This window comes from Trachemys scripta, chromosome 1 (genome assembly GCF_013100865.1).
Source record: "Trachemys scripta elegans isolate TJP31775 chromosome 1, CAS_Tse_1.0, whole genome shotgun sequence".
NCBI classification, from domain to species: domain Eukaryota; kingdom Metazoa; phylum Chordata; order Testudines; family Emydidae; genus Trachemys; species Trachemys scripta.
This window is the reverse complement of record NC_048298.1, coordinates 165142547-165270104: the sequence shown is the minus strand read 5'-3', so window position 1 is coordinate 165270104 and position 127558 is coordinate 165142547. Positions and strand designations below refer to the sequence as shown.

Below are 127558 nucleotides of genomic sequence, written 5' to 3'. Positions count from 1 at the left end.
GGGTTGGATGAGTCGGGAGTTCGGGGGGGGGGCCTGTCAGGAGGCAGGGGTGTGAAGAGGGGTTGGGGCAGGCAGGGAGCAGGGGGGGTTGTATGGGTCGGGAGTTCTGGGGGTCTTGTCAGGGGGCGGGGAGTGGTTGGATAGGCGTGGGAGTCCCAGGGGCCTGTCTGGGGGCTGGGGTGTGGATAAGGGTCGGGGCAGTCAGAGGACAAGGAGCAAGGAGGCTTAGATAGGGGGTGAGATCCTGGGGGGCAGTTTGGGGCAGGGGTCCCAGGAGGGGGTAGTCAGGGGACAAGGAGCAGGAGGGGTTGGGGGTTCTGAGGGGACAGTCAGGGGGCAGGAAGTAGGAGGGAGTGGATGGGGTGGGGGCAGGGCTAGGGCAGGGCTCCCTGGGTGCACACCCTAATGAAATGTGCTGCGCACGCCTATGGTACACTGTACAGTTTGTAAAGCACTTTGGGATCTTGTGGAATAAATGGTGCTGATACATTGTTACCAAGGGATGAGGAGGGAGCTGAGTTTATTCTGCTGGCTTTTCATTCTTGGCTTTTACAATGGATGTAACAAACAAGAACACAGACGCGGACACCATGGGTGCTCCTGGGCTCAAGCACCCACTGAAAAAAAAATAGGGGGTGCCTATTACCCATGAGTCACAGTCATAGGTGGCACGTGACTCTTGCATTTGAGGAAGCTGGGTGGGAGCACCAGAAGCTCCCTATAAGTGGGGAGGGGGCGCACTGGCACCCAAACTGTGCCCCACCCCCCAGATCTACCCCTTGGCTCTGCTCCCACTCAGCCCCCTCCCCTGAGCCCCCTACCCGTTCCTCTCTACCCCCTCTCCTGAGCCCCTCCACCCACTAAAATAACATTGTAGACATATTCAATAAATAGAATATGAAAGAAGTACAAAAATATGCTGAAAATAGCCTCCCCGCCCCCAAACATGCACATCTTTTCAAAAGCACCCACTGACAAAAAACAAAAAAGTCAGCACCTGTGCAAGAACAATTGAAATACAAAATCTTTGCTGGAAAACCTCACCGCCCCTGTAAAACTGACCCAGAAATGCACAATGTCCAGTGTCAGAGAGATCAATCACATCATTTAAGGTATTTATAGTCATTAACACATTTGAAGAGCTGTTAGCCACATCTGCTTCTTCCAGCACTGCGCATAGCTTTCTCTACAGTGATAGGGTTGCAATTTTAGGAACAGTTTCAGCAGCTGCGATGTTGCAAGGCTTGGTGCTTTGTGGGCAATTCACACCAGTAGCTTGTGATTGTCTTCTCTCCCTGTCTGTAAAGTGTTAGCATAACTTCTGGTAGCTGGCTGTGATAATGAGGGTTTTGAGATCATATAGCAGATTGATGTGAGCTCCAGGGAAAGATTAATCCTCAGGATATAGCATTGCTTCATTCAGACCATTGCTCACCAGTGTGGGGGGCCCCTTTACTAGCCCAGAGGAAAAAGAACGTTGGGAGTACAGAAAGTTCCACAAGCTCAGGTCTGCCCTTCACCAATGTGCCCTGGTGAGTATGGGTAATGCAGGGGGAAGCTCCTCATGTCCTCCTTCCCCCCACATAGGCTTCTAAATCAGGTGGCCACAGAAGCAGCTCACATTGACAGGGCTGCAGAATCAGGCACTCACCTAAGCGTCAACAACATGTGTCTAGACTCATGGAGTCACTAATGGAAACCCCCCCACCCCCGCCACACACAAACGCCAATCAGCCTGTAGCTTTCTGGTGCAATGGAGCTACAAAACAAGTGAAGGGGGATGGATGGAATGGTCAAGATGGATGGGCACATCAAGTGGGATTCCACAGGGATCTGTTCTGGTTCTAGTCAATATCTTCATAAATGAGTTGGATAATGGCCTAGAGAGTACACAAAGTTTGTAGATGAAACCAAGCTAGGAGGAGTTACAAGTGCTTTGGAGGAAAGGATTAGCATTAAAAAATAATCTGGACAAACTGGAGAAATGGTGTGAAATAAATAGGATGAAATTCAATAAGAAATACAAAGGACTACACTTAGGAAGGAACAATCAACTGACAAATCCAAAATGGGAAATGACTGCCTAAGAAGGAGTATTGTAGAAAAGATTCTGGGGGTCATAGTGGATCACAAACTAAATGAGCGTCAACAAAGGTCGTATTGTCACAAAAAAAGTGACCACATCCCAGAACACTGTTAAAAGGAGTGTTGTAAGACAGACACAAGTAGTAATTCTCCCACTATACTCAGCACTGATAAAGGCTTCAATGGGAGCACTGTTTCTAGTTCTGGGTGCCACACTTCAGGAAAGATGTGAACAAACTGAAGACTGTCCAGAGGAGAGACTGGGAAAAAAAATCGGTTTGTTTAGTATGGAGTAGAAAAAATTGAGAGGGGACGTGATAACTCTTCACGTACATAAGAGGTTGTTATAAAAGAGGGTGATGAATTGTTCTTTTTGTCCACTGAGCACAGAACAAGAAGCAATTGGCTTAAATTGCAGCAAGGGAGATTTAGGTTGGACATTAGGAAAAACTTCCTAGCGGTAAGGGTGGTAAAGCATTGGAACAAATTACCTAGGGAGCTTGTGGAATCTCTGTCATTGGAGATTTTTAAGAACAGGTTAGACAAACAACTATCAGGGATGGTCTACATAATACTTGATCTTGCTTCAGTGCAGGGGACTGGACTAGTTGACCTATTGATTTCACCCCAGTTCTACATTTCTATGAGTCTGTGAAAAGCAGAAACAGGGTCAGAGAAAAGAAGAGAAACAAAGGTAAAAAGAACAAGAAATGATAGGCAGAAAAGAACAGAGAGCAAATGCACAGGGAAGAAGCTGGCAGTAACTGGGCTGGGTAACTGGAGCAGAGATAGAAGCGGAGGATATCCATCTGCCAAAGCATTGTAAGGGGAGACTCCACAAGCAAAAGGTTAGGAACCATCCATTTAAACTGAAAGCTCTTCAGGGCAGCTACTTTTATTTACTTATACAGCATCCAAAGTGCACATTAGGAAAATAATAATGGATAATAATGGGTCACTGGCATCTAGACCCTCCTGCACCCAGTCAGAAACAGCTGCAGCAGGCAGGGAGTGGTAGGTAAGCAGCATTAAGTGCCTTGCCTCACAGATGACTGCTGTTGCCTATCACCCACTGCTAGGATACCAGAATTTAGCACCAGGTCATGGAAGAAGGAGAAGCATGGCCTGTATGACTCCTTCCCGTTCTGATCCACTCATATCAGGTAACTTTCTCCCCTCCTCATCCTATCCCCCACAAGAACAGCTTTCAGCTCATTGTTGCTGGCTGGCTGCCTTCCACAGATAACAGGGACAGGAGAGGCACCATGAATGCAGTTCCCTTCCCCCAGTCCTTCATGTTCTATCAGTATCCCATCATGCCATGCAAGTGACCCGAGGGAGAAGTGACAGCAAAGAGCAACCCTAATGTGCACAGTGCCCTGACCGAGCGGGCTTGCTGAATGCATCGTTGGCTACCTTGATGAAGTGAGGGCAGAGGGTGAGTGCAACAGCTACCTGAGCAACACAGAAGGGAGAGGATTGATTCCCCCAGCTTCCAAGACAAGGGCAAGACTGCTGATGGCAAACAGCAAGTGTAAATGCATTGCCTATGGTGCTGGCTGACCAGAGATGAGAGCAATGAGGCCAGTACCGGTTGGCCCCAGAATACAGAGAATAGCCTAAGGTGGGCCACATGAGTGGGAGGGAGGCAGTCTGTATAGCAGAGGAGGACAAGTTGTCAGGAAGCAGGAGGGCAACATGTGCAGCTAAGCTTTGCGGGGGGAGGGGAGCAGAGCAAGTTGGGGGATGTTCTGAGTGGAACCTGAAGTTTTGGTTCTGCTACCTAGTCAGCTTTAATCCACCATTGCCCTCTGCTTCAGGGACCAGAGCTCTGTGCTTCAGAGGCAGATCAGCAAGTCTCTTTAAGGGGAACCCCTGCCTCTTGGAGATAAGTTATGCCGGAGATTAACTTAGAAATACCAGAAGCCAGCTGCAGTGTAAGTCTGACGAGTGTAGGTGGGCAGCATCACACTCCAGCTGATGTATATACAATTCCTCTGGGCCTGCACTAGTTATATCAAGGTACCCACACTATCTTCCTTATACCTGGGGCTATGGATCCAGTGAACAGGCCCTCATTTGATGACAGGCCAACTCCCCCATCATGCAAGAGCATTAGATTTTAAAAGGAGCTGTATTTCATGTATGTGTACACCTCGGTATGTGGGCATTCTTTCAGCTCCAGGGCCCCTCTTCCATCCTGGTCCAATCTCTCAGCCAGTCCTCCCTCACTGGGACTCTGATATCCAGTCCCAAAGACAGGCAGGGCTTTCTACCCCACCCAAAGCCTCCTGCTCACTTGAGTATTACCCTCCAAACTCTCGGCTATCATGATCGTACCAGAATTCTTTTTTCTCCCTGAGCTTTGCCCTTTTGCTGCAGCCACCTCTGCTCTTCATGGGGAATTGCCTGATTCCCCTCAGGTGAGGCTCATTCTGTAATCAGGTGTGACTTAGCCCCAGGCTCTCCAGCCCACAGGACAAGCCAATCTGCTACAGTAGTGCAGAAACCAGTGCTAGGGCCCTCCAGAATAACCTGCTGAGGTGTGGATGGTTGTATATGATTAATTAAAATGAGCTCTTTGGGCTTTTTGAACAGTTGCCTCTCTATCAAATGTCTGAATTGTGTGTGATTGTTACACTGTTTATTGTTAAGGCTCGCTTCTGAGGAGACACTGCTGTATGTTACTGCAACTGCTGAACAGCCAAAAAGATATAAATTTGGATCACTGGGAGGTATTAGCAGAACTTTTGAACTATGGCTGTTTCTGGCAAATCACTTTTAATAACACTGTTACCTACATTATAGCTCTGTTTAAACTGTGCTGTAACTTTAAATGATGGTGCCTTCTCTGATCTCTGCATGGGAGGGTCACTGAGGTTTAACAAAGGTCTCCCAACTGTTTTGAAACTCTCACCCATAATCTCCAGACTCAATATCCTAACACTTATCAGTTTACTGAACTAAGAGACAGAGAGGGGTCAGCAACCAAAACTCTGTGTCCTCCAGCCAGTTCTGTCTGGAAATCTTCCAGCAGAATTAGGTACTAGCAGTGTGAGGTAGCTTGGCCAATGGTACAGCTGATCAGAAAAATTGATTCTTTTTCACTGAAAATTTCAACTTTTCAGCCAAAAGTGAGTGAGTGAGTGTGTGTGTAGCTGGGGCGGAGATGGTATTTGTCTTGCTTTTAAATAAGTTGAAATTTCTCACTGAAAATTTCATTCATTCAAAAGTTCAGTTTTCTATTGAAAAAGTGTTTTGATGGAAATTTTTTGACCAGCAGTAGCCAACGGTCCAAATGTGTCCCCCTGCCACCATCCTGGAAATATAACAATATCTTAACCGCCCCTCACCCAAAACTGCCATTTTCTCTGTGCCCAGAAGATCTCAAAGTCAGAGCTCCTACTGGTACAGTCTACTGGACACTCACAGTGCGCTGTGCAGCACCATTGATCTGAGGAGTACTTGCTGCTGGCTGGCAGAGGCTGAGGGATCGGAATGATAATGTGATCTCCTTGGAGCAGAGATGAAAGAAGGCTATGTTGCTGTGATGCATCACCTTAACTCTTGGTTTGCCAACGTTTGAGCTTTGGGAATCAAACTCTCCCATGCTAGAAGGGCACTGGGAGCACAGGGCTACAGAGAGTCTACAGCCTATCTGGGACCCCACTTTTTGTCAGTATTGGTCATATAAATAACGTGTAGCTATTCCATAGAAACAGGAGTCACACTGAGTGTAGCTTAACTAAGGAATATGTTCTGTTTCTTCCAAGCCATCCTGGAAACATACATTCAACTCTTTCTCACAGTATAGAAGTGCTGCGTGGTCTCCTATTAACTATGGCCCTGCTGTGATCAAGGGTTGTGCATTTTACTGAAAGGATTATATATAGCCTGGGGGTTGTGGGTTACAACAACTTGTCTTGTAGCTGCTGTATATGAAAAGACTTATACCTTGTATGTTGTATAGAATATAGAAACTCAAGAGAGTTCAAAGAGATTTTAGCTTCTTAAGTAAAGTGCGTCTCTCTGCGGGTACAATCCTTACTTTCTCTTCCAATGCCTGGCAAAGTTTAAAATATGAGACTTCTCCTTGGTCTCTTTATATATTGCTACTTATATTTTCACCACTAGATGGAAGTATAGCTACACTATGCTACAGAAATAGAATAGTATTTCCTGTGTGTAACTGTACAGCGTACTGTCTGCTGAATAACAGTCCTAAAAACACCTCAGCGGAGCCTGAGTCATTTTAGTGGAACCCAAACCACAGCATCACAGAGTGTTCTTCCTGCCCAACATGCCTGATGAGACGCACATGCTGTATGCTGCCTCTGCAAAGTGAGGATGCCCTTTGAGCACCAGCTTCTATCAGCCATAAACAAACACTTTATTATTTCAACAACTCAGGTGGAGCATTTAATGTCAGGTTAACATTGGTTCCTTGTGACAAAAGGAATCACAGAGTATACATAAAAAGCAGCACAGCCCTTCAGAGTCGATAAATAACTAGGATAATTCTCAGTGATAACTAGGGAGATAGACATCATATGACTTATGTATTTTATTCATTTATAGGATAATTCTCTGCCTTTACAGTCCATGCTGCACACACAACTATTACAACATGGCATAGGTCAGAAATGCTTATCAAACACCAGCATCAGGGCAGCTACTCAGGGACTTTGAAACAAAGATACCAAGAGGCATCATGCTCATGAATGTGCCAACAGATATAAACATAGCACCTTCCCACGTAGATTTGGTAGCAAACGTTGTGTCTAAAAGGAGCTCCCTATTCCCCCAAAAGCAGATTTATAGAATTATGTCTGCAAAAAAGCCATCTGTTTTTAAAAGCATACAGTCAAGATAAAATACTGTATTTAAAAATCCTACAATTATTAAAACTGAAGAATTTTTAAAAAATAATTTGCACATTTATGATCTCTGTTTGTAGAACATTCTATTTAGTCTTTAAATCTTTAGTCATTTTCATTTTCAAGTTCTCATGCACTATCCCACTGCTGCTGTGCTTAGGGTTACAGTTATTACTTAGCTATTTCCAGTAATACCCACAGTGTGCTCGTTTTCCAAACAGAAGAAGGTCTGACCCCTGCTCTGAGAAGCCCACAATGTACACATGGAGGATATCCTGTTCAATTGCTCCCCAAAGAAGTTGTAACTGAAAATTAAAAAGACTTATATTGTTCCCTCTTCCTACCCACATAATTTTGGGCCTAAACTAACAAACAAGTACACCTCTACCCGGATATAACACTGTCCTTGGGAGCCAAAAAATCTTACCGCGTTATATCGAACTTGCTTTGATCCGCTGGAGTGCGCAGCGCCCCCCCTCTCCCCCCCCCCCCCCCCCGGAGCACTGCTTTACCGTGTTATATCCGAATTCGTGTTATATCGGGTCGTGTTATATCGGGGTAGAGGTGTATCTAGGAGCTAATCCCTAGAAGGTCTCTTTTTCCAATTCCCCAAACTGACCTGCAGTATAAATCCAATTGGAATCCTAAAGCTACAAAAGCTGCAAAACCCTGTTTACAGAATTCTACCTCCCACTGCTTGGGATTAGATAAGAGCTTCCAGCACCCTTAAAGCAACCCAGAGAGAGTAGGTGGTAGAACAGAACATGGTAGAAGACAATGCAGATGACAGAATGGCCACAGGAGAGAAGCACTGTGGAATCTTTCTTTAAAGAGGGAGTGTAGCAGGTTGAGGCAAGGAGTGCTAGAAGCTCTCTCTGGATAGGTCCAGAAAGAAGACATGGAAAGAAATCTCTTCCTGCCCTTTAAATGCTCTACACTGAGAAATCCATCCTCAGTTATAGTGGAGACAAAACGCACAAGACTGATATCAGAGACTACAGAATTTCACTTCCAATGCTGACGAGCGTGAGTCCCTCTGTCTGATGAGGGGGTGTTGACGGGTTAACCACTAGTGTAGGAAACAATAAATAATCCTGCAGAGCTGCCATCCAGGTGCTCAGACATTAAGCCACTGAAAATCCTTCTTCGGAAACAGTCTTCCATGAAACGCTGAAATGCAGTCCCGTGCAATACAATGAATTTGCTATTACAACTTTATAGGAGTTTAGTCCATTAACTTTTACTCTGCCATTTAGAGGAATCTGCCCAAGCACCAGAAACCATATCTTCATCACATGTGCCCTAAGAAATAAAAACAACTAGCTGCCCATTAATGAGTCAAGTACTATGTCCACATTAACAAAGCATAAGCTTGTCCAAATACAGACCAGCGTAAGTCCCCAAAAGTCATCCCAAAGTTCATGCTGAAGGGTCATCATGGCCCTAAGACGGCCATCTCATTTTAAAATCAACTAAATGGGTTCACACTCAATATTTGTTTGCACAATGGCTCGGGTCACATTAACACATATCAGGGCTGCCTGCGAATCCCCAGGGGCTCATGACCACATAAAACAGGCAACACTTAGAGCCCATAAGCCAAATCAGCTCTGAGGCCACACAGCCTGCTTCATACAAGAAGTCAGAAAACCACAGATGTCACTATTACTGCCTGCAGGAGACCAAGCTTGGAGCAGTGGCACCTTGTGCCAACCCCATGAAAGCACAGGCATTACTACTAGTGGGGTTCACTCTGCCTTCCTGGATGGGGACTCTAGTCCATTAACCTCTATGGTATGGCAGTGATGGGAGATGAAGCATTCTACAAAATAGCGGTTTTCTCAAGAAAAAGGAAAACGGGGTCATTCTGAAAACCCAGCTGTGTGGCTCTACCATGATTTTAGAGGATGGCAGATCACAGCATCTCTCTCTAGAGAGAATATATACATCTTTTCCTACCTTTTAAGAAAGGGTCAGCCAGAGTATCATGATCAGTGCCCATGTCTTTTCCAGCCAGGAATCCATCCTTGGAGCTTTGCTGCCCTGGGAGATAGCCTCTGGACTCCCTGTGGTGTTCAAAGAACTCACAAGGTTTAATTCTTCTGCTACAAGCATGAACAAAGTGCAGGTAAGTAAAAACACTTGGCAGAACTGTCTCACTGTAAACTCAAACCACAGCGGCTTTCTTAAGCCACAGAGAAGGCAGCTAAAGAAAAAAAAGAAAGAAAAGTGAGTTGAAACATTTTGGAGAAAGCTCCTGGCAGCATGAAAGGGGAAACACGGTGAATGAGAATATAATTTTGATGCATTGTTAACAATTAGGCTGGGTGAGCGGCTTGGAAAGAACATGAACCTGCTCCTCCCAGTCAGAGTAGCACAGATGTGACTCTGGCAGGGTCCAGCATAACACCACACTGGGGTGTTACAATGCTGCACTGCATTATGAAGATGATGCATAAGAACTGATGAGGTGACTCCAGTGTGGTCGAGTTCAGGTTTGGTTGCCACTTTTAGCAACTGTGGTCCACAGCTCACTCATTATGTGTACAGGTGGGGGTGAGGGGATGGGGAGAGCAAAAGCAAGCATAAAGTAATAGTGTGGCTGCAAGGCAAATCCTTTCTTTGTGTAAGTGAAAAGAAGTGGGGCCAACTGATGATGGCAGGTCTGGGGAGCTGGAACCAGGATCTGGAACACAGAAGGAAAGGAGAGTGATGCTCAAGTGGAAAGAGAGAGTCATTTAGAGGCAGAATAGCATGTTAGTTTATATTTGTAGACAAGGCAGTGGAACAGAGAATGTCTGGACTAGGGAACTGCTTGGATTCACAGGGGCAATAGCTTTGGCACTGCCTAAGTGCACAGCAAGTGACCAAGCATGGGCACAATGTAAAACACACACACGCTCCACATCTGTCTGACCCTCCTCCCTCAAGCTACAGCATAAGAGTCCACACACACTACTGCCTGTTCTCAAGGGTGTATCCCACTGGCTACTGCCCATGGTACGAATGATTCCTTCAGGGCTGTGCTTCTGCATGCTCGCCTTTCTCTGACTTCCCGGCTGGCTTATTAGCTGGGCAAACCTGCCCTGAACTTCTGGAGAATTTCCCAAACAGCACTTGCTTGACAGCTGGGTTTTCAGCCACTCTCCTCTGTCTGGCTCAGGAGCACTCTGTATCCAGCACAGGGATGTATTGATCACCCAGTTTTGTGTTAGGAGTGACTTTACCCCTAGGAGATACTGGCAGGGACTTCGGAAGGTTCAGGGGAAGGGATGATCCTTTCCTTTGGAGCACTGAGCAGGGGTCATTTGGTAGCTCAGATGAGAACAGATTGCATGATCAACCGAGAAGATTCAGGGGGCAGGTGGCAGGGACCCTGGTGTTTCTCAGCCCTTCCTGCCCTTTCTCTATGCAACACTTTTTTCTTATTCATGTGAAATGGAAAAGTAGTTCAGCTCTGTGAGAAGTAGCTCAGCAGTGCTGGCCCTGACCTTGTGAGCTCCATCTCTGTAAGCACCGACCCTCACAAAATCTACATTCACCTCAAGGCAGCCGTGGGTGATCCTCACCCACAAGACTGATGATTCCATGCTCATATACACCCAGTCATCAATTTAAAGCATTTCTTTGCCACGTGTGAATTTATCAGGTTCTGTGGTTAAAAACAGGAGCAAGTACCAGGCGAGCCAGTGTGGGAGTGAACTTTGCCTCTGAGTTACAGACTGGCAGCACCTCAATCTAACACTCTTTTCGTCATGCCCTTGTTCTCCCCCTATAATTACCTACAAGAACTGCTTTGGTACCCACAATGCAAAGCTGGAGGCTGCTCCCACCCCTAGTAGATCAAGTGGCGCCATCAGCCAATCTGAAATTCAAGAACACCTCAATTATCACATTCCTGTCCCACATCCAGTGAGCCAAACTGGAGAGACAATTAAAAAGCCTTAAACTGATTCCAAGTGTCATAATATGGCAATGCTATATCATGAGGTGACATTAGTGTGTGATATCATTGCATCAGGATGAGATGATGCAATTCATTGACATTTTTTTATCATATGTAAAGGACAAATGTAAAGGACAAGAATGTGTTGCATTTACCCCTCTCGCCTCTAGCACCTCACTGCCCAAACAAATCTTAAAGCTACCACTGCTTACCTGAGGGGTAGCCGTGTTAGTCTGAATCTGTAAAAAGCAACAGAGGGTCCTGTGGCACCTTTGAGACTAACAGAAGTACTGGGAGCATAAGCTTTCGTGGGTAAGAACCTCACTTCTTCAGATGCCTTGCATCTGAAGAAGTGAGGTTCTTACCCATACCTAACTAAACGCGAGATCGGAAGAGCGTTTAGTTAGGTANATTGCACAGTGTGGTATGAAAAGGAACAGGAACAGAAACAGTCTTCAGATCTGAAGGTCTACTGGTGTAAACAGGTGGAAAATCAGAGCAGCTGTGCTAAGGTTGGCGAAGAGCTGGAACGCTTGCTATCAACAATGAGCTTAAATCCCCAAGCAAGGGTCAGCTTGTCTCTGCTCCTGGAGATTCATAATGTCAGCCGTTCAGACAGCGGTGGTTACCAGTGCAGAGCCAGTGCAAATAACCAGATTGCTATCGGTCACTATATCCGAGTGGAAGTAACAGGTAAGCAGTGAAAAGCAACAGAGGGTCCTGTGGCACCTTTGAGACTAACAGAAGTACTGGGAGCATAAGCTTTCGTGGGTAAGAACCTCACTTCTTCAGATGCAAGGCATCTGAAGAAGTGAGGTTCTTACCCACGAAAGCTTATGCTCCCAGTACTTCTGTTAGTCTCAAAGGTGCCACAGGACCCTCTGTTGCTTTTCACTGCTTACCTGTTACTTCCACTCGGATATAGTGACCGATAGCAATCTGGTTATTTGCACTGGCTCTGCACTGGTAACCACCGCTGTCTGAACGGCTGACATTATGAATCTCCAGGAGCAGAGACAAGCTGACCCTTGCTTGGGGATTTAAGCTCATTGTTGATAGCAAGCGTTCCAGCTCTTCGCCAACCTTAGCACAGCTGCTCTGATTTTCCACCTGTTTACACCAGTAGACCTTCAGATCTGAAGACTGTTTCTGTTCCTGTTCCTTTTCATACCACACTGTGCAATTCAAGGTCAGGGGATCTCCTTCTTTAAGCTTAACGCGGGCTGATGGGTATTGGATTTCAAGCATGTCACATCCTGGAGAGTAAGAGAGCAGACCCATTAACTGGAGAGGCTATTGTATGAGCATTAACCTGCCTAGTATCTTTCAGGTCACTTGTAAGCTCTTGGGGTAGGGATCGTCTCATACTCTGCATGCACATTGCTTAGCACAATGAGGCCCTGACCTTGGTTAATGCCTCCAGGTGCTGTTGTAATACAAATCATTAATAATTTGGCTTTTCCCATAACCTCTGTGTTTCTTGGCAGCCCTTCTGCGGAGCTGTGTGAGGAGGGATATCACAGTATCCCTCACCTATCTTCTACAAGGTCTAGGACATGCAGGTTGGCCAAATATTTTCTGCCCAGGAGAGCTTCAACAGAAAATCGGGTTTGATAAATGTCAGCTTTCCTCAAAAAAAGTTTATTTTCATTAGAAAACCTAAAAACCCAACATTTTCCATTTTCAGTAGTTTGACTGAAAACTTTTGTATTTTTCAAAAGAACAATCACAATGTTTCACGGGAAAATTAAACCTTTTTCTAGCCAGCTCTGGATATTCCGTCTTCTGAGGTCAGAGTTCAGCTTCTCTCTCAGGCTATGTCCACACTGCAAGTGAACAGTGTGATTGTAGAATGGATAGGCAAACGACCTGAGCTTTAATCTAGCCAGCATGGGTAACAATGGCGGTGTAGATGTGGGGGGACAGCTTCAGCAGAGGCTAGCAACCTAGGGTCCCTGGAGGCTTATACTCTCCTTGCTGGCTAGTGCTTAAAGCCTGTGCCCCCTCATGCCTATACTGCTGTCGTTACCTGTGCTAGCTAGATTAAAGCTAGCATGGGTATAGAGCTACAATCACACCTTTCACTTGCCGTGGGAACACACCCTCAGTCACTGTGCCAGGGAGCTAAATTTACCAATGGAGAAGACATGAGGAGACAGACGTGATTCAGAGTCTGTCTAGGAAGGGTATTGAGATACACCCCTCCTTTCCCATTCCCCAGACAGCTTCTCTCTTCAGTATACAAAACTAACTTCTAGATTGGGCTTGAAAAATGATGGCAACATGCTACGTCTTGCCTGGCTTGGCCTTACCTGTAAAGCCCTGGCAGATACAAAATTTGTATCCGCATCCAAGCCATGATCTGCAAACATGGTCCATGGATAACCCCAGATTTGCAGGGCTCTACTTACCTGCAGCTTTTATTCCCAATGCTGCCCACAGGAGAGCCACAATAAGGCTGCTTCTTCCACGCCCAATCAGCCAACCCCTGATCCTCATTATTTTCTGGAGTACCATCAGATTGAAATCTCGGACAATTATCAGCAGACCCTTTCCTCTCACAGCAAAGAAAGAGCATTAGAAGCCTCTTCTGCCGCTTATGAGCTGTCAGAAAAGTACAAACCTCCCCACACTAGTTACTGGTTAAAGCACACTGCCAAATAACCACAGTGCAGAAATCTTCTTAAAGAGCCAGAAGACCATTAACAATCACACGGCACAACACGCACACACGCATGCAGAAAATCACACCTCCCTAGAACGGAGTGAAATAATCATCACTCTAATTTGCAGTGGTTTTAATAACATTTAAGAAATTCTCAAGTATTCGACCATATTCTCTATAGCTTCTCTTCCTTTTCAGCATGGCTTGGTACCAGCCATCTTATCAAATTACTTGTATAGCTTGTTGAAAAGGAGCCATGAACCCCAGCAAAATGTTGTTAGAAATAAAAAAATCCCAGTTTACTCCATCCCATTCATTATCATTTAGCAGAAAAGGCAGACTTCCTTTTTCCACACTTATGAACTTGAACATCCTGGGTATGAAATTTTGACTTAAGTGCTATTGTTTTCATATTCTGGGGGCTTCAAGGAGTGAGGGAGGAAAAAAGAGAATTAAAAATTATTAGGGCTGTCAAGCGATTAAAAAAATTAATTGCTATTAATTGCATGATTAATCGCACTTTTAAACAATAATAGAATGCAATTTATTTAAATATTTTGGATGTTTTCTACATTTTCAAATATACTAATTTCAATTACAACACAGAATACAAAGTGTACAGTGCTCACTTTATATTTATTTTTGATTACAAGTATTTGCACTGTAAAAAAACAAAAGAAATAGTATTTTTCAATTCACCTAATATAAGTACTGTAAGGCAATCTCTTTATCATGAAAGTTGAACCTACAAATGTAGAATTATGTACAAAAAAATAACTGCATTCAAAAATAAACAATGTAACATTTTAGAGCCTGCAAGTCCACTCAGTCCTACTTCTTGTTCAGCCAATCACTAGGACAAGTTTGTTTAAATTTGCAGGAGAGAATGCTGCCCACTTCTTACTTACAGCGTCACCTGAAAGTGTTGGCATGGCACTGTTGTAGCCAGTGTTGCAAGATATTTATGTGCCAGATGCGCTAAAGATTCATATGTCCCTTCGTATTTCAACCATCATTCCAGAGGACATGCATCCATGCTGATGACGGGTTCTGCTCAATAACAATCCAAAGCAGTGCAGACTGACACATGTTCATTTTCATCATCTGAGTCAGATGCCACCAGCAGAAGGTTGATTTTCTTTTTTGGTGGTTCAGGTTCTGTAGCTTCTGCATCAGAGTGTTGCTCTTTTAAGACTTCTGAAAGCATGTTCCACACCTCATCCCTCTCAGATTTTGGACGGCACTTCAGATTCTTAAACCTTGTGTCAGTTAGAAATCTCACATTGATTCCTTCTTTGTGTTTTGTGAAAACTACAGCGAAAGTGTTCTTAAAATGAACTAGATGTGCTGGGTCATCATCCAAGACTGCTATAACACGAAATGTATGGCAGAATGCGGCTAAAACAGAGTAGGGGATATACAATTCTCCCCCAATGAGTTCAGTCACAAATTTAATTAACGCATTATTTTTTTAACGAGCGTCATCAGCATGGAAGCATGTCCTCTGGAATGGTGGCTAAAGCATGAAGGGCCATACGATTGTTTAGCGTATCTGGCCCGTAAATACCTTGCAATGCCAGCTACAAACATGCCATGCAAATGCCTGTTCTCACTTTCTGGTGACATTGTAAATAAGAAGAGGGCAGCATTATCTCCTGTAAATGTAAACAAACCTGTTTGTCTTAGCGATTGACTGAACAAGAAGTAGGACTGAGTGGACTTGTAGGCTCTGAAGTTTTACATTGTTTTGTTTTTGAGCGCAGTTATGTAACAAAAAAAATCTACATTTGTAAGTTGCACTTTCACGACAAAGATTGCACTACAGTACTTTTATGTGGTGAATTGAAAAATACTATTTCTTTTGTTTATTATTTTTACAGTGCAAATATTTGTAATCAAAAATAATATGTATTTTGATTTCAATTACAACACAGAATACAATATACACCTCTACCCCGATATAACGCTGTCCTCGGGAGCCAAAAATCTTACCGCATTATAGGTGAAACCGCGTTATATCGAACTTGCTTTGATCCGCTGGAGCATGCAGCCCTACCCCCCCGGAGCGCTGCTTTACCGCATTATATCCGAATTCGTGTTATATTGGGTCGCGTTATATCAGGGTAGAGGTGTATATGAAAATGTAGAAAAACATCCAAAATATTTAATAAATTTCAATTGGTATTCTATTGTTTAACAGTGCGATTAAAACTGTGATTAATCATGATTATTTTTTTAATCGTGATTAATTTTTTTGAGTTAATCACATGAGTTAACTGCAATTAATCAACAGCCCTAAAAATTGTATGTACCAAATATAGGGCACCCATTTGCATCAGCCTAATGTTGAGGGGTACTAGGCCTCTGATCCCTAATACAGAACATATGCTTCTCTTCTAGCTAGGAAAATAAAGACGTCTTTTTAAAAGATTCTATCACCTACTACAGAAAAAAGACAAGGGTTTAAATGATATAGAAAAAGTTTTCTGAATCTAAAACCTAGTTAGAGAAGTGTGTGAAATCTTGAACTCTGAGTTCACTCATCTCTACTGATTAGTAACACCCTCTTCTAGAAGCAAGGATGAGCACATCTCAAGAAGTTCTGAAGTTTGGTATGGAAAAGTATCCAGAAGTGGGGATTTCCCTCCCTCCACCAGGCTCAATAAGCCATATACAAGAACAAAACCAGGCTGGGAATCAGGGCCGGCTCCAGGATTTCTGCTGCCCCAAGAGACAAAAAAATAAAAATTAAAAAATGCCGTGACAGCACGATCACGCCGCTCCACTCTTTGGCGGCAATTCGGCGGCAGGTCCTTCGTTCCGAGAGGGACTGAGGGACCCGCCGCCGAATTGCCGCCAAAGACCCAGACGTGCCGCCCCAATAGCGGCTGGAGTGCTGCCGCTTGGTATTGACCGCCCCAAGCACCTGCATCTTTAGCTGGTGCCTGCCCTGCTGGGAATCTTGGCTTTCATACGTTTTCTAGTACTAACAATTTCCAGCTGAGCTAGAAACGTGGCAGGAACAGCTCCTCTCTCAGTATATTTCAGCTCTTCTGCTCTTGATTAGAACCAGGGAGAACAGAGAGGTGTGAAAATGACAACCATGTATCCAAACCCCGGAGAAGTTTCCATGATGCAAAGGTTTGGGATAGTTCCTACATTACCCAAACCACCTCGCATATCCCTAACAAACTAATTCTAATGGTCCCAACTCAATAATGATGCACTGTTTGACAAGGGCCCTCATGGTCTTTTTGTGTTAGAGGTTTGTTTTTTTTACTGTAGTCCGTAAGTAGTAGAGTAAGTAGCAGGTAACATTTTACAAATATTTGATTAATTTTAGTTACAGAGCATGAAAAAAAGAGTGCAAGCTCTGTTGCTCTTTCAATAGCTTTTTAAAAGGTGGTGGCTAATGTGTGTGTGGTGGGGGAGGGGAAATCAGTGAAGCCACAGTTTCAGTAATTCATAAAGGCAATCAAGACCATAGACTGTACTAGCAGAGGGTAGGTCAGCCTCCCATACTCATTCAGAGGCTGAGAAATAAAATCCTCTACTCAGCAAGGCAGTTTGCAACAGCAAACTAAATGTAAATGACTTCAATGCTGGTGAAGGGTACCAGATTAACAGCCCTTGAAACAGACATCCTCTGCCAAAAGTGCAAAGACTCAAGTAGCAGCCCAAGATTCTCCCAGATTACTCTTCCTATCCACCCTTCATTGTGCCTCAGTATTGCCCTAAAGGGGCTACTTCTAACGTTGACAAAGGGACTTACTGTCTAGGACCCATTAAATCCCGGCAAATCCCGGGCCTCTGCTGAGGGTGCTCACCGAGGTAATCAACTGTGACTATGATGTAATCATGTGGATACACATCCGCTAGAAACTGAACTGAAAAGCCTCACTCTCTCCACACAAGCCATTCTACAGACATCAGAAGGTTAAAAACCTTTAAACTGCTAGAGACCCAGGCTAGATTCAAACTGGCAACTTTGTGATGTACTTTGCTTTGTATCCTATTACTGCTCCCCTGAGCCATCCACTTTCCCATATAGCTGTTGGATTTTTGAGTGAAGCAGGAAGATGTCAGGAGTAGCATGTGAAACTTAAACATGCCAAGCTTGTTTTATATAGAGCTACAAAAAATAAAATATTCAATCAACCAGTTCTAATCTTCAACTAAAGAAATGAACAGCAAAATTCTATTCCCCACTCCCTTGAAGTAATGAATGCTTGTTTGTTTTAAGGCAAATAAAATCTCTTTAGATTCATCAGTACCTGTAATTATTCAGTCATAGGAAAGAGTGGGATGAGTGCATTTTGTGCCCAAGATGTATGTTTTCATGACAGTTTTGCAAGGCAAGGGTATATTAGACAGGAAACGACCTACAATATAAGATAGTCTAGTCTTTCTCCTTGCCATTGTGGGATTGCTCCAGACAATATATTCTCCAGTGTGTTCATGTATTCCATGATTTTTCTGCTCTGCAGAATCTTTCCATTCAGAAAAAATATTAAGGTTCCAGTACTTCTGTATAGTATGCAGCACCAGAGATGTAAAATGGCACCTATTTATCACAAAACTAGAGTTAGCTTCAAAGCCTAACTTTAAGTATTTAAATCCAGTCACTTTCAAATTACTTTGCTCAAAAAAGACAGTGTAATCATTAGAGCTGGTTGGAATCTTTGGCAAATTTTGGCAAAATGTTCTGTTTTATCTAAGCCAAACTGTTTCATGGAGACATATTGGTTTCCATGGAATGTTCATGAAAGGTTTTTTGAGGGGAAGGGCAGGAAGAGAGACACTCTAATTGAATAGCTGAGTGATTAGAGTACTGGCCAGGGAGGTGGAAGACCCAGGTATAGGCCTCAGTGGAACACAAATTTTGAAACTTAAAAGTTGCCATCAAATAGACTTGTCATCCTCCTGTCAGCTCTAGTAATTATAAAGTGACTAACAGACAGTTAAAAGCTACACAAATTTGTCCCACACTGTTGTGTGTGTGCCCATATGAGATGATGGAGTCTGAGTCTGGAACTTCTCAATCCTGAATAATGGAGGTTATTTTGCTTGCACTGCCATGAAGACAACGTACCCTCCAATGTTTTTATCCCGGAAAGGAGGAGAGTATATTTTAAACAAGACCAACTGTTGTGAGTGAAAAACAGCATAACTACCTGGATATAAACATAGCCTTAAAATTGAATCCTTTCAGATGATGCAGATCGCAACCACCATGACAGATGGCGAGCTGGGTTGTACAGTTATACAGTTATGTGATCATAGCACTGAGATTCCACCTAGTGTCTTAAAAAGGCAATTCAGGTATCTAGATGTGTAGGCTAACCAAGACTATGACAAGCTCAAACCTCCTTGAAATCTAAAAAGTGGTATTGATACTATAAAACTGCTACTCCCCAATTTAACCATTGGTTCATTGGGATTTTTTTTTAATAAAGAACCCCATTGATTAAGCAACTCATTGGTTATTTTTACTTCTTGATTTGTGTGTGTCTTCCCTTTTGGTCGGTGTGCCTCTGCTCTGGGGAGAACTAGCACCTGCATCGAGAGTCTGCAGGCTACAATCAGCCTGTATCGCCTCCTCATCACCTCCCCTGTCCTAACTGCAAACAACAGAGGGCTTGTTCCTATGATTACCATACTGCATGTGGTGTCAGACACAAGCCTTTCAAAACCACAAAGATGACACTAGCTAATGGAGAGCAGGAACTCTCCTCCCCCACATTTCTATTAGCAGCTCAACACAGTAGGTGCACAGCCATATATTACCTCAAAAACAAAGCCAAATATCAATTCATCTAAGATGTACAAAGATAAGACAGGAAATTGGTGCTGAAGGGGCTGCAAATAGGTCACCTCATCACCTTTACAATCACGTAGACTTTCCAGTGTGTCCACAGTGCTGAGAGAATCCAGGTCAAGTTACTTCTTGTGGCAGGACTTCAATGCACCCAATAGGAATTCTACCCCCAAATAAGACACATGGTACATTTCATTTGCACATTAGGACCTAGCATGCTCTTCTGGCTCACAGCTATTTCTGCATGAACAATGCATAAAGGAAATAGGGATCTGGAATTGTGAACAAGCAACCAACTTTGGCCTCAGTTTTGCCCTTGGATGCATCGATGTCTTCTCTGTATGCATTGGAAACCAGAACTATGGGAAGTTACACTCGTGCCTAAGGCACCACCAGCTATAGCAATTTCAGTTCTGTGGGTGCTGGGTAAAAGGGAGCTCCTCACTGGAATTCATTCTGTTCTGTCATTGCACTCTGCAGCTCAGCAAGGGGCTGCCTGGGGGAAAATAGCATATTCTTTAAGCAAAGTCCTTTCCACCAGGTAGAAGGACCTAACATTTCATTACCCCACACATCCAAAACTTAAGGGAATTTTAACTAAAATGACCAAAATGTTCACACTGGCATGGTGGCTATCAACCATACAAATAAGGTTGGATTCATTATCTCTTCCTCCACCTCACCAGTACATGGCATCAGATAGCTCTTTTCCCTATGATCTTCAGACCACAGACCATACCAGTGCCAGAAGGGAGAAGAGCAGGTATTCAGGGGGAAAGAATTCCAAAGGCAGCAGCCCTCAGTGAAAAACATCCTGCGTTCTGCTCTCCCAACCCAATATATCAGGGTACCCGAGCAGTTCTGATACAATCACAGTCCTGCATGCAGACTGAAATTTCATCTCTCTCTCTCTCTCACACACACACACACACACACACACACAGTAACAATGACAGATTGTCAAGAGATTTAAAGACCCCAGATGTCTGGTTCAATGATGGAACATTGACTAGACAAAGTTTGAGTTTTGTATTTTATTTATATATATAGATAATTAACTAAGCCAACACCTCACACTAAAATAAAGCTATACAGATGTATTATAGAAACATTACAAATATCTAAATTTAAAAGATTAGATTAAAATCCCCAAACTCAAATTTATATCCAAGAAACAATCCTTAGCCAATAACCTAAAAAAGGTGCTGCTGGGGCCTATAGTCCTCAGATAAAAGGACATTATAAAAGCCAATTCAATATTTATACACTTTGTTCAAAGAAGAACAAATAGTGGAGAAAACAACTCCCATTTTAATTCACTAAGACGTAAAACTACAAACCCAAAAGAACAGCTTTGCCAGTCTTTATTTTATACCAAAGTTTTTGCTCCCTTCCCCCAAAGGAATGGTCATAGAAAATGTTTCAATAACATTTATAATAAAAATGTTGAGGATAACCCCAATTTGTTATATCTGGGTAACCAAAAACTTAGGTGGAAATGACGTTTCTCAAGGTTAGATATGTAGCTTCTTTTAACTCAAACATGAACACCTGTGGGACTTTACAGAGTAAATCGTTATTTGACTCATAGCTACTCTCAGCCTGGTTATGTGCCACTCCTCTGTAGGCTTTATAAGAGCTCATTTATGCTCTACCACCCTCTCATTCATACACACACCACTAAAAATGCACATTCATACCTGCATGCAGTGTAATTGTAGCCATGTTGGTCCCACGATATTACAGAGACAAGGTGGGTAAGGTAATATCTTTTATGGGACCAACTTCTGTTGGTAAAAGAGACAAAAGTTACCTCACCCACCTTGTCTCTCTCTTAATATCTAGTAAACGCGGGCGAGGTGTAACTCCTCCATTGGGGAAGCTGCGCACACCTGGACTGTGGTCCTGCCCCCAGGCCTGACCCCGTTCAGCCTCCTCCCCCAGAAGTCCCGCCCATGCTTGGCCAGCTCCCCGAGACACACACCCCCCCGCCACTCACGCCTCTTTGATCCCCCTCCCCCAGACCCCCCCGCCCACCGCTCATGCCTCTTTGCCCCCTCCCCCAGACCCCCCCCCATCTGCCTGTCAGATGAGCCAGCCAGCTGGCCACTCACACACATGCGCCTCTTCGCCCCGGGCCCCACCCACCGGCCAGCTGGTCGGCCAGCCACTCACTGTCCGTGTGCGCCTCTTCACCCCCTCCCCCAAGGCTCCCATGCAGGCAGAGCAGGGCGGGAAGAGGATGAGCATGACAGGGGCCATGGCTGGCTACCCTTTCAGCAGCGGCGCACTTCAAAAGCAGTGGGCAGGCAGTTTGGGGACGCTTAGCCTCCCCGGTCTCTTATACCCATGGCCTATGCTGGTCAGACAAGCACACTGTCAAGTTATCTGGAGTGGCTCACGACCATGAGTGCGAAACTCAGGGCAGACTGTTAAGAAGCAGGGCACAAACCCCAAACTGGTTCTGTGTTCTATAATTAGATTTCACCAATCAAATATTGAGTGTGAACTTCTCAAGCACCTGAACAGCCTTAACATGAAGTCAGATAGTCCCCTTGGGCACTCTGGTCTATCTTGCCACCCAGGCAAGCCTGCCTTTGTGACAGAGGGTCCCTTCCACCAAAAATCACAATATTCAGGTTACTCCCAGTCCCACAGAACCAGTCATTTATCCCAGGTCAATTATACCTTGGATCTGTTACCGAAGACAACTCTAATAGCCAATCCTGTAATAAACTAACTAGAGATTTATTAACTAGGAAAAAGAAATAGGAGAGTTATTTTCAAGGTAAAAGCAGGTAAACATACTCATGCAAATGAGTTATAGTCTTAAGTTTCAAAAGGTAATAGAAGCTGCTGTAATGTGAAAGCTCTATATGTCCTTTTGGGCTAACCGAAGCGAAGCATCTTGCGAATCCCTTGCTTATGCTTAGAAAGACTGCCCTCTCCAAATTCCAAGAAGCACAGTGATACAGTTCCTTCTGCTCAGGGATTTTTATCCCCTTCCCCCAGAACTCAAACTGATGGGACAGGTGTTGGAACCTGTCTCCTCTTCTTTTTAGAAGTTGTAATTTAAAAAAAAATCTGTTACATTAAAAACAAAAACAAAAAATTTAAAATAAAACTTAAGACTGCATTCTAAGGCTACGTCTACACTACCCACCTGAATCGGGGGGTAGAAATCGATCTCTCTGGGATCGAATTATCGCGTCTCGTCGGGATGCGACAATCGATCCCCGAATCGGCGCTTGTACTCCACTGGGGCAGGTAGGAGTAAGTGCCGTCGACGGGAGAGCCGTGGAGGTCAATTTGCCGCCGTCCTCACAGCGGGGTAAGTCGGCTCCGATACGTCGAATTCAGCTACGCTATTCACGCAGCTGAATTTGCGTATCTTAAATCGACACCTCCCTCCTCTCCCCCGTAGTAAGGATGTAGCCTAAGTCTTAATTGAAAACACACCCATTCACGCATCTACTGCTGCATGTTATTTCCTTTAATCTCAGGACAAGTGAATTAGCAAAAAAGTCTTTTTTTCAATGCAATTATTTCTCCTTATTTTCCACTGAGCTGAGCAGAAATCAAAATAGCTGTTCAAATGACATTCTTATTATAAAAGAAGAAAAAGACATTTCTTTATCTTACTACAAATCTGGATTTTTAAATCCTCAGAGGACCCCACACACTAAATAGTCAGCACAGTAAACAGACCAGGAAAAAAAATTATCCGAAGATATACATGAGAAAAACAAGTGGAAACAACATTTTTCATACAGTCATAGATTCCCAGGCCAGAAGGGATTACTGACTGCATAGCACAGGCCATAGAACTTTCCCCAAATAAGTCTTGTCTATACTAGAGCATACACCTCTACCCCAATATAACATTCTCCTCGGGAGCCAAAAAATCTTACCGCGTTATAGGTGAAACCTATATTGAACTTGCTTTGATCCGCCCGAGTGCACAGTCCCCCTCCCCCCCCGAGCACTGCTTTACCGCGTTACATTCAAATTCGTGTTATATTGGGTCGTGTTATATCAGGGTAGAGGTGTATCTTTTGGAAAAACATCCAGTCTTGATATTTAAATTGTCAGCAATGGAGAATCTACCATGACCCTCTGGTAAACTGAAACAACTATTAATTAATTACCTTCTCTGTTAAAAATGTACAGCTTATTTCCGGTCTGAATTTGTCTAGTTCAACTTCCAACCACTGGATCTTGTTATACCTCTGTATGCTAGATTAAAAAAACCTGTTATCAAATATTTGTTCCCTACGTAGGTATTTATAATCTCTTGTCCGTCACTCCTAAATCTTCTCTTTGTTAATCTAAATAGATTGAGCTCTTTGAGTCTATCACTATAAGGCATGTTTTCTAATCCTTTAATCATTCTCGTGGCTCTTCTATGAACCTGCTCCAATTTATCAACAGCCTTCTTGAAATGGGAACAATAGAACTGGACACTGTTGTGCCGGGTTGGATCACAGAAACCCCCTTGGGGCTGCCAACTGATGTGCCAAGACTACTTCTGTCCCTGCTTTCCTGTCCAGGCAGCTTTGCACTTCAATGCCCGGCCTGGTTTGAGCCAGACCTGCTAGCTTGCTGCAAACCCAGACCCAGGTCATAACCCTGTCCCCTAACAGCTGTAGGCTTAAACTGAAAGCAGCTTAAAAAGTGTTCCTGTCTTTAATACTCAGATGCCCAACTCCCAATGGGGTCCAAACCCCAAATAAATCCGTTTTACCCTGTATAAAACGTACACAGGGTAAACTCATAAATTGTTCGCCAGTTTCTTTCAGGTTTCCTTGGGGATGGAGAGGCTATCTCCTTAGCCAGCTGAAGACAAAATGGAGGGGTCTCCCACGGGCTTAAATAGACTTTCTCTTGTGGATGGAGACCCACTCCTCTCTCCTATGCCAAGTCCAGCTCCAAGCTGGAGTTTTGGAGTCACATGGGCAAGTGACATGTCCATGCATGACTCAGTTTTTACAAGCAGCAGTCATTGTTTACATGCTACCCTGAATGTTCTCAGGTAGACTTCTTATGTGGATCCAAGATTCATTGTCCTTTAAATGTTTCTTGATTGGGCACCTAATTTGCACATTCCTTTCTCAAGAAGCTGACCAAATGCTTTACTAAAGCTACTTAGAAATCAAGCAAGTACACAGCCAATATCCATAACTTTGAATACAATGACACATGCATACAAATAGCAGGGCTTTGGAGCGAAGCCCGGAGCTGGAGTGCGGACCAGTAGGTTTTTGCCCGGAGCTGGAGCGGAGCTGGAGCAAAGCAATTCAAAAATTTGATTGCTCCAAATCCCTGACAAATAGGATGAATATATTCAGTAAATCAAAACCTTTACATAGATATGTTACATGGCATATGTAGCATAAAACATATTCCAGTTATATCATATATACATTCATAAGCATATTTCCATGAAGCCTTATGGGGTGCAACGTCACACACATCACAACTGTTTTCCAGTAGCAGTCACATCATTGCCAAATACAAGAGGTACTATAACTTCTCTACTCCTACTCAGTATTCCTATGTTGTATAACGTGACACTGCAGGTTTGCTCATGAGCCAGCAACAAAGTAACCCTCAGTCCTGGTGCTGAAGAACGGCTCTCTCACAGGGCAGCAGAGTGGGCTCATGGTTAGAGTAACAGTTCTCAGCCTTTTGCACACCACGATCCCCCACCCATTTAGCAATATGGTAATGACAGGTTGTTTGTGACCCCCTTGACACCTGTTCACAACCTCTTCCATTGAGGACCACTGGGTTAGAGCACAGGGCAAGGATTCACAAAACTTGGATTCCATTCCCAGCTTCTCCTCTCTCTTTCTGTGACCTTGGGCAAGTCATTTATCCCTTCCAGGCCTCAGTTTCATTGAAGATAGGGAACATAATAGTTACTATATGTAATTTGGATGGAGGTGTTATAGAAGCTCTAAAAGTTCTTTTACTTACTGGCTAGAGGATTGGCTCACTTTACTCTTATTAAAACCTGGGATTGCCCCTACACTCTATAGTTAAACAAAGGTTTTTCTCTTAACACATCATGCAAATATGACCCTGTAACGTACAATCAATAAGGCACCACAACATGCACCTTCAATCCCTGTAAAACATTTATGTGTGATACAAAACTGGAATAAGGTCTAATAAATAGGCGACTGTTTAGATGGCAAAGATAAGCCTCTGGGAATTTGCTCTGAGACCACCTGTTAGGATCAAATAAGAGCAGAGAAAACACAGGCTTCCTTTAAAGTTGTTACTCCCTAAATGTTAGCAGATGTGAGTGCACGAAGAGGCAAATGCAGCTGAGATGGGAAGAAACACGATAGATGGAGTGCGCCCAGGCACTAAGCCCCCACATCCAGGATTTAGGTAAAGGTGAATTAACCAAGGGGAGAATGACCCCATTAGTTGGTCATTGTTAAAGTGAGTTCATAATTTGTCATGGAATATTATACTTATTGTATTAAACTGTCCTGTGTCAATATTGACGAGTCATGCAATATTTGGTGTTTCCCTTATAGCTCCTGCTATTGGAAACAGGTGATTACATGAAAATATCAACTTTCGATTTTTTTTAAGTAAACGTTTAGCACCCACAATGGCAGAGATATGCTTGAAAACAAGCCTGATTATCATAGGGTGTGCAGGTGGGGAGGTGGAGGTCAATATATTATCAGCAATACTTCAGTCCCCAAATATGTGCCTCTCCCTGCTGGCTGAATGTGGCACTGCAAGCACTCCCTGTCTCCATTTTTTTTTTATTTTATTCTTTTATAACAGAACTCTTCTGAAACATTTTACAGCGTAGTGATAAACTTAGTAGATCTATAAATACTCAAGTATAAATTGACCTATGGAACGAGGGTTTTCTCTCTCCCCTGGGATTCACGTGGCTCAGCCCTCCAGCTGGGTCACACACAGAGTTCAATTCCCTTCTGGGATAACAAAAGTCCAAACAAACAAAACATTCTTTCACCCGGCTTGGGCCCCTCTCGGGCCGCCCTCTGGGCTCAGTTCCTGGTCCTCTTCTGGGCTATCTTTTAATCTCTCTGGGATAGAGCCCCGAATCCCAAGCTCTTTCCTTGAAATCCCCTTACAGTCTCGGCTCCTTTGGGATATCTTTGAGTCTTCCCTGCTCTGAGGTAGGGTTCTAATTCCAGGGAGCGTTCCCAAACCCCACTTCAGTGCCTTCCATAGGAGTCCAACTTGCTCACTGCAGTTTCTCCTCCAAAATCAGTTCTCCCAGACCCTCTTATGGGTGCATCTACCCAGCAAGTGGCCACGAGTCTCAGAGCCTGGGACGACAGATTCAGGTTCATGCTATGGTGCTAAAAACAGCAACACAGACATTGTGGCTTGGCCCGTGAAGCCCACACCCCTCCCTAGGCTACAGAGCCCAAGTTCCAACTGAGCCCCAGTGTCTGCATGGCTATTTTTAACATTGGAACGAGCCCAAGTCTACAGACCCAGGCGCTGAAACTCCCCGCCATTCACTGTGTAGACATATAGGGTTGCCAGCCCTTCAGGATTGTCCTGGAGTCTCCAGGAATTAAAGATTAATCTTTAATTAAAGATTATGTCATGTGATGAAACCTCCAGGAATACGTCCAACCAAAATTGGCAACTCTAGACATACCCTATGAAGCCCAAGTGTTTCAGGCAATCACATGACCCCTATTAATTCAGCCCATCCCCTCATCCAGCACCTGGATGGCAGTCAAGCTCCAGCAGTTGTCTGGTGCAGGAACCAGCCCCACAGCAGTGACAAGGAGCAGCAGCACTGGCCACACCACTGCCCACTCAGGTTTGGCCCCTCTGCTATGAAGGAAGGGTGGCAGGGTCAAATCTGAGTGAGTGGAGTTGTGACCTTATGCACAGAGTCACAGCGACACTCAGGTTGACCCCCTTCTCTCCCCAAACACAAACTGGGCCCTAGGCACATGCCTAGCTTGCCCATGCTTTAATGTGGCCCATACGCTTGGAAATGCTGACTCATCCTTCCCCAAAGACCCTTGCTCTGACCTCACTGCCTGATTACTCATGCACCCACACCCATTCTCCTGCCCAGCTGCAGGGCCAAACCCATCACACTCACATCTAAAGATCATTCCCACCCCCATTCCCAATTACCAAATTTTCCTGCAACTCACCCACCAGAAGAAGAGAATCCCAATCCCCCACCCTCAACTGGTAGACACTCCCCTAACACTATCTCCCTCAACCCCACCCTGGCCCTCCGGAACCACACAGCCTACACCCCATATTCTGACCTTCTGGAACTGCTCTATAGATGCAAAATACAGTTCTCAAAACAATACATGGCTCTTACAGCCTTATCTGTACCCACCAAGCGCATCGAGCCAAATGGCCCTTAGTGAATATCAAATGAAACTACATTACACCAACAAAACCTCCTGACAGATAACCCAAATATCATGCTGCTCCTGGAGGGGCACGTGACCTGTGGAAAAGACGGGGACATGAGAGACTTGGGTTCTCTTCCCACCTCCGCAGCTGACCTGCTGGGTGATCTCAGACATGTTGCTTTTCACCGCTCTGCCTCTGTTTCCCTGCCCACCTTTTGTCACTCATGTTGGTTTACATTGTAAGCTGTTTGGGGCAGGGACTCCATCTCACTATGTGTTTGTAGAGCACCTAGCACAGTGGGGCTTCAATTTTTGTTGGGGCCTCTAGATACTATTGTAATACAAATAATAATTCCTACCCTCAGCATGCCTTGCAAACTCACACGGAGTCCATGCCCAAGGTCCAGCAGGCAGATTTCCATATATGTATTATATATATCCACATTCATCCAGCATATATGCAAAGATCATATTAATGCAACATTCAGGTTGAGATTTCCATGCCTTTCACTTCCACTACCCCTACCCCTCTTGGGACTGATTGTTCCTATTCTTTAGCCCATGACAGACATGGATATCGTGCCTCACTGATTCCATAGAAAATTTGGTCAGTTTACACAGGGAAATGTGTCTTTTAAATTTACTTTTCCTTGTAAACCAGGCTAATTTGCTATGGAAACAATCAGACATTAAACATGGAAGCCCACAATGCCATTTTACCACATTGTAGGCCCGTTACTAATTTGGAGACTACAACCAGCAGAGGTGCAACAGGAGCGTTATTTCCAATAGCTGAGTCTCTGTCACCAGAGCCTGCAGATGCTCATTCCTAGCGGATGAGCAGGTCTTGGATCTGCTTCTTGGGAACCCTTGTCTCTCTCAGGGGAAAGCTCTCACCAAGAGCAAAGATCAGGCTTGTCTTGGATCTGCTCCCCGTGAAAGTCTGAGTTTGAGAGTATAATGATCAGTGAAACACCGCAGCAGAATTCAAAGTTGCTGAGAAAGGAGAAGTGATTTGCACCTCTGCAAGCAGGTTATCAAGTAGGTAAACACATGCATGAGACTCAGTTAAATAAATAATCTTTTAAATCAACCTTTGCTCAATCAAAGTCCAGCTGTACCTACAGGTACAGCCACAGGAGAGACTGCTGGAGAGAATTCCCTAAGGAACAGCTCTACGCAGACACAGGTAAGAACTTCCCTTCTTTCTTCACTAACCCCTTTCCCCCAAAACCTCCCAGTAGTTACTATCCTGGTTATCTTTTAGGTTCTTTACCCCCATTCCCCATAAAGCTTTTTTGCAGCAAAAGAAGTTTAGTAACATTGAGCCCTGTGCTAGCTTCCCCACTTTCCTCTGAGGTGCATGAGTTCACCATCAGTTTCTCTGCACCTGAATGTTTCTTAGACCTTAGACACTGGGATTTGCCTCTATTTCAGGCTCTGGTGTAAACTCCTAGAAAACATAGGACAAACAGTATGAGCTGCAATTTTCACCAATGATTCTAGTTTCCAGCGGGGTAAGCTCCACAAGTACAAGTGGTAGCTTTGCCTGTCTACACTGAGGATTTGCCATAGTACAACTGATGGTGGCTAGAATCAGGGCAAATCTTGAATTTTCAAAGGGAGGACAGATAAATCATGTGCTGTGGGCTCCTATTCTCTACGTACAGGGGCACTGTATTTGGGATGGCCTGAAGAACCTCTGCCAGGAGAAATTTTCCAGATCAGGTCTAGGTATAAAAGTATCCCTGGATACTAGGAAAGAATCCACCTGCTAGAATAGAATTTACTTCAGTCTTAATTTCTCTTTTGTGGATATGTTCTGAGCTAAATTTGAGGTATTGCAGTATATTAAATCCTTCCAGCTGTCTGATCAATGGGTGGGGTTCCAAGATACCAAAACCTTCCAGTATCTTCCTTCATCTTCCATAACACATCTGTGCCCCTCTGACCTTCAATATGCTAGTTGACCTGCCCCACCTATGCTTCTTCACTAAAGGCGCAACCATCTTTAAAAAAAAAAGAGGGGGGTGATTGTTTTAGGGCTTGTTTACACATGAAAATTAATCTAGAATAAAGTCTGGTTTGAATTTAAAGCAGATTAACTTCCTGATTAACTCTGTGTGAGCACTCGCATTCAAGAATGAGTACCTTATTCTGAATTTGTTAAATAGCTCTGAATAAGGGACTCTTATTCCAGAATGAGAGGGTCCACACAAGGAGTTAATCAGGAATAGCTATTCCAGAATATAATCCAATTGACAAAAGTGGTGTGTGTGAGTCTGTCCGTCCATCCACCTCCAGGGGGATAGCAACAGTGAACAATTTGGAGGGACATGTCAGCAGCTAGGACTTCTCTGGTATAAATGGGATCTTGGACAAATTTTGTCAATGCTTCTTGGAAATATTGTCTTTTTAATGATCTCCAGACCCACAAAGTCCCAGGCCAGACCATCCCTGTGACATGGACCTATTTCTCTATAAACTAACCCAAATTTATTGTTTGATGATTCTCACTAGCTACAAAGCAGCTCATGGACTCTGTGGACCTAGGCTAGTATCCTGTGGGTGGTCACAGAGGGTGGCTCACGGGGTCAGGAACCTGGAGCAATTTTAGTAACACACAGTTGTAGTGAGATAGACATGTAAAACTTTACAGTAGATGATCACATGGACTTTAATTGTCCAGGCTGTGATTAATGGGTAATCTCTGCATCACAGCTTGCCTTGATCATTTGACAGATTTCTCTCTTAGTGATGGTAAGCAGCCAAAGCCCATCCGAAGGGCTATAGGTCATTAACTACATCATTACACAGACTTCTGAAAAGCGTCTCAGAGAAAGATGTCCTAGTTAATCACCCGCAACCCCTACACAAACACATATTAGCACAGTTCTTTGGCAGGAGCTGTTGAAACAGTGAAACTGGCTTCCCTTGGTCCTGTTCCCCAAAGTGAAGTCACACACCTTATTTTCCATGTATTATACTCTCCCTTGATGTGCATTTTATAATGGTCAGGCACCCAAAAGAACAGAGTTCCATCCCACCTCGTAATGATACACCAAAACCTAAATTCTGCATGGAAATCCCCTGGTTTGTGTGGCACGCTGGGGCAGCAGACTGGAAATTCAGCATCATTTAACATAACACTTAAAAACTGAGTTTTTCAGTGAATTAAATGGAAAATAATGAACATAGCCTGCTATTTCTATACTGTATTCAATTCCTTCAAGATATCCAATTTCCCCCAAGGTGTGTCACAATTTCTGTACTAATTACGCATCACTGTACTGTGGAGGTCAGCAGGGTGAGAAGCTGGAAGCTCTGGCAGTAAGACAGGTAGTGAACTGAGATCTTTGGTACCTGAGAAGGCAGGTTAGGATTGTGGGATAAGTATATTATCTAGACATTTCTGCTCAAACGACCAGCAGCAAAATAGTTAAAACCCATTCCCAAACCAGAGAGGCTACCTCTATGCTAGCATAGCTCCTTCCTGTAGACCTACATCAACAGGAGTTTTTCCACTGGTGTAAGACTGCCTCCTGAATGACATTAGCTATGCTGACCAAAGCCCTCTTCTGTCAGTATAACTGCATGTACACTGGGGGTTTTTATCAGCTGGGAAGGTGGGTTTGCACACTCCTGACCAACACAGCTATGTAAGTAGAAGTTTTAAGTGTAGACTAGTCCAGAAGGGATTCAAAACATTTAGTAAACCCAGATTCTTTCCTGGGCATCTATTTCTCTTTCCTCCCCGCATTTACCGCAGAAACATCTACAATAGCAATGCCTACCTCTAGTTCTCTGCACCTGAAATCTGAGTATGAAGAACACTATCAGAGCCAAAGGACCCTTAGCCCCTCCTATCTCAAATACTTTTATTCAATAGGTGGGACTGGCTGCGCTTCCAAAGGGACCAATAAACCTCTTGTTATCACTCCAGACTCAGCACAAATGGGACAAGAGAGAATTTAACCCTTATGCAAAAGGAGGGAAGTAAACATTTCATTCTGTGTGGAAGGGGTTGGGGATATAGAGACAGACATTGAACTTAGCCAGAAAAAAGGGCTTCGTACAGTAATTAGAACAGATCAGCAGCTGCAGGCTGACATGGCAAGCTAGGCTCCCTTAATTTAATATTTTTACTCCTGGGGGCATTCTGCGCCACACACACAAAAAATTCTGCACACAATATTTTAAAATTCTGAAAAATTCTGCAAATTTTATTTGCCAAAATAGCACTACATAATCACGCCAGTTTCATTTATTTCGGTAATTTATTTAAAAATACCTGTCAGCAAGTATGTCTGTAACAATACAGACACACAAAAAAATTCCCCCAGGAGTAGAGAGTTGAAGAAAACCCTATGAAACAACCCAGTTCCTGTTTCTCTGCCCCTTTCCTCCCCACCCCTCCCAGAGCCCAGACACTCACACCCCCTCCCCCCCCCCCCCCAGAGCCCAGCTGCGGCCCCCCCCCAGCCAATACACCTGAACCCTCTCCTCTGCAGAGTCCAACCATGGTCCCCCCCAGCCCAGATACCCACACCCCTTCTGCCCCCCAGAGGCCAGCTGCAGCCCCTCCTCCGCCCCCTCCCCACCCCGCCTGCCCAGACTCCCGACCCCCTCCCCTGCAGAGATCCAGAGGGAGAAACAGCCTGATGCTCGGTCCCAGGCTTGCACGGCGTTTCCTGCACGCTGCCCTCTCCTTCCCTCAGGCCATGCTGGGAACTGCAGCTGCCAGGAATCCTTAGCTCCTTCTCCCTCCCCCAGCAGTGTCTTCTATGTGCAAGCTTGGATCTTCTAATTCCAGTGGCCCCTAGTGGCACCTAGCAGCACCACAGCCCATTTCTGTGGAGGAAGGACATTCTGCACACGTTGTTAATTTCTGCAAAACTCTGCATTGCGCAGTGGCACACAATTCCCCCAGGAGTAATATTTTCCCCAACAGTCTCTTTGACCAATTAATGACCCAAATAAAAACCTCTGTTGTTCCAACTTAATTCTGTTTAGCCAAAAATACTAAGAAGGGTCACTTTGCTCAAAGCTACCTGTTTCTTTCTTAATCTTGCCCTCTTCTAAGAATTCCATTTTAGCCACACCTCAATTTTCTTTACCACTGACAACACTTGTCAACTTAATCTGAATTATGGTTTCTCTCCCATGAGGCTCATTTCTGGAATAGACCCTGACCACAGTTTTCCCATCTTATTTTCCACAGCAGACAAGTTCTCTCTCTGGCATTCTGCCTTCAGTCAGTCTCCTCCTTAGCAAGAGGCAGACACCATCTTCATCTGAGATGGAGGACAAAAGCATGTTCTTCTTTCTTTATCTTTGTTAAAAACACTTTGGCTCAAATGACCTACCCAGTGCATATTTAAAGGGGACATACTTCCTTTTCCTGGTCCTGTTTTTACACATACCCCTTTTCCATTCTGCTTGGCAGAAATGACCTCTGCTCTCCAGCCTCGAGAATGCATAGTGACCAAACAAGAGGGGGAGAGTTATGGATTCTACCTGCGCATTGAGAAAAACAAATTGGGTCACCTCATCCGGAACGTGGAGGAGGGCAGTCCAGCTGACAGGGCCGGCCTGAAGGATGGAGACAGAATTCTGAGGGTCAATGGGTTATTTGTAGACAAGGAAGAGCATGCACAGGTAAGTCTAACTATATTTTGTGGTCCCAGCCATTTCTCAAAACTTCAGCCCCACTTTTGGTATTCAGTTCAGCAAACCTTCACCTGCCACTCCTCACAGTAACTCCTGCTGGGAAATCTGAGAGCTGAATAACTGAGCTCACAGGATCATTTGTACCTCACGTATTGGCTTCACTGGAGCTTGAGCAGAGGGGAAAAGATCCTTGATGAAATACTAAGGGCAGTGGAAGCTGCAGAGCTAGTATGTGCTGTGCTCCAGAGGAGGGAATTTATATCAACCATCTGGATGCTTTTCTGCCATTACCACCTCCAAGCTCAGTCTATCTATTGCAGGTAGTGGAGATGGTCAAAAGGAGTGGGAATTCTGTAACTGTCCTCATTCTGGATGATGCATCCTATGAAAAGGCAGAGAAAGAAGGGGTGAACTTTGAAGAGTTGGGTCAGAAGCAGACAACCCAGCAGCAAAAGAAGCAACCTCCAGTGACAAATGGAGTGACAGCTCCAGTTCCACAGCCTCGGCTCTGCTACCTGGTGAAGGAGAGAAACAGTTATGACTTCTCCTTGAAAACCACAGTTGGTGAGAATAATGGGTGTAGGGGGTAGGCAATTTCCCAAGGGCACATTTCCTCTGGTTAGGAGTGGGGATGGGAGTTGGTTCTTCACCAGCCTACTCTATTTTCTGTCAGCTGTTGAAGCAGACTTGCTAAAACCATTGGTACCAGGCCCTCCTCAGATGCCAGAAGCACCCTACAAATGATTGCTCAAAGTCCCAGGCACCTCCTTTGAATTACGGTGGGAACCAGCCCTCAGGGTTCTGGAGCTTATCTGAAAACAACCATGTGAAAGGGGCTGAAGCAAAGGATGACAGTGTGCAAAGGGCAAAGAGCCTCTTCTGATCTGATGCGTTCACGTGGGAAGCACAAAATTGAACTAAAGAATTTTATTTTTCTTTTGAACCCTGTAGGCAAAAGAATGGGTAGGGGTCTGTAGACCTGTACTGTCTCTCTGTTTGGAAAGTGCCTAGCTCACAGAGGGTGCTAACACAATGTAAATAACACTGTGCACTAGACTAACCCAGGATGAAATTTGGAAGTCTTTCAAACACAAGAAACTCTGACGTGTGGATAAGCCACATTAAACAATAAAAGTGGTCCTTAACCAATTCAAACTTTAGAAAATCACTCCATTTTCATTAGTACTAACAATCAACCAAGCCACAATAATTGGTGCCTTGAGGGCAGTCTTAGCAGAGAGGCAAACAATAGTTTGGACCATAGATGATGAAGTTCCCTCCCCTCTCTAGAGATTATCCCTCCAGGGCCAGGATGAGGCACAGAGGTGTGGCTGGGTAGAAAAATCTTGTGCTGTCACTGTATCTGTTCTATGGATGAACAGAGCCCCTTGGTCTCCAGGGCTGTCACTACAGCACCTTACATCAGCATGGAATTTGCTTGGCAACCAGTGGAGGCATGTTCCAGTGGCTTGCTCTGTGTAGTAAGTTCTCTCACCTGTTCTAGGTCAGAAGGGCGTCTTCATCATAGGCTTGTCCCCACAAGGAGTGGCTGCAAAAGCAGGAGTCCAACATAATGACCGCCTGATCGAAGTGAATGGGGAGAACGTGGAAAATGACAAACATGAGGAAGTGGTTGAAAAGGTATCTACTAGTACGACTCCTCTTCTTCCTTCATTTAAGGCCAGTTCCTCCGCCCGAGGCTACTGGGCAGCAGTGTCAACACTGTTTGAATGCATTCACAGAGCAGGTGTAGAGGCTGAGGCCAATACCGTACATTATCAGCAACACTTCAGTCACAAAATATGCTGCTACTTTGGCTTTGTTTCTTGGATGGGTCAGGGTAGCCGGAGTGCAAGGCGGCTGAAAAGGTTGGCTGTTCTTGAAAGTCAGGGACAGACTTCCACCCAACACCCTAAGCTTGCTTTGGAAGAATATTGCCCTCAAGTCAGGCCCAAGTGGTGTAAGCACCACAACTGTACTGTTGCCATAAGCCTGATTAAATAAATGGTGGCACAGTTCTAGGAATTCTGAAAATCTTTCTGGTGCCCAGGAGGATGAAATCAGCATGTCTGGGATGGAGTCTAGTACAATGGGGAATCTTTCTGATATTAGGATGATAAGACTGGAAAGCACAGCAGTTTGTGCTCTGTGATTTAGCTAAAGAAGGGTTTGGTGTGAAGATCTGGATAGTTAGGAAAAGGAGGATTTCCAGGAAATGGGATTCCCTCCTGCTAAGAAACGCAAAACTAATTTTAACAGTGCAGTTTACAAACTCGATCAGAGCCAAATAATGTAACCTAGCTGTCAGTAAAAAGAGCCCAGAGTGAACGAAGCGTGCAAGAAAGCCTGCATTTCTGATCATGAAATGTCCTTCTGCCACATCCTCCCAACAACTGGTATATTCCTATTTGTGGTGATGGTGGTTTTAAAGATCTACTTGGTGTTAGGGAAAATAATGAATGTAGTTTGAGAGATCAAACCAAACACTGATCCATCAGAGATAAGAATGGAAAGAAAAGAACATGTGACTTTTCCATTAGTCACTTTGGTAAAAATCACACATGCTGAGGCTTTAAGCATTCAAACATAGTATGACTATGAAACAGCTTGAGCTAGAAAAGCTTTCAGAGTACCACTATCCAAACTACAAATCCTACAGCATTCCACTGTGGTTCTCAACTCCCAAGGGAGGCCCGGGAACGTGTCAAGGGAGATGCAAGCTGTGTGTTTTTGTTTTGGGTGTCTTTTTTTTTTTTTTTTAAGCACTCTGGCTGTCAGCCCTGGATGGCTGGGGCTCATGCAGAAGGGCCATGCACTCCCGGGAAGCAGGGACAGCAGGGGCTCCACCTCCTGGGCTTGGGCTCTCCTCTCCTTCCCCTCCCCCGCCCCCCCAATCCCTCACTGGGAGACAGCATGGGCTCAGGCTTTCCTCCCCACCATCCCAATCCCATACCTGGAGGTGGCTGTCAACCCTGGAGTGACAGCGCAGAAATAAGGGTAGCAATTGGGCACTAATTCTGTTGTGAAGTGATATTGCTGAATCTCTCTTTCACACTGACACCCTTACTTCTGTGCTGCTGCTGCTGGCACAGTGCTGCCTTCAGAGCTGGGCACCCAGCCAGCAGCCGCTGCTCTCCGCTCTGCCTTCAGAGCTGGGTGGTGGTATTTGTACATGGGGGGAGAACACAAACTACTACAGACACAAAGAAGGGGGGAGGGGAGCGATCAAACAAGTTTGCGAAGCAATCCACTATAATGATCCAAACTAGTATATTAACTATGAAAAACTGCAGTACTTGTGTTCTGTACGATTGTTGCAATACTTTTTATGAGAAGAAACATGCAGGCTTGAGTGAAGATGGAGAGAAGAATGGGAGTAGAGAAACAGAGGTATGATGGGGACAGACAAAAAAACACAAAGTTAGGGTATGGGAATGTAAGGGGATTGCAAGTAGCTCCAGAGCAATCAGAGCTGAATGTTACAGCAACTTGTGGTAGGTGTGGCTGTCTACAGTCATATAGGCAGCACATGGGTGCACATATTAGAGCACCATCCAACAACCTAGTCTGTATAGATCCTATACCCATTCACTTACAGCCCACCATTGTATATCAAAGAACCTGCCAACATAAAGCTCTCCACAGCCCCCACACTCCACTCAAAGGCCTGTGTTTGAGATTGTGTGTGTCGTTGCAGGTGAAGAAGTCTGGGAACCATGTTGTGTTTCTGCTATCAGATAATGAAACTGACCAGTATTACAGCAACCACCAGATGCTGCTGAAAAGAGAGACAGCCAGCCTGAAATTGCTTCCCCACAAACCCCGACTTGTGGAGCTCAAGAAAGGAGACAACGGCTATGGGTTTTACCTGAGGATGGAACAAAATAGTAACGGTGAGAACCCAGCCATCAGCCAGGCCCCTGCGTACTCTGTAGTGCGCTTTTATGGGGCCTGTAGGACTCCTACTCCCCAGCGCCTACTGCTCATCTTGGAAAGATCATTTCCTGTCCTGCTGCCAACCCAGTGTCCCGCCCCTCCCTCCCCCCAACACACCTCACCACAGCCAGGCACCTCCAATTTATAGCCTGTTTTATACAGGAGGCCAGACTAGATGATCACAAATGGTCCCTCCTGGCCTTGGAATCTATTAATCTCCTTCAAACCTTCCAATCTGAGGTGGAACATTCCACTGTGCTGCTTGTGGCCCTCCTCACCCACTACAGTCCAGTTCCCATAATCTTCACTTGTGGCAGCCTCCAATCCCACATTTTTGAGGGTCAGCAATGTGTCCAGGGTAATGTCTGATGGTTTTTCACAATAGAATCCTGGCATATCTGAATGACTTCAAAGGGATCCTTAGTTGCTCTCTCACAACTGGGTTCACCAAAACCACAAAGTGCTCAATTTTAAGTAGGCTTAAACTCCCCCGCCCCTTGCCTCAGAGTAAACCACAACTTCCATGTGTCTTGTTCAGGGGAAAGGGAACCTGTATTCAAGTCACTTGAAAGGCGATCTAGATCTGCACTAGGGTTACTGCAGAATTAGCTAAATCAGGAAGCTTATTTCAACCTGAAATCAGAGAATGAGTTTCTACCATCTTAAATTTCTTCTATCATCCAAACCAAACACATCCCATGAACAACTGCTTTTCTCTATTTGAACTAGGTCTGTATTCTTTTTTTTTATTTTTTTGGAGAGCAGGTCATTTAATTAAGGACATTGATTCTGGTAGCCCAGCAGCCAAGGCGGGTCTAAAGGACAATGATATCCTGGTGGCTGTAAATGGAGAGTCAGTGGAGGCACTGGATCACGACACCGTGGTGGAGAAGATTAAGAGGTGTGGGGAAAAGACCACGTTACTGGTGGTGGATAAACAGACAGACACCATGTATAAACTGGTAAGGCAATGCAGGCTGGGGTTGGGCTTGTATAGCTCCTCACTAGGTAAGACATGGGCAGCAATGAAATAGTGTGTCCATTCTGAAAGAAGCACCATTTCAAAGGCTTTTTAATAGCCCTTATTCAAGTACTCGCTATAGCAAACATCTGAGATGGGTTCATGTCTTAGTCTCCCTCAGCAGAGACTTCTGCAGTATGTCATTAAACTTCCCAATTTACTCTCGCCCTAGACCTTCCTATATACTAATGGAACAATACCAGATTTGAGCAGGTCAGTGCAGAGACCAACAAGTTAACCAATTGCAACTACCAGGCAGTTTCCTACAAGAATTAGAGGAAAACTCCCTGCTCACATTTGTGCCCACGTTGCAACTTTCTACCTCTATCACTGAAGAGGTTTTAATAAGCAAGTAGAATTCACAGGTGGGACCTATCCTGACTACTGTAAAGATTTCAAATGCAACAAGATGTTAGACTAGGGCTGTCAAGAACTTTAAAAGATTAACCGCACGATTAATAGCACTGTTGAACAACAGAATACCATTTATTTAAAATATTTTTGGCACTGTTGAACAATAACAGAATACCATTTATTTAAATATTTTTGGATGTTTTCTACATTTTCAAATATATTGATTTCAGTTATAATACAGAATACAAAGTATACAGTGCTCACTTTATATTTATTTTTTATTACAAATATTTGCACTGTAAAAAACAAGATATAGTATTTTTCAATTCACTTAATACAAGTACAGTAGTGCAATCTCAACTTACAAATGTAGAATTATGCACACAAAAATAACTGCATTCAAAAACAAAATGTCAAACTTTAGCACCTACAAGTCCACTCAGTCCTATTTTCTGTTCAGCCAATTGCTCAAACAAGTTTATTTACATTTGCAGGAGATAATGCTGCCTGCTTCTTGTTCACAATGTCACCTGAAAGGGAGGACAGGTGTTCTCGTGGCATTTCTGTAGCCAGGGTTGCATGATATTTACATGTCAGATGCACTAAAAATTCATATGTCCCTTCATGATTCAACCACCATTCCAGAGGACATGCGTCCAGGTTGATGACGGGTTCTGCTTGATAACAATCCAAAGCAGTGCAGACCGATGCATGTTCATTTTCATCATCTGAGTCAGATGCCACCAGCAGAAGGCTGATTTTCTTTTTTGGTGGTTCAGGTTCTGTAGTTTCCGCATTAGAGTTTTGCTCTTTTAAGACTTCTGAAAGCATGCTCCACATCTCATCCTTCTGAGATTTTGGAAGGCACTTCCGATTCTTAAACCTTGGGTCAAGTGCTGTAGCTACCTTTAGAAATCTCACATTGGTACCTTCTTTGCGTTTTGTGAAATCTGCAGTGAAAGCGTTCTTACAATGAACATGTGCTGAGTCATCATCCGAGACTACTATAACATGAAACATATGGCAGAATGCGGGTAAAATAGAGCTGGAGACATAATTCTCCACCAAGGAGTTCAGTCACAAATGTAATTAACACATTTTTTTTAACAAGCGTCATCAGCATGGAAGCATGTCCTCTGGAATGGTGGCTGAAGCATGAAGGGCCATACGAATGTTTAGCATATCTGGTATGTAAATACCTTGCAATGCTGACTACAAAATTGCCATGCGAACGTCTGTTCTCACTTTCAGGTGACATTGTAAATAAGAAGTGGGCAGCATTATCTCAGGTAAATGTAAACAAACTTGTTTGTCTTAGCAATTGGCTGAAGGAGAAGTAGGACAGAGTGGACTTGTAGGCTCTAAAGTTTTATATTGTTTTGTTTTTGAGTGCAGTTATGTAACAAAAAGTCTACATTTGTAAGTTGCACTTTCACAATAAAGAGATTGTACTACAGTACTTGTATGAGGTGAATTGAAAAATACAGTTTATCATTTTTACAGTGCAAATATTTGTAATAAAAAATAATACAATGTGAGCAGTGAACACTTTGTATTCTGTGTTGTAATTGAAATTAATATATACCTCTACCCCGATATAACGCTGTTCTCTGGAGCCAAAAAATCTTACCGCATTATAGGTGAAACTGCGTTATATCGAACTTGCTTCGATCCACTGGAGTGCACAGCCCCGCCCCCCCGGAGCGCTGCTTTACCGCATTATAGCCAAATTCGTGTTATATTGGGTCGTGTTATATCGGGGTAGAGGTGTATTTGAAAATGTAGAAAAACATCCAAAAATATTTAATAAATTTCAATTGGTATTCTATTGTTTAACAAAGCGATTAAAACAGAGATTAATCGTGAGAGTTATCGGCTATTAACTGACAGCCTTAGACAGATTTTTCTGTAGGAGTTTTTACGTTCATATAAACTCTTTCTTTTGCTTTTGGTCTTTCAGGCTCAAGTTTCCCCATGTTTGTACGACCAGGAAAGACAAGATTCTTTTCCAGCTGATGCAGAGGAAGAGCCGACCTCACATGCTGAGCAGGAGGTGAATCACAAGCCCAAAATCTGCAGGCTGGTGAAGGGTCCTAGTGGATTCGGCTTCCGTTTGGGTGCAACCAAGAATATGCCCATGCATTTCATCAAAGAGGTACTAACCTAGGACTTTTAGCCTGGGAGAAGCATAAGACACCAGAAGGGAAGTGTCTGGGCTACAGTTAGACATCCATTCCCTTCCTTCTGTGCTGTGACTGCACTCAGAGCAAGTCATTCTAAGCTATTTGTAACAAAAAGGCAAGGTCTGTCCTATGTGCTCTTGGCTGATAGAGTTTTAGTCCTTGAACTCAGGATGAATTCATACCCCTAGAGGTGAAAGGATGGTCTTGTGATTAAGGTACAGGAGTGGGAGTGAGGAGACCTGGGATATATTCCTAGCTCTGCAAAACTTCTGGGGTAAATTGCATAACTTTTGTCTGTATTTTCTCTTCTTCCTTAATACTTCTCTAACCCGCAGGGGTGTTGTACTGAATATAATAATATATGTAAGGGATAAGAGATCCACAAGACACTATACAAATGTAAAATACAACAAACCATTCTCTGATCCCTTAAGTACCACAGTTAAGTCTACATACCACTACCATGGCCTTTTCCCCACAACAGAAGTCCTATCCAAGTCAAAACCCATTACAGGACTGGTAATAAAAGTGGAAATATTGGAATACTATGTTAAAGTCTCATCCTTTCTCCTTCTCCAATTAAGTTCTGCTCCAGAATAATTTTTTCCAATCCTTACTCTACCTCCTGTATTGGGGAAAAAAAATCATAGAACATTCATTCTCTATAATACTTGGGTGTTAATGCAACTTTAATGGTACTGTGCTGGTATCACAGCTTCAGAGCCTCTGTTTGCAGATACAGAAAGGTGGGCCAGCTGATGCAGCAGGACTGGAAGAGGACGACATTTTGGTGGAAGTGAATGGCGTGAATGTACTGAACGAAACCTATGATAAGGTTGTAGCAAAAATCAGTGACAGTGGTGACAGATTGACACTACTGGTGTGCAGAAAAGCAACCTATGAATATTTTAAGTCTCAGAATATTCCTATTACTGCCTCTCTGGCAGATCAGCTATATGACACTACTGATCCTCCTGCGTATACAGAGAACCCATCAGCAGAGCCAGAGAGGACCTCGCCGGAACCAAGAGAAAGGGTGGGTAATCTTGAGTTAACCAAATCTTGTGGACCAGGTGGTGGGGAAAGGAACCTGAATCAGTCACTAAATTCACTTGAGGGAGGGTCTATGAATTCTAGTTGTATTCTGGATTTACCAGATCTGATCTATGTTAATTAGTATGGAGTGGCAGACCTGGTTACAGTAGGGTAGAACTGCCTCCTCTCTCTAGTCCCCACACGCAGTATCTACTGGAGCCTGGGAAGGGAGGACAGGAGAGGGGAGAGAGAGAGAGAGTGTGTGTATATGCACGTGTGCATATGTGAGAGAGAGCATGAGAGAGAGCATTCATTAACGTAGGTGAGAACCATATCCTCAGGAATTCTTTGTTCAACCACAGGACCCAAGTAACTGTGAACACGGGAAAACCATGTGAAGTACTCTAAAACAGTGCTGATTCTTTGGTGGGCATGGGATGGGTAGACTGTGACAAAGTGGGATCAACAAAGGTCCTGAGAAAAAATAAATATTCTGACCACACTGGTTCAGGGAAATTATGCCAGCAATAAGAGTTTGAAATTTGCTATTGTCAGAAAAATGACACCTGTACTCTACTGCTCTGATCCCTGTGTGGATTCAGGTCTTTGCTGTGAAAAATAAACAAGTTTTTACTCCCGTTCATGCAGGAGACACAATAAAGCTAGGAAGGAACGAACTGGATTCTATTCCTCCACATGTATTATCACCAGAATTGTAACTAAGTTCCAACTGCAGATTCTTACAGTGATGTCTTATGTCCCAGGCTGAATTTGCAGAGCTATAGTTAAACCCTTCTTTTTATCTATGACCTTGGTCGATTTGATATGGAAGTTGAGCAAGAACATGGAATTCCCACTAGACAATTTAGTCGCTTTGTAAAGTGCATTTAAAAGAGTAATTCACTAAGCTTCTCACGCAAAGGCAAATTCCTACTGGGCATAGGTTCAGAACAGACTGTTAGTTCACAGTGGCATGAGGAATCTCTATGACACTATCTACAACTATAATCAGAAATTTCTACTTATTGCTTTTCCACAGGCCAGCTCCTCCTCCTCCTCTTCACTCTCAATCGCCTCAGCAGAAGAGGATGATGACACACAGTTATGAGGAGATAGACCACAACAGAAATCAATCAGACATCTTCCAAGGTTTAAAGAAAGTTCTCTTCCTCCAAGCAGTCTTTGTTCTTTTTCCTCCCAGAACCACACTGTCCTATGGAACTTCATACTTGTGAGGACTGGAACAGCAACTTCCTTCTAACTAACTTTCCCTGAAGGGGAACAATCCCACCACCCCCAAGAACAACCACTCACTTACCTAATGCTGCTAATCGTAGTTCACTGGTCTTCTGCCCGGTGAAATGGACAGTTACTTACTTCTACTATTGCTCTGTAAAAGCTTAAATGACTAATCAGGAACATCTGCCATCTTGCGGGGGAGGAAATGTGATTCACAAATCAATAAGCACAAGAAAGCTCCTTAATATAGAAATTGATCTCTCACATCCCCCACAAGAGACTTCTTTCCTCCTAATCACTGTGGCTATTACATGCTATATTTACTGTAGTAAAATCAGTTTAACCCAGTAGATGTAATATATCATGATAAGCTAATATATTCTGTGAAGAACACTTTTCACTTGCTAACAAGCTGTCGATATTTTCCATTCAAAACAATAGGTTAACTTAATAGTTCACTGTTCAGAAGCTACAAGCACCATTCCCTCCACACCACTCTCCTAGCTGCAGATCATGGCAGTTTGAACAGTGTCTGTAATTCAGTGTAAATAGCTTTGTTTGCCTACATGCCAACACCTTGTCTCTAATGCAATATGAACCAGCTCTGTAGTACCAATAGTGGATGCTATACCTCCTTGGTGTAAGCTTGAGACAAAGCATAAATAAATCATTCAGCGTGGCTATTTCTCTTTCCGGGTCTTACTCCTGCCATCTATGATGTATGTTTCACAACAGCTTTAAAATGAGCAAGGTCTGGAGAATGGTTTTCCGGAAGCTGTACGTTTAAGTTGCATGGGTGAAATTTACCTTAGTGACTTGCATTAAGCCAACAAGGGACATGGGCTGATGTAGACTGTATCGGTCAGTGGGGAGCACTGAATTTCTAGTATATAACGTAAACTAGTTATAGCTACTATCTTTGACTTCGCACTAAACTCCAGTGAACAGTAACCCAAGGCATGGATTCTGATTCATTAGGCCCTAAATGGTAACAAAGGACTGATTTCCAGTTCCTAAGGAAGCTAGATACTAATCATGCACATCTCCCATGAATCTCAATCCACTTCCCCCTCTGCCAAACAATGACATTCACACACTTCCTCATCTCCATTAAAGTCCCTGGGACTGACACAAACAATTATGATGCTAGTGGTGAGGTATTACGAAAGCTGATTTAATTTCACAGACTCAGACATTCAGATCCAGAATCAACACCCTCCAACTCTGGATTAAGACTGATTTGTTTTTAAACTGAAATCACGTTTCCTCGGTGTCCTTTACGCAGAATTCTTCTACCCGTGATTTTAAGAGGTCTCTCCTCAGACGATCCTTGGCAGATTTTTCAATACCATAAGACACACCTGTCCCATGGAGTTTCCTATTCCGTGGCTCTCAACTGTCCTCCACTTTTCTCCTGCCTCTGCTGTTTGTTCAGCTCATGGCACCCTCTTCACAGGATGAACTATATAGCTTCTAAGTGCAACTGTGGAAGTCAGAAGGGCCAATTACATCATCAGAGCACAGAAAGAGCTGCCCTCCCTCTGTCCAAATCCTGTCACCCCTAATGAGTTGCAGAAGTCCACCAGAAGGGATTATAGAACAGTGGGCAGAACTGGAATGGATTCAGAGCGCCATGTGCTTCTCTGGGGCCTGTTTATGTGCCAAGTAGAGGAAAAGGATGCTGGAGAGAGCGCTAACCAGGAATATCACATCAAACCAACGGTGATAGAAATTGAACTGCAGCTCCCCCAAGACTTCTGTAATGATAGTGCGATACTCCGGGGGCATACTCATCCGGATTAGGAGCACAGAAGAGACGAAGTACATCCCCTGGAGATAAGATACAGGAAGTGCATCAGTTAACTGCTTCACAGGTGGCTACTTTGCTGAGATGGGACAATATGATAAAAGCTCACTAGCAGGTCTGGATACTCACCATGATCTGTGCCAACAGCAGAACAATAACATTGGAGGACTTGCTGCTGGAGATGGCATAGAAGAACTGTAAAGAGGAAAAAAAAAATACTGAAAATAGGACTCTCATCACCATGCATGTTTGTGCTCCATTCTACAGGAACATGGAAGGAATACATGCGCCAATCATTCCCCTTTAGTCCTAGAAACCAGCACTGAAGGAAAAAGACATGCTTCCTAGATGTGTATGTACACCACACCTTTCAAAGATACAGACCTGAGCCTTGTCCTCAGTAGAGCTACAAGTGTTTTAACATAGGTCCCACTAAACCAGCTACTAACACTGCATGGCCAGCCAGTGTGGAGAATCCAGTTTTAAAAAACAAAACAAAACACAACCCAAAATACATTCTAGCCTAGGTACCCTGTGTCACCCTGTTGTGTGTTGCCAGTTTTCCCCCGTGGTTGTACTAAAGCATTAATCCCCTACCTGCTCCCCAGAAATAGCTAGCAGTTTAAATGAAGCAACCCAAGTCCTCTTAATTGCCATTCAATACCCAATACTAACAGATCCAGGCTTCCACATCACTGTTAAGCCTTGTCTACATTACACTTCGTCTCTTAAAATTTCCCAATCTTACTACCACTGATAGTAAAAACAGTGGAAGGGCTAATATAAACTGCTCACAGGCAGCAACCAGGGATTAATCACTAGATCTGTTCTGAGAAATTAGAAAGCCTGCTGTTAAAACGATGGAAGCCAATTTACACTAGTATGACTACTGTTGGTAGCAATAGGGAGATTTGTTTTTTTGTTTGTTTTTTTTAAAGAGAGGAAGTCTAGGGCAAGGAGAGAGTCTCAGATTATTCTAAGAGTTTTAAAACAGTTATAATACTATTTACAGCCCTAACATTAACACCATTCCTCTGCTTGGACTGGAGGCACTTATAGATTGCGCATTGCATTTAGTGACGGAAATTGCTGAAAGAATTCTCAATAGGACCATACCCCAGATAAGCCAGGAAAAGTTATCCTCCCCTTCTCTAATACAGCCCTAAAAGACTTTTTTCTCCATCCCACTCCCTGCAAGGACTTCTATTCCAGCCTTCCTCATCCCCTATTTGTCTACTAACTGAATAGAAACCACAGGTCCTACATTTGTACTAAAGGTTTATACCAGTGGTTTAAGATTTCCAAAGGGGTCCGCACCTCCATTCAAATTTTTTTAGGGATACACAAATGAAAAAAGATTGAAAACCTCTTGTTTACACTATGTTCTCTTGACTAAATTAGAAATACATGCAAGCTCTCCTGGACTGCTATCACATAAAGGGGCTCTGGCCAGGCGTACCTTTGTGAGTGTGATCAGTAAGCCTCTGATGGAGGTGACGATGATTATTCCAACGAGGATAAAGGAAATGTGCTGAGACCAGAATTTTACCTGCACCAACAAAAACAGGAAATTGTTAAATCCCTGGGGCCAGGCATTTGAAGCATGTGTGTGGATGTGCACTTAACAGGATCTCTGAATTCTCATACTGTGCAGATACTCACTCTAGAGAAATTTACATACAGGTATATATTCTCCTGCAAGGGCACAGAGATGGGTACTTTCATGTGCAAGTGCTTACTCTACACACATGGGAAATGCACAGATCTAGCCTATGTGGACTTCATGGAAGGAACTGAGGGTTCAGATGTGAATATTTATAGAATAAATACGAAAGAACACACATCTATTTGGTACATAAAGGTAACTGCCTTGTAGATACATGTAATATACTAGGCAAGGTCCCTCAGTGTTTCCATCTTTTCACAATAAACATGTGAACCACTGCCCTCTTCTGGGTAGCTGGTATATGGCTACAACAAGCAGAGGAGATTATTATTATAGGAAGGGCTGGTAGCCCCATCTATCATTAAGGCTGCCCAACACATTTCATTATAAGACCCTCTTTTCAATTGGTTATAACTTGGCCAAATTTTAATTATTTGGGCTGAAATTTTTCATGGAAAGTGTCTGCCTCAAAATTCCAAAAAGTTTCAGTCCAAACAATTCAGCCATTTCCAAAAACAAGGCTACGGAAAAGTACATTGTTTTGACCATGTTAAAAAATTCTGGAGATCTTTTCTTTGAAAAGCAGTAAAGCGCCCATACGTTGGAGTAGGGGCTTGAAATTTGGGAGGGATATGCCTTTTGACATCCTTGTGAAAATCCACCCAAATCTGTCCAAGTTACATAAACCTGAGAAAAAATGCAGTTTGCATAGACTTGGTAGAGACCTGCTGGAATGCAGTTATATTCCCTGCAGATTCCATTCAGATTGAAAATGCTCTAGCCTGAGGCTCAGCAGGACTTTCCCTGAAATTGCAGCTCTGAGCTGCTGGGGATTGTGCCAGATCCAGCAGGGTGGATTAAAATCTATCATTTTTCTTTTAATCAGATATTTTTTATTGTTGTTTAAATTACAATACATTTTTCTTTTTAAAAATAAACCCATTCAAAATTAAATCTTGATTTAATATAAAATACATTAAGGCCTAAACTTCCTACAATTTATTTATAAATGTGAAACACATTTTGGTAGGAGAAGCTTATGTATACAAAACATTTAAGGTTGTTTTGTTTAATAAATATAAATATATGCTGTTTTGTGTATTTAAACAACTTCCAGTTACCATCCTAATGCAGTCAGATACAAATAATGAGCAAAAAGTTAATTATCTAGTAAATAATATCTCATTCACTATTTTCTAACACACTAAAAATGTAGAATTAAAAAGAATCTGAAATATTAAGCTATATAATTGCTTTAATAAATGTATATATAGTGTTGTATCTTCCTAGGTAGCAAATAGGTGTATCAAATCTAGTGTAAAGGCTCTATTTAGCTGTAAATCAATGTTTTAATGGTTAGATCAACCCATGAGAATGTACCTTCTTTTAGAAGGTAACTGAAGTACAAATAGAAAAGTTGATTAAAAATCATTGATCAAAATAGAGGCTTTCCACTTAGTGATTTAAATCATTATTTAAATTGCCTTGATTTAAATCAATCCATTCTGAGGTCCAGACACCTAAACTGAGATCAGGGAGCCTGTCTCTGCTGTGCTCTCTATTATTACCCTTCCAGGAAGCCTGAGAGAGGAATGGGGGGGGAGGGAGGGGGGAAGAGAGAGAGGAAAAAAATAGTATGTTATCATTAGGACCCTATCAAATTCACGGCCATGAAAAATGAGTCATGTCTCATCCATGAAATCTGGTCTTTTGTGTACTTTTGCCCTATATTATGCAGATTTCACCAGTGTTTCTCTAACTGTAGGCCCCGACCCGAACGGGAGTTATGGGGGGAGGGAGGAGCAAGGTTATTGTAGGAAGGTTGGGTATTGCCACCCTTATTTCTGTGCTGCCTTCAGAGCTGGGTAGCTAGAGAGCAGAGGCTGCTAGCCAGGCACCTAGCTGTGAAGGCAGCGCCCGATCATGACATCTTTACTTCTGCGCTGCTGCTGGCTCCTGGCCAGCAGCCACCACTCTCCAGTCAGCCAGCTCTGACGGCAGCACCACTGCCAGTAGCAGTGCAGAAGTAAGGGTGGCAATACCGTGATCCCCCACCACAATAACCTTGCAACTCACCCCCCCACAACCCTCTTTTGGGTCAGGATCCCTACAGTTACAACACTGAAATTTCAGATTTAAATATCTGAAATCATAAAATTTATGATTTTAAAATCCTATGACTGTGAAACTGACCAAAACAGACCGTGAATTTGGTAGGCCCCAGTGTTCATGTAACTACAGACTGTACCAGAATGCATACGCACAAGAAAGCTGAATTAAGGCTGCACAAGCAACCTTAATGCTGGCATTTCCTAATTTTTGAGTGCTTGACGTCAAAACCTCACTCATGTCCTTTTAATGTAATTTTGCATGTTTAATTATTTATATAGTGCAGAGGTGGGCAAACTACGGCCCGTGGGACCTTCCTGGCTGGGGAGGCGCAATGCTCTGGGCAGAGGGGCGACGAGCTTCTGGGGCAGCGCAGCTGCAGAGCCCGGCCTGACTCAGTGCTCTGTGCTGCGTGGTGGCAACGGTGCGGCTGTAGCACCGCCAGCAACCGGTGCTCCAGGCAGTGCGGTAAGGGGGCAGGGAGCAGGAGGGGTTGGATAGTGGGCAGGGGAGTTCGGTGGGGGATGAGCAGGGGTGTGGATAGGGGTCAGGGCGGTCAGAGGGTGGGGAACAGAGGGGATTGAATGGGGGCAGAGGTCCCGGGGGGGACAGTCAAGAAGGAGGGGGAATTGGATGGAGTGGCAGGGGGCAGTCAGGGGACAGGGAGAAGGGATGGTTGGATGGGGCAGGGATCCCGGGGGGGAGGGCGGGGGCGGGCAGTCAGGAATGAGTGGGGGTTAGATGGTCTGGCAGGGAGCAGTCGGGGCAGGGGTTCCCGGGGCAGTCAGGGGACGGGGGGGGTTGGATGGCACAGGAGTCCGGGGAGGGGGGCGGGAGGGGAGAGGTGCAGTCATTTCATGTTTCACTTGTAATCATGTGCCACAAACCAACTAGTACACAAGTTGTGCAAGCACACACTTATTACTATTCACATAGAATGCTCATTGTAAAATTGTCTGCCCTTGAATACACTAACACAAACTAAGTTCTGCAAGCCAGACTATTCATCTCTTATTCACAGCTGAGTACGTTGTTCATTCTTATTAACAAATACTAATCTAAGACCTCAGAGATCTATTCACATGAACTGTAAATTCACGCAGTGTACGTGCACACACACTGTTCACTGCACCCCTCCACATACTGACACGTCGTGGACAGCCACTTCCATAGTGCCCTCCATTGAAGTGTTCAACATCCCAAAAGACAGGTATTATTCTAATTTTACAGATTGGAAAACTGAGGCTCATAATGGTTAAGTGACTTCTCCAAGGACATTAGTCAATAGCAGAGCCATAAACAAAAATCCAGCTCAGAGTTCTCTGCTCTAACCATGAATCTCTGCCTGAGGGTTATATACAACCACCTATGGCAATAACTCCATTAAGATGGGGGTGAATGGAATGCTTGCATCTCATGGGACCGTGACATGAAAGCTCAAAGGACCCTTTCCTCCCTCCAGGTCAGGGTGTGCAGCATGGTGAGCTACCAACATGCAATAGGCCTATTGTGTGGATAGTGGACATCCTCCAGCATTAACTTTCACTAGAAACATGGTTAAAATGATGTGCTCCCAGATTGGTGGAGAAATCTAAGCCCCTTCTCAGAGCCCCATTAATCCCCACCAGCTGCTCCCACAACACCAGTTCAGTTAGTAATAGATAAAACAGCAATTACGGATGTGAGTGGGGAGTTTTAAATGTTTCTCACATCAAACTGGATTCCCAGATAATTTACAGTAATCTCAATTCCTCTTGTGACTGGATCAGTCTTCCCAACTCGATCAAATACGATATTGATGGTTGCCTGCAGGAGAGAGACAAGTGCATCAGTTCAAGGGAATGTGGTATACACAGCACAACTGTATCTGTGACACACATACATGTCCTTTGCTCTGTATTTCATCACAGAACAGTCCCATAGAGTTAACTGAGAGTATACAAAATGTATGAAAACACACAATGAAGTAAGAAACAGTTATCCCAAATGGATGCTAATTTCATTCAAAAACTAATTTCCAGGAGCAGGACGTATGAAAGGAAACTGGAAGAATATTCTTAAGGTGCAGGCAAGAATCTGTGTATAAAGTCTTATTACCCGTATGTATCAAACAATCTAAGCAAGGTGTAACCCTCCATGCAAGAGGTTTATGAATATATGACATTCACGTACCATGAAGATTTTCCAGACACAATAGATGGAGAAAAAGTAACCCAGGAAATTAAAGTATTTCCCCTGGAAAGTTTTGGAGTATTCTATTCTCTCCTGAAAGGAAACAAAAACAACAAAAACCACCATACATTTAACATTTTCAGGTTCACATAAAATTCAATTTTTTAAGTTTTAAACAATTACCAGTAAAAAACAGCAATGATTACTTTGTCCTTCTACATCTCTCACCATTCAAGTGTTTACAAACACTTACATTAATGAATGAACCTCAAACCTCATGTGAGAGAGAGCTGTAACAGTAGCTCCTCTTATTAATGGGGAAACTGAGGCACTGACCAGTGACGTGCCAAAGTGTCACAGCTAATAAAGATCTGGAAAGAGAACCTAGCTCTCCAAACTTCTATTCCTGGCTTCCACTAAGCCATGCAACCTCCTGACATTTTAGCACTGACATGTATTAATTTTTATAGAACATAAGAACTCATCATTTCAGTACATTGTGAGGCCAATCTGCAGAAGAAAAGACTAAGAAAGGGCCTTATTAGCAGGGGAACTGAGCACAGGCCCCTTGGTTACGCCCCTCCACTCTCCCAACACAGTTTGGGATTGCTGGCCTTTTCTGAGGCCCGGTACATGTTCCACAGCATATCTGAACTGGGGAAAACAGCTTGCCATCTGACCCCCAGAAATGAGAAACAGACTCTTCCAATATTGTGTCAAAGCTGAGAAACCTGCTTCTGTTTTCGTGGTTGCCAGCTGAATGACTTTAAAATTCTGCTCATCCTCTCCCAGACTATCAATCTGGCTCTTTGCTATGTACCTTAGTTGCATGCAGGTCAGCAGTTTCCAGGAAAAGCTGCCGACTCAGCTCTTCCAACGCATCCACTTCCTGCTGGATAAGGGACAGATCTGGCAAACCAGAAGAGTCAAGGGTAGAATTCTGCAGAAGTTCCTAACATCAGCTAGAAACAAACATACCCTGAGGTTCCTCCTCCATTCCTGGGCTCCCTGCACAGACACAATCTCAGTTTAAACTGCTCCAAAAACCCTCATATGATAGAATCTTCAGAGCACTCCATTGTAACAATGCTGGGCAGCATGGTACCTTTAACAGGATCACATAACTGATCTCTATCACAAGCAGAGGAATGCACACTACCAAATGGAACCAAGTCTCTCCCAAAAACTAGCTGCTTTGTTTTTATAACATCCGCACGCCTTAATCTTCACTAGAACTTCCTCGTGTTACTTGCACTCCATCACCATCTACAGGACTTCTGCTGGGAGTTACAGACTGGTTATCAAATCCTGCGGAGAATTTTCGTCACCATGCATACCCTCCTGCTCCTTCCTGTTGGCCCAGAACCCTACCCATATGGCTCTCAGTAAGGTTCCCTGCCCCTCCCCTGAAGCATTTTGGGAGATCTGAATCTGAATGCTTAGCAAAAACTATTGTCTTTCTGTAACTTCCACTGTTTCACAAGTCCCACCCCACCCCTTCTCACAGGATTCCTTTCTATCTTGTTCTCATCAACACTCTCCCTACACCAACCCTTTCCTGAGCGGATGTCCAATATTTTGTTGTGCTATAGTGTAAGCTCTTTGGGGCATAAAGTGTTTCTTACACTATGCTTTGGGAAGAGCTGCGTGATATATAAATGCTTAACAACACTGGCCTCCCTGTCCTTTTTCCTAATTAAATCCCATTTCTACTCAGCAGGGAACTAGCCTAAAGCCCCAGGGACAGGAAAAGAAGGATACTTTCACTGCCAGAGGCTGATGTGGTAACACTTTTTATCATTCCCCAGAAGCCAGTGGGTTTGTTGTGCACTTCCCCTCTTTGGAACATGGTCCTGTGGGCCATTGCCATTCTGAAAAGAGAAAAGATTCAGTTCTCAGAAAAAGATGCCTTGCACAGCAGACATTGTGAAACTTATTCAGTGCAGAGACACACCCCTACCATTCACCCAATCACCAATCCTGCTCCAAAACATCTTAGTCTGCTCAGGAATGGAATCCAGTCCTAATCAAACAAGCTGCCATGCTGTTGAGGTTTCAGTAATACAGAATGGATTTCACACGAATTAAAAATAAAGATTCAACTGGTGTCTCAGGCATGTGACTTGTCAGCCTCCCATGTCCTCTTCCAGATCATGTGACTCCACAGTCTTCAATCTCAGAGGACAGGAACTGCTAACAGGGGAGTTTGGCAAGGGAGTTTAAAGAGGGAGTGTGAGCAGGGGCTAGAGACACCTAACATTCTGTGCACTTAAAGGTCAAAATACCACTTGATAAAAACAAAGCACCAACAACGAAACAAGCTTTGGGAGTAAAAAAAAGAGAGAATGCAGGCAGAAGTCCAGAAACAGAGTGGGAGCTACCCAGTTTATTGCACCCAATGCAGCATGTACAATTACCAGCCCTATAGGCTGGTGACATATGTATGGATTCAGTGCAAGGAGCTCCTGGCCCTCAGAGACCGTGTACGGACTTTGGAGACCAGGGTGGCTGAACTGGAGGAGCTAAGGGAGACAGAGAGGTACACAGATGAGACTTTCCAGGACACAATAGATGAAGGCCTCAGGGAAGAAGAACATCTAACTGGAGCGGAGGGAAACGATCCCGTAGTTGCGACCCTCCTCCCAGATGATGTTGTGGTATCCTCTCGCACTGAGGATATTTCTCCAGGGGAGGGAACTCCAGTTATTAGGAAGAGACAGGTATTAGTAATGGGGGATTCGATCATTAGAAACATAGATAGCTGGGTTTGTGATGATCAGGAAAACCGCATGGTGACTTGCCTGCCTGGTGTGAAGATTGCAGATCTCTCCAGATATTTAGATAGGCTTATGTGTAGTGCTGGGGAGGAGCCAGTTGTTGTGGTACATGTAGATACCAACGACATGGGGAAGGATAGGAGAGAGGTCCTGGAGGCCAAATTTAGGCTGTTAGGTAAGAAATTGAAGTCCAGGATCTCCATGGTAGCATTCTCTGAAATGCTTCCAGTTCCACGCGCAGGGCCAGTTAGACAGGCAGAACTGCAGCGTCTCAATGCATGAATGAGACGATGGTGTAGGGAGGAGGGGTTTAGATTAGGAACTGGGGAAGCTTTTGGGAGAGAGGGAGCCTATACAGGAAAGATGGGCTCCACCTAAACCAAAATGGAACCAGATTGCTGGCGCTTAAAATTAAAAAGGTCGTAGAACAGTTTTTAAACTAAGGACTGGGGGAAAGCCGACAGATGCAGAGAAGCATGTGGTTTGGACATCCCTTAGGGGAGGATCTATAAATGGAGATTCGCTATGTCCTAATAAGGAGGAGAGGATGGAAAATGATAAAATACAGGGAGGATTTGATGGGAAACAGTCAAATGAAAAAAAGTCCCATTAAATTACGTCATGCAATAGGGACAGCCAAAAAATGACAAGTTTTTAAAATGCTTATATACCAATGCTAGAAGTCTAAATAATAAGATGGGTGAACTGAGTGCCTAGTATTAAATGACATTATTGACATTATAGTATTAAATGACATAATAGGCATCACAGAAACCTGGTGGAATGAGGATAATCAATGGGACACAGTAATACCAGCATACAAAATATATCGGAAGGACAGAACAGGTCGTGCTGGTGGGGAAGTGGCACTATATGTGAAAGAAAGCGTAGAATCAAATGAAGTAAAAATCTTAAATGAACTAAACTGTATGTATCTCTATGGATATAAGTCCATGCTTGAAAAATAAGAATATAGTAGTAGGGCTATATTACAGACCACCTGACGAGGATGGTGTTAGTGACTCTGAAATGCTCAGGGAGATTAGAGAGGCTATAAAATAAAAAACTCAGTAATAATAATAATGGTGAATTTCAAGTATCCCCATATTAACTGGTTACATATCACCTCAGGAAGGGATGCTGAGATAAAGTTTCTTGACACCTTAAATGACTGCTTCTTGGAGCAGCTGGTCCTGGAACCCACAAGAGGAGAGGCAATTCTTGATTTAGTCCTAAATGGAGCACAGGATCAGGTCCAAGAGGTGAATATAGCTGGACCGCTTAGTAATAGTGACCATAATATAATTAAATTTAACATCCCTGTGGCGGGAAAAACTCCACAGCGGCCCAACACTGTAGCATTTAATTTCAGAAAGGGGAACTACACAAAAATGAGGAGGTTAGTGAAACAGAAATTAAAAGGTACAGTGCCAAAAGTAAAATCCCTGCAAACTGCGTGGAAACTTTTTAAAGACACCATAATAGAGGCTCAACTTAAATGTATACCCCAATTTCAAAAAAATAGTAAGAGAACCAAAAAAGAGCCACTGTGGTTAAACAACAACTGCTAAAAGAAGCAATGAGAGGCAAAAGGTATCCTTTAAAAAGTGGAAGATAAATTCTAATGAGGAAAATAGAAAAGAGCATAAACTCTGGCAAATGAAGTGTAAAAATATAATTAAAAAGACGAAAAAAGAATTTGAAGAACAGCTGGCCAAAGACTCCAAAGTAATTGCAAACAATTTTTTAAATACATCAGAAGCAGAAAGCCTGCTAAACAACCAGTGGGGCCACTGGATGATTGAGATGCTAAAGGAGCAGTCAAAGACAATAAGGCCATTGCAGAGAAACTAAATGAATTCTTTGCATCAGTCTTCACTGTTGCGGCTGTGAGGGAGATTCCCAAGCCCGAGTCATTCTTTTTGGGTGACAGATCTGAGGAACTGTCCTAAATTGAGGTGTCATTAGAGGAGATTTTGGAACAAATTGATAAACTAAACAGTAATAAGTCTCCAGAACCTGATGGTATTCACCCAAGAGTTCTGAAGGAACTCAAATGTGAAACTGCAGGACTACTAACTGTCATCTGTAACCTATCATCTAAATCAGCTTCTGTACCAAATGACTGAAGGATAGCTAATGTGATGCCAATTTTTAAAAAGGGCTCCAGAGGTGACCCTGGCAACTACAGGCCGGAAAGCCTCACTTCAGTACTGGGCAAATTGGTTGAAACTATCGTAAAGAACAAAATTGTCAGACACAGAGGAACATAATTTTCTGGGAAATAGTCAACATGGTTTTTGTAAAGGGAAATCATGCCTCACCAATCTACTAGAATTCTTTGAGGGGGTCAATAAGCATGTGGACAAGGGGGATCCAGTGGATATAGTGTATTTAGATTTTCAGAAAGCCTGTGACAAGGTCCCTCACCAAAGGCTCTTAAGCAAAGTAAGCAGTCATGGGCTAAGAGGGAAGGTTCTCTCACGGATTGGTAACTGGTTAAAAGATAAGAAACAAAGGGTAGGAATAAATGGTCAGTTTTCAGAATGGAGAGAAGTAAATAGTGGTGTGCCCCAGGGATCTGTACTGGGGCCAGTCCTATTTAACATATTCATAAACGAGCTGGAAAAAGGGTAAACAGTGAGGTGCAAAATTTGCAGATGATACAAAACTACTCAAAATAGTTAAGTCCCAGGCAGACTGCGAAGAGCTACGAAAGGATTTCACAAAACTGGGTGACTGGGCAACAAAATGGCAGATGAAATGTAATGTTGATAAATGCAAAGTAATGCACATTGGAAAACATAATCCTAACTATACATATACAACGATGGGGTCTAAATTAGCTGTTATCACTCAAGAAAGAGCTCTTGGAATCACTGTGGATCGTTCTCTGAAATCATGCACTCAGTGTGTAGCGGCAGTCAAAAAAGCAAACAGAATGTTGGGAATCATCAAGAAAGGGATAGATAAGACAACAGAAACTATCATAGTGCCTCTATATAAATCCATGGTATACCCACATCTTGAATACTGCGTGCAGACGTGGTCACCCCATCTCAAAAAAAGATATATTGGAATTGGAAAAGGTTCAGAAAAGGGAAACAAAAATTATTAGGGGTATAAAACGGCTTCTGTATGAGGAGAGATTAATAAGACTGGGACTTTTCAACTTGGAAAAGAGGCACCTAAACGGGGATATGATAGAGATCTATAAAATCATGACTGGTGTGGAGAAAGTAAATAAGGAAGTGTTATTTACTACTTCTCATAATACAAGAACAAGGGGCCACCAAATGAAATTAATAGGTAGCAGGTTTAAAACAAACACAAGAAAGTATTTTTTCCATGCAACGCACTGTTAACCTCTGGTACTCCTTGCCAGAGAGTGTTGTGAAGGCCAATACTATAAGAGGGTTCAAAAGGGAGCTAGACAGATTCATGGAAGATAGATCCATCAATGGCTATTAGCCAGGATGGGCAGGAATGGTGTCCCTAGTCTCTGTTTGCCAGAAGCTGGGATTGGGTGACAGGGCATGGATCACTTGATGATAACCTGTCTGTTCATTCCCTTTGGGGCACCTGCCATTGGCCACTGTCAGAGGACAGGATACTGGGCTTGATGGACTTTTGGTCTGACCCAGTATGGCGGTTATTATGTTCTTTCAGTGACCACACAACCCACCAAATGCCTCTCTCCTTTGGAGCACCTCTGTCATCGTACAACTGCCTTCTCCCCAGAGCTGTGAGGACTGGTCTGAATGCAGCAATGCTCTGTGGCAGCAGTTCTCAAACTATGGGTCAGGACCCCATTGTAATGGGGTCACCAGGCCGGGCATTAGACTTCCTGGGAACCCAGGGCAGAAGACCGAATCTCACAACCCAGGGCCGAAGCCAAAGCTCAAGCCCCACTGCCTGGGTTTTGGCTTTGGCCCCCTTGCCTGGGGTGGTGGGGCTCAGGCTTTGGTCTCGGGGTCATGTAGTCATTTTTGTTGTCAGAAGGGGGTCACGGTGCAGTGAAGTTTGAGAACTGCTGCACTCTGGTAGTCATTATGGGGCTGTGACACAAGCTTTCATAAAGCAGAATCACATAAAGCCATTACGGGATGGGACTGTTTGATGCTTTGGACCATCTGTACAAGACTTCAAGAACTGGTTCAAATACAAAAGCAGCTGCTGTATATTGTCCCTCATGCTCCCATTTACACTACAACATAATCTCTATAATCACTGCTGGCTCCCAGCCTCATTACTTCAACATTTCACTGCACTGAAATGCATGAGCCACTTATCCAACCCTAAGCTGAAACCTTTTCATAGCATTGTCAATGCAATCTATGATTCCACTGTGTTTACTGGTCCCCTTTTTTGTATCTGCAGCCAGTAGAGCCACATTTGGCATCAAGCCCTCTTCAAGGTCATTGATAATTATTTTAAGCTAAAGCACCCCTCTCTCCCAACTCAAAATATTGGCCCTTGTGACATCCAGCACAGCACAGAAAAGTTCTCCAATAACAAAGACCCTCTAACTATTTAATTCCTCCCTATCCTAAAAATGTGCAGCTGGAAGGTACCTTGGGAAGTTCAGGGTCTAGGCCTGTAATGGAACAGAACAGATTTTGTTTCAGGCAATGAAATAACTGCTACAATACACCATTCTAACCCCTTCAGGGCACTTGTTTCACCAAAGCAAGGAATCTTATCTGACACAGTTATGCAACTACTTAACAACTCCTGGCAGCCAAAATTTTGGCTATTCCAAGAACACCGTATCCCTGCAATCTGCTAACCCCAACAGTATTAACGTATCTTGACTCTGCTCTGTTCTCCTCACCTTTTCTTCTTGCTGATGATCATGTCTATAGTTTGTAGGAGACGGCGCTCCAGGGCTAGAATATCTGCATCTGTCACATTCCTGTAACATACACACAATACCCCATTAGCCTTGGTACTCCACTCCAAGGAGAATGTGAATAAGGAAAAGCATGTGGGACAAACAAATTGGAACTGAAGAGTCTATGTGAGGACATCATACATCAGTGATGGAAGGGGTCTTGCAGTGTAGATGGGACAGCTAAAATCAGCAGGCTTGGGGGGACAGGAAAGAAAGGCCCAGGACCAAACCTGGACAGTGTCCTAGGGGAATCTGAGAGAGTGCACACATGGGAAGAAGGAAAAAGTCTCAAGGAGTGTACAGAATAAAATTCCAAGAGGCTGTGGTTACCTGAGAAAGTAGGACATGTATGTGTATGGACAGTTAACTGCACCAAATCCAGAAAGCAGAGCCATGAGTGTCACCCCAATCACACCCACTCGGCTAATGAGCTGCTCTATGGACAGGATTCCTGAAAAAGAGAAGACAATGTAAATAAGGGGTTGCTTTTACTGTACTTATTTACACTTTGGTGTCCTCATAAAAGACTACAGTACTCATTCAATTACTTAGCCAAACTAATTGCCTTCAGAATCCAGGTACCAGAGGTGATTCAAAGTATATACAGGCAGGTGGTGGGGAGAGGAGGAAGAGAATGCTCTCCCAGGGAAGTATGTGAAACTCTCAGGTTTAAAAACAGGACAGGAAACCAAGGCTAAACAGAGTCTGTAGGAGACTGGGAATGGGCTGCACATTACCCTTCCGTTCTAAATCACTAGCCCAGAAGTGACCAATTTTTGTCATATGATGGCTGCTTGGTGGTCTTAGTTTACTTTCTGGCAGACATCTGTCCATGTCACAAAGCCCACTCCTACAACTAGCATGTATGGCACCAAGGGTATCATTTTCAGCGAAGAGACCAAGAATTGACCAGACTACAGAGATCAAAACTGGCCCCTCTCTCGTAGAAGTGATCCCTCCACATCAGATCTGACACGTGCTTATAGGGCATGGGGTTAGGGTAGAGAGAAACTGCTGCTGATGCTGGCTGAGCTATATCCATCTGGTGGATACAGAGACTACCAGAGGTGCTATCTGTAACAAATATGGCAATTTCCTGCAATATTCCTGAAAGACTTATGGCATTACATTTAAGTATTATTGTGAAACAGGATTGTATGTAACATCTTCATGGGGAAGATATTACAACTCCAAGCCTTACCTTTGGGGTCCACTGTTTTACATGAATGGTTTAAGTATGATTGTGTTCTACTCCATGAGGCAGGGCTGCCTCAGCTCCTTGTACACTGCGTGGTAATTGGGCAAATTCTCTCAGGTTCAAACACCTCCAGAGAGGTACCACCACCTAGAGAGGCTCACATATACTGTTCCAGACTGGATTCTCCAGAGACCAACAGATTAAAAAAAGGACTTTGGGATAAATAGCCTGAGTTTAAATTGACTCAGGGTCTTCCTTCTGATCCAGCAAATGGACAGGACCTGCTGTCTAAGGGGGACACCAGTCTTCCTGGCAGGGGTAGGAAGGTCTTTAGCCTACTGAGGCCCCATAAGACTCATAGGTGAGCGCTGGTAAGCTTTTAATACGTATATAGGAGCTTTTATTGTTTTTATATATTTTCTCTGTTATGAGAATACACACGAGTGCTTAGAAAGTGCTGCGTGGTAACTTACAACTGCTGGCAATTACATTGTTCATAGCATTTGAAGAGAGAGCAAAGAGCAGACTCTGGCCTGGTTAGGCAGTCTGACTTGCAGGGGAACTCAGTGTAGGCAAGGAACAGTGCAGCCTGGAAAACCCTGGTCAGGAGAGAGAGACACAAATGGGTCACCAAGAGAGGTGACTGCTGAGGAGCCCGTAATGGGTGCCCTCAAGGGACCATGGAGGGGGAATATGGGTGCAGTTGCCATGAATTGTGACACTGTCAATCTGGCATTTTTTATTAGCGCTAAAGTCACACTAAAACATTGCAATAAAACGCAGACTAAGGCTCTGCATTGCAACCAAGGCAGTTAAAATACTAAGATTCATTTGTCCTTCCCAACTTTCTATTGCCAGCTACAACCACACACCAGATTTTCATAGAAATCTGGTATCATGGACTAGTAAACACCACTCACCTTTGGGGAACGAGATACAAAGCAGCAGCCATACACTGCACATTTGGAGCTTATATGATTGTGAAGCTGAGGTGGCTGAGAGCCAGGCCACATTTCATGCTTCAGGGAAGGGGAATAAATGATGAAAACAATAGCAAAGGGCCTTAACAAAAGGGGCTTGACCACAGAGTCATATGCAGCCACATGCAGATTTACACCAGTTAGAGAGCAACAATACATTGGCCTTTTGCCCCGAATGCTGTTATATACAGGAGCAGGTAAAATATAGATGCTTTTAAAAATGACGTGTTCAACTGCTTAAAGCAAGATATCCCAAGCTTTTCCTAGCATTCTTCCTTTTGTGATCAGAGAGGTGACATACAAAGTGTTCATTTTATAAAGTCAGAATAGGGGCCAACAAAAGTTTTAGTGGAAAACTAATTAAAGTAAATACTAATCACAGTGGTGATGCAACAGAGGACGCTCTTCTCTTATAGTCTCTCTGTGCCAATGCCTGCATATGGTACTAAGGGGCACCATGTGGCTATAAGTGTTGTCTTTAAGAGCAGATGTAAAAAAAATGAGATTCTTGAAATTTCTAGTGGTCAATGATTCCATGACACTTTTACACATAGATTAAGAGGGTTAACTCCAGTGCCCTGGCCAAATTCCAGTTGGGTGGTTACATTCTGCCAAACCAAGCTCTTCCTGCAGCTTTAAATGGATACACCAGGAATCAGCAACCTTTGGCATGCGGGCCGCCAGGGAAAGCCCCTGGCGGGCCGGGCTGGTTTGTTTACCTGCCGCGTCCGCAGGTTCGGCAGATTGCAGCTCCCACTGGCAGCGGTTCGCCGTCCCAGGCCAATGGGGGCTGCGGGAAGCAGTGGCGGCCGAGGGATATGCTGGCCACGACTTCCCGCAGTCCCCATTGGCCTGGAGTGGCGAACCGCGGCCAGTGGGAGCTGCGATCGGCCGAACCTGCGGACACGGCAGGTAAACAAACCAGCTCGGCCCGCCAAGGGGCTTACCCTGACAGGTCGCGTGCCCCGATCCCTGGGATACACACTACTTTCCTGCAGTTCCTTAAACTGCTATGCAATGTTGCTCTACACTATTGAATAGATACTGTATTCAATCCCAGAGAAAGGTGGATTTCAGTGGGACGTGAAGCAATCAGGCATTCTCTCTCAGGGTACGTCTACACTACCCGCCGGATCGGTGGGTAGTGATCCATCTATCGGGGATCAATTTATCGCGTGTAGTGGGCGCTATAAATCAATCCCTGATCGCTCTCCCGTCGACTGCTGAACTCCAGCTCGGCGAGAGGCAGAAGCAAAGTCGACGGGGGAGCCGCGGCTGTCGATCCCACGCCGTGAGGACGCGAAGTAAGTAATTCTAAGTCGATCTAAGATACGTCAACTTCAGCTACGCTATTCTCGTAGCTGAAGTTGAGTATCTTAGATCTATCCCTCCCCCCACAGTGTAGACCAGGCCTAAGAGAGAAAAAATGTTTTAGAATCACAGGTGAAATCTTTCAGCTATTATAGGGTCAGGCCAGCCTGTTAATTTCTCCTTTCTTCTTGGTTTCTTTCAATGCTGGGGCTCATCAAATGAGGGAGAATTCATCCATTAAGCATTTAAGGCCGGATTCTGCAACCACCTCTGTGAACAGAATCCTCACTCATTTCAAAAGGAGCTGGAGAACAACATGGTAACAAAAATCAGGACTCGAGAATTCAATACTGACTATTCAATAATGGGTGTTGATTTTTCTAAGTTCTCTTCTTCCATGGACTTGCTTTAGCACCCGCAAGAAAAGAAAGAGTAAACATGGTGGTCAACATTTAGGTCTTACATTTTGGGGACTCTGCCCCCAGCAAAATGCAAGCAATGTTAAGTTCCTCTGGATTCCAGATTCACCCAGGACATCCTGACCTGATATATTTCCGCTGTTTTCTGGAGGGAAAACAATACAAATAAATTAGGTAGTCCAGTTGTTTGGACCTGTGTTGTGGTGACATTAAAGGTTCATGGGGGTTTCCTGACTTTCAGAGCTTATTCTCAGGAGTAAGCAACCAGCTATGGAATGTACTTCAGTTCACAGAGTTGCCAAGAGCCAGACAGTGAAATGCTGAAGCACTATCTATGCGGAGGAGAAGGAGGAGAAAGCAAGAAACATACATATGAAAACTCACCATGTTTTGGGCTGAGGATAGGAAATGGATCTCCCAGTTTCCAGAAGAAATACATGAATGTCAACCAAACAACACAGGCAAAGAGCAGCCTTTGTCTATGCACTGAGAAAAGGGGAGAGAAAACAGGCATTGTTAGGAAGTTCCTGTGTCTAGGTTTCATGAAAGGCTGCAGAATCACTACATTGGTCTCAAGATTGTGTTGCGTAGAGATGATTAAAACTGGAGCAATCTAGCACTGCTACTGTGCTAGCAGTATCTAGTACTGTAACTCTTATGAAACTGGCCAACTCTAAATGGCTCAATCACCTGACAGGCATAGTCAAGAGCAGGGAGTAATGCAATGAATCCTCTTTTTGGAGCTCTGGGACAGCCAGCTCCTCAAGGAGGTATAAACGATCCTGAAGCTCACACACACTGGGACGACATATGCTGCCACATCTCTTAAGGAGATGCATTATGCATGATCAGCTGTTCTAACTTGGGCAGGGGTAGGGTAGAGCCCTGACTCCACTTCTGTTGATACTTCTTTCCCCCATTAGCAGGGCTAGGGCCTGTAGCATGCTGCAAGGCAGTGGTTCTCAACCTATTTACCACTGTGGGCTGCATATGCAGCTCTCTATATCTAAGTAGGCCACAGCCACACAATATATAAACTACTCGTATGGCCCTAAGGATGTCAAATAGGTCACAGCTGTGTGCTGATTGGGCTGCAAGCAGCCCACAGGCTGAGAACCTCTGCTGTAAGGGAACAGTTCCTGCACTTGGAAGAGTCTGTGGACTGCATCTTGCCCTTCTGCTGTACAGGGGAGAGGGTGAGGGGTCCCTAGTGTTGGAGGACCCTAGCCCTACATGTGAATGCACACAGAAGATTGGGTTAGAACGTGTTATAACTGACACGATCGGTGGGTGCTCATATGTGACCCAGGCTTTACGATTTGTAACTATACGCTTTTCCTGACCTCTGATCACAAAAAATGCTTGTTAATTAAAAATATTTTTAAACAAACAAATTTTCCAAAAGAAATTAAGCAATCTTGTGATTAAAGGCCAATGGGAGGGAATGTTTAAATCCATCAATGAAGAATGCAGCTGGGGAACCCAAAACACCGTCAGAATTAACAATGCCTCTGGAAAATATTACAAGGAATACAAGGATTAATGAGCAGATCAAAGTTCTGAGTTTAAAAACACCTGCAGGAGAAATGGAAGACACTGGAGGCTAAGTAGTAAGAACACACAGCGGGAAAGAGGTAATGGAAACACTAAAGTCAATTGGGTTGCGCAGGCTGCAAGTCAGCACAGAATACTGTCCATTGTCTAAGAACTGAACAGCTTCTAGGATTCTGGGGTGGGGAGGAGAGAGAGTCATTAGCCACTAGAAGGTGTGACCTGGTCAACACCCACTACACGTCCTCTGCCAGGAACCTCATCTTCATCCCAATCAGTGCACGCACCCACCCTCCACTCTAAGTTGTAACAGAGAGATGCTGAACATCAGCAGCTAAGGCTGGGGAAGGACTAGCATATAGGAGAATAAGCAGCAGCAGACAGGTATGTCAGCCAATGAGGAGCTTGAGTCCTCATCTTAGGAAGGTTGGGGAGAAGAGTGAGGACTAATTTAACTAGGCTTCCATGTGTCATTTGACTTCCCCCCAAAACAAGACAGTCAACACAAGGGCTCTAAGGACCAACTGACCTGCAAATAGTAAAGCAACAAATTCCAATAATGTTACCAACAGGCACCAATCACCTCCAAGAACTGAGAAAGGGAAGAAAACATGAAGAAAAATATCATCTGCAGGTATCATGCAGAATGTCTTCCAACCTGCTTAGTGGGGGCTCTGAGCCCAGAGAGGTATTGGGACTAGAATTTGGTGCTTTATATTTACCGATCAGCTTCAATATAAACAAAGACTGAAAATCAAGCAAATGCAAGAAAGAGGAAGATGGGGGCGGAGGGGGAACAAAGCTAAAAGAAAGAAAAGTGAAGAGGCAGAAACATGGCTGAAAGGAAGAACCGAAATAGCAGTTGATGTTGAGCAAGAAGAAATAAATAATAATCAGCTCTTATGTAGTGAGACAATTTACTGAATACCGATATTTTTAATGATCCCCCTTGTTTAAAGTATTAAGGGCCAATGGTTGATTTAATTACTTCCAGAGTGAACAGTCTGTCACACTGGAAGTCCTGAGAACTTTCAGAGACAGGTAAAGAGGAGCTACCCAGTCACAACTGCCAGAGTAGGGAGAAAAATGAGACATCTTTCAAAGAGAAAGGGGCCTGTCACCCGTTGTGAGGCATAATTCTCAAACCTAGCAATCTCACTGCTGTAAATCTGTATACTCACATAGTCTAATATTGCTCACAATGAAGTAGCCAATATAAAAAGGCACCATGAAGACTAGGACGAGCAAAATCACACACAGGTTCAGTTTCCAATGAAAATACCGGGAACTGAAAAGGAATCAAAAGATTGGTCAGGGCCTGATCATAATGCAAAGATTTCCTCTTAAAGCTGAACACATCTCACCCCTCCCCTTCAGTCTAAGTTGCACTAGATAACACCCGCCTAAAAGCAGCACACTGGGACACCCCAAAATGGATCTTACTCTAGAGCTCACAAATGTTCGTAAAAAAGCAATTGGCATACCAGAACACAGCAATGGGCTATCTAATCAAGATTTCCTTTTATCCATTTTAAATGTGTTGCGTTTTAATTTCCTTGAGTGCACTCTTATTCTTGTATCATGGGAAAAGGTAAGTCGGAGCACCCAGCCGGCAGTTTCTATATTCCTCTGTTCAATATCCTCTTTTTCTATTCCTTTCTGAAGTAAGCCTAATACTTTGAACGCTCTTTTTATACGGAATCCCTTAGTGCATGTCTTCAGTCATTTTAGATTAGACGAGCAATACTGATTATAAGGTGCGAACGTATCATCGATTTATAGTTTCTGTTGTATTATTCTTACTCTTCAATTAACATAGTATCTTATTTGCTGTTTTCACCACAGTCAAGCACTGAGCGAATACTCTCTGTAGCTCTTTATAATTACAGAGTACTTCACAAACATTATCTGAATTAATCCTCACAACACCCCTGAGGGAAATAGTAAACAGAATCCTTATTTTATAGATGGAGAAACTGAGGCAGGGAGATAAGTGACTTGCCCTAAGGACCCTGAGCAAGTCGGTAGCAGAGACTGGATGAGACTCAGCAGCTCCTGGCTTCCAGCCTCATGCTCAATCATATGAATGACCCTGCTGCTTAGATGTCTTCACTGAGCTATTCATAACGTTGCCTACAGCTTTTCCTTGATATGGGGACAATTAACTCAGAAATAGTACTAGAGTAGCTAGAGAATAAAACGAAGGCCAGGCCTTTATCTAGGAAAGTGTGGTAGCCCCCATACCTACCTGCTATTTAGCACCCCCAGGATCTCAAAGATGATGAGCTCAAACATGGTGCAGGAGAAGGCGAAGGTCACAGAGAAGACCACCTGCACCACATACTGTCGCACCTGTGATGGAGCAAACACGAGACAGGAGTCACTTCCATCCTCACACGGTATTGGCCAGCTACATATCAGACAGGGGAAATTAACCATGAGGTGCCTCAGCACAGAACAGGGTCTACACTTGAGGTGCCCGGACCTTGCCAAAACAGGAGGATAAACTGGCAGTTTGCAAGGAGCCAGAGGATTACATCCAGTTTGTACAACATTGAGCTGATTGTAGCTGCCTTTGTACTTAAGACAGAGATGCTGTACGTAGAAAGACTACATGCTCCAGCATACAATGCATCAGGCCACATGAATCAAAATGGTGCATCACTTGCTGGGCCCTGTACTCTCAGCTGGCCCAAACTCTGAATTATAGACATGGGAAGCCATGGATCGTATTGCAATACTCTGTGGGACTACATTTGGCCTGCACTTTGGCCATTCGTAGCCTACACAATACTCTCTCTCATATCCCTCCTATTTTGCTACACTGTCACAATTCTATTCCCCAATGGCTTCTTCCTAACAATCCAGTCACACTGTCCTTTTTTAACAGCTTTCCAAAATTTAAATTCAAGGGACACTATCAACTTAAAAATGTCTGTGTGAGAAAATTTTTTACCTATGACTGTTATGAGGAACACTCACGGTGAGTATAACCAAAAGTGATGAGGAATATATATAAATATATATTTCCTACATTTTCAATTTGTTTATATTTAACAGCACTGTGTATGATAACTTTCACTGTTTCCCCAGTATTGTCCATTTCCCCTGTTATCTAGGTGGGTTTTTCAAATAGCAACAGAGGAGGAAAAACGTTCTTTTTTAAGAACAGGAAAATGTAACTGTAAAATCACAAAAATACAGCTAAAAGGAGGTACTAGTACCCCAAGCTGTTTTTTTACTGATTTTATTAAATGAACTAGATTTCAGTGTGACAGCTTCACTGTAAGATGTAGAGTCACAGTTTGAATGAAACAGCTCCTTCTCACCTCATAGTCTTTGAATAGCTTGCGCATGAAGAACAGCCATCCAAATCCAAAGAAGAGCACCTGTAAAAGAGAGGCCAATCCAAAGACATTGGTTAGGAAGAAACTTGCAAAATGTAAAGTCGAAAGCTTCTGGGCAACATCAGGCAAAGCACTACAGCGCCTGGTCACATAGTTCCTATGTATCCAATAACCAGAGAGGTCCAAAACGGCTGTTAGCGTGGAGAGAGAGATTTTTAAGTGAGATGAAATGTAACTGAGACAGAGTACCACTGCCTTACTAAAGACCCAGTAATACACAACTTTTCAATGAAAGGAGGCAGAGGAAGTGGGAAAGAGTCAAAACAAGCATCTAGGCTTCTAGGTATGAACAGATATTACAGAATTCATCTCTTTCACTAGACTAATGAAGACCTAGAATGCATTTTATTTTTACATAGCGGCTTTAACACACTCTCACAATGCTTTAGAACAGTGGTTCTCAAACTTTTGTATTGGTGACCCCTTTCACATAGCAAGCCTGTGAGTGTGACCCCCCCCCCTTATAAATTAAAAACACATTTTATATATTTAACACCATTATAAATGCTGGAGGCAAAGTGTGGTTTGGGCTGGAGGCTGACATTTCGCAACCTCCCCATGTAATAACCTTGCGACCCCCTGACGGGTCCTGACCCCCAGTTTGAGAACCCCTGCTTTAGAAAGACTGGTTTAAGTGAAAGAAAAAAAGTTTAAGATGGCAAGCAGCTTAGAGGGAGGGGAAGGGAGTTACAAATAAGGCAGAATACATGAAAGCAAGAGCCTCATCTGTAAAAAGTTACAGGGAGAAGACAGATCAAGCCCAATAATGCTTTTCACTTATACCTGTATAGTGCTTGTCATCAGAGATTCTCAAAGCAAAACACTTTACAAACTTGTATTAGCTAAGCCTCACAACACCCTTTCTGGAGGTACAATAAATACCATATCCATTTTGGGGATGGATAAACTGAGCCACACAGAGGTTAGGTGACTTGGTCAAAAGTGAACTAGTCAGTTGCAGAACTAAGAATAGAACTCTGGAGCCCTGACTGCCAATGCCTTGCTCTAGCCACAGGATCACACCTGTCTCCCAGATAGCACAAAGGCATCAGTCTAAAAAACAGGTGGATAAAAGTTAAGAGAAGATGAACAGAAAGAATATGGATTCTTTTTTTAAATTTATTTTAAAGGGGTATTTTTGATGTCAGAGATAGGATCAGAAAGGCAGAACAGATGGCAGTGATACAGTGTCACTTCCTAGAGCCGGGGTAGTCTGTTTTTTGCCAACGTCCCAATTTCTGGGTCAAGGTATAGTCAAGGTTCAGACAGACACCAGAGAAAATAATAAAAATAAAATAACAGCAATAATGATAATAGATAAGTAAATAAAAAGATTTTGGGGTCCTTTCAAAAGTGTCTGGAAGTCCAGATTTGACCCGCGGTCCGCCTATTGAGTACCCCATCCCTAGAGCATATTAAAAATTTGATAGCATTATGGCCCCCTGACATGCAGAGAGCAGGGATTAAGGAGGAACAAAGACGTAAACAGTACCAAGCAGTAAATGAGCAACGTGAGGACAAATTCTGACTATGCTCCTGAAATAGAAGAATGACATTTACAGACAAAGATCTGGAAAGTATAAGCCAAGGAAGACCAAACATTTTTGCCTTGGCACCAAAATTATGAAACCAAAAGTATGAACTAAGGCAGGTGATTGAGAGCAGTCAGAGAAATCAGGACAAAAAGGACTTTAGTCTTTGAAGTGACTGATAGAAAAAGGTAAGACTTATTACCATCAAGCAGAAGGTTTGGGGAATGAGTTAAGGAAGTCTTATAGGTTTTATCTACATAAAGTGATTCCAAGGCAGAAGCTAGCAAGTAGCGGCTACAAAGGGAGCAGAGAAATACAAACTAGAAGATGATCAACACAAAAATTTTTAGCTAAAAATATCAAGATTAGGGCTCCTTTGTTCCTGGCACTATACAAACACTCAGGAAGACACAATCTTAAGAGTTTAGTGTCTAATTAAGACACCACAAGTGATTGTGCCAATAATAAAGGAGTCAGAAGAGAAGAAGAATAGTAATAAATTGGCACAATTACATAGGCTAATTTAAGTACTCACCTTGATGTTTCTGAAGATGATGCAAAGCCTCCACCAGAAATGAAAGAGAAGCAATTTAAGAAGGTAAGAAATCAAATCAGAAAGTGAGTGAAAGGGAGACTTGCTTAAGGAGAACAGAGTGATCAACCAGTCCAAAAGCCACACTGAAATCAAGCAGGATAAGAAGAAAATGTTGTGTCAACAGAGACAATGCACAAGCCATTACTATGCAGAAGACAGCCGCAGCACTATGAAATGATCAAAAACCAGACTGAAAGCAGTCAGGGAAGTTGTACCAAGAGAGGTAACCATAGAGGAAAGGACACTATTTTTTAAGAACCTGGATAACGGGGGGGAGGGAAGAGAAAGAAGATAGGACAAGTAACTAGCAAGTGAGGTAGGTTCAAGTAAGTGGGTTGTACCCCCCCTGCAGATAACATTGTTTTGGCTCTAACAGGGCAATGTTATTTCAGTTAAAACGGATTAAGGACAGGATGGCAAGAGACACTGGAAGTTAATAAGGCTCCAAGTGAGATAGCTATGTCTACAGTAGAGACTAAATGAAAGATGACTGATGGAAACTGGAGGAAATGAAAGAGATGGAGATGGTCCTGGGTTGCAGGTGGATCAAGGGAGAACGATATGTCTGAGCTCCAACAATTGTCGAAAAATACTTTCTAGAAAAAGATTAAAATCTTTCAAACTTGGAAAGCAAAATTGTAGCAGATTCCTCAAAACTGTAAGCAGGAAGGAGAGGCCATGATTAACCAGCCCTCTGGACAATGATAGAACCAAGACAGACAGTTCAAAGGACAGCAGGCTGAACTTTTCCATGGGTTCCCATACATGGAAAATTTGGATTTGTGCAAATTATGCTGGGTTATAGGAATTCAATTCTCAATAGCCTGTCACCCCATCTTGCTTGGAATCACAATCCGGAGATTAGTTTACTGAGCTGAATATTGTTTTAGTAATTAAAAGATCCTGATTGATGTTGAGATTTTTATAGTCTTATTCTGATGTGGACTATACATCACAGCAGCAGGTTCTCAACAAGGGCCATCAATAGGTCCAGGGAAGGTTACAACCACCTTCTCTCGTGGTTACAAGGGGGAAAGTCCTGATTGTTTTTTCCTGCTGAAGCATAGAGGCATGGCACTGAAAGGGTTGGGAACCACAAGCACGAGCAAAAGGGGAGAGAGCCGTAGTCTAAGCTAGCAGTGAAGCTGCACTCCCACTGGGCCACTGTATAAATGGGGAGCTCCTTCGCCCCACAGCCCTGGGGATCGCAGTGAGCCAGGAATAGTCACCTCGAGGCACGAGAGCGGATTCTGCTGGCTTGTGAGACGCAGCGCAGCGCGTGCCCGGTGACAGGGCAGGATTTGGGGAGTGTGGAGAGAAATTTGGGGGCCCCCCTCCCGTTTCACTTTCTTCACACAGATGTGACAGAGCTTTGGGGGGGGGCAGCGCTGGGGGCCCGGGACCATCCCCCCCCCTTTGGTGAGCGCTGGGGGGGAGGGGGAGGAACCGCGGCACACGAAGGGCGGGGGGGATGGCGCGGGGCCCAGCGATGGGGGGCGGGGAGGGCCTCGGCGTCCCAGTCAAACAGCCGCCGGGTCCGGGTCAGCGCCCGCCCCGCTCCGCTGCGGCACCGCCTGCCCGCGCGGGGCCCAGCCCGGGCGGTACCTGGGAGGTGACCATGATGCCGGAGTCGATCAGGAAGCTCATGGCGGCAGCGGGGGGAGGGGTCGGTACCCGGACCCGCCACCGGCCGCTCCGGCTCCCAGCCTGCGCGCGCCGCGCTCTCGGCCCGGCTCCGCGCCCCCACCCCCGACGGCGCCTGCGCGAGTGCGCGGGGCGGGGCCAGCGGGACGTGTGAGCTCCGCGGCGAGGGGCGGGGCCATGCCGCAGGGGGCGAGGCCGGGATTTCGATTAGAGGGCGGAGCCAGGCAAAAAGAGCCGTGCCTGAGAGTTCTGCTTGGGGCTGGGCCAATGAACGGGGGGCGGGGCGGGAACTGTGCGGAGGGGCAGGGCCTTGGAGCTGAGGCATCCTAGCAAATGTTTTGTCCAGTGCCTGTTATTTGTCTCATTTTCACTAGCACCTACGTTGCAAGCCAACCGCCCTCTTCGTGCAAGAGTTTTACGCTAGAACTTGTTGAGCAGATAAATCTTGCTAGATGTAAGAGACTATATAAACCCGGCAACTCACCTAAGTATCATTTATCCCAGTGTTTGGTCATCACATAGATGTAAAGCAGAGTATCAGGGGGTAGCCGTGTTAGTCTGTATCTACAAAAACAACAAGGAGTCTGGTGGCACCTTAAAGACTAACAGATGCCCAAATAAATCTGTTAGTCTTTAAGGTGCCACCAGACTCCTTGTTGTTTATGTAAAGCAGAGGATCCCAAACAGTGCTCTGCTGGGAGCTGGCTGGTTCATATAGTAGGGTTACCATACGTCCTGTTTTTCCCGGACAAGTCCGGCTTTTCGGCACTCAAACCCCCGTCCGGGGGGAATTGCCAAAACATGTCCGGGAAAATGGCGGCTCTGCTCCTCCCTGACTCTTCGGCTCTGTTTAAGAGACGGGTTGCCCAAGCGCTACCGGCTTCGGGCAGCCCCGTGCCTCCAGACCCTGCGCCGCCGGAGCCCGGGAGGGGAAGTGCCTGGCTGGGGGCGCAGGGTCCGGAGGCATAGGGGCTGCCCAAAGCCCGAGCGCTACCGGCTTCACGGTTTGCCGGGCAGCCTCCAGACCCTGCGCCCCCGGCCGGGCGCTTCCCCTCCCAGGCTCCAGCTGCACTGGGGAAGCGTCGGCTGGGGGCACAGGGTCTGGGGGCTGCCCGGCAAACCCTGAAGCTGGTAGCACTGGGGCAGCCCTTTCCCCCTGGCTGGGAGTGGAAGGGAGGAGGGAGCGGAGTTAGGGTGGGGAAGGGGCGGAGTAGGGCGGGGCTAGGGGCGGGGCCAGGGCCCGTGGAGGGTCCTCTTTTTTTATTTATGAGATATGGTAACCCTATCATATAGCATAGTTTGTCTTTATTTGTAGCTGCTAAACTGCATTAAATAAACTGAAAAGACGTTAAACACTTTCCTAATTTCACTTTCTCCATGTGAGTAATTGCTGTAGTTACCAAAGGGATGTGGAGGGGAGATGGCCAGTGCTATTATGAATAGAAAGGTTCATGATTCTCCATGAGTTGTGGTCCACACACTATATAAAGTTGTGCAACAGTTAGGAAAAGCAGTATTGTGGAAAAATTTACCACGCGTTGTGTTTGGATCAGAACAGCCTAAGGCCAGGTCTACACTAACCCCCTAATTCGAACTAAGGTACACAACTTCAGCTACGTGAATAACGTAGCTGAAGTTCGAAGTACCTTAGTTCGAACTTACCGCGGTCCACACGCGGCAGGCAGGCTCCCCCATCGACTCCGCGGTACTCCTCTCCTCTAGCTGGAGTACCGCAGTCGACGGCGAGCACTTCCGGGTTCGACTTATCTCATCCAGACAAGACGCGATAAGTCGAACCAGAAGTTCAATCGCTCGCCGCCGAACTACCGGGTAAGTGTAGACCTACCCTTAGGCTCCTTTATTACAAGCATGCAGGGAGAGACAACGAGCTTGGCTGCTCTCCTTAACATGGAAGCTTTTATAGTTCAAAGGCTTTTATAGTTCAAAGGCAACATCTAGTCAAACACACTTCCTCATTACTATTTTTCCCTTATTAGGAATACAGAAAAAAAGCTTTCCTGTACCACCTTGGCCTAAACTTCCATTTTCATTTAATTTTGTATTTCTGATTCTAAATCAAATGGCTCAGCCTTTGGGGTTTTGGTTGAAGGCAATGACAATGCATGGTTATGGGTATGAACATGGAAGGTGCTATTATTATTATGTCCTTTACAACAACAACAACATAATCCCAGGCTAAACAATAATAATAAAAGCATTAACATCCCCATTGTAATAATAGGATGGGGTTGTTGTATAGCCTTAGTCACAAAACACAATACATCATACTTAGTACATAAAGTAGACACTCTATAGGCTGTATGAAAAGCATTCTTTTCAATCTGATATATATTTTGGAGCATATGAATTTTCCCTTGAAATTCAGAAATTTTTTCGACCTCTGGTAGGAGTGAAAGCAAATTTTGGAACCGATCAGGTACTAAGGCAGTCTAATTAAAAGGTATCTGAAACTTAAGGGCTGATTGTAAAATTTTATCCGCAGGCCAATAAGTAATATTATTGCCTGCAGCAGTGATGAGATTAAAATGTATGTCTTGCAAAGTGGTGACCTTAACATACACACAGGTATTATTTGCTTGGAAAAGCAGGTGTCCTGTCAGGGTAGTTCCTTGTCCCTTACCCTCCCAACAAACTTTATCATGAACAGTGACAACTTCCCCAGGCTTCAGTTTGCGTACACACTGGAGCTGTGGGGGTTCTAATGGCCAGAGTGTCCATTGACTCCCTATCCCTATCCAAATGTCAGGTGTCATTCCAGGAGCCCTGACTATAAATCGGTTAGGCATACCAGGTAGTTTAATTTCCCAAATGTCTTGGTGAATTACCCAATCCCACATGCATCCTCCCCACGGACCCGGCAGGATTCGGTATGTGGGAGCCCACACCCCTCCAATGGGTCCGTATGCTTGGAAGGAGCATTGCGAATGTCTGCACTTCCACCCAGAAAATCTCCAATTATGTCTCCAGGGCCATAGGTCAGATGATACTCCTGAAGTATCTGTAAGGGTAGTGGGCCAAGTCTGATGCTCAAGATCACTCCGAATGGCCATCAGCTAGTCATTCAGAAAATCCTGAATTTCTGAACATGCCAGATCCCACTGCAAGGCCTTCCCAGCCTCAGTGATATTTAGCACCATTGTTGTCAGCGGTTTCTGGGTCACTGAACTAAGGGCAGAAATAACATGCAATTCACCAACTCCAGCCTGCACGTGAGTTAACTGTGCTCCAGTAATAAGACCTGTGGCCTTTTCCAATTGTCCTAATTTTTCTTCATGTTGTTGGCCTTTATAAATATTCCAAATTGCAGCTGCGCTGTTGGCACAATCCCATAAGTGTCCGGCCATGTCCCTCTTTCTTCTAGAGGAAACCCAGGCCCTTTGCTGTGCTAACCTAATGGCAGCCCCTTTCAAGCAATTAGGGTATGTAGAGGTGACTTGGAAGCTGGATAAAGCAGTGTGAATTTTATAGTTCCTAGAGTAGCATTAATCAGAGTCCAACGATATCCTAACACATCCCTCTTTGGTGAAGTACCATACCACATCTGTTGGCTAAACACTTTTATGTACTTTCGAGAGGCATTAACATTAATAGCATAGGAAGGGGTATATTGCAATATGGTGCAGGTTAAATTATTAGTTACTGGAATTATTTCAGTACAGGTAAACTTTCCGGTGTCTGAACAAACTCTTTGGGTATTCATTTGATTATTCACTAATTGGGTGACCAAATAACAGTGAGGACCTCTTTCATCTACCATACTGCAAATTCCAGGAACGGCCATCATATCTACCCTGTCATAGAACCCATCAATCTCAATTTCTGATTCCTGGGACTCATTTGTAGTGATATCATATATTTCTATTTCCATCGACCCATTTGTTTTCCAATCAATTGTTCGCTCATATGAACTATTCTGAACTTTGAAAAATAATTTTTCTGAACAAAATTTTAGTAAATTACTAAGATGTGAAGGTCTGGGCCATTGGGTTTCAGTAGAATATACAGTATTATCTGTATTTGGGTAAATTTCAGGGGTGGTGGCAGAGGTGGAGGGGATGGTGGGGTTAATGTTTGTGGCAGCAAGGTGTTTTTGGTATTCATCCTCCGGAAGCCAATTATGGAGGGCAGTACATCCTGATGTACTTGCCCGAAAACACAGGGCGCAGCCTGTGGAATAAACCCCAAGACCCAATCAATACCACATCCCCAAGCATGGCTCCCACAAGTCCCTCCCTGCCAATGTACAATACTCCGTTTCCTCCACCAGGGCCAATTTTTAATGTCCTTTGTCATAAGGAATTCCTGAACCTTGGGGGTTTCAGCAGTGCAAGTGTTCCTTTTTCTCTTTTGGAACAGTCGTGGTTTAGCATTATACAGGGGAGAGGTTACTAGCACATCACCCTGTAATGATTTGGGTCTTTCAGCAAAATCCAAATGCATGGTAGTTTTGTCAGTGGACAAGGGAAAGGTTACCAGCACTTCCCCTTGTCCTTTTCTTCTGCTGTCCAGAAGGAACAGCAGCACCAGAAGGAGTGATATTCCGCTTATTAATCGGAGAGCCATCTTGTGGCGGAGGAGCCTTTTGGCAGTGCGAAGCATGGGTCCAGGCAGTCAGTCCTTGGCATTTCACAGCGGTGTTGGTTGTTAACAGGACTTGGTACGGGCCTTTCCAGTGCAGGGCCAGGGCAGTCTTTCGCTGATGGACCTTTATGTAGACCCAGTCTCCTTGTTCCAGCGAATGGCAGGGTTGCTCAGGATCCTTGGGTAGTGCTTCTTTCACCTGTGTATAAAGAGACCTGACACATTTCATTAGTGCCTGGTGTTGGGTGACATTAAGGGCCTTGCAAACCTGTTGCATAATCCAGCCTGTGAAATGGGTGCCTCAGTCACTGTTGATAGAGACAGGTAGACCAGGGGGTTAAAGTCTTTTAACGATCTTTTAACCACTGTGATGGAATCGGCCCTATCCATCCGGAATACATACAAACACAAACAAGGACATATTCGTAAGAACAACATTTCGGCATATTGATAAAATCAATCTGGATATTCACAAAGGGTCCCCAAGGGGTGGGGTGCGCAGCTGGTTTTGCTCGTACTGGTCTGCCACTGTTGTCGACTAGGCAGATAGGGCAAGAGTTACAGTACTGCTGCGTCATTATGGAAAAATGTAGGTCATACCAATGTTGCAGCACTGATGCTATCATCCCCCCTTTGCTCACGTGCGCCATTCCATGGGACACACGAGTAAGATAGGGGAGCAAGACCTTGGGCGCCACCAAGCGGCCGTCTGGGGAGCCCCACAAGGCATCAGGATGTAAAGAACAATCATCCCGCCTCCATCGATCTTTCTCATGCTCGGAGGTTGAATCCTGCATGAGAGCTAAATCTTGGAGGGTATTAGGCAGAGGGGGGGGACTGTGAAATAAAGAAAACAGGATTAAATGGAGCCAGAGACTCGGAAAGGGCAGCCTGTCTGGCAGTAACATCCACCAAAGCATTTCCTCTTGTAACATCATCATAAGGTTTCTGGTAAGCAATACAATGTACAATGGCAATAGCAGAAGGAAGCTGAAATGCAGAGAGAAGAGCATTAACAAAAGGCCCATTACTAATCCTTGCCCCCCCACCCCCAACATGAGAAATCCTCGGTGTTTCCATAGTTGTCCGTAATCATGAACCACCCCGAAGGCATATCGGGAGTCTGTGTAGATGGTAACAGATTTGTCCTTGGCCAAGGTACAGGCGTGGGCAAGAGCAACAAGTTCTGTGACTTGGGCTGAGCGTGCTCCCGGGAGGGAGTGGGCTAAGGGGGTACCCCGAAGAGGCCTCGAAGGGTAGAGAGATATCTGCTGGCCAGCAGGGGCTTGGGAAAACCCAATTTCTCTTTTGTCTCCTTTAATTGTATTTTGAGTTTCTCTTGGGAGTCCTTGAGACTCCTCATTTGAGATTCACGGCACCGTTTTTCTGTTTCTCCATACCAATCGAAATATGCATCAAATTGACCTTGCCCGACTTTATTGGCTGGAAGTGCGCCTCTGAGGTGCACAATCTTGTCAAAGTCGAAACTTCCCTCTAGGGGGAAACTGTAATTTTGGAGCATCTTGTATACCAATTCAATTTCTTCAGAAACTTGCAAATGAAAGGACTGTAATTTGTGTACATGTAGTGCCTTTTGGTGAGGTGGTGATCCCTTTAGATCCACCGGCCCCCTTTCCCATTTCCCTGGCGAGGCAGGGATCACCTTGTATCCTCTGGCCCCCAGTATTCCAGGTCACTTTTGCTCGGATCTTGCACACAGGGAAGGCTTATTTAGGATGTCCACAACTCTCCTACAGCCCCCTTCAACAAAGAGTGTTGGCTAGTCTCAGAGAGAATGGCACCGCTTACTCTGGTGCTTCAGGCAAGGTGGCCGGTCCAGTCAGTGGCTCATGACCCGCCTTCAGGTGGTGAGGAGAAGGGGAGGAAAGAGGTCACGGGAAAGGACCATCCGAGGACAGGAAAAGGATAGGGTCACACAATCCTAGACCCAGGCAGGCCCCTCGCCGGTCAAGCCATGCAGAGCGAGGCTGCCTTGGTCAGGGCCCTCTTTCAGCCCTACTAGTGGCGGTCACAGGGCTTGCATTAGAGACATCTCCGGTCACAAGCTGGTGGTCTTTGCAGAGAGCTCAGGGCATCTTCCTGTGACCCTCACTCATATTGACACACACGTGGCTCTTCCTGGGGCAAACAGAAAGGCGTCAGGCATGTCTGGCAGCAAAAGGTCCGGATCCAGCGTGCAACTCACTCAAAACCAGAGCCTACGGGCAGTCCTCCACCAGAACCCAAAACAGAGATTTAAGAGGTCTCCTACCTTTTAGATGGACCCAGGTCCAGAGGGGAATGGTCCACGGTCCTCCGGTCCAGTGGTATACTGTGGATCCGAGTCACGGCACCAAGAATTGTCATGGAAAAATTTACCACGCGTTGTGTTTGGATCAGAACAGCCTGAGGCTCCTTTATTACAAGCAATGCAGGGAGAGATAACCAGCCTGGCTGCTCTCCCTAACACAGGAACATGGAAGCTTTTATAGTTCAAAGGCAACATCTAGTCAAGCATACTTCCTCATTACTATTTTTCCCTGATTAAGAATAGAGAAAAAAAAGCTTTCCTGTTTATTAACAGATTGTTTTTTTGCGGTTAATGGCTTTCCTAACATTTGCTGTTGCAACTACATGTTTTTTAAGACTGGCTGTTGCAATTGCTTTACTTCGGAATTTTCTTCACTTTCTCCTTCTGCCCTTTGACCACGTACACAGTTTTCTTGACCAGAGTTTAGGCCTACTCTTATTTTTCCTTTACATCAGTAAAATGCCCCATATTTACATGGTTTATGCTTTGTAATTCCATTTTCTATACCCTCAGAGCTTAACATTTCACTATTTTTAAAGTAAAGATTTTAGTATCCAAAAAGTTTACCATCCAGAGCACTACTGGCAATATTTTGTTCCTAATATGTCTTTTCAGAAGAATTAAGTTACTAGAGTAGGACTATTATTGCTGACAACTAGTTAAATGTTGAGGCCTGAATGCTAGAATTTATAGTTGTATTTAGAATGCTAATTAGGAACATGGAGGAAACCTGATTCAGTTTCCTGACTAATACCAAGCAATGAGATTAGTGACTGATAGGGAATATGACCACAGAACGTGTACAAACAAGAGGCAGAAGAGGAAAGGGGCAGCAGCCACCAGTGCACAAGAAATCAATAGGAGGCATGAGTAGAGTTCCACCACTTTTCCCTGCTTTGATTCCTGTATTCCAGTTACATAATCAAACGAGTCAAGATCATCACCTGAGTGCTCCAGGCACATCAGCCTACATAAGGGGAGCAAATTCCGCTACAAAGAACAAGCTCCCATACAGAGCCCATTAACTGCATCATGCTTTCAAATAGATCCAGAGTGCAAACTGGAGAGGTTGAATTTTGTCCCTTAAGTCCAGCATAAACAACACAAAAGGGAAGTGAAAGTTCAACCATGGAATTTCCTGGATTTTATCGGTTTGAGAGCCAACCCTTAATATTATGATCATGCACTTATTTGTATTTAATAGTATTCTTTATTTGTCTCTCAACAAAATCTTCTGGCCCAAGCCATCTCTAGTCAGAAATCAAAAATAACTGTAAACAAAGAGAAAGTGGGTTAGTTTGGAGTTTAACAAAGCACAGTATCCTTGCTGTTTGAAAATCAGGGACTTTTATTAATTACAACTTATTTTATTATGAAAATGATTCTCCATTGGGTGCTGTTGGTCCCAAAGTCTCTCAATCTATTTGGGAATTCACATTGCCAACCTTCTTGCTTTGATTTTTTTTCCTTTTCCATTACATTGTGAAGAAGCAAAACATCACCACTAGTGGGAAAATTAACTCAGGGGATAGAATACTATACAGGATCTGAGGCCTTTCTTATAATGACAACTACTATCATCCAATGGCAGAGCTGATTGAAGGGTAGGAGGTGGAGTATGACCGCCCTCTCCCACCCAGCCTCCTTTAGGTGTATGGTCAGCCACCTTTTCAAACCAATAGGTATACTTGACGGTGTTAACAACAGTGGCCCATCACTCCCACTGCTCAAAACCTGGCTCTGTTACTGCTATCATCTACTGTAAAACTGATGTCCAAGTTCTCCAACGTCTTCTTCCTGTATCCACTTCTACTTAAAAACTCATCTCCACTAATTCCATGGGGGTGTTGGCTTTTGTAAGGGTTTTTTTATATTTCATATCAGAAATAACCATGAAATCTATTCAAAATTCAATTATACAAGGCCAAATTCTGCTCTTGATCACATCCCACTGACATAAACACATTGGGATAACTCAAGGCAGAATTTGGCCCTTGATTTGTAACCACTCTGCTTTTGCATGTGTTTATAAAAATCCTTGAAGTGTTTGTCCCTAGCTATAAACGGCTGATCCCTGAGCAATGGAAGATACACACAGGGAAGAAGACGGTTCCTTTTGAAAGACGTCAGACTCATACCTTCCCTGAAAGAGTAGTCCTGCGAGGGCGGGAAAAAGAGGGTAAAAAGAAGGCGGGAGATTTATTCTATAATATTATTTATATAGCACCAGTGGTATGCATGGTGCTTCACAGATATATAAGAAGACAAGTGACCAGCTCTGAAGGGCTTACAATCTCAATAAACAGAACACGGATGGGGTTGGGGGGAAGAGTTGTACAAAGGGTGTAACATAAAGACAAAGAGATTGAACATGTTTCCTATTAGTTCCATGTTTTAAATTTTAAAAAATCATCATTTTTATGGTCAGTTTGTAATGGGAGCTAAATTAAAGGATCTGAGCTAAGTCATGACAGCAGGGTGGACAGTTAGTGGTGGAAAACTAACCCAAGAAATGTAATGTTTTTAAGGAAGAACTTGAAGGATAGCACATTGGGTTTCCAGCATGGTGATTGCCACATGAAAGCTGTCTCATTGGAATTTGCAGACCTCTCAATTCTTGCTAGAGTTCTGCAAATGGTACCACATCACGTGGCTTTTGCTTCTGTTTTCTCCATCCTTATTTAAAGCATTAACAGGAACTAGGACTTTGATCCTTCACCTGTAAAGTCAATAGGAGTTGACTGATTTCAGTGGGTTCAGAATTGAGCCCTATGTGCATAGGATAAATTTTTTCCAATGCGGGTGTCTAAAGTTAACTTTCTAAGTGCATGTTGAGGCTCCAGAGATGCTGATCATCCATAACCCCTGTTGACTTTGAGAACTTTGGATGCTCTGATAACTGTGCCTAAATACAGATCTGATAATATCTAGCTCTTTTCATCTGTAGAGCTCAAAGTGCTTTTCAAAGGAGGTGAGTGTCATTATCCCCATTTTACAGATGGGAAAACCAAGGCATAGGGAGGTGAAGTGACTTGCCCAAGGTCATGCAACAGAACCAGGAAAAGTACCCACATCTCCTGCCAACCACTAGACGATGGTTGAATATGCTGGCTATACTGTAAATAAAAACAGACTAAGACTCTCCGGGATCTACAGTATAGCCACTAATTTTTCTCCAAGCCACTCCAGTCCAAACCCTTCTTGATCACTTGGAACCCAAGATAACTGGGCAACTGCTTAACATCATTTCAGAAAAGATCCTGTGGCCATCCACAAAGAAACAAAATAATCATTTGCTTCTTCAAAATGAACAAGACATCTGTAAGGTACTAGCAGTTAGAATCCTTGCACTTTTTGTTACAAACTACTAGAAGTCCACCTGCCCCATTGGCAGGGGTGTTATTAGATAGATGACAGAAGAAATCATTTGAAATGTGCTGACAATGAAGCTACAAATAAAAATAACTGTTTATGGAAACTCACACAGCCATGAATCACCCATAATGTCTGGTGCTTTTTCCATACGGGGCTGTAGACTTCTTACCTTCTCAGTGGTTTACGTTTTAACATCACTTTTATTTTACATTTTAAAAAAATGAATCTTGGACAGAAAAAGAACTGGAGCAGTGGTAGCCACTGTGTCAATTTGTATCAATCACATCTGCCCCTGTAGTGGCTGGACTACAGAGAAGATAAGAACTCATTATCGTATCCGGTAATGGAGATACTCCAACTGAAATAGTAGAGGATGGTTACATGATACTTTGAGGATATGTGGGAGATAACAAGACCACCAAGCAAAGGAAGGCGATGGAGCAGAATGAATGACCCATAGAAAACTGGCATTATACAATCTGTAAGCCAAGGGAATGTCAATATAGCTTGTGCACCTGCAAATGTCTATGGGATGAATTAATTAAATTTAGGCTTAGCTGGCAGTTGACTTTTTCTTTCACTTTCTCTCCAGTGTATCTGAAGATTAGGACCTCCGAGGATTGGAAGAATCAGGCATTGCTATGATTTCTGAACTCTTCTGAATTCATTTGGTGCAGGCTTAGTGTATAGCTGCAACTTGGCTCTCACTGGCTCACTTCCAAAGTTTATTTATGGACTCACTTCAGATAAGCATTTAAATTGTACATGTTTATCCAAAGATATCTGAACATCTTTGTTCTAGTAATTCTGAATATCAGCCAGGCTGTAATGACCTCAAGAATAGCCTTCCTCATGCTAGTTTTGTTTCTTATCTTTGCCAAAATCAAGGAAATCCAGGGAGAGGTGCATGCATATTATATATACACTTAAACAAAGATTGCTGAACCTTTCCAACCTCAGAAAAAGCTTGGGTTCAGTGCAGTTCGTGGTTTCAATAAAGGCTCAAGTTCCTTTGCCCTTTCCTAGTTCATACCTGGTACCAAATGGTGATCTCATCCACAACCTAGCCTCAGTCTTCACCTGCATTCTTGCACTCACCTGCTGTGCTGATCTGGAACCCGACATCCATCTGATGCTGTTATGCACAGGTGCTCATCTGTAATCTGACATCGGATTGGTGGCTCCATGCAATCTGATACTTTTGGGTGCTCACTTGTAACCTGCTGTTCCTTTTATTTTCTGCTCAGTTTCAGTCTGACACTCTCCTGAATTGAAGAGAGACCCAAGGAAAGCAGCTCTCAACAGATGTTTCCATTTTGTGTTTCCACAGAACTGTTTCCTGGCCACAAATCTTCATGGCATTGACTTACAAACCTACTATTAGTCCGTCCATTAACTCCCAAAGCAACACAGCCTTTCCCACTGTGCTAACTAGAAAATGACTTGTTTTCCTTTGACCATATAGTTCTGGGATTTAGGAAATTTAAAGGTTACTAGTGAAAGTCAACAAAAATCATTCTTCTTTCTCATGTTTTCCAAAATAGCCCTGCAATCACCATTTCTTCTCAGTTCTACTTCAACCCAGGTCAGCATTATCCTTGCTCTAAGGTGAAGAGCTTTCATCTAACAGGACACTAAAGCTCTGTCTGCATTATAAATGAGATTTTTGAATGGATCTAGATGTACAATTCCCTTTGAAATGAATAGGAGCAATGCATCTAAATCCCTTAATTGGCTTTGAATATCTCAGACAACAAAGACAACCATATTTTTGTAACTGGTTTGTGACATTCTTATCTGACCCAGTTACATAAAATCAAATATAGTTATGTTCACACAGCAGCTTTTTTCATGACACAACCGTGTGCCAGCTGTGTTTGCACATCGACAGCTACCATGCTGCCTAACTGTGTTTGTGTAAGTGCATTTTGGGAAAAACTGGGCAGTGATTCCTATACCCACACCCCAGTGCCTCAGCCAGGGGAGAGTTCCCAGAACACATGTGCACAGTGTGGCAGCACATGGAACAATGCACTCTGGGATGTCCTACTGCCCAGAGAGCTGAGAGGAAGGAGGACTGGTCAAACCGTTTACACAGGCATGGTTAATGGCTCTTGCCTGTACTGCCAAAATAAGAACACGCCAAACTAGTTACAGGAAGATAACTATGGGTCAGGCTAGGTCCTTGGCCAGGACAACACACAATTAGCTCCTGTCATTACCAACTATTAGCTACATTGTGTTTGGACACAAAACCTAGTTAGAGCTGTGTTAAAAGTTGTAGCATAGACAGGGCCTAACAAATGATAGCTCCTTGCATTTTGGGAAGGAAGCTGATGCCACTGTCTGGATGATTCTTCTGATGTGATATGTTCATCTGACTCCCAGGAGCTTTGCCCCCCACATAGTTTTGCCCCCATCCACCCATTCCTCCCCTGGTCTTACAGTCCGCTTTTCATGGATGCTCCTGCTTTTATAAAACAAAGATAAGCTCAGGTTGGGATTACTCTCAGCTGTGTGCCTGAAAGGCAGCTTTGTGTTTAAACAGCAAACTGCCACTTTTTCAGCATTGTGTGGCATGGCCTCTCTTTACATGTAAAACTGCATGATCAGTAAAACAGGGAGTGACAGGAAGACTGGATTCTCTTCCCTCAGCAAGTGGATGTCATTCCCACAGAAGTCCCTGCTAAACCAATTGCTCACCCGACACCACAGGGCTGACCCGTTCTTCAGAGATTTTTGTTAATGAGTCTATCTCAGGTACTGAAAATAGTCAATATACCAGGATATCTGTGTGTCCGTGTGGATGCAGGGAGATGGTAGTTTTTCTGCACCTGCCATAAACTATTATGAGTAAAACTACTTTTATTGCAAGACTGCAAGGTATCAGGTGCTTGCTTGGATCTGATTAAAATTAGGGTTTAGTAACCTCTGAGAGCTTTGTAAATACTGGGCCTGATCCTCAGCTGGTGTCAATCAGCAGCTTCATTGAGGTTGACGGAGCTGCACAGTTTTACACCCGGTGAAGATCTGGTTTGCCCAGTATAACTGTGGTTCTGAAGCCCACAGGCACTTTATATCATTGATCCCTACAATGCAATGCGGCATTCTGGATCTGAATCTATTTCCCTTCTGGCCAAGAAGTCATGTACTAACCAAGACAAATGCTCTATCGTTAAAGAATAACTATACTGTGTCGAATTAATGAAACCTCACAACATCCCTGTGAGGTAGGTACAAATTATTACAACCATTTTACAGATGGAGAAACAGAGGCACAGAGAGGTTAAATGATTTTCCCACGATCACATAGTGAGTCAGTAGCAGAGCTGGGAATAAATCTGGCAAAACTAATTCTACATCCACTGCTTTAGGCACTAACCAACACCAACTCCCATGTCCTACTTTAAGTCAAGACTCTGCCTCTCTCTCCCCCACCCACCTACTTTGGTGAGTTTGACACTTGCATATTACACTCCTCACAAAAAAAACCCCATGAAATCAGTCAGTAACTTGTTTGTAGTGGGAAGCCAAGGAAATTCCTACTCTCAGCTTCCTTTATCTATTCCATGGCTCTAATTGTTCAGTGACTTCCCAGCCAGGGAGTAGATTTTTGCCCTCCCTGGTATGTTTTCTTGTCTTTTGCATAACCATTTGTTAAACATATTACTATGTGCTAAACCCACAGCTCTGAGGCCATTATGTGACTTCATTAGGAATTTCACCAAGAAATTGTTGGGTTTACTGTCATTAGTTCTCAAATGGTTTCAGATCTTGAAATAATGCTAATACTTTTGCCCTCTATAGGGCCTTGCATCTAAGGATCAAAAAGTGCTATACTAATATTAATCAATTAAGCCTCACAACACCCTTGTGAGGTAGGAAATTATTGTTCAGCCTGATTTTACAGTGGGAAAAATGAGTTGGCCAAAGTGACCCAGTGAATTAGTGGCAGAGCTGAGGCTAGAAAGCAGGAGGCCTGATTCCCAGGTCTCTGCTCTGATTGTTAGGAAACACTGCCTCTAGCGCGCTGTACACACACTTAGGCTACAGAGTGTATAAGGAACACAGTGGGATAGTCTAGAACTGGGTTGAGACGCCAAACAAGCAGTTGGTTGTATGCCACAAAGAGAGTGGAGTGGTTTTTCATTGTGCTGGGTATCAGATTTGGTGTTGTACCGGAAGCCTGCAGGTGCAGCCATGTAGTAGGTACATCATGTGCTCCAGATAAATTTAATACATGGGCTTTGTGCAGTCTATTTTACCCATATGCTACAGTACAAATGACATATTCCACACATCATGTGTAATATCTGGATTGGGGCAACGGACATATTCCTCCTCTGGTACATGAGCATGTAAGTCCCAATGACTGTGGCCGGAGTGCTGCATGCACAAAGGAGGGCAGAAATTGGCTCTAATACATGTCAGAGTGTCAATAACAGACAGTTATTCATATGTTTCTTTGTTTAAAGAGCCCTGTCGAGTAATTAGAAATGTAGGCATTAGACCCGTATTCTGATATTTGGCAGTTTCACGTGCTTCACAGGAAGAAGAAAGAAACCTCATAATGAACAGCAGTTGAATTTCCTGCCATAGGGGAAGTGTGTTTCTAACCCCATTCAGTTAGTGGTCTCATTTATGCCATAAAGCATGAGGTTTTATATCCCATCTTTAAACTGATAACTAGTGTATCCTATTTGATAGGATGAAATCAATGAAACAGCAGATGTTCTTACAATTCATGTAGATGTCTGATCCTATTTTGAATCCTACTAAGCTTTTGGCCTCACTGGATTCTTGTGGCAATGAATTACACAGGTTAATTATGAGCTGTACAGAAAGTATTTTCTTTTATTAGTTTCCCATTTGTTGCCTTTCAGTTTCATTGATTGCCCACCCTTGTTTTTGTATTATGAGAGACTGGTTGGGAGCATCTAAATGGTCTTCTCTGCACCATCCATTGTTTTGTATTCCTCCAATATATCCCCGCTTAGTTATCTCCTCTCTAAACTAAACAGTCTCAGTCTTTACAGTCCCTCTTCAAAAGGAAGCTTCTTAATGCCCCAATGATCTTTATCAAGAACATGTGTTGTGAGATCAGGCTGCAAACGTTAGGAAAAGACAAGCCCAAAAGGAACAAAATTATTAATAATGTAAAAATGTGGCATTGTTATAGTACCAAAGAATCCCAAAGCACTTTACAAAAATTATACAGACATATAGTAATCACATCACCCACCAGTGAAGTGGAGCCATCTCTGGAGTGGAATGTGGCAGCTCTTTAACAAGGCACAGGAACTCCATAGAGGATAGTAATTGCCAAAAATCACAGTATCCAATTGAAACTGTAAGGGGTATTTACTGTAGGGGAACAGAATATTGCAATTCAGCTAGGTCATCAGAACTAAGCATTTGATCCAAAGCACATTGAAGTCAATAGAAAGACTCCTGTTGACTTCAGTGGGCTTTCTGTCAGGCTGTAGGAGTCCTGCTCTCATAAGAGTCCATGGGCTTTTTCTACTCAGTTGCAGGATTTGGTTTTATGTCTCATGTGAAGTAAATTTTCTGAACTGGATTATACTCCCCACTTGAAACAATGCACATGAGCTGCTGCACAGCAGAGAGAATTTGCTGAGCTATCAGGGACTAAGATCTGGAAAGCAGAACAGAGGAATGCATGTATCAGTAGCATAGTTGAGGGTAAATGTGGGTAAACGGCCTTTACCCACTTCTCAGTTGGGAAAAAAGGTTCACTTACTCTTTTTTTTTTTTTTTTTTGGTAAACCACTGCACATACCTATACTTTTTGGGCATCAGACTCAGTCTTTGCAGGAAACAGTGATTAACCTGAAACTTGTAAACAAGTTGCTGTTCTGTCCCAGCCAAAGAGAGACTTTTGTGGCCCTAAAGCTAGAAATCCGTTGACATTTTTAACATTAGCAATTACACACTCAGAAAATGGATTTTCTTTCTTCTTCATTTCTTTTGAAACCAAACGGACTTTGCTGGAACTCTATGGCATTCATTTAGTCCTCTGGGCACAGATATTTTCTATTACTGATCCTTTGAATAGCCTTGTTATATTCATTTGTGTTCAGTAGCTAAGTAGAGTATTGGAAGCCTCTTGCAAATGGAGTTTCTTATCAAATTAGCAACAAAGCAGGATGTCTAATGACTATTGTTACATCACTCAAACTAAGGGCCTATTTTTCAAACTTAGGCACTTAAATTGGGTCAACCAGTTTTGCATTTGGGTGTTTAAGCAGTCACTTGGCCACCAAAATCCACATTTTAGGCTCCTAAATGCCAACCTGTCCAAGTCTTGGAGAGTGTCCAAGTCTCTCTCTCAGACTTGCTGAGTGCCCATAACTCCCTGGGAGTTGCAAGAAGGAAGCACTTTCACAATCAAGCTGCAAATGCAGGACTGGGAGCCTTACCTTGGGCATTGTGCTCTATGTGCTGTAGCTGTTCTACTTACAGATGCCTTCCCGTCACTCCTTTGCTAAGTCAATTTCCACACCTCAAGTCACCCCACTTAGCAACCAGTCTTACTTTAATTTACTCTTTTCCCCAGTTTGACAAACACCTTTGGCTAAAATGACCCTGTTGGGAATAAATAATCCATTTGTGGGCATCTGCTAAATTCTAACAAGAAACTAGCTTTAATCTTTTCTATTATCAAGGTCACTTGTAGAGCAGGAATGTTTCTAACAAAGGGGATGCTGGGAAGGTATTTATAAACAACTGAAATTTGCATTCACAAACAAAGCAAGGCCATTTTGGCAATAATATTTTGATCTAGTTTCATGATATTAAACACAGGATCCTTTTTTTGTGAATTAAATAATTGCAATTCTATGCCAGCAATGAAGGGAGGACCAATGTCAGTATGCCACAGGCTAAAACAGAGTAAGAAATACCCAAAGATAACTATTTTTCAACCCTTCAGCCAGATACTGTCTGAAAGAGCCAGTCTCCCACATCTCTAGTGAAATGTGGAACATAAAACTGTCAGCACGTGCAATCACAATGGATACATTTGTGGGGTTTTTTTCTTCCTGTTTTAGTTTTTAAAATGTTTCAGTGCTGTGTATAGCATAGGTACTGGGAGTAGTAAGCTGGCATCTGGAAAAAAAGAAACCGTTCCTTTGAGTATGTTACATGATAGCTAGCACCAGCCATGGGACATACAGGACAGATAAGGTGCAGTTACGATGATAGCACCTTTCCAGCTGAGAATCTCAATAGGAAATATTCAAATGACCATTTGAGCACTTTGTTTAAAAACATCTGTGATTTTTTGTGTGTGTGTAGTTGCTCCCCACACCCTTATACAGTCAAATCATCTGACCTGGCCCGGCTGCTGGCTTTGCTTAGCCTGCTGGGAGGTCTCGTATCAGCTGTCAGTTCAGTAGGCACTGAAGGCAGTTCCTCTCCTGGTGGCTCCTGCTCCTCTACCACCTTCTCTGTCTCCAGCTCTTCTTCTGGTTCCTGCTGCTCCTCCTCTTCTTCTTGCTCCTGCTCCTCTTCCCCTGCTTCTACCTTCTCCTCTTTCTGCTCTTCTGCTTGAGAATAGGATGGCAACCTCTCATCAAAGGCCCTGGATAGGTCTTCCAAGGGCCCCATACCAAGCTTCTCATCCAAGTCTTTGAAAGAAGATGGAGGGGGACCAGCTTCTACCCCCACTTCCGTCAGAGGTAAATAGTGGGACACTGGCTTCTCCTCCTCCAGCAGCTTGTAGCCCTTGACCTTCTGAATAGAAGAGACTGCAATGGAGTGGAGGGGCTTCTCTGGGATCTCCCTCAGTTGTTCTTCTGATGGCCTCCTGAAAACCAGGCGGATCCTTTTCAAGATCAAGTAACTGATCTCCACAAGGTTGAGGATGAGGGATACTGAGGCCACAGCCAGCATAAACATAATGAAGACTGTCTTCTCAGTGGGCCTGGATACAAAGCAGTCCACAAGGTTGGGGCAGGGCCACCGGCCACAGCGGTACAGGGGCAGAATTCGGAAGCCATACAAGAAGTACTGGCCCACTATGAACCCCACCTCGAAAATGGCTTTGAAAATGATGTGACAAATGTAGGTTCCCAGGAGTGTTCCCTCCAGTCGGAACTTCTTGCCCCCTTTGGGATTGATTTCATTGGTGTTCCTGGTGCTCTCTTGGTCTGGAGCCAGGGGTAGCCTCTCTTCATCCATCTCAGCTTGCTGTTGCCTTTCTGCCCGCTCCCTCTCTCTCTTCTTCTCCATCATCCGCACATGATGCACAGCATACCCCACGTACACCAGTGAAGGGGTAGAGACAAAGATGATCTGCAGGACCCAGAGCCGGATGTGGGAGATAGGGAAGGCCTCATCGTAGCAGACATTCTCACAACCAGGCTGCTGGGTGTTGCATACAAAGTCTGACTGTTCATCTCCCCAGACAAATTCGGCAGCTGTTCCCAGAATCAGGATTCGAAAAATGAAGAGCACCGTGAGCCAGACTCTTCCGATGACTGTGGAGTGCTCATTCACTTCTTCTAAAATGTTCCCCAAGAAACTCCAGTCACCCATCTCTTACTATCTAAGGGAAGAGAAGGAAAGAATGGCCATAAATTACACTAAATATTTTTTTCTACTGATGCATAACTTGCTTCTGCCTTTAAGTCTTATGTATTTCTCCAAAACAGCCTATGCCTTGAAAATGTTTTTGCCTTATGTTACAGTGCTTTATTAGAGGAGGGGAAACTAAGAAGCCAGGGAAATTTCCTCTGTAAACTCTCTCTGGCTCTAAATATTCAATAACTTCTCAGCCAAGTAGTATATTTGACCACTCTTCTATATAATAGCTTTCTGTGGGTTTTGCATGATCAATTGTAAGTGTGTGAATGTGATTTTGTTTTATATATTCTATAAATACAGGACAGTCGTGTAGTGTAAAGATTTTATCACCATGGAGTTTCGGGGGCTGCATTATTTGCAAGTGATAGAATCACAAGTAGTCAAGTGGGGAATCCCAAGTGAGTATTCATGCCACCCCACGCTGTCATGAATTCTTTACAGGCCACACACATTACATGTAATCTATTTTAGAAATCTTTTAGATAGTTAAAAAAAATGTTATTGGGACTATTTTGTGTGCCCCTCTGCCTGTAAAGTCAAATGCCTCCATTACTCTGAGTTCAGCTCATAAAAACAAAACCATAAAAGCCTATCAAAGTGACCTATACAAAAATGTCATGACTAATCTCAGGATTTCCCAGGGCTAGAAGCCAGTGCTGTGGGTATCCCACCGCGAAGCTGGAAAACTCCCCTTTCTAAAGCTCCCATTTCTAGTCCTGCAGGGACAAACTTTAAAGTTGTGACATTTTTATACATAGAGAAGCTACTACCGGTCCAGAACTCAATCTGGCCCATTCAAGGCATTTGACTAGTACAATTCTGGGGAACGGAGGGGAAGAGGCCTCAGCTAGGGAGGAGCAGGGGAAACATTTCTGTGTCAGGCTGATTTAATAAATTAAGGCCATTTGAAGCTCCTGAGGGATTTGGAATGTTCCATTAAAGTCCCAGGGAGATTGATTAGTGAAAGATTGCAAGTGAGGCAGTGAAAGGTGCTGAATAAATATATTCAATCACATGGGTCTAGAAGATCACGGCCACATAAGTGGAATATATCTCCACAGCTGGGAGACCTCTCTGGGGTTTTCTGTCCTCTGGGAATGAGACAAATTATTGGACAAGATAAAGATGTATCAAGACGAAAATGGAGTCATTATTCTGGCCCTTGTACCACATGAAAATTTAAGTTCACATCTCTGTGTTAAAACCACTGAGAATGTGATGTAATTCTCCCATTTATGCACACACCTCAGATGTGCAAGATAGGTGAACCACGATTTCAGGGCACATGTGATTTAAACAGCAAGACACATTGCTGCTTTATCAGTCACTGAAGTTGTGCAAAGAAGTGTATTAATGTGAGCACTTACTTGAACAAATACAATACAAAGATTTCATTGTTTACATACATTATCTAAACTAATTTAAAAGCTCCATTATTACAAATCCACATAGCATTTCCTTTAATCCTAAAATAATTCCTTTGATTAATAAACCAGACAATTAGCAGGCATGTGCAAGTAAGTAAAAATCACTACTTTACCTACACAATATAAACTTCATTCTCCAGTCAATGTAGTTAACACAGTCCCACTGATACTGTGCAATCTTTGCAATGATCTTAGCACTGGTATCCTCTGCTATCAATGAACTGCCTCCACCCCAGCTTGAAAAAGTGACATTGTTATGCATGGCAAATCTGTTTATCTTACAGACAACTCACTGTAACAGAGAAAGAAAAATGACTTCTGACTAAAATGATTTCTTCTAAAATCCTACATGCAACTTGTCGCAGGCGGATAAGCCCTTCTCAGGAACTTCTCTGAACTAGCATCACACATTTCAGAAATCTGCCTTGTTCCACTTTCTACTTAATGAGCCTTTGTAAATGAACTGGTTCTTAAGCTGCTGTATGTGCTCTGCCTGGCACAGCCCTCCAATCATCTATTAAAATTAACTTAGACAAAGCACTAGAAAAGGTATTGCAAGGAACCATCCTGCATTGGCAAGAGTTGGAAAATATGACGCGCTCTGATTTCTAGGATTCTACCAGAAACCAACCAGCCATACCAACCCCCCAAGGTCCGACATGAACAATAGGCTCCAGTGCATTAAGTTTGGGTTGTGGCTTTTAGGGTGGGAGTTTCAAAAGCACCTAAGTGAATTAGGAGCACAAGTCCCACTGAAGCCCAGCCGGATTTGAAAATCCCTCCCTTCAATTCCAAATGGTATGGTTTGATCAAGCTAGAAACAAAAGAAAGCATATACAGATTAAGGCCATCCAGCAAGCAACTTGCCACAGTAAAAGATTCCCCCGAAGGAACGTGTCCTCCTTCTCTCTTGGCACTCTGCAGCGAAGAGTGAACTTTTGTCTCTTTCCTTCCCTACTGTAAAAGTCCCAACCTTGTCGCACGACTGAGCAGATATGACTGAATTGGCTCTGATGGGTGGGTTTTAGTTGCCCTGCAATATTTAAGCTCCAAGCCAGACAGCTTTATGAAGTGAGTGACATTTGGTAGCGTGGAGAACAATAGAGGAGAAAGAGAGTCAGAGATGGAGAGAAGAGGAGAATGCGTTGAACATGAAAGGGTGGGGGAGGGCAAGGGATGGGCAACCGGCAGTGAAAACTCAACACATGCACAAATGGAGTTTGCACAGCCCAGGAAAGTTTGTTCTACATTCAGACGTTCACTTGTGTAGTGGGGAAACTATTAGGCAGGGGCTGAAGCATCTCTTCTATTCTGCTTCACTGTACCTGAAGAAAGAGCACTCATACCTCTCACTATGGCAGATCTGACTAAATGAAAAGGACCTCTGCCCATCACCCTGTGCCTAGTTCTGGCAGCTGGGCTCCAAAGGTGGTTTCTAGGGTACGTGTTTGTTGATGCTTCAGGCCAGATCTTTTGTAGTTTGCAAACCCATTTTTTTGGGTGGGGGAGAGGGAGGAGTGAAAAATATCAATTGTTCCCCTCACCTTTCAGCACAGGCATTAGATATCTAATACTGGGGAGATTTCTTTGGGTCTTGGCTCACATGACACATGCAGGGCTAGATCCTCATCTGATATCAATTAGACCAGCTCCACTGAAATCAATGGAGTGATGCCAGTTTATACCAGCTGGGGTTCTGGTCCTGAGAGTCTTCATGTTTCTAGTCAGATATCATACAGTGCACTCACACCCCACCACACCCCTACAATAACTAAATCAAACTGTTTAGCTAATGAATGCAGTCAGATTCCAATAGTCCAGCAAACAGAAGGCGCTGCACAATACAGCCATCTTCAAAACTGCTGAGGCATGCAGGAAAGCCAGATCAAGGGAAAAGCTACATTTCTGTAACCACTTCCTTACTCACAAGCAGAATTGATCCCCTGGGGAGCCTGGCTAAAAATGAAAGCATCCCTCCCCCACTTTGGCCTGTCAATATGGAATTTGTTTGAACATTTCCTTGGCACAGGACACTGAAAGTGACAGTATTTTTTAGAGCGGGGGATTGTGGGAAGCTGCATTAGTTATGCAGTGATACAGACAGCATGTCACATTTTGGGGGTTCAGTACAGACCAACAGGAGGTTGTGCCACTGCCTGTTCTGTAACCCTGGATACCTTAAATGCTCTGCTGCTGTGACTCACATCAACAGCCACTAGACAAGCATGAGTGTCTGTGTGCTGTGCAGCCCAGATTCAGTGCTCTGACCCCAGCAGCCTGCCTACGACACAACAGCCCCACTCCGGACTCCACCAGCCGTGGTTACTATTTGCAGGGTGACCCCAACACACTTCCAGTCCTGAACTTCCCCAAAACCATCTGCTCTGATGTGCCCAGCTCTCTCTTTGAGCACTCGGAAATAATAAGGTTCATTGCTCCTTTAAAGGGGGAAAAGCACAGCTTACTAATGTAACTGGCGTTAACACTCACATCAATTCAAACACAGCACTGGGTTGATTTAGAGTAAGAGTAAAGCAAATTTAACAACAGAAAAATGTGGATTAAGTGATACCAAGTAAAGGGATAAAGTTAAAAATGCTTATAAGCAAATAAAAGTAATATAAGTTTTCTAGTGACTAAGATTTAACTTAAGCTAAAGCCTTGGCTCAACGTAGTTTTTTTCAACCAATCTTTCTCTTTGCAGCCATAAAAGAGCAAGGTGCTGGGTTCCCTTGTCTTCCTCGGAGGAAGATCTTTGCCTAAGCAGGTTTCTCACATATATTCTGTTCCCATAGACTTCAGCCCACTGAGTGAAGCACCTGTCTTTCTCAGCTTGCAAGAGCTCTGGCCCCTTTTGTCTGTCCAGTGAAGGATGCCCAGATGGCTTCTTCTCTCTCCTTATATCTGCCCAAACTCACTGTTTTGTCCCCAGACTAAAGGCACCAACTCCATGAGTGCTCCTGGAAAAAAATAGGGGGTGCTCAACACCCATGAGTCTTAGTGGTTCCTGGGCTCCCTCCCCCAGAGTTTCATACCTGAGGTCTGCTCACAATGCATGCCCTAGCCCCAGATGGAGCTGGAGTGTGGAATGTAATAAATTCTGTGCTGCTCCCAGCTTCTGCTCTTGGGGCAGGGAGTTTCTTTATAAACGGAGGGTGATTAAGATAACGAAAGGTTTGTCATTAAATTAAATTAAAAGATAATTAGATGATCCAGAAAGCATTGCCAGGCACTCCAGTTAAAAGATAGGAAACAAAGGGTGGGAATAAACGGTCCATTTTCAGAATGGAGAGAAGTAAATAGTGGTGTCCCCCAGGGGTCTATATTGGGACCAGTGCTGTTCAATATATTCATAAATGATCTGGAAAAAGGAGTAAGTGAGGTGGCAAAATTTGCAGATGATACAAAATTACTCAAGTTAGTTAAGTCCAAAGCTGACTGCAAAGAGTTACAAAGTGATCTCACAAAACAGGGTGACTTGGCAACAAAATAGCAGATGAAATTCAACATTAAATTCAAAGAAGTGCACACGGCAAAATATAATCCCAACTATGCATACAAAATGATGGTGTCTAAATTAGCTGTTACCTGTCAAGAAAGATCTTGAAGTCATTTGCAGTACTCTGGAAACACTATGCTCATTCTCCAGCTTCAGAAGACTTAAAAATTATCTCCAGTCATCAATGGGACAGATGCAACTGAATAATGTAGCTATCCTTAATGTGCATCAAGACCATGCCTGGGAACTAGATGTAAATAAGATTGCTGACAGTTTCATCCAGAAAGACATAATGTCTTTAAACTGGGATGTTAGTGAAGACAGCCTGTAGGTGAGTGCAATGATTTTAATATACTGTAATTCATGATAAAGTTCATAACAACTTTATTATTAAAATAGTAAAGATACCAGTGATCGACACATATTCAATAACTAGAATAAGAAAATATATGAATATGCCAAAAATAGTCTCCCCCAAAACCGACAGAGCCCCCCCAACACACACACACACACACACACACCCCTCTTCAAAAGCACCTACCAGCAAAAACAAAAGTCAGTGCCTATGCTCCAGACTCAAGATGACCTTGTGCTGTTCTTCCCTTCCTGTGGTCCTCCCATCCTCCTGCTGATTTGTATGTAAATAGAGCCCCCATTGTTTTTGGTGACCCCTTGCTCAATTTAATTGGAGACAGGTAGATAGCTGCCTTCCCTCCTGTCTGGGAGAAAACCTGTTTGTTTGGTTACAGGCTGTACAGCAGGGGTGGGCAAACTTTTTGGCTAGAGGGACACATTTGGGAATAGAAATTGTATGGCGGGCCATGAATACTCACAAAATTGGTGTTGAGTTGTGGGAGTGGGTGACGGCTCTGGTTAGGGATGCAGGCTCCAGGGTAGGGCCAGAAATGAGGAGTTCAGGGTGCGGGAGGGGGCTCCGGGTTGTGGGGGTGAGGGCTCCAGCTGGGGGTGCAGGCTCTGGGGTGGGGCCGGGGATGAGGAGTTTGGAGTGTAGGAGGGTGTTCCAGCTGGGACCGAGGGTTTCAGAGAGTGGGAGGGGGACAGGGTTGAGGCAGGGGGTTGGGGCAGGCTCTGGCTGGGGGGTGCAGGCTCTGCCTGGGGGTGGGTGCAGGCTTTGGCTGGGGGGTGAGAGGTTTGGGGTGCAGGAGGGTGGTCTGGGCTGGGACTGAGGGGTTCAGAGGGCAAGAGAGGGATCAGGGCTGGGGCAGGGGTTTGGGGCGCCGGGGGAGGCTCAAGGGTGCAGGCTCCGGGTGCTGCTTACCTCAAGTGGTTCCCGGAAGCAGCAGCATGTCCCTTCTCCAGCTCCTACACAGAGGCATGACCAGGTGGCTCTGCATGCTGCCCAGTCTGCAGGCACCGCCCCTGCAGCTCCCATTAGCCATGGTTCCTGGCCAATGGGAGATGCAAGGGCAATGCTTGGGGCGGGGGCAGCATGCATAGTGGAGCCCCCTGGCAGCCCCTATGCGTAGGAGCCAAAGGGGAGCCATGCTGCTGCTTCTGGAAGCCTCATGGAGTGGCCCCCGACCCTGCTCCCTGGCTGGAGCACCGGAGCGGGGCAAGCCCCAGACCCCACACCCCAGCAGGAGCTTGGTGGCCAGATTAAAATGGCTGGTGGGCCGGATCTGGCCCGTGGGCCATAGTTTGTCCACCCCTGCTTTAAAGCATATCAACACTGAATAGCCATAATTCCTCAAATAGTGTTAATACATTGTAAAGGGGTATCCGGGTGCAACCTGAACTGTGGGATCACTGAACCCTCTGTCCCACCAACCTGGGGTATCCCTTGCACTGTAGACAAGCTACAAACCTCTGGCAGGTACTGTACTTACACAGACATCCACAGGCAGGAACACATCCAACTGAGTTACATGAATGTTTCTCCCAGCCACTCATGAACCAACAGTAGAGAGGCTCCAGCCAATTCCCCCCATGTCTCCAGTCTTGCACCCCAGAACTGTGCCATCTTGCCCTTGTCAGAAGCCTGATCAGGGTAAGTTCATTACCCAGTTTGCTCCTCCCTCGATGTGGAGAGGACACACACCAGCCTTTGTAAACTGAGCTGAGATTTCCCAAGCACTTCAGCCAAAACACACTGTTTTAGGTAAAATATAAAACAGATTTATTAACTACAGAAAGATAGATTTTAAGTCATTATAAGTAGTAAGCATAGAGACCAAAGTTGGTTACCCTAAGAAATAAAATAAATTTGCATTCTAAGTTCTAGACACTAAACAGGATTTGAATCAAGCAGTGTCTTACCCTGATAAATGGTACAACCAGGTTGCAGATGGTACAAACAGGTCACAGAATGTCAATACATAGGCTGGAACTTTCCTCCAGCCCGGGACCACCCTCCGCAGTTCAAAATCTTGGTACTCTAGATGTGTTTCCAGGTATTGAGTTGTGCGGGGAGTGAGGCCAAGTCACAATGTCACTTCCCCTCTTTTATAGTTTCTTCCAGCTTGCTGGAAGGATCTGTGTTTGTGACATGGCCAGGGGTTCCGCCCCAATTGGTCAAGCATTCTCCATTGTCTACGTGGTCTCTGAGAAGTCTTCTGGGATGGTCGCTGGGAGTGTGGATTTCCTTTAATGGGCCATCAGCACATCTGGCTATTCCATTGTTGTACCTGAAAGGTTGGTTGTGAGTGTTCCCAACCTCAACATATTTCAGTAACGCACACATAGCAAAACTTCATAACTTCACATACAATCCAACAGGATATTAACATTCAACAGACCAAGACTTTCAAAATGATACCTCACACAGCATACTTTGTACAAAAATATCATAATTATATGACAGTGGTGACTATGGGGGTTCCAGGGTGTTGCTCTGAGGTACAGAGTGCCACATACATTTTACAATTATATTAATTACCAATGTGTCATTATCTGTCATAAAATACCTTATTTGATACACTTTTATACACAGTAATGTTGTATACAATCAGTTGATTCTATTACGTATTTAAGGTTCAGACCCCATCTTTGGGCCAATAAACCACTGAAATGTATTCTCAGCATTCCTTTTCTCCTGCTGGGAAGAGATGCTATTCAGACTAGTGAAGACTTCATCTGGTTCCTCCCCCACTGGTGATAGCTGAATTGTTATCACCTTCTCTTGTGAGCTTGAACACTTGGCTTACTTATGAAAATATATCTTCATGGTCTCTGCCTGATGACCAGGCTGGTCAGTCAAGCAAATACAGGTTCCTTTGCCTAAGGCAGACCATGCTTATGCACTGCTTGCCAAACACATTTTAAGAACATAATTCTATGCATATCCATAACTCTTTGTGAATACCCCATACATACATCATGTGAGAATATTAATGGTCAGTGAGTTATTAGTTTTCCAGTGATATATTACATACCACCTTTTGGGCATGTATCAGGACAACAGTGTATTACGTGCAGTGAGTATGTCAGGCTTGACAAGAGTAGTGAACCACAAATGGGCCTCTGTGTCACACCACACTAGCATAGATCTCCTTGGTGATGATTCAGTAGCTAGCACTCTTCCCTTTGCATTGAGTCCATTTTGAACTGACACCACACAATGGCATTGGGGGCCCTGTTCTGCTGGAGGTGCTGTAACTTATATGAGACATAAGACCAAGGTCCTGACTTTTAGCATCCCAAATACAATAAAAACGTCAGGCCCCAATCTTGCATACGTGGAGATTGTGTGAAAGCCCAGGATCCACGCCTTATATCTCTAGATGGTTTTATGATTTCAGTGGAAAAGTTCCAAAGTTAAAACCACAAACGAAGGGAAAGGTTACCAGGAGACACTTCCTGATGGCAAGTATCAGAGGGGTAGCCGTGTTAGTCTGAATCTGTAAAAAGCAACAGAGGGTCCTGTGGCACCTCTGTTAGTCTCAAAGGTGCCACAGGACCCTCTGTTGTTTTTTCCTGATGGCAGGAGCTGCAAAGGAGAAGGCTCTTGCACCAAGCAGGAATTTCCCTACACCCACTCCCCTCAATCCCTCCCCTTCACGCTCCATTGGTCAACTAGTTACATGCAGTGTAACTAATTTAGTCATTTTCCAACCTCCCATCCTGTAAATTCAAACACTCCCTCCATTTCAATTCCTGGGGAAAGTACTTGCCAAGAGTGGGAAGGACAGGGAGGAGACTACTGCTAGATGAGCCAAAGGAGTGAGGAAGAGGAGGGGGACTAATGTAGGCTAGGGTCTGGCCTGGGAAGGTTCTAAAAACAAGGAAGATAGTTTTAAGCTGGACACATTATGCCTCATAAAGTAGAAAGAAGGGAAAATCTACATTTTATTTATTTTGCTTTGCTGTTTACTTTTAAACCAGACGACAATTGAAACGGGCGATAGCTAACCTTAAAATGTTTACACTTTGAGCTGGAGGTGTGATTCCCAGCCCCAGTAGACATACCTACCTTAGTCTCATTGACTAGTGCACTAAAAATTGAATGTAGCTGCAGCAGCACAAGTGGTGGAAGGGGCTAGCCACCTCTATAATCTACCTTTGGCCTCTAATGGGCATACAGTTGGGGCAGTTAGCCTAGCCCAGCCCAGCCCAGCCCCGTGGCTACACTCTGTTTTTAGCACACTAGCTCGAGGAGCGCTAGTGCAAGTACATTTCCTCACGCTGGGAATCACAGCCCCAGTGTGAAGTGTAAACATACCTTTAGTCTCCTCCAGGCAGCAGTGAGAGGAGAGTAGCAAGTGCTTCCTGCCAGGATCCAAAATTCCTGAAGAATGACTGCAAACTGCCAAACATGACTGAGAGGCCCGAACCAATATTCCAGATCAAAACACTATGGGAAGGTCAGATCTGGGTTCACACCTCCTAGCTGGACCCCAGCTGTATAACAGGATGAACCAAAATCCCAGGGTTAATCACCCCCAGATTTTGGGGAAGCCTAGATCCAGTAAGTGACTTTGTGGCTGATGTCCATCCGTAGACTAAATCCAGCTGCTAAATTAGCAAGCTCCCTTTGACACCCTAACACTGTTTTGCATGCACCCTTCCAAATACCCAGGAACCAAATACTCTCTGATTAGTATGAAGAAATATATGGCCAATACCCAAGCTATTCAGCAAATATAATATTCAAATAATCCATCCTCAGCATACATTACCATCCTGTCACATGGTAAAGAGGAGTCCTTTTTAGGTGACCAGATGTCCTGATTTTATAGGGACAGTCCTGATATTTGGGGATTTTTCTTATATAGGTGCCTATTACCCCCCACAATCTGTTCCAATTTTTCATACTTGCTATCTGGTCACCCTAGTCCTTTTTATAACTATGGTGTAAGCCATTCAACATGGATCAAAATAAGTCACTATATAGTCTCTGGTTTCTTGGACATCTCTGCATTGGAAAGCTCTGCACAGTCTCTTCAACTGGATTCTGCAAAGATTTGCAGCTGAATGCTGGGCCAGATTCTCCAGTTCACTTTCCACTTCACAGTACAGAAGTGGCTTTAACCCAGCTGCAGATGGCTACTGGGGAATTCCTCTTGTGCAGGGGAGTCTTTGCTAGTGTAAGGCTGATGGATGCAGCATTGCTGCCCTCACCTCTAGCGTGAGGGGACATAATGGAGCAGTGCTCCACACCTGATCCTGCAGTCATGGGGGTTGGAACTTTGGACCAAGGTGCAAGTTAGGGCAGCCCCTGAATAAGGGAGCTGCAACTGGCTCTCGGTGTTCTCCCCACATCTCCACTCAGGCCAAGCGCAGTTCAGACGGAGTAGGGAATCAAGGTCTTTACCTTAAAATGGGAGGGATAGCTCAGTGTTTTGAGCATTGGCCTGCTAAACCCAGCATTGAGAGTTCAATCCTTGAGGGGGCCATTTAGGGATCTGGGGCAAAAATCTGTCTGGGGATTGGTCCTGCTTTGAGCAGGGGGTTGGACTAGATGACCTCCTGAGGTCCCTTCCAACCCTGATATTCTATGTTTCTATGAAAATGCTGGGGTCCTGTCACCAAGCCAGACTTCACCCAGCTCCAAAGCATGCGCTGCATCACCCAGTCTCACACAAGGAGGTTCGATTCTTTAAAAGAGGGTATCAAACAAACAGAAAACAGTCTTAACTCTTTGGTCCCAGACTTCAGGATCACTCACTTCTCCCAGGGGTCTCTGGTACTCCAGCTCCTGGCAGCTTTCTGGCCTCAGTTAGCTCTGCTCCCTTCCTGAAGCAACAGTTGCACAACTGCTTCCCTGACCCCCTGGCTCCAGGGACCCACCACAGGCGCATGCTCGCTCCACTCCAGTGTGCCTTTCCCTTCCCATGGCTCAGCCTGTCCCAGACCTTCCCAGGTGCCCACTAGCAGCCCTTTATAGGTCCAGATACAGCCCAGTCCTCTTTAATTAGCTGGATTGGGCTCACCTTCTCTGGTCCAGGGGCACTGGGCTCAGTCTATCCCCAAGGACCAGCTACTCTGTAACAGGACCATAAGGCCTAGACCTAGGGCACAGCAACTGTGGAGGCATTGTTGTTAAGGGCCAGCGTTTTCAAACATGGGTTCCTACAGTTAGGCTCCTGAGCTTGTATTTAGGCTCCTGACTAAAAGAATTTCCGAGGTGCTAAGCACCTGCAGCGCCCAGTACAGTCAATTCTAGAATTAACAATTCAACAGTGTCAGCTAAACCAGCCAGAGCGGGGAGCACTGTAGCCCTGTGAAGGCTGCACAGAGTAGCTGAGAAGAGCTTTAATTCCGAGTGAGATCTGATGTTACTCTGAGTCGCTCTTTCCTTCTAAAGAAGCAAAAATGTTTCCTGGCCTGGTAACTGAGGCTTTTGTTTGGAAAGGAGTCCTCTTACTTGCAAGGTTTCTGTCCTCTAGCCACTTAGAGAGGATCTGCACAGAGCTCCCCTGTTTTGCTATACCAGGAAGAAGTCAAGTCTTCACTACAGCCCAGCCTTTTTGTCAGAGCACAGCACACGGTCTCCAGCGCCCTGATTGGGGGATGGGGGAATGTGGGACTTGCAATTCCAAAAGGATTTCCAGCACAGACATGATGTCAGGGCAAGGCAGGGCAGCTCTATTGAGCAGCTCAGTTCATGCATGAAGGCAGATTGTTCCATTGATACAGAGAACAACCCCTGACATCTCCCGTAACAAAGTTATCATCTCCTGATCTGCATAGCTAGAAAGCAGCACATGCTTCCTGTTCTTGTGCTGAACACACAAATCTTCCAATAAACACTGAAGATGAGCACTGTCACGTTCCGACTCCCTCCAAGAAACTGTAGAGCAAATCTTGCTCTTATTTACACCAGAGAAAATCCAGAGCAACTCATTTGAAATATGCCTGTTTTCTAGGGATGTGTCTGTGAGTCCATTCTATGGACAGCTTGACCTAGTGGACTGAGCACAGCAGTGGGAGCTGTTGAGTTTTAGTCCCACCTCTGCCACCTACTGGCCTCAATAATATGTTGTGTGTATATACCACTTTGCAAATATTAGCTTTGTAACCCCCTATGTAACCCCCAGTCTACAGCTGGAGAATGGAAGCTGAAGCTCTGAGATGATTAAAAGTCTTGCCAAGTTCACACAGTAAGTCAGTGTCAGTCACCGAGAGCTCAGAGGCTGTACAACGTCTGTGTTGTTTAGTGTACAGGGCAGGGAGAGAGAGAGAGGAAATTCCAAGCATAAAGGGAAAAATAAGAGTAGGAGAAGGCTACAAAGGGTCAGTAAGGAGGGAAATTTGGGAGGAGCATAGGCAGCAGGAGGGGATGGCAGGAGAAATGGGAACAGAGTTGTAGGCAGGGACTAGGTTGTACAGAGCCTTGAAGCTGAGGAGGAGTGGCTTATTATAGGGACACTCATTTTAAGTTTAAAGGCTGGAATGAAAATGAGCAACAAATAAGGGCAAGCAAGGCAAAAGTGTCCACGCTCTCTATGCGTGCCTTTCAGCCAGGGTTTTGTCTGAAAGTCCAGTTCTTCTCTTGAAAAGGGACTGCTATAATGCCATTGTGGGCTTTCGTGGGTTGTGTCTTTCAGGAGATTTCCAAATCAAATGTATTCCCTTTAAAAATAAATGTTTTCTTAACTGTAAGCCCTGCAAACTGAACCTGAGAACTAAGAGTCAAGCAGAGAACTTATTAGCTCCTGCATCAGCCCCAATAATATAGATTTGACAAACAGACCTTAACTAACAATCCTACTGATGATCCAAAAGCCAGAAGAGAATACAGTTCACTGTCCAATAGCTTTGTTGACTCTGCATGACTAGTAGGAATAACTACTTATTTTTGTCATCATTGGAGTAATCAGATATGGCTCTGAATATGGTCAGGGTACAGATCTGCTGGGCACAAAGGTGCTTGTTTTATACCATGCCTTTTCTGACTATAACCATACTTGAAACTTTTTGTTCTCTTAACAGATTTACTATTTTATTTTAAAATTAAAAATGCATTTTTTCATTAAAAACAGCATATTTCAGTGAGATGGGGAAGTTAAATGAGAAAATGTGGCGTTCAGTCATCAGATTTATGCATTCACGGCACATCCATAAAAAATAAGAACCTTTTGTCTAGCTCTTGATAAAGCAGTTACATTTCCACATTTTCCTTGGCTGCTGCTTTCAGGGGTTATTTTCCATACAAGGATAGTAGGAACAAGGCTTACTTACTATTTCCCCAGTAAAATTATTATAGTGGTACCAGCAAAGCAAGCGTAAGTGTCGGTCTCTGGAAAAAATTAAATTGTTCAGAATCCTTCAGTCTATTCCCACCAGGGGGCAAAATTTTCTCACTTCCATTCCGCACTGTAGCAAAGAGAATAAAAAAAAGGTGACAGGAAAAGAGTGTGATGTGATCCAATAGGGTTATTCTTTTATGGTTTATCTGACTCCTGCCTTTCTCTTCCCGAGTCCTCATACCACTTAAATTCCTCCTTCTGAAGAAACAAATCTAAGGCCAGCACTGCCATAGACACTTTTTTCGATACAGCAATGTTGGCAAAGAAGGTGGGTTTTGTTTTACAATATTTCTATACTGGCAAAAGCCCTAGTGGAGACAGAGTTATATTGGCATAACATTTCTTTTATTAATATAGCTTATTTCACTCGGGTGCCAGTATAACCTTTACCAGCAAGCCCACTCTTTTGAGAATAAGACCCCTGGTATCTCTTGAACTCATTGATAGAGTGAATGGACCCATTGTGACTTCAGCTGCAGGGTACTCAGCACTTTGGAAGTCCTGCCCCTTTCACATAGGTGTCTTAATATGGATTTAGGTAGCTGATTTGAAGTACCCAAATTTGAAAATGCTCACTTAATTCTCTAATCCAGGGAGAGACCAAGTCCAAGAGGTGTGCAGTTGCTAAGAATCTCTCTATGGTATATTTTACCCCCCTTTCATTTCTCCATTGGTGGAACATTGTGACAAAGCCTGGATTAAATGTAACCCTGAAACTTAGTAATGTTTTAAAAATAGACCTGTGTATTTCCAGAAACGCAGCCCCATGCATCTAAACAGGCTAGTCCCAGAGATGTGGTGATCTGGGTAGAAATTCTGTTCTCAGAGGGCTGTTAAGTAAGGGGTTAAGGAAGAAGGAAAAAAGGCACATGAAAAGCAGTGTGTGCAGAGGTTAGAATAGGAGACTGAAATCTATTTCAGGCCTTGTCACTTACTAGAAGTTATTGTGGGGCAAGTTGCTTTCCCATCAACTGCAAGCCTTGGAATCTCATGATTCACAGGGCCAAATTTGAAGGGTATACTTAAGGTGGTGTGTGTTAAACATTGGTAAGAGGGCCTCGGGGTGGGCAAGGAGACAAAGTTGGTGTAACTCAGACTTCAAGAAGCCAGGAGGAGATGTACATTAAATGAGAGGATGGCCTATGTGTATATACACGTTCTCGTGCCCACCTTTTAGCTGCTGCACCCCTCTTCTCTGGCCCCTCGGTTTAGACTCAGTGGGATGAATTCAGAGGTGAAGCATCAGGGGGTGAGTACAAGTTACATGTTACTGAGTACGTATAAGAAGAGGAGTCTATAGTGATGTAAGTTACAGCTAGGGGAGCTGACTGACTCAGATTCCTCTCTGCCCTATAGACTATTGGCTCATAACCACCACTGAGATTCTCTCAGGAAAGCTGGATTAGCCACTGCTGTGGGTTGTGCTGTATCATATCTGTTCCCATGTGGGGGGAGATGTTTGCTGCTCTTCTAACCCAGGTAAAGCATGCCCAGATACAGCCGTGATGGGGGTATGATAAATCATTAAGATGGTAATTCATCTCTCTGTGCCTCAGTGACCCATTCAGTAAAATAGGAGATAATATTTCCCTACTTCATGGCGAGGGGGAGGAATGTCTGTGTTCATTTCATTAAGATTTGTAAAATGCTTTGAGATCCTCATATGCAAGATGTTAGAGAAGGACAAAACATTAGACTGATGAGAACAAGTTTTAATCCTGGAGACTTCCTGGGTTACCTCTTGTAGTGGGCTTTGCCTGGGGGCCAGCAGGCATAGTGGCTAGGCCACAGCCAAACAGTCTCTCCAGCCCAGGGGGAGCCCAGTGGCCAAGTCCCAGTTCATCCCCTTCCCCCTGGAGTGTCTGAGGAGGCCAAGGGAGAGGGGAAAGGTAGGTGGGCCCAATGTCCAAAGGAAGAAAGGCAAGGGGTGGCTCAGTTCCTTCTCTACTCCAAATCAGCATCCCCTTGGCCACTTCCTACCTTCCTTGTTTCCCTTCAGTTTGGGGCATGGCCCCAGCCCTCTGCATACTCAGTCTCAGCAATCCAAAGCCTCAGCTTGGGCGTGGAAAGGTCTAATATAGCTTGCCTTTCCCTCTGTACTGTTCCCCACATGTCTCAGCAATGGGCAAAAGTTCTCTGTCACCTTTTCCCCTGGTTTGGTCTCTATGTGATGGAACACTGCGGGAGTCTGCCCTGGAACTGTGGAAAAGACTGGACGAATTTTTGGATCTGTTGCTTTTGTTCCGCCTCCAGGTCTTCTCCCACCGGGATCTGGTTGGAGCTGGGGGCTACAACCTCCCAGTTGTGGTTCTGGGGGAAACAACCTTACCAGGAGCCCTTCCCAATCTCTTTAGACCTTTAGTAGGTTGACATAATACACCTTAGTATCTGTTCTCTTGCCTCATAGTTTACTGCTCTGATTTGTCTGATTACTTCAAAGGGGCCTTGTCATCTGATCAACAATTTGGATTCTGAGGTGGGAAGCAGCAGTAGCACCCGATCCCCCAGTTGGAACTCCTGGACTTGGGTACCCTCGTTGTATACTTGTGCTTGTCCCTGTTGCACCTTGTCTAGATTCTCTCGCAAACTCACCTAAGGTCTTTAGCTTCTCTCTCAGTCGTAGCAGATACTGTACCAAGTTTGTGGCCTTATAACAACATTCCTCCCATGTCTCCTGAAGGAGGTCTAGTATTTCCCTCAGCTGTCTCCCATGTACTAATTCAAATAGGGAGTACCCTGTCAATGCCTGAGGGGTTTCATGGACAGTGAACAGGAGTGACAGAAGTAATTGCCCCCACTGGCAAGGTTCCAAGGCTATGAACTTCTGCAGCATACTTTTCAAGGTCTTATTAAATCTCTATACCAGCCTGTCAGACACCAACATGCTTAAGGCTTTTATCTTCAACAGGCTACACAGTTCTCACATAAGTTTGGATATAAAGTTGGTGCCCTGATCTGGGATTGTTTCCCAAGGAATCCCAACCCAGGCAAACACTTTTATAAGCTCTGTGGAGCAGAGCAGAATCGCCTCGGGGTACCATGTGGCATAGTCTAATATGACTCATATGTGCTGGAACCCTGCGGCACTCTTTTTCAAGGGGCCCACCATGTCCATGCCAATACTCTCAGATGGGGTCCCTACCACAGGCAGGAGTATCAACCGGGCCTACAGTACCTTCCCTTCACTTGCCCACTGGAGTTTTGGGCAGGAGATGCAGTACTCTCATACCTCCTGGTGGACACCTCACCAATAAAAACAAAATGACAGTTGGTTAAATATCAGGGGGTAGCCGTGTTAGTCTGTATCTACAAAAACAACAAGAGTCTGGTGGCACCTTAAAGATGCATCTGAAGAAGTGAGGTTTTTACCCACGAAAGCTTATGCCCAAATAAATCTGTTAGTCTTTAAGGTGCCACCAGACTCCTTGTTGTTTTAGTTGGTTAAATGTTGTCTCCTGACCAAGGTGTCCCCCATAGGGTTTGGCGTGTGCCAGGCATAGTATTTCCCTGAGTTACTTCTCGGAGATAAGCAGTTGAATTTTATCCTCCCACATCTGGTGGTCCTTCTCCGCTCTAGACATTTTCTCTCCCTGTAAATCAAAGTATGGCCATTGTTTCAGGAATTGAGGTTCTGCCACTGTACCATTGACCTGCGCCAGCTGTTTGTAGGCTTGTCCCAATGTCAGGGTATTTCTTTGTTCTTCCACAAAATCTCCATTGTCCTAAAATATGTCGTTCACTGCCACTCACTTAATTTCTCCTGACATTTGTCCCCCGTGAGGAAAGTCTGTCCTCTGGGGGCTGATGTTCCTTCACCTAGGCCTTCCTCCTTGCCTTCAGCTGCTAAGGCTCATGACTCCACCATCTCCCCATCCCTAGTGTCACTGCTAGGCTCTCCCAGGGGCTTCCATGTCCATGGACTTCATCAGGTCTCTAAAAAAACCTCCAATCTCATCCAGTTATAAGAGGATACATGAGGTTCAGGGCTACCCCCATGCAGATCTCCTCAACACAGCTCCGCAACGTCAGCTGAACCTTCTTCATGGGATAAGGGCACATAGCCCCAAGGATGCACTGCAAATAGATGGTGCCCATGGGAATCATTTCAGGCCCTGCCAGCCTCACCCTCATCAGAGTCTGACAGCACCCCAAGCATATCAGTCGTTGTGCAAGCATGCCATTGACCTATAGGGGCACTAACAGTTTTGTTGGACCGCACTTACAGGCCCTTGATTCAGCCACCCATACCTGGCCATAGAGGTGGTCCATGTGTGGGCAGTCATGGTGGAAGTGTCCTGGCTCCAAACACACAAAGCAAGTCCTTGTCACTAAAGAAGGCCCTGCCTGGGCTCCTGTAGCTCCTGCCAGTTTCAGGGAAGGGCTGTGCCCCCAAGGTTCCCTGCCCTCCTTAAGTCCTGGTTCTGGCAGAGATGCATTCCCCCTGCCAGTTTTGATCAGCCACTCTATCTTTGTTGGACCCATGTAGATATGTCCTTCTGGCTCCCCCATTTCTTGCACTCCCTTCCATCACCTGGGTTGGTTGAAGTGGGACTGAACCAGCCTGAGGGGTCTCTGGCATGGGCCTCACAGGGAACTGGTAATACTCACCTAAGGTTACAGCCTCAGAAAGGGCTTCAGCATGGTGGCACATCATCTACTTCTGCTCTCCAGCCAGGAGAATCTGTGTGAACTATTCCAAGACAATTCTTTAGCTACTTGGACTATCTTTTTATCAGGAGGGAGCCACCAACAATGATGTTCTCTTGAGCACGGGGTCCATGCTGGTGCCCAAATATGACTCTTTCCCATCAAAATCACTGGTAGTACGTCTCAGAGGAAATATCAAAGGCATCTAGGATGGTCTAGGATAGTCTTGTGCAGCCATTGCATTGAGACCCTGGTTTGCTGCCTGGACTATTCCTGTCAAGTAGGGTGCAAGCAGAGTGGCCCAGCTCTCAGTGGGCCAACAAGTCACCATGGCAACCCTTTCAAAAAAAGGGACCAGGAAAGCCTCCAGGCCATCCCCCAGAGCCCATTTTTTGGTTAGCTTCGGTGGAGGACTTGGGGCCAAGGTCGCCTGCTGCTGAACTCCCCCGTGTACTCTGGGGCTGAAACAGGTGGCCATCCGCTGCACCAGTTGTTGCTTTTATTGCCAGCCCACTAATTCCCTGATACGTTTTGCTGCTGCAAGGCTTGATGCTGTTGCTGGGCAGCCAGCTGCTGCAGCAATTGGGTCTGGTGCTGCAATTGTTGTTATTATTGCTAGTCCAGGACTCATTTCGACAGCTTGTCCAAATCCATCTTTAGTTTGATCTCCCGCTTTTCTAGCTTGCCCACTTTCTCCACCACTTTGTAGCAGGCTTTGCTTGGGGGCCAAAAGGCCTAGTGATCAGGCCACAGTCAGACAGTTTCTCAGAATCTTGGGATGGCACTTTTGGGCAGCCTGGGAGCCCAGCATCCAAGTCTCAGTTCATCGCCCCGTCCCGCCCCCTGAGCCCTCTGGAGTCTCTCAGGTGGCCGAGGGACGGGGGAAGTGTAGGGAAGAGAGGCTAGGATGGCTCAGACCATGTCTATACTAGCGAGCTTACAGTGACAGAGCTGTACTAATGTAGCTGTGCTGCTGTAAGATCGCTCATGTAGCCGCTCTATGCTGATGGGAGAGAGCTCTCCTGTCAACATAATTAAACCACCTCAATGAGCGGCGCTAGCTATGTCAGGGGGAGACGCTCTCTGGCCAACATAGCACTGTGCACACTACCACTTATACCGGCAAAACTTATGTCATTCGGGGTGTGTTTTTTTCAGACTCCTGAGCGACATAAGTTTTGCCGACATAAGTGGTAGTGTAGACATGGCCTTAGTCCAGGGGTTCTCAAACTGGGGGTCGTGAGGTCATTACATGAGGGGTTACGAGCGCCAATCTCCACCTCCAGCATTTATAATGGTGTTAAATATATAAAAAAGTGTGTTTAATTTTTTAGGGGGGTGTAGCAGGGTTCTGGTGCAAAGGCAACTAATTAGCCCCTGCTCAGCCAGCCCCAATCGGGGGAAATAGTTTGGGGCTGGGGAGAAGCCTGGTGCCTGGCCTTTAGAATTGGCTGCACCTGCGGGCCTGAGGATTCAAGGGCTATAAAGACTGTCTGGCAGCCAGAAGGGGGAATGGCCAGGGGAAGGTCAGTCTCCAGGCTGAGGGCAGACTCTGTTTAGGAGAGGAGATTATCAGGCCTGCAAGTTCTGTATATAGCATAACACTGGTGGTGGGAGAACGTTGTGTAAATAAAGCCATGGGTGCTGCATAACTAGAAGCCTCTCTGAGCTTTATTGGGGCAGCCAGTGGGCCCCAGGAAGAGGGACGGGCAGAGGACTTGTCACAGGGGGTCACACTCAGAGGCTTGTGTTGTCAAAAGGGTCGCCAGTAAAAAAGTTTGAGACCCACTGCCTTAGTCTCTTATGGCTTGTGCTCCACATTCCTACCTTCCCTGTTTTCCCTTCAGCCCTCTGCTTTCAGACTCAGCAGTTCAAAGCCTCAGCTTATGGGTGGGGGGTTCCCAGCCCACTCTGCGAGTCTACTTGTTCCCCCGGTCAGGGAGCAGGAGGGAAAAGTGTGGGGGGGAAGCAAATCAGGCCACCAGCCTCCCAGCTGAGTCTTACTCACAGTCCTGGTCCTTCCCCTGGAGATTGCTGTCTCAGCAGCTACAGCCTGTCTGCCTCCTTGCAGCCAATCTCTCCTTCATTCTCCCTCTGCTTGACTGCCAGAGCTCCCTTTTAAATAGGTCCTCCAGAGGGACCATGTCAGGCTGCTGCTGAAGGGCCAGGCCTTCTTGGCCCAATATTGTTCTACTACTCCTTTAACCTTAGCGTGGGACCTGTAAACCCCATCACAGCTCGTCATCCCACGAGTGCTCAGTGACTCTCCATTCCCTAAGCATTCCAGTCACTGTGGCTCTCCCCCCATACACCTCTTCTTCCTTCCCTCCTCTTTTTTCCCCACTCTTCTCCTTCTCTCCCCGTCTTTTCCCTCTTCTCACACCCTGCCATTGCCTGATGGCTAAGCGAGGAGATCAGAATCTCGGGGGTGTTGTCACTCCCCTCTCCACCTTGTCCTCCGTTCATTCCTTAGTTTCCATGCTGCAATGTTAAAAGTTGTGCAGGGGAGTTGTGCTGCACAGAGACATGCATATTCCAGCTATAGTGACTCTTAGGGGGAATGATACCAAAAGCCTGACTGAGGCGATGAGGGTGGTACCAGGGAGCAGAGTTTGGGGCTCTCCCTGTTTTCTTGATCCTGAGAGAGAAACAGATCTTGCCCCCTGCACTGTGAGACTCTGGCCGAACCTGACTTCCCACTTTTCACTGCAGAGTGTGTTCCCAGCAGCTGGCTGGCTCCCTCCAGGGAGGACATCCGTGGGGACTGTTCCTGTTTCCCTACCCTTCCAGCCACTTGCCTTCCTGAGCCTGATATGATTGTTTCTTGGGGCATAGCACAAAGATGCCAGCAAGGAACGGAAGCCTCTCATGCTTCAGCAATTTATTAAAAAGAAAAGGTTATTGAACTTAGACGTCGTTGAGCCTGTGGCTCTCTTTTCCTGATCTGGGAGATAGCCCATTCACAGACAATTTGTTCATCTAAAGGGGACAGGCATTCTCTGGCCCCTTAAACAACCTCCTTTTACATGAATGTACTGGCTATGCGAGTGGGAGAGGGGGAAGTGTTTAGGAGTGCAACGCTGCCCTCTGCTAATACAGTGGCAGCCTTGAGTCCTATATGGCTTCACCCACCCACGTACACTAGCCCTACCAATCAAAGTGACATTGGCCCATGTCACATGCTGGAGCAGTGGGAGCTTGATGGAGTCCTGTACATATCATTTTGCCAAGGGATCCACAAATACTAAGGCCACCCCTGACTGTACAGAATTCACCAGGGCATGTGCAAGCACTTATCAGCTTGTGTCACTCTCCAGTGTCTGGAGCCCTGAAAAAGAGGAACTAAACCCAATAGTAGTGCCAGCTAATGGAGATTCTCCTTTAGCTGACAAAGCAGAAGTCCAGAGTGCTATTCTCCATCCTGTATGCAACAGTTGACCTCAACGATGGGTACATCATGCAGCCATGGATGGTTTTTTATGTCCCTTCATACAGGATGCCATCATGTGCTTTTGAACGAAGGCAAATATCCTTCCACAGTACAGCTGTCAAGTGTTTACTTGTTCCCTCTATTTATATCTAAGCAAATTCTTAAAATTACGTACTCGCCACAATCCCTTTCCATGCTGTACTCAGCTAAGTTTGGCCTGAACAGGAGACTGTAAATATAAGAAGCATTTAATTCTCTGACTTCTCTTCACAATCCATCAATTCCAAAACCTTTCCCCATCCCATCCTCTCTTCTCTTTGCTCCCTCTGCTGTGAGATTAAGAACAATGTTCCTGTTTTCTAGTCTAAAATCCTGGTCCCCCTAATGGTGAGGAATAAATAAGAACATAAAAACAGCCATTATACTGGGTCCTCTCTTCTGTATCCTGTCTTCTGACACTGGCCAGGGCCAGATGCTTCAGAGGGAATTAACACAACAAGGCAATTTCAAGTGATCCATCCCTTGTCATCAAGTCCCAGCTTCCGGCAGTTGGAGGTTTAGGGACCTTTTGTTTGTTTGTTTTTTAATTTGGAGTGTACATTTAGTTTGAGTTGCTATTGTAGCATTTTAAAATAGTCTCAATGCAGTTTGCAGGCATGTCACCTGTGTAACTGTTCTTTCTAATTTCCATTTAAGTAGCCTCCTTATTTTGGTGTAGTTCCCCTTTTTGAAGTTAAATGCTACTGCGGTGGTTTTCTTAGGTATTTTTCGCCCTACAATTATGTTAAATTTAATTAAATTATGGTCACTATTACCAAGCAGTTTAGCTATATTCACCTCTTGGAGATCCTGTGCTGCACTTAGAACTAAATCAAGAATTGAGTCTTTTCTTGTGAGTTCCAGGAGGCAGCCATTTATGGTGTCTAGAAATTTTATCTCTGCATCCCTTCAGAGGTGGCATATACCCAGACAATATAAGGATAGTCGAAATCCCCCATTATTATTGTTTTGTCTGCCTTTATAGTCTCTCTAATCTCCCTGAGCATTTCACACAATCATCACCACCATGCTGGTGAGGTGGTCAATGGTATATTCTTACTGCTATACTTACTATTCAAGCATGGAATTTCACTCCATAGAGAGTCTATGGTACAGTTTGAGTCATTTAAAAATTTTCTTTATTTGACTCTATGCTTTCTTGCACATATAGTGCTACCCTGCCCCCTTCGTAAGATCTACAACCTTCACACCCAGCAGGCAATTTAACATATGCTTTTCCTGGTCATTGCAAACCCAACTACCCATATTTCTAATAATCAAGTCCCCCATTACTATTGCCTTGCTGGTGTTCCCTCCCCAAGAGGGATATCCTCAGAGCAAGAAGATACCAGGACATTATCTGGCAGGAGGATCCCAACTATTGGATTGTTTCCCTTTGCTCCAGCTTGATGTTCTCCTTCCCTGAGATTTTCATCCTCCTCAACAGCATGGAGGCTGTCACACTGGGGGTGGGACCGTTCTGCTGTGTCCCAGAAAGTCTCATCTATATTCTTCTCTGTCTCCCTTAGCTCCTCCAGTTCAGCCATTTGGCCTCAAGTGCCCTTACTGTGTTGCTAAGGGCCCTGAGTTGCTTACACTTCATGTGCACACCTGCCCACAAGGCAGGTAATCGTACATGCTGCATTCAATGAAATAAACTGGATAGCCTCCCACTCTGCTGAAGACTTCTGCCTGCATTTTTTTTTTTAACTCTTGCATGGTTTTTTGCTTTTGTTTTTATTTTTGTGGAGTTGGTTATTGGCCCAAATTTGGAGCATGTTTGTTAGGTGTATTGAGACTGGTTTGGATTTTTTTCTTCTCTCTCTCCTCCCCACATGTTTCTTTTCTAGGGGGCTTTTCTGGCACCCTTTTAGTAGTTAGGTTAGCCCCAATGCCTCCTGCCACTGAACTCTCATTGCAGCCAAACTGTTCTGACCTTGGTAGCTCACTCTGTCACACGGCTCTCTTACTCTGTGCCAGGGTTCTCTCTGCTTGAGAGCTGGACCTGGAAGCAATGCTTCCCACACTCCCTCACACAACTCCTGTTGGCTAGCTCCTCTGGTCACTTAGGAGCTGGCTTGTTAAACCCCTGCTCTCCCTGTGTTAGCCCCACCCCCTTGCAAAGGGATCCTGAAGGGGTTATGGATCAAGAGATGGCGGGCAAGAGCCTTGTTGGTAAGCTCTCAGCCTAGCCTAGCCCCCAGCCCCCAGAACATACTGTCCTGTAATCTTCAAGCAAACAACAAACTAACAGACAAACTCACCCCAAGGATCATGTCATCTCTCCTCCTTCACCTGGTGAACTCCCTTGCAAAACTACCCTGTTTGATGTTCCTGTTCAGTAGCTCCTCTGATACCAAATCTGATACCATAGCTTATCTAGCAGTTTGGGTGAAGACCAGAACTGCTAGTGCCATCTCCTCTGTGGAAGTCATGAGAGATTTTAGAGGTATGCATTTGTTGCCATGGTGTAGTTTGAAAGGCTTAATCTATGCCAGTCTATTTAAGTCAATGGAAATTGCGGGATAGTATCTTAGGGCTAAAAACATTTTCAGAACACATGCAAAGCAAGGGGATTCAAGGCAGGACATTCATACATCTCAGAAGCCGTATAATCAGTTTGGAATTTTACCATGCTCTTGCACCTTCCCATAAGTCATGAGTCCACAGTCCTAGAGAGGACAGCAAATAAGTACCCAGACTCTGCCTCTTTGGGAATGGTAGGTGGCTCTGGGAGCATTTTGTAACAAAAGATCCTCAGTGCATATTTTCAGGAATTAAATAAACCTATTTGCTCCATTGGTATGAGACCCTGGGTAAGATTCATCCTACCATACTCTTAAGAGTGCTGAATTGTTTGTCCATTCCATCAGCGTACACCTTCACACCAGCAATAGCAGGAATAAGTGTCAGTATGTGGGAAGTCTTGCTGATAGGTAATCCCCAAAAATCAACACCCTGCAACCCATTGACTGTAAAAATAACTAATTCCATTTCTCACAGCACCTACTTCTCCTCTCTCAGGGAGTAGAATAAAGGGAAGAGAGACTGGAGACCAAGCACATTCTTTTCACATTCCCTTACAATGGGAGAGAAGTGGGCCCCAAATCCTCCCTATCTAACCTCCCATCCTGAAATCTTAGAGTGCTTGCCTACTTCCTCTGCAGTCCCCATTCTGTGCTTGATCTGTATCTGTTCTATGGATAAACAAAAGGCTTTATTCTCCATGATGGTTGAACCAGCATCGTTCATGAGCACTAAAATTCATCCCTTTAAAAAAAACAAAAAACAAAAAACTATCAAGCAAACACCTCTGAATGCATCTCACGAGCCAAGTTACAGAAACCCCAAGACTGCCTAGCAAGCAGTCACAACTCCGCAAAGTTCAGCAGCTGGAAAGGCAGCTGGACATGAGCACAATAACTTTAGTAACGTAAGGCAAAAATCAAACAGACATTTGCCACAAAAATTCACTACCTGCAAATGAGACGTAAGAGACCAATATGTGGTTTGAAAGAGTTACGGACAAGACTTCAAAAGGGGAGGTGTGAAGAATGTGGAAGGTCAGAGAACTGAGATTACTGAGAAGAGAAATCAGAGCAGCAAGGAAAACGAGGAGCAGCAACCAAAGCAGTAACACAGACATGACCAAAGGCAGCCCACAGAGAGCTACAAGATTATTCATGGTTCTTTCAACCATAATAAAGAAGTGTGCCCCACCAAGAGGCTGCCGGGAGGCCCCAGGGTTTCTCAGACCAGAGAATACTGAACATTGAAGCCTGTACTCTCTACAGATGAAGATGGCTGCAATCTTCTTTATTCTATGCAAATGGAGCTGCACATTGAAGCTCCTGGTAAGTTGCCAATGTGGCCTACAGCTGGGCAAAATTTGTATGGCCCTGTGAAGACATATGAAGGATTACTTTGGTCCAGGGCTGGCTCCAGGCACCAGCAAAGGAAGCAGGTGCTTGAGGCGGCCAGTGGAAAGGGGCAGCACGTCTGGGTCTTCGGCGGCAATTCAGCGGCGGGTCCCTCACTCCCTCTCAGAGGCAGGGCCAGCTCCAGGCACCAGCGCAGGAAGCAGGTGCTTGGGACGGCCAATGCAAAGGGGCGGCATGTCCAGGTCTTCGGTGGCAATTCAGTGGCGGGTCCCTCAGTCCCTCTCGGAGGGAAGAACTGACCGCCGAATTGCCGCCGAAGAATGAAGCAGCGCGGTAGAGCAGCCGCTGAAGTGCCGCCGATCGTGGCTTCCCCCCACACCTTCGCCGCTTGGGATGGCAAAAAAGCTGGAGCCGGCCCTGCTCGGAGGGAAGGACCTGCCGCCGAATTGCCGCCAAAGAACTAAGCAGTGTGGTAGAGCTGCCGCCGAAGTGCCGCCGATCGCAGCTATTTTTTTGGCTTTGCCACGTGGGGCAGCAAAAAAGCTGGAGCCAGCCCTGCTTTGGTCACAGTTTGGGTCTGAAGACACAAAAACTGAAGCGATTTATGTAAACTGTATTTGAGGTTACTTGTTATATCTGGAAATTGTCACACATGTCAGTTTCCAGCTGACTATCACACACGCAGATATCACATGTAATCTATAGATGTCTGCATTTTAGCTGGAAATTGACATGTGGGTTGATTTTTGGAAGTAACAAATTTAGACAAACCTCCCCCTACGCCAAGCCTATAGTCATTGTGAGTCATAGATGCCTCATGAAGCCATTTCATTTCCTACAAACTACTCTGAGTGTTGTTAGTCATCTTGAATTTATTACCCAGCTTGCCTAAGCCTAGACAATGGGAGCAGATTAGTGGGGCTGCATACATATTACTGGAAAAGCAAGGCTTGGGTGGGAATGAAAGTGAAATGTATTGGTTTCTGACTTTCCTTCCAGGAATGGATTAAAGTTGTCTTGATCATCCAAGAAGCCTGAGGGAGGAGGCAAGATATCAAGAGGGGTAAGAAAAATCTCACATCTGGGGTTGCAGATCAAGATACATTTCTCATGATGCAAGAACAAGGGAGATTCAGGCTGGGATTTTCAAAAGCACTTAACATTGGCCTACCTAGCTCCTCTTAAAGCAAAGGTAAAACTCCCATTGACTTCAATGGGTGCAGAGTAAGGCCAATAGTGAGTGCTTTTGAAAAGACCACCCTTGTTGTAACTGAAAGGCAACAAACTTTAAAGTGACAAAACGAAATACATTTTTACACACATATAATTAATCTGTGGAACTCATTGCCTCAATATAGCATAGTAGGTCTCAGAAAAGGACTACATAGCTATTGGGGATAGTGAGAACATCCATTCCAATGGCTTTTTTTTAAAGGGTCTATATAGCCAAAGAATGAAGTCTGTGTGTAGTTGGACTGAGCATGCCTCCTGAGTCACTACCTCAGCTATTATACATAGTGACAGAGATAAAGAGACAGGGATAGATAGAGGTGGAGCAGATGCCCATGTTTCAAATCCTAACAAAACTATTCAGTTTTAATACCAGGAACCAGATAAACACCTCGAGAACACAGGTTATCAAGGAACAAAGAGAGTCGCCATCAGGAATTGTACAGCAGAAGCGGGAATGTGACAAGATTCTGGCAAGAGCCATCAAAGCTGAGTACTACAAGGCCCGTTTAGGGTCCCCAATGGCCAGATTGTGCGAACATTGCAAGCCTGTCCATCTGCTGGCTCATAGTGATAACATTGTGTGTTAAGATTGGCACAAAGTCCAGGTGAAATCATAATTGGAAAGTCTTTCTCCACTCTCAGAACTGAGTGTTCACACTCAGAGCTCCTAGTTTCCTCCTCAGCCCTAAACACTATGGCATCTCTCCTTTGGTCTACTCCCCAAACTAAGTCTATCCCACTCCCGAGGGGATACTTTGTCTGGTTTGGCTTTCTTCCATCATGTTGGCACGGGACTGGATCATGAGCAGCCATTGTGTTGTCATGGGAAATATTACAAAAACTGCCTGGTCACATCCAGTATAAGTAAAGGCCCAAATCGTCAGTTGGAGTACATCGGCATAGCTCCATCGACATCAACGTACGTGACTCCACTTATACCAGCGGAGAATCTGGCCCATCGGCACAATACTTTCCATTATTCCCACTATGGTTTCAGACGTTTATAACTTTCAGAAATATTCTTATCTGAAGCTGATTTCCGCGCCCCCCCACCCCCCTCCTGGTTTCTGCCAAAGTTGAAGTTTTGGGGATGGCGTGGATTTGAACAAAATCCTATCAGCTATTCTGGAGTGATGGGAATATGTTGGAAAAAGTCCCAGACTTTTTGGATCAGAACTGCAGAAAAAAAAGAAAAAAAAACACGGTTGACGTCTGAAACTTGAAAGTGAGGCACGGCCATAATCCTTGGCTTGAGGAGAATTAAAACAATAAAAATAGAGATGTTTATGAGCAATTGAAAAATGATTACTTCTGAGCATGCTCAATGGGCATATGGTAACATTTTTAGCAGAGCCTAAGTTTGAGAGATTTGTGGTAGGGGACTGGACAGGGCCTCAGGAGACTTGGGTTCTATTCCTAGCTCCATCAGTGACCTGCTGAGTGATCTTGGGAAAGCCATGTCACCTCTGTTTCCCATCCCACCCTTTGTCTGTCTTATTTAATGTGATCATAAGCTCTTTGGGGCATGAACTGTCTCGTACTTGTGTTTGTACAGTGCCTAGCACACTGGGGCTTCTAGGTACTTGTCACAGAGGTGATGCCCCAGCAAAACCCTTCTTGGCTGGAAGTGGTAGTGTAGCAGCTGTGCCTCAGTTTCCCCTGTGTTTTTTCTGGCCCAGTCTGTCTGTAGGACTGACCTAACCCTCCAGCCAAACCACATAAGAGAATCCACCTCTTTGGTGGCCTCAGACTCTTTCACTTAAAGTCCAACAGAAAATAGTAAGACACTAAATTGACAGCTCAGCAAGGCTCAGCTGTTAACCTCTTCCATTGTAAGCTAGACCTGGCTGCAATAAACTGTCCCACCACTGACCCCAGTTCCTCTGCTTCAACCTCACCACCCAGGGACTGACACACTGTCCCTCTACTCAAGGTTTCTGGCAGGCTGTAGTCCCTGACCAGCTCCTGTCTCCAGCTAGGCTCCTTGTCCACCACAGGACAATCTGTCTGCTCTACTTCACCTACCTGCTGGGCTTCCTTCCTCCTCTGAAGTCCATCCTTGCATAGTTGTAGAGGGGCAGGGCTAATTAAACAGGGCTGACTGGCCCAAGACCTCTGGCCAATAAAGGAATAGGCCACCCTGTTACAGTGCTACTGTAATATAAATAATAATCTTGCCTGGCTTGGACAGAGACAAGAATTAGTCTCTCCTTGACTGCTACCAGGGACATTTGCTTGAGGGATATTATAGGTGTCTCATTGACACATACACAGCAAATTCCTCCAAAATAACTGTGCCCAAAGAGTGCACAATCTAGGACCCTGATTCCGTAAAAACTAATGCTCATGCTTAACTTTAAGGCAGGAATCCACTCCAAGGGCATAAAATTAAACCCATGCTTAAGTCTTTGCAGGGTCAGGCCCTAGAAAGAGGAGCAGCATGAAAAGGTGGGGAGACAATCAAATATAATTATTTGCAAAGAGATTGATGCATGAATTTTTCAGGTGTGTGATTACCCAGATAAATACATAAATATGGGTGTGAATTCTTGGTTTTTAGTTGATTAAACAATGAAGCAAACAAAAGCCATTCATAATTCCGAGTTAGGATAAATATGGATTCCCCACCTCCCAAAGTGGAAGAAGTACAGCCAACACTAGTGTGTGCTTAACTGCAACCATATCCACAATGGATAGTAGATACGGTGAAGCAATGTGAGTACCTTTAGCTACAGAGCAATTGGTCAGACTCATGGTGGGCAAAAGGTTTGGGATTCCATTTCAATTAGGATAAGCACCACTATCCCACCACTGGAGGTGGGGCATACCACAAACATGTTTCAGGGAGGGGGGGCTGACTAGAGCAAAGTGACTATTTTGGCCAATAGTAAAGTCTCCAAAAAAATGCATTTTTCTGCAAATAGCTTTGATCAAAAACAAAAAAAACCTAAAAAAATAATTGGAAATGTCAAAATGATGGGCTTTGACATTTTAAAAATGAACCATTTGGTGTTTTATTTTGAAATGACATTTTTCAAATTAAATGTCAATTTGAAACAACGTTCAAAACATCCCATTCAACCTGAACTGATTTTTTTCAGTTTTGTGTGTCAGTGAGAAACAAAAAATAGTTCCAGTTAGAAATGGAATTTTTGCCCAGATTTTTCAATTTGGCCACTGAACGGAAAAATCAATTATTCACTCTGCCTTAGTTCTGACTACCCTCCCTTTCTATATGGCTGGATGGGAGAGGGCTTCTTAAACTTTTTCCTGTTGTACCATGGAGTCATGGTATGGAAAAGACTGGGCACCACTGGCTTATCCCAGCTGATCAAATGTTTTGAGTCTGCAGAGCTCTAAGAAACAGGTCGTTCCTTCACACGCACACACAAGATTTCCTGTACTTCTTCTATTACAGCTGGAAGTAACTAGAGAATTACCAGCCTCCTAGAAGGAGGTCCTTCCCTCCGAGCAGGGCCGGCTCCAGCGTTTTTGCCCATTCCTAGATCAGATCACATACCACAGAGGGGGCAAAAATATCCAAGACCACATTGGTTGGGGGTTTCTAGCAGGTGGTGACTTCTATTGCTGTATTAGGTGGGGTTACATGGTGTAACATTAGTCACTGGTGTCTGTAGATACCAACCTCTGACATGTGACATGCAGGGCCGGCTCCAAGTTTTTTGCCGCCCCAAGCAAAAAAATTTTCCCGTGCAACCCCACCCCTTCCCCGCCCCATTCCAATTCCTTCCCCAAATCCCTGGCCCCGCCTTCTCCCCCAGGCGCGCTGCATTTCCCCTCCTACCCCTCCCTCCCCGGCTTGCTCCGGGGAGGAGGTGGAGGTGAGCTGGGAGGGGGGGAACGGTTCCTCTGCCACCCCCCACGGGTTACTTCCTGTGGCCCTCCTCGCGCCCCCCACCGCCGCAGCTCACCTCCGCTCAGGGCCAGCTCCCCACTTTTTGCACCCCAAGCAAAAAAAAAAAAAAGGAGCCGGAGTGCCGCCCCTTGGAAAGTGCCGCCCCAAGCACATGCTTGGAGTGCTGGTGCCTAGAGCCGGCCCTAGTGACATGGATAGTAACCCTTGCCCAGGTCACATGACTGGGGCCAGGAAATAAAGAGAGGTGTCTTACCAGCATTCCTGAGTGCCAACATGCTTAGATATTAAACATCCTGTGATATGAAATGACAAGTCGCAATGGGCTATGAAGTGAAATAGCGAACAAATCCATCTGGAACAGTCACCTTCAAATTATTTTGTGGAAACGTGGATCTGCTCAGACCAGCACAACACGGAGAACCTAGATCACGTTACGGATAGTACCTCATTCATCCCAGGGGTTCAGTGGCGTTACGCGAGGAATGAAGCTGGCTCCCAGTGAGGTTGGTGTGTTCTGTCAGAGCAACGCATGGGGAGGCTCCTTTTTACATAAATGCTTCAAGCACAGTTCCCAATCTGTCACATCAGACCTAACTTACCCAGAACTACATTCAGTATTTCTGGGATGAGTTTGATGGCTTGTTGGACTTTTCCATGTGCATGTTTTACCATGGTACAACTGCAGGTACGTATTCAATTGCTTTCTTCCCATTCCATCTGCCTCTCCCTTCCCTTTGTCTCTCTCCTGCTTCCCTTTTCTGTCCCCCTCCATTTCTGTCTGTCTCTCCTTCCTTCTTTGTGTGTCATTCCATACATTCATCTGTCAATGCACATCCTCTGGGATCATCCTCTCCAGCCGCACCAGGGTTCCCGGTCCCCTCTCACTAGTGCTGCAGGAATGCATATTTCAGTAAGACTAAACCTGTAAGGACAAGCAGACGTCTCCTCATTATTGCCAGACGCTCATTGCTCAATACAGCAAGGAGACGCCTGTAAAGTGATAGCCTTATATCCGCAAAGACCTTTGGAATTTGAAATGCTCTCTCCTTCCATTTTCAGGGCAAACAGCTGAAGAGACCGGGAATTTTGCCTCCCTGTGAGGATCTCTTCTCTCCCTCAGACATCCTGGCCCTACAGATATCAACCTTACATCCAGACTCTGCTGTTCAGCAAATGCACTCTCATATATCCTACTGTTTAGCCAGCCCATGCAATCTGATCTGGCACCTATATCCAAGAGGGTGATTAACATCTCAGGGTACTTGAGAGCTGACCTTCAAACAGCCATGATGCATTTTTGGAAGGACAGAAAGACTCAAAAGGCTTGTTAAACCCTTTGATCAACTAGGCTTCCCATTACCAAATGCGCATCAGCACCCTTTCCATAAACCCCGTCACTCATTCCCGGCTCCATGTACCCTCCCTGTTATCTCAGCATTCACTACAGACCCAGTCATTCGTTCCTAGTTCCATCTACCCTCCCAGCTACACCACCACACATTTAATAGGCCCAGGAACTCATTGCTCAGTTACACTATCTTCCCTCCTCCAATTACCCCAATTTTGTCTCCAGGCATCTTACTGCTCCCCCAGCCCCCAAAGCATTCCAGTTATCATGAGGGAGCAGCATTCAAAGGTTCAGACCACCATTTTGTCACTTGTAAACCCTTAAAAGCCAGCAATATTAGATATGGGCTAATAGCATTCCTTTCTCTTTCATAGCTCCCTTTCCCCTTCCCCAACCTCTCTATTAATGCCTAATGCCAGCTACCCCTATTAACACCCTGATTTTTACTACTAAAAAAAAATGCCTTAGTTGGTGGAATTTTGACATCAGAAGTAGCCCCCACCCCTCCACATACATTTTCTCCACTCCTCCCTTCCCATTACACTCTACTCTCTTCTCTTCACCTCCTCTCCCTCTGCTGCTATCATGTGAACTTCTCATTTTCAAAGGGGAAGATATTTGCCATCGCTGTTGCTGTTGATGGAGAGTTTGGTATAGCACCGTACCAACAAGGAGCTTGTAAGCTAATGCAAAGAGACAGGAGGGTGCAGACATGACACACTGGGTGACCAGATGATGGTCTCCTTTCAGAATGGAACATCTTATCCATTTCCACTGCCTATCACATAATCCTACAGTTTCTGATTGAGGTGGCTTGTCCTTACAAGGCTCTGTGACAGAAGTGTGTTGTAAGGAAGGATTTGAATGTGGAGAAGTGGTCATTTCGTGAGCAAGGCTAGAAAGGGATTTCCAAGGGTGGGGCACAGAGCAAGGGGTTAAGGTGAGAATGGAGAGGGACAAAAAACGGGGAACTCTGTGGGTTGCTCAGGAGGAATGTCAGTAGAAGGAGAGGAAATAGGAGGAGCTAAGGGATGAGATGTAGCCAGGGCATCAGTTGTTGTACGGAATGCAGAAGGTGATGTTGAGAGGTTGGATCTACTCAGAAGGCAACAGGAAGCCTGTCAATGGTTTTGAAGATGGGGAGTGACGTGGTTAGAGTAGCAGGATTTTGATATGCATGCAGGAGGGTGAAGTGAGAAGCTAGGAGATCACAGAGGAGCAAGGCCGGCTCCAGGGTTTTGGCTGCCCCCAGCAGCCAAACAAAAAAACAAAACAAAAAAGCCGCAATCGCGATCTGCGGCGGCAATTCGGCGGGAGGTCCTTCGCTCCGAGCAGGAGTGAGGAACCGTCCACCAAATTGCCGCTGAACAGCTGGACGTGCCGCCCCTCTCCGAAGTGGCCACCCCAAGCACCTGCTTGGTAAGCTGGTGCCTGGAGCCGGCCCTGCGGAGGAGGTTACAACAGTTGAATAGATAGATAGCCAAAGAACTGATTAGGTTTTTAGCGTGAGGGACGGAAATGAAAGGTCAGATTTTTGAGATGATGTAGAGGAAGGATTTATGGGATTTGGCAGCATCTGGATTGGGGCAGGGCTGAATTATAATACCATGTTTGCAAACCTGGGTATCAATATCAGAGAGAATAGTGGAAATTTTATGGTGAAGGGGAGGGGAGGATTTGTGAGAAAGTTTCATTTTTACCATGTTGAACTTGAGATGTTGGCAGAACATCCAGGAGGAGATGCTGGAAAGACAACCGGAAAAGCAAGACTGGAGAGAGGGGCAGAGGTCAAGGTGGAAAGGCAGACCTGCAAGACATTGGCACAGAGTCAGTAGCTGAAGTCATAAGAACAGACATGTTATTCAGGGATATGGTATAAGGAGAAAAGGGGAGAGGTACAAGGACAGGGAATGGAGAGAGCTGGAAGAGCAGTCACCAATGGAGATGTGTATTAGATAGGCAGGACCTGACCCTAAGTTTAAGGGCCAAGGAGCAGAGTGAAGGGAAAGGGAGGGATCAGCATTGTTGAAATCAGAAGAAAGTTCAAAGAGGCTCAGACTAGAGAAAAGGCTCTTAGATTTGGTAGCCCTAGGGGGAGCAGTTTTGGGGTGATGAAGATGGAGCTGGGATGCCAGGGACCCAAGAGAGAATTACAGGGCAAGGGAAAGCCAAAGCAGTGAGAATAGACAGCACACTCAAGGAGCTCAGACCATCTGGGGCTTATCCCAGCTATGTTCTGTGAAGTGATGTGTACATTTAAGCTGTATAAATGATTTAGAATAATAAATAATAAGTGGGTGACAGTGCAAGGGTGGAGTTAGGGCACAAGGAGAAAAAGAGATGCAGAGACACAGCAAGACTATTATTAGAGCTGGTTGAAAATTTCCAACAGAACAGTTTTCCTCTCAGAAAATGCCAATTCAACAAAATCTGAACATTTTGCAGGAACCTGTTGAGTTAGTCTACGTTTGAAATGAAAAAATAGTGAAAAAATTCGGTTCAGTAAGGTTGAAGCATTTTGTTTCAATTTTATCATGACTACTCTCTCATATCTAAAAGACAAAACAGTAAAGTCAAATCAAAGTGCTTCAACCTTAGCAAAACAAAGCCTATTGATATTTCCAGCACAAAACTGTTTAGAAATTTTGTTTGGAGGAGATTTGATTTTTCATTCCGATTTGGGACAAAAGAACATTTCTAAGGGCTTGTCTATACTTACGCGCTGGTTCAGTGGTTGGCAATCGAACTTCTGGGTTCGATTTATCGCGTCTTGTCTGGACGCGATACATCAAACCCAGAAGTGCTCCCCGTCGACTCCGGTAATCCTGCTCGCTGCGAGGAGTACGCGGAGTCGATGGGGGAGCCTGCCTGCTGCGTCTGGACCGCGGTAAGTTCGAACTAAGGTACGTAGACTTCAGCTACGTTATTCATGTAGCTGAAGTTGCGTACCTTAGTTCAATTTGGGGGGTTAGTGTAGACCAGGCCTAAATGTCATAATTTCCCACAGAAAAGAAATGCTTAGTTTAACCACCTCTGTTATGTAACAAGTGGCCAAGTGTATCTTTTCCCCCCTCCAAGGCTAGGCTATGAGTAGTGGTGTATGAACCTGCCACTGCATCTAATCTAGTAGACTCACTCCCTTAATTCAGTAGAGGTTCATGATGTTACATCCAGAGATCCTCCTGGATTCAAATTCTTGCAGGTGACCCATCCAGGGGAGTCACTGTAAGTGGTATCCCACATGGAAGACCTAAACTGTGTGAACTCGGCCAGAGAGAATGGGTAACAATTGTATATTCAAAAACAGAAGCTACACTGAATGATGGCTTAGGTTGTAACAAGACAAACCCCCATCCACCAAAAACCTCAAAAGCATGGAAATAAGAAGTGAAGGGGAAGACTTTCCACCTTCATATTGCCTACAAAGCTGTCAATAACTCCACCATTCCATAGAGTTTACACTTCCATTTCCGATATATACCCCAACTTCATCAAACTTGCAGTCCAATGTAAAACCTTCACAGTGACCTCTAATGCTTTTATATCAACAGAGCAGCAAATGGAAAGTTATTCTGCCTCATCACTGTCTCAGGTTATAGTTATTCTTTATTACCATGAGTGCAGGCCTGGGGTAGCTGCCTGCTTCGGCTCTTTCAGCCTCTCATGCTCTGCAGCATTCTCAGCCGAGTTAGTCAGGAGATTATGCCAGGGATGGTATTTTATCAGAGCTGCTACGAGGTGAGTGAAGATGCGATAAGGACGTGTTAAAAGTCAAGGAGGTGCCATTGACAAGGACCAAAGTTGGGCTTGAACTTCCCCGCCTGTCATGTGTGCACTGACGCTCTGCAGTCCAGTGCTGTTTTTGCCAGCTGCTTCTTTGGCAATTCTTACTTCACTCTTTTGTACACACTCCTCTCTTTGTCTCATCAGCTGATGATCTCCAATGGAAGTACAGCAGCAGTCTGAGCTCTAAGCTTGTGGGGAATGAATCCTTTCCTATAAAATCCTCACTGTGTCAGGTTCCCCAGTGACTGGAAAAGGCACTTTTCATTTTTCAGGCACTCTGATGTGGAGGTAGCAGGGTTGCTTTCCTTTTCCAAACCCTCGTTTGGGAGGACTGTTGGTTAGATGCTGAGGGACAGCCCTACCAGATGAGCTATGTGTAGCCAGGAGAGCTCTGCTACAGTACATCTACTGTTCCACCCACAAAGACTGATATAATGTGATCCACCTCTCTCCTGATTCCTTAATTCCAAGATTCTAGGGCTCTGTTGAGATTTAAGATCCTTCCCAACTTATCCAGATCAGTATGCACCCTGTTTTCAGAGGAGCTTGATGCAAGATACTGTAATCAACCCACTAGGTTTTTTTGTGTGAGCGAAAGATTTTTTCTGCCTACTGGATGGATTCTGAACTGGTGACCTGCATGTTATAGGCCTTAACAGCTGATGAAGAGTCTCCTTTATCCCAGGTGATAAGGTCTGTATGTTTGGAGCAGGAAGATCTGAGTTCGAGCCCTTGTAGTTTTGAGTGGCCATGATGTACAGCGTGGTGACTACAGCAGAGTCCTAAGTGGCCATGGATTTGTTTTAGAAAATGTGAACCCCAGAATCATAGAAATGTAGGGCTGAAAGGGACCTCAAGAGGTCATCAAGTCCAGCCCCTTGCACTGAGGCAGGACCAAAGAAACCTAGATCATCCCTGACAGGTGTATGTCCAATCTGTTCTTAAAAGCCTCCAGTGATAGGGATTTCACAGCCCCCCCCCTTGGAAATCTATTCCAGAGCTTAACTACCATTATAGTTAGAAAGTTTTTCCTAATATGTAACCTAAATCTTCCATGCTGCATACTAAACCCCTTGTTTCTTGTCCTACCTTCAGTGAACATGGAGAACAACTGATTACACTCCTTTTTGTAACAGCCCTTAACATATTTTAAGACTGTTATCAGGTCGCCCCTTTGCTCTTCTTTTCAACACTCAATATTTTAACCTCTCCACATAGATGAAAGGTTTAGAAAAGCAGACCATTTTTGTTGCTCTCCTCTGGACTCTTTCTAAATTTGTCTACATCTTTCCTAAAGCATCTTTCCCAGAATTGCACACAGTCCCGCAGCCAAGGCCCTCACCAGTGAGGAGCAGAGCAGGACAGTTACCTTCTGTAAGCTCAGGGATCAGTTTTATCTAATTATATACAAAAAAAACCAGCTTAGCACAGATCTTCGTGCTAGCTCAGCCAGGGGAAAACTCCCATTTGGTTCATCTGGTAGAGCTACTGCCAATGGACC

At 44.6% G+C, this 127558-nt stretch overlaps 4 protein-coding genes across 5 annotated transcripts; 1 reads left to right on the top strand and 3 right to left on the bottom strand.

The window, feature by feature from the left end:
• Positions 1–7437: 7437 nt before the first annotated feature.
• On the bottom strand, positions 7438–13541 carry LOC117888599 (vascular endothelial growth factor receptor 3-like). Of its 2 annotated transcripts, none has more exons than XM_034792149.1 (4): positions 13320–13541; positions 11811–12164; positions 8922–9067; positions 7438–8264 (listed from the first exon to the last, which is right to left on the bottom strand). In XM_034792149.1, exons 1-3 carry the CDS (start codon positions 13423–13425, stop codon positions 8925–8927), a joined length of 603 nt encoding a protein of 200 aa, XP_034648040.1. In that variant the 5' UTR covers positions 13426–13541; the 3' UTR covers positions 7438–8264; positions 8922–8924. The 2 variants fall into 2 exon arrangements, with proteins under 2 accessions (XP_034648040.1, XP_034648049.1); XM_034792158.1 differs by having other exon boundaries at positions 8922–9028.
• A 15358-nt stretch (positions 13542–28899) lies between these two features.
• PDZK1 (PDZ domain containing 1) lies at positions 28900–43902 on the top strand. The gene is made up of 9 exons (XM_034792124.1): positions 28900–28976; positions 33234–33445; positions 33778–34021; positions 34962–35098; positions 37155–37350; positions 38159–38355; positions 40729–40923; positions 41688–41987; positions 43026–43902. The coding sequence occupies exons 2-9, from the start codon at positions 33236–33238 to the stop codon at positions 43092–43094; spliced, it is 1548 nt and encodes a 515-aa protein (XP_034648015.1). The 5' UTR covers positions 28900–28976; positions 33234–33235; the 3' UTR covers positions 43095–43902.
• Positions 43903–44378: 476 nt separating this feature from the next.
• Positions 44379–71381, bottom strand: GPR89B (G protein-coupled receptor 89B). The gene is made up of 14 exons (XM_034792136.1): positions 71249–71381; positions 67439–67498; positions 66358–66461; positions 65291–65397; positions 62943–63044; positions 58981–59101; positions 58591–58671; positions 52741–52850; positions 51800–51888; positions 50980–51072; positions 50518–50613; positions 46492–46581; positions 45162–45227; positions 44379–45055 (listed from the first exon to the last, which is right to left on the bottom strand). The coding sequence occupies exons 1-14, from the start codon at positions 71288–71290 to the stop codon at positions 44849–44851; spliced, it is 1368 nt and encodes a 455-aa protein (XP_034648027.1). The 5' UTR covers positions 71291–71381; the 3' UTR covers positions 44379–44848.
• A 17467-nt stretch (positions 71382–88848) lies between these two features.
• GJA8 (gap junction protein alpha 8) lies at positions 88849–90139 on the bottom strand. Its single transcript, XM_034758732.1, has one exon. It carries the CDS (start codon positions 90132–90134, stop codon positions 88908–88910), a length of 1227 nt encoding a protein of 408 aa, XP_034614623.1. The 5' UTR covers positions 90135–90139; the 3' UTR covers positions 88849–88907.
• Positions 90140–127558: the final 37419 nt, after the last annotated feature.

Excerpts from the sequence above, each read along its gene's own strand:
- GPR89B (XM_034792136.1), bottom strand. The coding sequence starts at position 71,290 with ATGAGCTTCCTGATCGACTCCGGCATCATGGTCACCTCCCAG. Across the intron at positions 52,851-58,590 it reads ATCATCAGCAAGAAGAAAAG|AATGGCAATGGCCCACAGGA; the intron begins GTGAGGAGAACA and ends TTCTCTTTTCAG. Across the intron at positions 45,228-46,491 it reads TACTGATCACACTCACAAAG|TTCTTCTATGCCATCTCCAG; the intron begins GTACGCCTGGCC and ends TCCTCTTTACAG.
- PDZK1 (XM_034792124.1), top strand. The coding sequence starts at position 33,236 with ATGACCTCTGCTCTCCAGCCTCGAGAATGCATAGTGACCAAACAAGAG. Across the intron at positions 35,099-37,154 it reads ATGAGGAAGTGGTTGAAAAG|GTGAAGAAGTCTGGGAACCA; the intron begins GTATCTACTAGT and ends GTGTCGTTGCAG. Across the intron at positions 38,356-40,728 it reads CAGACACCATGTATAAACTG|GCTCAAGTTTCCCCATGTTT; the intron begins GTAAGGCAATGC and ends TTGGTCTTTCAG.
- GJA8 (XM_034758732.1), bottom strand. The coding sequence starts at position 90,134 with ATGGGTGACTGGAGTTTCTTGGGGAACATTTTAGAAGAAGTGAATGAG.
- LOC117888599 (XM_034792149.1), bottom strand. The coding sequence starts at position 13,425 with ATGGTACTCCAGAAAATAATGAGGATCAGGGGTTGGCTGATTGGGCGT. Across the intron at positions 12,165-13,319 it reads ATTGGGAATAAAAGCTGCAG|GATGTGACATGCTTGAAATC; the intron begins GTAAGTAGAGCC and ends CTTACTCTCCAG. Across the intron at positions 9,068-11,810 it reads TATCCGAGTGGAAGTAACAG|CAGAAGAATTAAACCTTGTG; the intron begins GTAAGCAGTGAA and ends TCATGCTTGTAG.